This window comes from Pipra filicauda, unplaced genomic scaffold (genome assembly GCF_003945595.2).
Source record: "Pipra filicauda isolate LSUMZ 115617 unplaced genomic scaffold, ASM394559v2 scaffold23_size5868930_pilon, whole genome shotgun sequence".
Classification (NCBI taxonomy): Eukaryota; Metazoa; Chordata; class Aves; order Passeriformes; family Pipridae; genus Pipra; species Pipra filicauda.
Window position 1 is genome coordinate 1,480,790 of NW_024104354.1, and position 114,472 is coordinate 1,595,261.

At 41.1% G+C, this 114,472-nt stretch overlaps 1 protein-coding gene across 3 annotated transcripts; it reads left to right on the forward strand.

Moving 5' to 3' along the window:
* Window positions 1-25,100: 25,100 nt before the first annotated feature.
* On the forward strand, window positions 25,101-94,282 carry SGK1 (serum/glucocorticoid regulated kinase 1). 3 transcript variants are annotated; one of them, XM_027746629.2, is made up of 14 exons: window positions 25,101-25,657; window positions 50,738-50,953; window positions 69,943-70,018; window positions 88,800-88,875; window positions 89,313-89,388; window positions 89,824-89,928; window positions 90,394-90,477; window positions 90,580-90,711; window positions 90,993-91,105; window positions 91,306-91,429; window positions 91,773-91,868; window positions 91,977-92,132; window positions 92,233-92,322; window positions 93,033-94,282. In XM_027746629.2, the coding sequence occupies exons 1-14, from the start codon at window positions 25,589-25,591 to the stop codon at window positions 93,198-93,200; spliced, it is 1,581 nt and encodes a 526-aa protein (XP_027602430.1). In that variant the 5' UTR covers window positions 25,101-25,588; the 3' UTR covers window positions 93,201-94,282. The 3 variants fall into 3 exon arrangements, with proteins under 3 accessions (XP_027602430.1, XP_027602431.1, XP_027602432.1); XM_027746630.2 differs by lacking the exons at window positions 25,101-25,657; window positions 50,738-50,953; window positions 69,943-70,018 and adding an exon at window positions 85,826-86,201; XM_027746631.2 differs by lacking the exons at window positions 25,101-25,657; window positions 50,738-50,953; window positions 69,943-70,018 and adding an exon at window positions 88,455-88,692.
* The last annotated feature ends 20,190 nt before the right edge of the window (window positions 94,283-114,472 follow it).

Sequence of the window (114,472 nt, forward strand, 5' to 3'; positions counted from 1 at the left end):
CAGTGACTAACTAATGGCGTTCGCTCACATTTCTGCTTCTGCTTTCTAAATAACTATTAAACACTTCTGACAGAACACTTAAAGCACTTATTAAAGGTAGCAGCAACAGGGTTCCAGAGCGTAAACCTCCACTGCACTCACAATTACTCACCAAGGATTCAGGAGGTGTGTTTGGCACAGGCCTTTTGGGTAACCTTAAGAAATTAATTTGACCTTCCTGTGTTGCCGTCATTCTTATCTCACCTCCATTTCTGTAGGACATGTACAATGCTTGTACTGCTCTGTTTCCACCTGGTGTATCTGCAGGCACATCTGCACAGACAGTAGCTCTGCCTGCTCTCTGAGTCAGACGAGTGAAAACCTTCTCCAGGCAGGAAGCTGTTTAGATGTGTTACTGAGGGCTGTGCCTATGCTCATTTTTCCTGCTTCCCCATGGAGAAAAAAGGCAAGTCAAGGAGTTGAATTCACTGTTGTAAGTCAAGTGTAAAAATCACCAGTGCTTTCCAGAACATTGTGGGATGCAGAGTCTTGAAGCTGAAGCAGTCTCAAGTCTCACATTTTCCCTGCCCAGCATCAAATTCTCCCCTACTTGTGCTCAGCCCACTTTCCTCCCTCAGCCCTCCCCAGCCCTTCTGGACAGCTGCATGAAGGTTGCATTACAGCAGATGGATATCTCAAAACCAAATGGGCTGGCAGAGGCCCTCCCCTGCCACTAACCCCACACTAGGGTAGAGAGCATTTCACTTTCTCTGGAGCTGGGAACATGCTGTCCCCATGTTGCCACAGGGGACTGCTGTCATGGCTCAGCAGCAAGGTGCTTTGTGATGACATGGAGATTCCTCTGGCAGTGCAGCCATCAAGTTAGGTATCTCCTGTGTGCTCAGCTGCCTGAAGAGCTCTACTGAAGTCGCAGCCACTGTGAAACACCAAACCTCTCATATGCTGTCCCTTTCCCTGCAGTTGCAAGTTTTTACCTTAAAGTGAGTTTAGGATGAAGTACTATATACAGTCAGTCTTTAAAATTACTATTAAATGCATGATCCACTGACAGTGTTGTGGATTTTTTACAGGTGGGTAATAAAATTATCTGTAGATGGAAAGTTCTAAATCTTCCTTATTCCTAAAACCTTTGTCCTAAATAATAAATAATAAATAATAACATTGTGAACTACAAGCCTCCTTTTCCCCCATCATCACTAATGGTAGAACAGCCCTAAATTTATATCTGTAACTTTACTAATGTTGAAATGATAGCTAAGCTTCCCGACACACCTGACTCAAAATAGCCATAGGAGATTCACAGTATTCTTTCAAAGTATGGGCATATCCAAGTATTTTTACTGCACAGAAGGAGGAATCATGTAATGCTTCCTGTGGCTTGCTGTGACTTCCCTACACTCTTGCTGTGTAGGCTTCTGAGCCTGTGGTAGCATTACAGCGGGGTTGCATCCCTACAGCGGAGGGAATGACAATTAAAATGGTAAACTGGCGAAGAAGCCTGTAAAGTAGCAAAATTCTAGGGAGAAGATTTTGGTATTGTTCCTGAAGCATGGCCTAAATTCATTTATTCCTTGGTTTATCAGTTCAACCATTTATTTGTAAGGTTTAAACCTGTGATTTTCTTGTTTAATTCCTCTGAGCAGTCAGCCACCAAGCAGTCTCTGTGATGCTTGTGGTTGCAAATGTATGTCTAGACATAATTTAGATTAATTCTCCATAATGAAGCTGTCAGTTTGAATATATTACCATACAAGTGCATAATGTGCAGTTGAAATGAGAACTCCAAACAGGCTTTGCTTTGACCTACCTTGTGTGTCCTAATACATTCTAGTTGGAAAAGAAGCAGGGAACATGTTTATTCCTCAGTTAGGAGGGCAAGTGTTTACAGAGTTGTGTGGAGTTTAATGAGCTTAGAATATATATATTCAGGGGCTGATCCTACTCTGTTACATGGCTTCCTCTTTAACAACTACCAAACCCCTTTGATTATTCTTTCTGAAAGGGTTATTGGGAAAAAGCAGCGAACATCTTTTCAGTACTCATCTCCAAGACCAGTCATCTTGAGATAAGTCATCTTGTTGTGCAGGTGTGACAGTCTGAGATAACCGGGCTTACGATTCCCTTTAGTAGTTTTTTCACCTCTTAAGACTCATTCATGGGTGCTTGGCTTGAAAACAGCATGCAGTGAGTGACTGTTTTAAAAAGCATCATATCACATTATGTTTAAATGTAACTGAATATGACACAGAGAAGTCTCTGTGTAACCCTTGCTACTGAGCTGGTCTGACTGTGTGTCTCTGAATTTCTTACTCTTTCTGTTATTATTTAACAAAAATAAGATCACATAGGGGCAGTAATTTACTTTGCATCAGCTTGAATGAGAGCCGGGCTAGGACCTCCGTGTGAGAAAAAAATATAAAGTATTTTAGAATACATTTTATTGAATTTTTAATTCTTGTGTCAAGCTTATTGTTACAGAACATGAGAAGGTACTGTAGCCTATTAAGTATGGACAGTTCCCATTTGAAGATAATTTTACTGCCATACAGCTAGAGACTGTATTCAATCCTTCCACATGTGCAAGACACATTTATGACTGAGCAGAAGAGACAATGACAGCCCTTTGTACTATGAGAAAATGGGAGTTTCTAGAACTTGCTGCCCCAGGCAGTTGGTCTCATGGCAAACAGTGTCCACAACCAAGGCTCATGGTCCAAGAGGTCCCCTTGTATGTCTTGAAAGCTGGGAAAGAAGAAAACAGATGGTAAGAAAAGCATAGTCACCTTCATTTGAGGTGGAAAGTCAGACCTTCTTATGACAATAACTCTCCAGAAAAGCACTCCTGAGAATGGAGGGCAGGGAATGGGCTGACTGCTCTTTACTCCTATTTAAGAGTGGAGCTTAAGGGGATAAGCTCCATATACATTCCCTATCAGTGTCTGGGTTTGAAAAGGGAAATGTCTGATTTATATAGCCATTTTAACCCATAGCTATAACAAATCTGCCTGAATGTTTGATAGTTTATAAACTCACAGAATGATTAAGGTTTATCAGACTAATTGACTGATGTCTGCACATAGATGTGTTTATACGTATCTGTGTGTGTATCTATACTGACTCTGCTCTATAGTATGGTCTGATTCTCTGGGCTTTCACAGGATATCTTGACTTCCCTCTACTGTCACCTCAGTTGATGGAATATGTGACTGCTTGGCAGTTCCCAGAACTGTGTCCATCTCAACTTACAACTTAAGAACTGATAATTTGAAAGTGAGATACAAACAGTGATTAAGTGAAACTTCAGCCTCCTCTTGTTCATGGTACACATCACATCTTAGAGTAAAAATAAGTTTTAATACCATCTACCTACCTTGGATATGGACAAATTTTACTGTGTCAGAGCGGATGAATTTGAGGCACATAAAAAGTCAGATGACAAGCTCCAGGCCACGCCGGATCTCTGCGCTAGATATAGTCAAATAATCTAGGACTTACGAATCTGGTCTTATACTTTGACCAAAGTCCTTCAATGTCCTTATATTATCCTCCTTAAAAGCATATGGTTCAAAAGGCGTGAAGGTTAAAGACAGAACAAGTCTAACCTGCACCAAAAGGGCTTCTCACAAATTATCTCTCTTGGAAAGAGCAATGAATTCTGTTCCAAATGTATTCTGATGGCATAGAATCACTACCGGCTTTTCAGGTAGAATCTAAAAAAGCAGTGCGTGCCAACCCTGCAGTACTGCAAACAGACTTCTCACATGCCTGCCTACATAAAACCCTGCAGGTAAAAGAGTTTCTTTACCTAGAACATTTTGTAAACCATTAATGTAACTTATCCTTGCATGAGAGGTTAGTCTTACAAATGCTTTAGTCTTCCCCTCAACTTCCAACAATGAACAAATCACCCTATTAACTAACTGCTTTCAGGTACTTGAAAAGCATAGACCCCTTTAACATTTTACTCGAACAAAAATACTGCCTAGTGTTTGTTCAGTCGTTTTCAACTTTTCCCTCCAAGTATTTCAGTAGTTGTTGAACAACACTATGGCATGACTATATCAGAAATTCTAATGGAAATCAAAGAGCTATTTTATTATGTGTTATATTGTACATAAGGTGCAGGCTCGGTCTACTCAGATTACCATAGAGACATTTGGTTATATATTTTTGCTCTGGTTTTTTGAGATATAGAGCACTTTCACAGTCTAAATAATTCAGAATGCTTCAGAGCAGTCTAAATCCTGTAGATCACTTCTGAGAAATTATTTCAGGTATATACATTTTAACATGAAATGTCATAAAAGCCTTCTGTGGTTCAAAATGAGAAATAGGGAATTTATTGGGGATGCTTACTAACAGGAGGCGGTACACGGGTCCATGGGGTCCAGGGATTGATCTGTTTGTCAACTAATGCATTTTGCAAATGTACAACCCTCTAATCAAATTCAAATTTGTAGAGAAAAAAAAAAAGAGGTGGAAAAATGTCATTAAAACAGTTTAGTTTTTTTTTTTTTAGTCATGTATTCTTTTTAAGTTCTCAAACACCTGGCAAGCAGCATCAGAAGTAAAATTCTCACACAATTTCTTTTCTAGACATTTCCTTCACCAAGTCAATTTTACAATCAAATGAAAGATGTCTTATAAACTCTGGTCCTTCTTACAGCTATGCAATTACTGAACATCAAGCTCAAAGATATTTACAAGAACAACAGTCCTTGTCCTATTTTCCACAGCTGTTTCTACTGTTCTCTCCTCTCATAAGACACTTGACAGAATAATTACCAAGCATGATAATATATCAGATTGATATTCAGACATTGCTTTTACATCTCTTGGCATGCCAACTCAATAGAAGACACATTGGGAAGCAGCAGTGGCAGCTGGAAGGCGTCTCCCATAGACAGAGTTTGCCCCGGGACACTCAAAGAGTTAAAAACCTCATGATGATCTTTCCATATTATCAGAGGCAGTTAATCTTATTTGAAGGAACACATTTTGCCTGTAGACATCATAGCCTCGGGGTGTGAGTGGGAGAAGGGTGCGCAGAGCAGAACAGCAGTGGCCAAGGGGCACAAGGGAAATGACCGAGAAAGAGGGAGAGAGCTGCCAGCTGCCTCCTCAGGCAGGGACCCAACCCACAAGTGACATCCTTATCCAGGTAAGGAAAAGAGCACATGACTTTGCCCACACATACTTCTCCGCTCCCCACCCCACCTCTGCACGTTGCAAATGAAGCCATTCCCCTAGTTGGATTGCTGGGGAAGCAGCTGTCAAAATGCCCAGGGGCTTCAGTGAGACCAGGATTTCACTAGTATTTTTCAACGAAGAGAGATGTAGTCTGCTACAGGGAACCAATGCTGATGCCTCCTGGTAACGTTTGAAAGCCCCCCCATCATGCCCTGCAACTTTCCTTCTGCTGATACAAGACCCATGTACGCTTCAATGCCTGCAAAATACACCCGAGTATTACAGAGAGATTTCGTTCTCTCGAAGGTGATTATGAAGTACTTGCTAATTATAGGAACTGCATTAAAGTGTTCCCAAAGAATATATCAGCCTAAGGGCAGACAGAGATATTCCCAAGAAATAACATATTAGACTACTGGGCTTTTTTTCTGCTTGCTGAGCCTCCTCCAGCAATATGCATTTACTTTAAAATTATTTATCTGAATGCATTCGAATTAATTATTTTCACTATTCTTCTATCACAGTGAATTATGGTGCATAATTGTAACTCAAGCTGTGCTGTCTGGTTGGAGGTGGTCAGACAAGATGCAGATTTTATTCCCTGAGTGAAGAATGCAAGTATTTCCATAGCATAGTATTCATGTTTAAAGTCTCCTTGTGCGTGGGTGTTTATAATTCCAGACTACTTTAGAGCAAATATTTGTGTCTATGATATTCATTTGCAAACGATCTGACAGGATGTGTGCAGAAAATAAAGGTCAAAATCATAAAAATATGCTGAAAAGAGTAAGAGTAAAGTCCTTGAAGGATGGTGTATGAGTGTTGACATGTATGTGTTACAGGTATGGGTCACTTTGAAAAAATAACTGTACCTGTGTAGAGGTGAACGTGCAGTTCAAAAATACATGCATTGTAGGTTGCTACTTCCAGAGAGTGAGAGAGTGTGTGTGTGTATGTGTGCGTGTGTGCACACGTGCACATGTGCATGAAGGAGAGGGAGAGGGAAAATAAGGGAGAGAGTGGGAGGAAGATAGGTACAGAGCCAGAATCCTGTTTTTTTCTTTGCTCCCATCAAGACAATTATAGTGTCCTTAGAAATGAGAGGGCTCTACTAAAGATTTTCACTTCAAAGAAAAGCTCTCGGTGAGAGCTCATCCTCTCCTCTCATTAGTAGTCAGAAAAGTCTTTAACATAATTAATAATCTAGCATAGAAAAGCAGAAGAGTGTACTTCCCTCCCAAGTCAAGCAAAACATTTCACAGGCATGTGACTGTCTGAAGTTAAAGAAGAAAATGAAGCAGTAAGACGTTTAGAGGACTATGAATACAAACGTGAAAGTACTACTGCAAGTCAGAGCTACTTCTGACTATTTGGGGGTAATCTTTAGTATAAGACTCCTGTGGTAGTTTCATTTCTGGTGTCAGTGTCCTATTTTTTCTATCAAATTTGAGTTGGATTTTTTTTTTAATCTGCATTTTAATTCCCCTAATAGAGTGGCTGTGTGTGTGAGAGGGAAAATCTCTTTTACTTGCCTGTATGTAGATGTTGACGATGACTCCATGTGTTTCATCAACGACTAAAAGCTCCTAGCCATCTGCTGAACATGCCTGCAGCTTTGGCACAAAGTCTGCAGTTGCAGGTGCGACAAAGGCAGATCTCAGGCTGCCTGTCTGTCTGATCTGGGTTGAATCTATCCTGTACCCTCAGTGCGTAGTGAAGAAGGTGAACACTGAAAAGAAACACAAAAATCCCTGAGCTCGAGCTTATAAAATCACATCCAGCAGCTTGCTTCTACAGTGCTTATGAAGGATTGAGTCCTATTTCAAATTAAATTAATCCATGTTGAATAATATTATCATTATTTTAAATACCCTACTCATTTAGGGCCAAGTCATAACTAAAATGTTCACTTTGTTCAGTACATCAGACCCTAGAGAGTTTCTATGTCATTTTGAATCATAGAAGAATTTGGGTTGGAAGGGACCTTTAAAGGTCATCTGTTTCAACCTTCCCTTGATGTGCAGGGACATCTTCAAATAGACCAGGTTGCTCAAATCCCTGTCCAGCTTGGCCTTGAAACAGGGATGGAGAATCCACAACTTCCCTGGACAACCTATTCCACTCTCTCATAGTGAAGAAATTCTTCCCACTATCTAATCTAAACTTACCCTGCTTCAGTTTAAAGCCATTCCCCCTAGTCCTATCACTACACATCCTTGTGAAAAGTCCCTCTCCAGCCTTCCTGGAGGAACTGAAAGACCACAATGAGGTCAGCTCGGAGCCTTCTCTTCCTCAGGCTGAATAACCCCAACTTTCTCAGCCTTTCTTGATAGGAGAGGTGCTCCATCTCTCTAATCATCTTCATGGTATTCCTCTAGTCCTGCTTCAACAAGTCCATGTTCTTCCTATATTGGGCACCCCAGAGCTAGATGCAGTACTCCAGGTGGAATCTCACAAGAGTGGAGTAGAGGAGCAGAATCACCTCCCTCGACCTGCTGGCCACACTGCTTTGGATGCAGCTCAGGATATTGATTATCTTTCTGGACTGCAATTGCACATTGTCGGGTCATGTCCAGCTTTTCATCCACCAATACTCCAAGTCCTTTTCAGCAGGGTTGCTCTTGATCTCTTCCCTCCCCAGCCTGTACTGTTATCAGGGATTGCTCTGGCCCATTGGCAGGATTCTGCACTTGACTTTGTTGAACCTCCTGAGGTTCACACAGGCCCACTTCTCAAGAATCTTACGTGAGAAATTCCACTGGTCAAGTTTTAATTATTTCTCCACTTACTCTGTTCTTCCAATGGATTTTTTGGCAGCTTTCTTTTCAGCACTGAATATTTTGTAATCCTTAGATTTAATTACCTGCATTTCCATGTAATACACCTATATTTTCTTCTTCTTCGAGAAAGATCCAGCTAGCACAAAGGGGAGTCAGGTCCATTTACTGTGACAGTAGAAAGCACAAATCAGACAGTTATGCTGACACCATGAACGATTCTGTACACGTGGGAAACTATCATTCAGCTAGTTTGCATTACAAAAGAGTCAAAGATATTTAATGGACAAATACAGGCGGAGAGAAGTTAGGTCTAAGGCACTACTAATCTGTGTCAAATATTAAATCAGCTCTTTGATATTACATGGCAAGTCTCCTGGCATAAAGCAGTGTAAATATGAAAAGATACTTTCCCTGGTACTCAGTATCATTCCTGTGATTGCCAAAATACATGGGAACTGTATAAATTTTATGTACCAGAAAAACAGAATAAGGAATGGCAGGCTAATAGACTGCCTGTGGTAAGTTGGTAGATCTACGGAATAAATTTTTATGAAATATAGCAGGAAAACATATTACATAATTTTTACAAAGCCATGAGTCTTGTAAACATGCTTTAATTCCTAACCTATACTGCCCCACCTTTTGCAGCACTTTTGTCAATCACCTCACAAGTATAAGCTACATAATTTTTTATCTCTTTCCTACTTAGTATCTTCAAATGCTACCAGATCGGAACAATAGTAATTTACGTCTGTTTTAGTTTAAATGCAAAGTTATAAGGACCAAAAAAAGCAAAAAATCCTGTGAATTTGACACACTCACTGTTACTTAAGAAGACCCTTACTGCATTTGCAGTTTACATAATTATGCAACTTTATGTTGTAAGTGCATAAACAAAAAAAATTTCTTTCATTTCACTGTGGTTCGTAAGAATTCCTCAGTGTCAATGATACCAGGAGTGAGCTTGTCCATAGGCCAGATGTTGAAGATTCTACCACTTAAGTCTGACTCAACATTAGCAGTTATTGCAGTAGGTTTACAATATAGTAATATAGCAATTCTGATGTAAACCAGAAGAGGTAAATTAGACCTCTGCTCATTCAACAGTTCTTTATTTTAATAAAGTACACACATTTAACAGTTCCCAAAATATTCCTTAAGGATGAATGAAATAAAATTAAAAAAATATAAAACATCCTAATTCTTCTGAAGTCATCCAGGACTCATAGAAAACTATACATCTATTTAATTTCAGGTCAGCAAATTGAATAGTGGGTCTGGCAGAGTAAAAAAGGATTACTTTGAAAAACATTCCATATCAAAAGTAGTTTCATTTGGAATGAATCAATTTCTGCATCACTGAAATGTCTTGTTTCACTTGTTATCTTTTGGTAGCTTTGCCAAAAACAGGGGAAAAATTTAAAGGTATGATGTAAAAATCCAAAAAGAAAATGCAGTGAAAGAGGAGAAGTAAAATACAAGCAAATCTATTTATAATCTGTATTTTTTTTATCTGTGTTTTTTATTTCACCCAGTAGTAAATAAAGACAATATAAAATGGGAGCAGGAGAGGTTCTTTCCTGCCAAAATAACTTAATACAACATAATCCCTAAAATGAGGATTTTTTAAAGTTTCAGCAAAATCCCTCTGAAAACGTAACTCTACCCCAAAACTGTCAAAACCCCAAACATATGAAAGACAGAGAAGCCACTGGAAGAGGGTAAGACTCTTTCCTGGTTGAGCAGCCCTCTATTTAGAGGGTGATCCCAGTCCCTGCTCCTTCATATGTCTGCCTCCTGTCTCACTCCCAGAAGCACTGTCACCTAGATCATTACTTTCTGGGCAATGGGGAGGTGCGGGGATCTCGGAGTTCAGGTGATGGTTGGTCTGAGGTCAGCATGCAGCATGGAGGCAGCGAGCACCTTAAGCACATCTACACTTGGTTTTTTCTCTGTTGCTCAGTAGTCTGAGTAGTCGCTCTCACTAAGCTCCTTTATTCGCTCTTATAAGTGTGATCTTCTCAGGGTTCAGCTCATAATTGCTTGCATTGAATTTCCATAAAGCTGGGCAATGATCAAGACTTCATTTTTCATGTAGCTCCAGGGGGAGTGTCTAAAACTGACATTGAAGCTAAGTACGCTAGATTAAAAAGAAACAGCCATATGTAATAAATCCTGAGTCACATTGTTGTAACATCAGAAGAACATTCTGAAAACAAGAATCTTTTCTGAACTCTAAAGAGATTTACGGCTCAGTATTTATTATGACAAAGTGGAATTTTCATGCATAATGACAGGAAGCAGTCAAACTTCAGCATATTTCACCCAATAACATAGAATTTGGATTCCATTAAACATAACACAGCATAACATAATTTCTATTCTGGATGAAGTCTGAGCAGGTGCTGATATTTTCTGCTATTGCTTTTGTGATCCTTACGGCTCCTGCTTGTCCTGACATCTAGATCTGTATCAGGTGGAAAACTCGTTTTTAATTTTGAGGTTCATCTGGCTTTCTTTGATCCAAAATTTGAATGCACAGTCCTGAAGTTGGTGTAATAGGGTTTAACCTTCGAGCACCGAGCACCATCTGATGCTAGATGGTTATCTAGCATTAACCTGAGATATACCAAATCTTCTCACCTCTTGGCTCTGTATCTCAGAGGAGGTAATATGGAGAAAAGGTCAAATCAATCTATGTCAAAATTCAGGGGTAGGAGGTAGATGGCAACTTCCAGTCAAAACCCACCCTCTCTGCTTGGACATCTTTCAGATGGACACTCTTGGATAGTGATAGATGTGCATGCTAAGCCTCTAACAGCTCCTGTTCTGCTACACGCCTGATATAATCTTGTAATGCTTAACACAACCTCAAGGTCATGGCAAAACTTGTGTAGAAGAGGCATCTGTGCTGAGCATGAACTGAGTGTAAGGGTGCAAAATCCCACCTCCCATAATAGCAAGCTGGCTGGCTGGAGTGAGCTGCTGTATACACTAAGGCCACAAAACTGAAGACATCTGTCTTTGGATTTAGTTGTAAATGTGTTGCTGCTGACTGAGCTGCTAAATTATTGTTGTCTTTAACTCTGTCATGAAGATGCCATTGTAACTGTGTGTTCTTTACACTCAGTTCCATACCATGAAGATATTCCATTAAGATAAACATCAATGTATTTTGATTTTATTTTTTGCATGATTTCCCAGCTAGTGGGACAGGGAATATTAAAAACAGCAATTATGGAGATGAATAAAGCATTAGAATATTTTTGGCCGCAAACTGGATGCTTGTAATCTGAAGGAAGCTGTTGTGGTGCCTCCTGATAGGAAACAGTATTCTGAAAGTGTGAGTCTTTTTAGACAGAGCCATTCCTCTTCTGAGAAATTAAGTTGAGAATACAGTGCATTAGGAATCAAGGTGGTATTCAGGACAGTTCAGGATCCCTCTACAGGCTATCAGGTAAACATCCCAGATAATGAACTCGATGGTTGTTCTTCTAATGACAGATTAGGCAACTGTTCGATTTCCTTCTTGTATATGCTACACAATCTATGGGTTATAGTTGAGTGATTTCTTTTTTATTTCTCAGAAAATTGAAGCAGGATAGGGACTTACTTGTTTTGGTTTATCCTGAGTGCTACCAGCCAGAGTCTGAGCACCTGCATTAACTTGGACATGAACATCCCCCACAACTATGCTTCCACGTCCTCCCTGTCCTTCACTTGTCCATCTGCTCTCAGAAGAGATGGAGTTCACCTCTTACTGATTTTTCTACAGCTTTTACAGTGCCAAGAGAGCATTCCTCTCCCTCGGTACTGCCTTACAGGAAGATCTGGAAGTGTGTGGGAGCATTTTAACCTAAATTCTATGTAGCCCCAATTTGAGCCTGCCCAGATCCTGCAGAAAACTCATTCAGATTTGCATATTAAGTCTGAGATTTCCAACATGGGTCATAGAAACTGAGACCTTGGTCCAAGTCAGAGTTAAGTTAATTCAGCTAAGTAGGATCAGTAGGATCTGTCAGTGACTTACAGGGTGACCCTTATTGGTTATTGGTAGGGTGAAGGATTGATGATTTGAAGCCTTTGTTAATTTCCTTGTTAGCTGCCTGAGAGAGTCAGGGTTTGCCTTAGAAGCATTATCATGTGACATTGTGACATCTTAGCTGTCCTGTTCAACATGCCTAGGAGTCTTACTGCATCAATAAATGGTAGATACGTATCAGTATGTTAATGATTGCTGGCTCCGCATGTCCATCTGCTCTGACCCAAACCACACACCAAAATGAATGACAATGAATTACATGGTGCCTGCACAGATTTAGTGACTGTCCTTGGAGCAGTAGTTAGCTGAGTCCCCCTCTAGACAGAGTTATATTACAGGGTTGGTAGAATAATTGTCAATAGTTTCACTGTGTCACTGGCCCAGAGGCACCAGCCATTTGCATCTAGTGTCTGGTTCTCTTGTACTTGTGAGGACCTTTGCATCTGCTACCGGTGAAAGGGATACAAGTGCTCCTTGCAGTCACTTCGGGTAGGTCTACATGCCATATAGGGAAATTGCTTTGTCTGCACTTTGAATAAACCAAATACGGAACATACTCATGGAGCTCAAAGCCAAGATGTAGCACAGGACAACAGTGCTGGTTCAGAGCCTTCAGGCATCTGCAGGCCAGCAATCCTTAAAGTGGTTGTGTCTTGCTTCAACACACAGCACAGGTGTTGCCTCACTCTTGACCAAAAGTCTTAGTCACTTTGGGACAGACTGCTCTTGTGCTCACTACAAAATCCTGCAAAGTTGTAGCTGATGGAGCAGATAGTTGCCTCTGAACGGAGTCTTAGTAGTATGTTGAACTGGTGCTTTGATGCTTAGTTTTGGTTGATGATAAGGATCTGTGTGAAGGTCAAGGTTTTCTTTTATCATGTAGCCCCTGCACTGATTTCAGAGCTGTTCCTTAAGAGGCAGTTTCTCTTTGGCTATGACAACACCATACTCTTAAATAAAGACTTCCAATTAAGCAGTGAGTAGTTAAGAAGCTACCTGCAAGGGCATTATTTTTAAAATTCTGTCTGAATATGACCAAGTCCAGATTTGCTGTTCTGCTAAACGTGGTATGAATTTTAACATTTCTCTTAGCATGTGAGAGAGTAGAGTTCAAAAGGTAGTATATTAAATGCTTTTATGTAGGAAACTCAGTCAATTACTGGTGGTTCCAAATTAATTTATTCAAGATCAAAGGAACTGCATATAAAAAATTATGGAACCAGCAACGGAGGTGTATAACAGAAAATCAAAGGATTTGCACATGAAATACACACTGATGGATCAATTGTCTATTGCTGGATGATAAAGAAAGGCCTAACAAAACACAACAGCTATCTTTATAATGTAATATGGTCTAGGGGAAAAAAAAGGTGCAAAATGTTAACCATTTTAAACTTATATCTGTATGAAAAGACTTACTAAAATATATATGCCCCCGAAGAAAGACTTTGGAAGTTTGGACAGGTTTTAAAAAACTGATGTTGTCTCGTGACTCCTAACTAAAACCAATAGCACAGAACGCTGAGATAATGAAGTGCTGACGTATGCAAGAGTTGAATGGAAAGCGGGTCTCTGATCTGTAGGAATTTTTGAGATTGCAAAGCTCACTCAGGACAGAGAGAAAAAGAAAAAATTCTGTGAGATGTCATAACATAAAAAGGACTGGTTTAGTCAAAACACGATTTTTTTTTTCTGATAACTGACTTCCATTTTTAAAATTTTTTCCACGATATAGTAATGGAAATTGCTGCAAAAAAACCCAAACAAACAAACAAAAAGAATCTTACATCAGAAAAGAAGACTTTCGCTTTATGTCAGAAAAGAAGACTTTCCCTTTACAGAATGAAAACAAGGTATTTTGACAATTTGGAATTTAAATTATCCTGACTTACCAAAACCAATCCTTTTCAATAGTTTCAGTTTTGACATATGGAACTTTGTAATGAAAAGTGCTTTTTACAGGAAATGCTCTAATTAGTTTTACCTTTCTTTCTTTTCATGGCAGTGTCTGGTGTAAGACATTTTAACATAATAAGAATTCTCTTTAGATTTCTGAAGCATTAGCTGAATCATTTTCCATATGTTAATTCGGTTTATGATAGGTTACGATCAGATCTGCTAATTATACTTTTCCAGCGTCATCAGATGTCTCTAGGTTCGATCAAGAATACAATTGGATGGTAAGTAATTATGGAATGTACCTCAGCACTAATGTTATTTGTTAATGGATAATTTTGACATTATCTGAACCAAGACATTTATTATAACTGATCAAAGGATTTTTTTAGCCAACTGGAACTCCATGACATACTGGAAGATCTAGATGTATTTACCATAAATTCAGTCTCTATGAATGCAGAATGACTGAAATTTCAAGGAAAGAAATACAAGACTGATGAATACCCTTCAGAATAAAACACAAATCACAAGAAGAAATTTGAAGACAGATTTTTAATGGCACCAGACTCCCATCATTGAGAAGTCAGAAGATTTCAAATCCTATGTAGGGCTGTACAGACTATTAGAAGTAATACTAGTTTCTCCAGCTGAGAACACTGAGGTTTTCTAAAATAGTGACAGTGTAGTCTTCAAATAGAAGTGAATGCCTGTGTCACATGAATGATTTATAACATGAGCAGTAGAACATGTCATTAGTATTTATAAAATAGAAGCACAGGAAAAGCCTCTAAATAATCCAGGTTAAATTGGTTCTACTTTTCAATGTTAATATGGTAGTTTTTCCATCCAGAGGTACATCAGACATAAAAATTCATTAGTTAAATCCTAAAGCATATTACTGCTGATGCCTACAGCTGTTACTCATAAGAATTGAAGTCTTTTTGTGGAAGAGCGTTTAATATGAAAAGGCTGAAGTCATCTGGCAAAACAGCTTCATTTGGGGTGTTAATTTTCTCATATCATGGAAACCTGTTTCATTTTCACAAAAGGATTCCCAGAAAGTGGCCCAACACATTTTCCTCACACTTTCAGACTACAGAGAGTTTATCCTGAGGAAATTGAGTACTTCTCAATCCAGAGATGTGAATATTCACTTCACAGTTCAATCCTGTATCAGCGACATGGAAACAACACCCTTGGTCTCAGCTTCAAGTCTCCCTTCTTTGGGCCACAATTACACACTGTTGTCAGTCTCTTCATACCCATATCTGTTGACATTAATTACAAATACTTCTTCCTTCACTGTACCATCTGTAACTACACTAGGCTTTCTAAGGTGTAGAGTTGCTCCCCTCCTATGTCAGCTGATAGCTACAGTTTCCCTTTGTAATAGGAGAGGACATTGGAAATGTTGTAGAGGAAGCACAGCTGATAAAATTCAGCTTATTATTATGTATTATTCTAGGAAGCTTTCAAGCCTGTAGGCATTAGGTATAGAAATCCAAGAAAATTAGATCCCTGCTACAAACAGTTCAGAGTCCCAAACGACTGTCATACCAGTTCAAACATATAGGAGAAATATCAAAAACTGTAATATTCAAAGTTGTGCCAATAACCACCTGGAGGTGATCTTCATGGATGAGTGTGAAGCAAAATGTGTTACAGGAGGGACAAGGTCATGAGAAATATGATTTATGCATTTAATTACCTTAGGAACAAGTTTGTGAAGGTCTTTTCAATGATGTCTTCTGATTCCAGATGTTCAGTGTAGGCATGCTCATACTTTGTAGGCAATTACTATATACACTCTGTTAGGAAGTCACAGAAGCATCTTCTAGAAAGGAAGGGTGGCTTTCTGTAACAAGAAAAGCACTAGAGGACATATCAAGTGCAGAATTCTGCCTAGTAAAGTAAAAAGCAGCAGTTGGTATTTCCGCTGGGATTCTGCACAGAACAATCAGGACTTATCAGGCTATCCAAAACACTGCACTTCTGTTTGTTTTTCCACCAAGAGTGTTTCTGTTGAGTTTGTCCAGATTTTGAGAATCAGGCAGTCTGAATCCCAGTTCTGGGGAAGCTTAAAAATATGTGATTGCGCTATGCTAGTCAAAAAATATAAAAACTACTGCAGACACAAACAGAGTCTGAAAACACAGCAGAAGTTGGTGAAAATGGAATAATTTTTATGCCAGAACAATTATAATGTAATCAAAGTTTCGTTATAAATGAAACTGCAATTCCCACATTGCACATATGAAACAATTAGTGACTTTAATTTGCCTTGCTATAAGTGGAGGTTTGCTATAGCTGAGTTTACTGTGAAAATAGAGTCAAGTAATTCAGTCATAACATTACCTTAGTATTTTCAAATGGACTGTACACAAATATTTTCTGATACAAGCATCTTCTGTCTTTAAACCACCACAAAAGCATAGTCTTCTGGAGATACAACTTATCCCCCTTTCTCCCTGAGAATATGTTTAATGTTCATGTGGACCCCACTGCTGCTTAGCCCAAGCCTTAAAAGCAAAGACTGTCTGGCAGGCCTGGGGCTATATTGCAAAAATCCACCAGCATTGGCACTCAGTTTGCCTTTTTGCAGGGATGGATGATGATTTAGTTTATCAGAATGTGTGTGTCAGTGTTACACTGCCTTGGAGAAATACCACTTGCAAACACTCCTACACAGTTCACACCTTGGTTCTGACCACGATGGGAATTGGTAGAGCTACAAGTTTGGGAGAGAAGCTACAGAGGCTGGATGGGTCTTCGCTCTGTCTCCCCTACATAGCAGCCACTGTAACTGAACCAACCACCTGCAGGTTGTTGCAATTTTTAGGTTTTATAAGCTAGTATTAATAAGCTATTTATCCATGTCCCCCTCCCCAACCAACTGAAGGAGTAATCGTGACTCATCTGATACTTCTGAGAGATCAGGTTTCTTGGGAATATTTCTAGGTTGATGTTGTCATATCAGAGTCTTTTCCTCATCTCTGTGCCACAGAGTCATAAAAAAGCCCTTTTTAGATGGGCTATGTGCTATTGGTTACATGCTGTTGACTTCATACTACTGTGTACTTGTCTTGTTTCTATATGGCAAGGCAGAGTGAAACAAAGGAATTTTAGGTTCCAAATTAAATGTAGTTATTTACTTGACTGGGGTAGCTGGAAAATTTCCATTTTACTGGATTGCATTTTTAAATAAACAGAGGAAAATTGTTATAGTACAGGGAGTGTAGAGGCACTGATGTAGAACACACAGTGAAAAAGTCCCAAGAAGGAGATGTATAGTGGTACTCCCCCAAGGACCAGCTGGCTAGGGAAAGGGAGCAACAGAAGCTATCACTGGGTTTCATTAGGGCAATCCAGTGCAGTTTGTGCCTAATGGCTGTATGAAGAAAAGGCAACAGAAATGAACCAACACCCTAGGAGATGAGCAGATGATAATATTAGCTGATCTGCAGACACAAAAAATATCCCTCCAAAAGTGAAGGACAATGAGAACTCACACCTAACTACTGTGACAACCAGTAGATTTAATTTTTTTTGTTTGCCTAGAGGGATGGTTACTGTAATTCATTTCTCCACCTGCTAGTCAGAGCGAGCAGATTTCCACAGCATGAGACCTCCAGCATGCGTGCTGAGCCTGATGAGGAAAATGAACAGTACCTCCACCTTGACAGCAGTAGCAAATGTCCTAGAGATGTGTGCCCTAGATGTGGGTTTTTTCCTTTTTAAAAAAATACTGATATTTGAATGAGCCTGCAATAGAAAGCTTGGACTACCAAATCCATGCAAAATGATGTCGTCCTCCACAAAGCTTGCTTATTTTCGATATCATCTAAAACCAGTAATGATGCCATGTTTGAGCTGTCAGTGGTGGAGAATCGAGACCAAGCCCTTTGTGGGTAACTAGGTATTATTAATGATTTTCAGTCCTAGATTTCAGTCCAGGGTAGCTGCTAACCCACTCCAAAACCACCATGGGTTTGTTTAAATCTGTTCCAGCTTGGATCTTTACCAATTTCTGTCTGCTCAGGAGCTGTATGGTTCATAAATCCTCATCCCTGCAAATGTTATGATACAGTCCTATCCTGATGAATAGCAAGGGAAGAAAGTATGAGTGAAATATGGTCATGATAAGACCTTTATTTCAGTTTTAATGCTTTTTTTATTTGTCATCGACAAAGGTGTTTTGTAGGGGCTTTACTTTTCTGCAGGCTTCCTTTTACCTGACAAGCTCTATCTATTGGCCCAGATCACACATCCAGCAGGAGCTTGCTAGCAGCTGGGAAAATCCCACTGATGCTGGGCTGTGGCATAGAAGTGCTGTGTGGAGGCCAGTACCAGCAGTGGCTGGAGTGCTGTGGGTGAAGCAAGGAGAACTGCAGGCAGAGCAGACACAGAGAGCTCATTCAGACCTGGCACTGACTCTGGCAGGCTCTGCCGTGAAGGCACTGATGGGATTGAAGGGAGATTTTGCTTTGTGAATGGATTCAAGGAATGAAATAAAAAAGCCAGGGAAAATTATTGACTCGGTAAGATTTCCATAAAATTCAATTTTTCCCCCTAATGCTTTTTGGCTCCCTATCTCTAAAAACCTTACAGATCAATCAAGATACAGTTAGGAAATCTAATTTAGTGCCTACAGTAATAATGATGGTCTTCCTCTATCCTGTTTTTTTTCTTTTCTAGATTGGACTTCTCTGGGAAAAACAGAGTCCTGGCACAAACAAAGCATCTCTGTCTATTCCAGTGAAGTTATGCTTCCTTTAGAACGAGATCTCCTCTCTCTGTCTCTTTTGTGAATGTCAGTTTTATTTCATTTCATGTTTCATGTATCATTTTATTTTCATCCCTCCTCTAAGTAATACTCGAGGAAATGAGATGCCTGAAATAATCAAGCAGCAAAAGTCAAGTATGCAAAAATTAAAACCAGCTACCCACTTAGGCACTGTAGCTAAACCAACTGATCTTGGTCATGGAAATTTTCACGGTTTGAATTCTGCTCAGGTCAGCAAAAAGCAAAGCTCATTATTTTTTGGTGATTGTTTTGTGACCTATAGGATATAGATGAATGTTTTCTTCCTGTGGAATAGGTTTTATATCCCCAGCTCTCTGTTGGCTAGAAATAGGAACAACATACAGCTGCATAGAAGGGGATTTCAGCTCACCTATGAAATATGGAACAATTGCTTCCAGGCCTGGAAGGATTTCAGACTATCAGACCTTCAAATTGCTTCTGATATTGTGTATGAATAAAAGCTGTTGCAAGCTATTTTTTAGAAGTTTGAAGTGCTAGAGAGCAGCTAGATCTCCTTTTTTTATTCAGCCAGCACAGGCTGTGAAAGGCCAGCATGGTCAACTGGGTCAGGCAAAGGAAAGGCTGGAGCACTTTGGCAGGGGCCAGCCCAGTGCCTCTGGCTATGGCATATTTCTGGGCAGCACTCTTCAGAAGGATCTTCATCCTCCATCTCTTGCAGCTGAGGAAATCCCCCTACCCTCTTCCTTCTGCCTTTCTACAATACTGTGGGTGTTACGCTACTGCAGGAAAGTACTATAACTTTCCTAGAATCCTAACCTGTTTTAATTTTTCCCTAAAAAAAATAGTACTAGTTTTGAGTAAGCTTCCAAGGTGCTAAAATGCTTTTCTTTCTTCACAACAGCTTTATTAATGTTAGTCTTTAATCACTAGGCATTATATTGCCAGTTTTAATTTCTGGTATGTGATTGTGATGATTGTGTGTGAGGGCTGTTACTGTGTCACTCACTACCCCATTCCTCACAGTGACTGGGAGAGCAAGGAGCAAGCATAGATGAAGAACTGCAGGAAAATCTCGCCTTCAAGCTGCACCATGTAGTCCGTGTGGTCTTCAGTGGCATATGGTCAGGGACAGGGGTGGCAAATACAGGTGGGAACTGGGGGACAAGGTAGATGCTGCCAAGGCCAGTAGCTAGAGGAGCAACCACAAAAGTGTCAAGAACTACTCTAAGGTAGAGCTAAAATGAAAGCCATATGGACACTCAGCTGGTCTTATTTCTGGAGAGAGTGTAATGACTGGAAGAGTCAAATGTTCATTCTTCTCTCTTCACTTATCATTTTTACTTTCTGAACTCTTCTTAGGGTACTTTTTTAAATGAGCTGTGCTGTTATTCATCATTGGATACCAGGATAAAATATCAGTCATAGTTGCTGGAAGCTATCCGCCTTTCCCTGCCCACAAAGGAAGGGAGGGGAGCAACACTCACAGACTGATTAGCTGTGTGAGTTAAATACTACTTACCTTAACATACCATAGTGTACTAGAAATGATCTGTAACATGGTTTTGGACCATGCTAGAGATGCTTTGAAAGCACAGCAAAGGGAACCACATAAAGGGCTGTGGTACTAAAAACTGAGAATTCATACTGAGCACTCTTCTTAGGCAGCAGCAGAAGATTTAGTCTGTTAAGGCTGTAGCTGATTAAACTCGGGCAATCACCAACCATATGAATATCAACAAGGGGAAGTGCTGGATTCTGCACCTGGGATGGGGTAACTTTGGATGTACATACAGACTGGGGAATGAGATGCTGGAGATGGTGCCATGGAAAGGGACCTGGGGGTGCTGGTCAGTGGCAAGTTGAATATGAGTCAGCAGTGCCCTGACAGCCAGGAGGGCCAACCATGTCCTGGAGGGCATCAGGCAAAGCATCACCAGCCGGTTGGAGGAGGTGATTGTCCTACTCTGCTCTGCATTGGTGCGGCCTCACCTTGAATATTGTGTACAGTTTTGGGCACCTCAATTAAGAAAGATATTAAGTTGTTAGAGAGTGTCCAAAGGAGGGCAATGAAGATGGTGAAGGGCCTTGAGGGGAAGCTGTATGAGGAGCAACTGAGGTCACTTGGTCTGTTCAACCTGGAGAAGAGGAGACTGAGGGGACACCTCATTGCAGTCTACAACTTCCTCGTGAGGGGAAGAGAAGGGACAGGCACTGATCTCTTCTCTGTGGTGACCAGTGACAGGACCCAAGGGAATGGCCTGAAGTTGTGTGAGGGGAGGTTTAGGTTGGATATTAGAAAGAGGTTCTTCATTCAGAGGGCAGTCGGGCACTGGAACAGGCTCCCCAGGGAAGTGGTCACAGCACCAAGCCTGGCAGAGTTCAAGAAGCATTTGGATGATACTCTCAGGCACATGATGTGACTCTTGGGGATGGTCCTGTGCAGTGCTAGTGGTTGGACTTGATGATCCTTGTGGGTCCTGTCCAGTTCATTATATTCTGTGATTCTGTGATTCTTGAAACTCATCAATGTAATCTACTTGTTCCCTGATATACCCTGGACTGATTTACTATCAGTTATCTGTTACATTACACTCGTAAGCATTTAAAAGCAAGGCCAATTATTGAGATGCTGTGTTCATAAAAGGCACAACAGAATAAGAAATCTGGCCCATACTTAGTACCCTCTGCACACTATGTCAGTCTCAGTTTATATTACCCCTTCAAGAAGATCTTCAATTAAAAAAACTTCCGTGCCCGCCTATGGGGCTGCCTCAATGCTACCATGTCTTTTACAGATCTCCAAAATTATGTAGTCAGAATATCTGTGTATTTCTTTTCTGACTGCCCTTACAAAAAACTTATTTTATCATTGGATGAGTATACGACAATTTAATGGAAACTGCTAAAGGTCATTAAAGCATGAAGTACCTGTAGGACTTGTTTAAAGTGCTTGGTATATCTGGCAGACCACCAAGCTGATGAAAGCCCTTGGTGTTTCATGACAATCACAATAAAGCACCGCTGAGGGGGTTGGCTTAGCTCAAGTTCTTATTTTCCTACTCAAGTTTCATGCCTTTTGATTGAAGTTAAATGGAGTTTTATGCTTATTTCAAGTTTAATTATGAAGCCATGTTTTTGGCATCATAATAAAGTGGAACACTTTTTCTTAGAAAAATATCTCTAACTTTAAATCTTTGACTACTGGTATAAAAACAAGTGTGTGGTGTTCCCCTTTTGTTCCTCTTATGATTTTTGATCTCCTGTGCTAGATATAAGCTCTGTAGGCATTGAGTAACCTCCTGATATCTGTAGTAAAAAAAAAATTGTTTGCAAATAAAATCCTTTGAGGCCACAGAGCCAGCAGGATTTCAGCTGAATAGAATTCTCATCAAAATATGGATATCCTGAAGAGGCCAAGGAAATCTCTATGTTATTCAGGGATAGTGTCCTAGCTCATTCCCCTTGTAGAAATGCACCGGCCTCAAGAAAAACAACTTCTACAGTACTTCAAAACTATCAGGCTACTTTAAAAGTAGTAGGATTTTTTTTTTCTCTCTAATAGAAATATGCTTCAGTGCATAGTTTGTTTAGATGAAAAGAGGCCAACACACAAATAAAATAAATAGTAAAAAATGTCTGAAGGTCAAGTCCCTGGCACCAGGACTCATGAGATACATTCACAGGGGAAGTAGCCACCCCCAGCAACACTCTGGGTGCCACACTTAGGAGGCTGGAAGGAGAATGGTGTTTCAGTCAGCAGTCTAGAAATCTTATAGTGGAGGTAGAGGCAACACAAATGGTTTTGTGAAAGAGAAGACAGTGTTGAGCCCTCAGGAGAAATATCTGAGGCTGAGAGACAGATCAAAGCTGTGGCTGAACAGATCAAAGATCTCAAAAATAAATGTATGTGCACAGCAAGCTGCCTGGCTTGCCTGAGTGAAAGTTCTTTTTTGACAGTAGTTTTCTTGCATGTCACATTGGCCAATAAAGCATGTGCTGCTCAGAATAGAGTACTGAGAGATGCCATCAGTAAAAATTGGGTACTTGCCATTATGTACATCTCTATGTATAAGCACCAGAATATAGCTGACAGCTTTAAAGCACAGGAGAGGATTAACAAGAGACCAAGGAGACTGAGGGACAGGCTGCAAGATGGAGGAGGATGGTGTCGACTTCAGGGAGGCCTGGCTGAGGCGTGTTGAGAATCCCATATTTTCTGAAAATCCCCTCAACATCCCTCTAGCTAGGCACTCTAAATCGCTGGTCAGTTTTCAAAGACTGGACTGAATTGCTCCTTGGTGAAATCCATTAGCCCTGACAGAGGAGCAGAGTGGAAAATTCCCTGTCTCCTTGCTCCAGTGACAATTAGTTATATAAAGTGAAACAATTCTGATGAGATATTGGCTTTTCAGCCCACTGCTTCTGACAGTCCTGTAAGAACAGTCAAACTAAAAATTATGTCTTTTGTACTGCTTTGACCTTGAACTGTAGCTTCAGAAGAAGCATTCACATTTCTGACCTGGGACGGAGCTGTACCTTCCCCCTGCAGTTGTGACCAGAATTTTCATAATGGGCCCAAGAAATATTTCTTAGAGTATTAGTGTGGCCACAGAGATTGATACAATTAAAAACAAGGGGGAAAGGTAGGAAAAGGACAGGAAAAGACAGAGAAGGGAATGGAAAGGATGGAGAGGGGAATGGAAAGGATAGAGAGGAGAAGGTTTGGGAAGGTTTGTGAGGATTTGGGAAGGTTTAGGAAGATTTGGGTAGGGAAGGTTTGAGAAGGAAAGGTTTGGGAAGGTTAGGGAAGGTTTGGGAAGGGAAGGTTTGGGAAGGGAAGGTTTGGGAAGGTTAGGGAAGGTTTGGGAAGGGAAGAGAAAGGAAGGGAAAGGAAGGGAAGGGAAGGAGAAAGGGAAAGGGGAAAGGGGGAAGGGGGAAGAGGGAAAGGGGAAAAGGGGGAAAAGGGAAAAGGGGAAGGGAAAGGGCGAAAGAGGTTTTAAATGAATGACATGGCACTTAGTAAGAGAATTACATCCTTAAGAAATGCCAATTCTATATGAGTACAGCCAAATAAAATTGTTTACAAACTGTTATTGAGGGTTAAAGGTAGAAAGTGGGGAAATATATGTTTCTTACCTGTGAAAAGGTCACAGCCTACAAGCTCCTGCCTACATGCTCCTCAACATGGGGTCTCAGTGAGGTGCATGGGTCAGAAGACCAGTGAGATTCTCTGGGGAAGAGCCACAGTACTAGATGTTTCTTCTAGAGGTTTCACCTCTACATGCAATAAGAAGAAACCTACTCTGGGATAGGATATACAGTGTAGGTGCTCTTATTTTTCAAAGATCTTCAGAAAAGGAGATAAAAGGGACAGGGAACAGTGACAAGATATCTTTAAGGGCTAGTGAAAATGGCTTCCACTGAAAAATGTGAAATGCTCAGTCTATTTACCTAACCATAGAGATGCTTAAGAAATAACATTAGACCAGTATCCTCAAGTTTACTTTGTACTACAGGGCTGATCACCTTCACAGAGAAAGGCTGGACAAGAAGCTATGGCTAGAATCAGAAGCCAAATCAATATTAGAAATTAAGTCTTTTCTTGAAACTAAGGTTTATTAACCTAGAACATAGGCTGAGAGGAAGTGATGAAGACTTTATTTTATTTTATTTTATTTTCCAGATCTTGATGGAAAATATAGCTTAATTAAAAGATACTTTACGGTTTAATTAAACGCATGTTATTGGATTCACTGGACTTGGTGAAAATTAATTCAATTGAGTTTAGTAGAAAGGAAGTTAAACAAGGTGTCCTTTCAGGATCCTTTCAGTCCTTTTTTTCTGAAATGAAATAACCCTTCTGGTTTTAAAAGCTATATATCTATGTTTCTATGGAAATATCTGAACAAATTAGTCTGTGTCTGCTTGCCTCACATTTATCTGCACCACATGTAGTAAATGTACTTTATTAGGAACTGTGGGTTTCCTTTAACCTCATTGAACTTCATAGCTGTCTACAGCATGTCCTGTCACATAACCCCGTGTTGCATTGATCATCAGATGGGCTTTTTTCCGAAGTACCACTGTTTAAATCATTGCAAGGAGAGCAACATAAGAAAAACATTTTTTCGATTGACCTATATCTCGCCTCTTTTTACTCAGACTGTCCACATATAAAATGACAGCTACCCCTGTCACTTTCCCAAAGGAAAGCCATCACCTTTCAGCACTTCTTTCTTCGAGCCTTCCTACTATCCTTTGTATGGTTATTTGTGTTTGGCTGTTCTGTCTGTGCATCTCTCCCTCTCTCTATCCCTCACCCCCTCCCTCTCTCTCTGTCTCTGTTCCCGTCTCTCTCTCTCTCACTGTCTCTGTCTCTCTCTGTCTCTCTCTCTCTCTTTCTCTCTGCTGTTGCTGAACTGCAGCTCCCGCTGGAATTTGCACAATCAAAAGCGGCTCTCATCTCAAACAGCAGTGAGTCACACCACCTGAAGAAGAAGAATAGCAAATTGAGCACAGTAGCCTGTCTGCTTACACAGTGTGTGGTAGCAGTAGCACCCACAGGATGGATGAACCTGGGTTTATGTGAGACCCACTTAGCTTGAGATCTGCTGCCTGTGATCTGAAAGCTCTAAAAGGATTTTACAGGAGTGAATGTGTTTGGGGGATGCTTTTAAGAAGCTAATAACAAGCAACGTCTGAAAGCTGGAAAAGGCTGCTGCTTGCTGCTGCTGCTGCAGTAGCTGGTGCAGCAGGATGAATGTGTAAAGGACAGCTGCCCGAGCTGTGCCGGTGAGTCTCCCATCCTGCTCTGTCTTCATTAACTGAAAGGATAGAGAAGAAAACAGATGCACTAAGCAAGTGCCACACTGGCACACTGGATCTATCACTGTGTACCCTTCCCTGTGGAAAATGGTCAACAAAGACATGAATGGATTTCCAGTCAAGAAGTGCTCAGCTTTTCAGTTTTTTAAAAAGAGGGTAAGATTTTCCTTTATTATTTTTTTTTATTGTTGCTGCATTTGTTACTTTTCTAGAGCAAAGAGAAAGTCACAGAAGAAGGAAGGTGTTTTATACTGGTGTCCTACTGTAATGCATAGGCAGTTCTACTGAACACCAAGGGCAATAGCACCATAGGTGAAGGGGAGCTGGGGAGGGGGGACAAGGACGGGAGACTGAAAGGCATTACGTCAGCAGTCTTTGCTGTGGAATGTATATCTCCATCACAGCTGACCACAGGGCTTGACGCAATACAGCCCGCTATACAGACTGGGGTAATACAGTCCAAAGCAGAGTGCAGGGTTGTTGCAGCTTGTCTCTTGACTCCCTCCGACACATCCACCTAGGGTTATGGCTCCCTCCACACCTTGCATTCATTTCCCTGAAGTGCGACATTACCCACCTCCATTCATCATCTCACCGAATAGGAAAAAAAAGAGAACAAAGCAGCATTTGTGAGCTCAGCAAAATACTTCACAGCTTGTAATTCGCCAGTGATCACAATTAATGCAGGAGAAAAGAATAAGACTGAGGTACACCTGGATTTGGTTTTCTTTTATATTTTTTTACTTAGTCAGATAGGATTTAGAAAATACTGGCTGTGTATTTTGTTTGCAAGGAAATGCGAGTGTAACTCATTACCTCATCACTTTAGTGAAGTCCTTTCTGTTTCTTTGACTCTTTTACAGTGACAGTACTGCACGATCTTTATTTAACTTGAGCAACAAAGTAATTTCCGTGTGACAGCAGGACAGGTATTCTCAGTAAGTCTGGATAGACACAGATAGGAGAAGCAAAGCATCAGAAAGAGATTGTTAGAAGGGACTACCCTATGGAAAGGATTTCCTGAATGATTAAAATGACAACCCTCTCTTTAAACAGACTGGAGTAGGAGCAGATAAGCTGCTCCATTCACTCGTTAGTTCATTCATTCATTCATCCCCATTCATCCTCTCTCTTCCTTATGCCAAGAATATGGTCAGTGCATTTAACCCTTCAGGCAAAGGAGTTACACCAGTAACTAATTTGAAAGCCAGGGTCAAACCCTTCTGGGCACCGGTGCCACATTTAAGGGCAGATGTGGAAAATACTAGCAGGGCCAATCAGAGGAAAAAAGTGCGTTGTCAGCCAATGTTTGTTGCTTCCAAGGCAGTTTGTAGAAGCCTCAGATAACCCAAACACCATCTAAATTCAGACTATAAAAATAGTTCTTATCCCAAGCTCCTTCTCATCTAAGAACATTACTATTGGCATATGTATGTCTGATACTCAGCTCACCAGAAAGGTTTATCTGGTTTTTTTAAAGTGTCTTGAATGTTTTAATAGAAATGTATTCTTAAAGAGGAAAGTAACTGGCTTGCAGTTCCTGTATGAGGTTAATTATTGGCAATTGTCTTCTATTTCTGCTTAGAGCTGACAAGTTATCACTGGAAACTATCTGATTTTGTTCTAGAAGAAGGGAAGATTGTGGTTTGTGGTTTGTCTTTTTTTCAGAGCTACACTGATAATCAGAGAATTTTCAATTCACAGAGATTTTTGTAGTCATATTTGAAGAAACTGGCATACTAATACAGTCCTGGACAGTAGTGGATCAGGACAAATAGCTGTCTTTAGTTTCTGAGGGGTTTCATTTTTTCAAATGTTGCCTCTTTGCTATTGTGATGAAGATAGATGAAATCAGTAAAACCAATTTAGATACACAAAGAAGGAAACTCTCTCCCTCTGCATCTCTATCCGTAGATATATGTGTTCATTGATGTTTCTCTTACCCCTATTACCTTCCTCACAGAAAATCCTCTGCATTTGGATGTTAACCACATTCTTTCAATGTCAGTGCTTGAAACATGCACAAACAAGAAAAGCTACATGTTCATAATGTGTTGCTTGCTCCCAACAATAAAACTTGCATTAGTTGGAGTGGTGATGTGCTGCATGTAACTACTGGGAGAATGGGGAGAGATGGTTAAAGAGTTAATTTGGTTCCCTGCCAATGATCCGGACACTCTGGCTGAACAACCACCAAAATCTCATGTGTACAGCAGCATAGTTGCTGAGTTTCTTGATCTGAGTGTAGTGTGTAGTAGAATTGTTTGACAGTTTGCATCACCACAGCACCATAACCAGCAACCTACTGCATGCATCCTACGTCCACAGTGAGAGGCAGGTCTTGCACTATGGAGCCCAGCAGACCTGGGTGCAGGGTGAGGTATTGCTATCCCCTCTTTACTGATAGGTGAGTGAAACCCAGAGAAGGAAATTTGTTGTCTGGGTACAGCATAGTCTTCTTCCAGATCACCAGCAGGGTCTGTGATGAAACTAGGAATGGGACTTCAATCTCTCCATTTTAAAATCATTTTGTCTGTCTCTGTAAAATCTCACACTTCCAGTAGAGATGCTTTCCAAATCTAATTCTAGAAAATTAATGTAGATTAGAATGCCCCAAATTTAAGGAAATACTACTATTTTTTCAACTCTGTTAGATTTTTTTTTTGGAAGAAAGTGCCAGACATATCTTCATTGTTTTCATTTTCCATTGAGCCTCATGTTTTCATTAAATTGCAATCCTCTTTGTTGCTGTGTCCAAGAGTGCAGAAAGGACTGGCAGAGCTCTGTGGATTTAGAGTAGGCTAAAAGTGCATTCAAACATTGACTTGAATTTGAGGACCAGATTTTTTTTAAGCCTGGCTTATTCTCTGATGATAAAGTACTGACCCTCTGGGACGCTGTCTGCTGTGTCAGATGATTCAGGGTATGGGCTAATCATGTCCAGAGGTCAGAGAACAGGAAGGAAAGGCTGAATTTAAAAGGCAGCACACTTAATTAAAATAAAAGGGGAAATAGAAACAATTTGTTTTGCAGAATACCTGTAGCAATCAATTCTGGTAGGGTTGGAACAACCGAATAGGGACTTCATCCACTTAAAACAGGTGCAGTTTGAAAGAAAACCAAAGGATTTACAATACCTGTCTTTTTTTGTTGCAAAAAGTGTAACAACTAATTGCACCTAGGATCAGCGGGCTACCTTAATAGTTAAGTTTTTTTTTTTAATTAATGATGACACAAATCTAAAAAGAGCAGGGGAGAGAAGATGGGTCATATATAGGCACAAGGGGTGAATCTGAAGTTAATCCAATGAAGATAAATTATAAACACCATTTTTCACATAGTGTTGGGTCATGGTATAAAAGAATTACCTTTTGATAAGGCTGGGAAATGAAAAGACGTTGTCATCTCATAGCATGTAATTACCTTAATATTTTTTACCATCCTTTTCCCTGTCCACTGACATTGCATACTGGATGCCAACATAAATAGTCAATTAACTTGCTTTGGCCGTAAACGGATGGGAAATCTCTCTTTTTCATATGCTTGCAGCATTCCGACTTTCCCAAAGTTCAATAAAAAGGGATTGTTAATTGGCAGAAGTCACATCACTCCATTCTGAGGGGCTCACAGGTCTCACACTTAAAAGTTGTACTGGTCCCTACCAATTCAAAAGATTACTGAATGTGGTAAACCTCCAAATATGCTATTGCTGTTCAGTCAGTGGGATATCCCAGGGCAGAGGGACCTTTCATTTTCATCTACTGCCATCCCTTCCAGTTGTTTTTTGTGGCATTTGCACTGCCTCATCTGTCACATTGGCCTACCTTATAAAGATTTTCGGATAATATTTTGCAATATATATTGAAATATATATATGTATAAATAACATACAATGTCATATAACACAAGACAAACCAATATGGTTACAGCAGGATAAATGATATGAATTATGAACTGTCTCTGTCACTTAAACACTGATTAATGATATGGTAGCCTCAGTGAACATGGAAATTCATTATCCTCTTAAGTCTGGACTAAGACCAAATACAAATTTATTCAGAATGTGAAGAAAATAAATGACTGATAAATGGAAAAGAAATAGCTGTCTTCCATAAAAGGAAAAAAGAAAGAAACAGGGCATGACTTAGAGAGGAAGTTTATTGTAGGGATTAAGGATTTGCTAGTCTGAAACCTGATAAGGGAAAGAATATCCATAATCCTTTTTCACTGAGAAAATTTACATTAATTAGCAATTTAGGTCAAGCTAAAGTGAATGCACAAGAAAGAAGAGAAAATAGCTATCTTTGTTTCTATGCAGTTTTTCCAAATATGTATGTTGTGGAAACCATGCCCTTCTTTCTAGGTTGATATTTTATGGCACTACACACCAGCAGCTTTCTCCATATCCAAGCTGAGAAGACTAATTCATAAACATCATCACGCATGAAGATGACAGCTCAGCCTGCATTAGAGCTCAAGGCAATACATGGCTGAGGAGACTGCAGAGTCACCTGAATACCATTTTTAGGACTACAGTAATTTAATGATACAGAAAGCCCTTGAATTCAGTACTTCCAGATGACTTCCTACAGATTATGTTTCCTCTGGTAGATTGTGCTGTGGGGGGAGTGCTCTCTGTTCTGTCACTTGTACAGGTCTAGAAGTTCATTTCAGGACTGGAGTTATCTTTTATTTAGGGTAATTGGGAGCTCACCTATAAGAAAATAGGTAAGAGACAAACCTGACTCTACCTTAGGAAAATGCCAGCTTTATATGAGTGAATGGTTATACTGCTGCTTTTCTTAGCTACTTGGGCCAATCTCACAAGAGTACATAAATTTTATAGTTGATTTCCAGAGACAAGGATGCTGGCTGACTGCAAGCAAGACAGTTTTGCTGCAGTAGAGACTTGTTTCCCATCCCACTTGTTCTTTGTAGAGAGATGCTGAGCTTCCATGGCTCTTCTTAGCATCAGCCAAAACTGTAAGCACTCAGCCTTACCCTGCACAACCCCAAACGCCTTTATCAGTCTATAACTTGAGCATTGCAGACCACAACTGCCATAGGGCTTTACATTAATTAAGATGAAGGTGGCCTTTTATCTCCATCAGGCTTCAAATATGTTACAGACACTCATTGAGCTGACCAACAATTTTCTTATCTTCTGTCTATCAATCACTTTCTGAAAAAGCCTAACAACACATGAGACAAAATATGAGAACTGATGAGAAACCGTGTAAGGCCCCAGTACTGGTTTTCTATAAGGAACTTTGTTTTCTTCTGCCTTCCCATTAAACCAAGGTATGCTTTGGGTTGGGATCACTGCTAATATTTTGCTTTTCAGCTAGCATACCGGAAAAGATTCATGAGGCAAAACTGGCAATGTCTAGACAAGAAAGTATCTGTGAGTCTCTTGTTCAAACCTAAAATATGAAAACTTAAAACTTAAGTATAAAAGCTTGGAATAAAATGAAAAAAAAGGAAAAAGGAATAGGGAAGGATAGAGGAATGACAGCAGAATGAGATAAAAGGAAAGAAAGAAAAAAGGACTAGAGAAAGGAAACTCTTCTTATTCCTTTCTCCCTTCCCTAACCTCTTCCTTTCTCTTTCACAAAAATGTAAGACTAGAAAAGATGTCCATACTCTTTAAGCTTGATATCCTTTCCTAAACACATCTCATAATTCCTACCACAGATTTGTCAAGCTGATGCTTGAAATTGCCCCATTCTCTTCCACTTTTGGAAAAATCACTATGCTTGAAAATTTAGAAATCTTCCTCTTATTTTCAGTCTAGTTTTACACATGACCAATTTATTCTCATTTGCTCTTTTACCAACACAAAGCAACAACTTATATAGTTCTTGCCTTTTCCTCATATGTACAACCACTGGTGTTTTTATAGAGAGCAGCCATTTATTCTTTCAGTTATATTTGGCTAGGCTAAATAAGCCAACTACTTTTAGACTCTTCCTTTAGGATAGACTTTCCATTCGCCATTCAACCTAGAAGACAAAGGCAGCTGTCATATTTGCTGGCCTAGAGATCTCTTTGGTGCTACCAAAGCATCTGTATACTCCTCTTTCACAATTCTTTCTCATGGAGTCTGCTACACACTTCTAACCTCCATCCCACTCTTTTCCTCCTACTCTCGTCCTCTTTTGCTAAGCAAATCTACGCATCATTGACAAATTTTCTGAGCACAAACCTAGGTTCTGCATCAAACCTATTTCTCTTGTCAATACACTTTTAGCTAGTTCCTTTGTCTTGTAATTATTTTACTAAGACTACTCTCATTTTAACCTATTATTTCCCCTGTGTTATCACTGTGTTACTGAATTACCAAAGACCATATGTATTAGATTATCCACAGTTACCTCATCAAAGGAAGACATCAGGCAATTTTGGCATACTGGTCAGTGCATATTGCCTGTTATCTCATTTTGTACTGAACCCTTTAAAATTTTCTTCAGATATGGTAAGTTTTGTTTCTGTTTACATAGTCCCATAAGGTTTTTTCCTTCTGTGTTGTGCATCAGTGTTGTCCTAGAAAATTCAGACTACATAATTCATCTTAAGATTTACTTTTTATCTCATCTCACTCTTTCTGAGAAACAGATTTCTTTTTTTTTTTTTGATTTCAGATTCTGACGGGATTTTTTCAGTCACAATCACAGCTGTTCTATCACTTTCAGGTCCTCATTATCCAGCATCACTAAAATCAAATAGTAATGGGGGGAGGTTCCTTTGAGAGCCTGCTCTGGCTCATTCCTTTCAAGATCAGATTAGATACTGCCTGAGCCTGAATAGTGTTTTGGTCTCCCTTCATTATGTGCCTTCAGAGCTGAGCATGACTTCTGTTTAGGGAAGGGCCACCTGTGAGATCTCCCAAGTCTTCCGCCAAGTGCATGTTAACAGTGTTTTAAATGCCACGGAGTCTGTAGTCAAATTCTTAGAGCAATCCTACCCCAGACACAATGTTGTCACTGCTCTCATAACTCAGCTCAGCAGCTGTGGTATCATTTGCCCGCAGTCTAAACATCCAAATTATCTGAAAAAATTTGTGATGCAAGAAAATGACAGCAAGAAGAACAGCACAAAGGGTTTAGGCACCCTTGGCTCTGCAGTAAGATGTGATGCAAACTGAGATACTGAGAAAGCAGACAGCTGTGTCTGCTGAAAAATCAATGTGATTCCTCTGCCAAATGGGAATAGTGATAAATATGATCTGCAGAGGCTGGGAAGGACTAGAGTTTGGAGCAACTCAGTGTATATGTTACCCTATCTACTAATTAAAGACATGGTTTTGATGAGGGTTACAAGCTCGGGGGAAGTTGAGAGTTGTGTCCATGGAAAAAGGAGTCAAAGAATTGAAAGCAAGGGGAAAGCTTATATCCTTCTAAAAAATTGGCTGATGTAAAGAAGGACAAAATGGAAGGACAGGAACCATGTCTGCCGGAAAACATGTAAATGGAGATGCTAAAGCAATGTGAAAACAAGAAAGAGCTAAAACCATTTGACTTGCAAACTCAAATCAATAAGAGAGAAGGGGTTTTTTTTCCTAAATAGCATGTTATCACAAAATAATTGTTAGGGATTGTTATTTACAACAGCTGCTTTTAAAGCAAGAAAATTAAATGTAGAGAGTAGGAAAACAATTAATAACTCTGAAGGCAATAATTTTAATGTTTATTGAAGACTCTGCACTGAGAGATTTCCAAATCAGCTCACAAGCAATTAACTAAGACTCAAAATATCCTTATGAGGTAGAATCATCGCGCCCATTTCAGATAAAAGGACAAAGAGAAAATAGGTTACTTAGTCAGTTAGACAAGTTCATATAAAGACAGGTTACTCTTTTTTTCCTGACCCTGACTATAACTTTCCATCACTAAAATAAAAATTTCCTTTTCTTGAAACAGCAGCAGCAAACATCTGCTAGCTTTGCTGTGGCCGAAAGTTGTGTAGGAGTTTTTAGCAGCTTAACAACACTGGCACAATTTATTTTTTTTCCAAACAGTCAGAAGTATTTGATACAGTCTTGCTGACATGGCATTGGCATCTGAAGATGCTAGATATTGGGTTAAACTTGAAAAACTATTATTTCTAGTCTACTCATCTCATTTAGAAATTACTAAAGAGAAAAGCATGACAAATTGAGATTCTGCCTGCCTACAAAGTCAAGAGTGCCAAGGGCATGTTTGTATTATAAGTGTCTTCCAGTATGACCAAGCCTGTTCCTATACTGTGGCACATCAGTAAATGGTTGAAGAGGTGAGAGCCTGAGACTGTGCTCTGTAACCCAGTGCTTATGTCACTGCCTTTATGTGTCCCACAAGCAATCCCCCAATAAGCCAATTTCTACATAATATCAAGAGCACAGATGGTGGGCTGTGCACAGGGAAGGGGCTACTCCTTTTTGCCGTAGGTGTGGTCAGAAATTGGTTTGGTGTGTACCACCAACAACAGTAAACTATTTTATGTCCCAACTTCAGTGAAGGAAGAGCTGTGTCTGCAGTCAGATGCTGCATGCAGTAGCAAGGGGTCACTTTTTCAGATGCAAACAACCTACTTGCTTATGCTTTTCAGAGCTACATATATTTATTTGTACACTGTACAAACCATGCAGTGGAGGTTGTCTTCTGAAAAGATCCAGAGGACTACAAGGGGTAAAAATCCCAGTCAGTTTGGTAGTACACATCAGGACTTTTCTCAAAACACTCAAAGTTTACCCTAAAAGAAGGAAGGGGAATCCTGCATCCACTGCCCCACTGCCAGCTGACTACACATGTGATATGGGGATGGAACCTGCCAGTTTCACATTCTGGAAAGGCTCCACTCTCACCTACCCACAGCAGCGCTCTTCCAGCATCCCAGTGGGCTGGGACCTTTTCAAGGGGCATTTCTAAGGAGCTAGCTTGCACTAATACTGGGTGCTAAAGGATTACACAGGAGAACAAACTTATCATTGCAACTCAGACTCCTGTATAACATTTGACCCTGGGAATCCACTTCAACTGTCCTAAAAGGCATCATTTGGCCTGTCTAGATTGCAAGCTCTTTGGGGTAGAGAAAAAGAGACTGACACCACCCAAATAATTCAGTTTCAAATCTTAGCTGAGGCTTCATGGATACAAATTAGATAATGAAAATAATTGGTTATTGTTGCCATCAAAATTATTTTTATATGACTGATTAGAAGAGAGTTGGGGGCTTTTGCAATTATGGATGGGAAAGATACCTTTTATTTTATTTTGTGCTCTGGTTTTTTATTAGATATTTGTCTTGCTTGAGTCAGCTTCTATGTATGCTTTCTACCGGGGCAGTTAAAAGTCTTCAAGTGTACAGCAGAATTAAGTAATAGAGGTTATTAAGCCAAATGTTTGAACTGTAGGTCAGCAATAAAATTTCTAGATGTATTGCAAAAAACTTGACCCAAGAATAGGTCCATAAAATGGCTTGAAATCCTTTCCATGTTAATTAATTTAGTAACAAAATATATAGTTCTTTCAGTATCTTTCTTTTTTCCTAAAAGATCCATGCATTTATCAAATGAAAAACTGTTAAACTTTAACAGCTTAACTGTAGATAAGTTGGAATTTGAATAATGATAATTTATTTCTTGCTTTAAAATTAATGACATTTTGAAGCACATTATCATTGTTTGACACACTCCGATTCATGCAAAACTTTGGATCCCTCATTCCTTAAAGGTTAACTTATAATAAAGCCATTGTAACATCAACTTTGCTGGTTAGAGTGTTGGATTAAGAGTCTATGCTATGGGAATAAAGTCACTGTGGAAATGCTCTATGTAAAACTGTGATGCAAAGAATAGCTATAAGAAAAGGCATGTGCATGTGAAGAGAAGACAATGGAAAGTAATGCTGGAGGACAGTCTGTGATATACAAACCAAAGCCATCTTTAGCTCAGTAGATTGACTTTTCTCTTCTTATGCCAACAGACTGGAGGTGTGATAAAACACATTTCTGCTCTGTCCCCAGGTTCTGTGCTCAGTTTGCATCCTGGATCCATGTTGTCAGGTCTTCTGCTTCGTGGACACCTTGCCCCTTTGTACAGTGATATCACTGACTTCAGTCTGATTTCTTGTTCATCTCAAAAGCCAGTAGACAAAGCCAATAATAACTAAGACCTTTTATTTAGGACTACTTAAGTCAGGGATGGTCTTGAATTCTCAAAACCCAGATGAACATAAATGCTGCTCAATGCTTAGCAGCTCTCTAGATGGGCATCCTAAAGATGCAACCTTCAACCAGAGCTGTTCATTGATTGCCTGGCTCACCAGGTCTGACATGGAGTTAACTGTATGCCCTTCCACATAGAATCAGGCATGGTGGGCATGTGGTTGGCCCAGCATAGTCCATACTGCTTTAAAGGCTGGGTATTTTCATACAACCAAAGAGTGCCAGTATCCCCATTGCCTCTAAAAACAGTGCTTTTTGCTCCATCCGCATCTCACATTTCCGCAGTCACTTCTTTCTCAAATTCTGTATTCTTGTTCTGGTACATTCTTACTGACTCTGCTTCAAATGAAATAACCACATTCCTCAAAAAAAATGGATTTTGCAGAATGTATATCTGTGTGCTAGGGCAGAAAAGGCCCTCCTGCTGTTCTGCCACCAGGGCAATACAGGGATGTCTCCTCTGCCTATTATCGCTTTAATCAAATCCTTGGATGCATTGAGGTGATGTCAGGTGCAGTATCTCTGGTCATCACTTGCTTAAATGTGAATAGAGAACGTGAAGTACCTGTTCCTCCATCCAGCCTTGGGTAAGAGTTGTCTCCACTTTAGAATAATCATGCAGTGAAAGTGGATCTTGTGAATGTGCCATTTTTTTAAAACCTTATTATAAATCCTCATGCACTGACCTACAGTTCCGTTAAAATATACGAGAAGATCTGAAACAGGTCTGCTAGATTTGGTGTAGATCCATCTTTTGGGTCCCATCAAGGCAGCAGACTAGCATCATCAGTGCTTTTCTACTAAAGTTCCTCAATTAGTCTTGAAGATTTTTTTCTGCACTTCCCAAAATATTTCCAGACAAAAAGCCAGTTCACTGATTTTTCCAGAAGATCCCAAGATCTAGACCTAAACATATGTATGTATGCATACTAACATACAGCATACATACATACATATGTGTATATGTAAATGGGCATATGTTGTTTTCTCGTCACTCATCTTCCCGTCCCACGAAACAGGGTGAATTTTGATGTCACAGCATAGGCATTTCTATACCAGCTCTCTATTTCCATTTGAACAAGCCCGTATTCCCACATGAAATGCTGTGGACAGACAAGTTTTTTGCTACATCATTGCCTGACTAGAAGAAAAAAGCATGAATGTGCCTTTCTCTAAATCCTTTTTTTCTTTTTATGGTTATTTTAGGTATAATATTTCATGCAGTATGTCAGACAAAATCATTTCTTAGCTCAAGGCCTCTAACACCACCAAGACCCTTGTAGAGGTGGAGAGGCAAGAAGCAACATAGTCATCAGGAGGAAATTTAGAGTCTCTCCGTTCATCATTCTGGCCCTGACACTTCTCTTTTAGCTCCTGCATTTCAGTTTGACAGTGTCTCCCTAGTGCATAATGTGAGGAGTTACAATGCACTTGGAGGAGACAGGAGACCTGTTTTTGATAAGGAGATTATAAGATTTCATTCACCTTGTCAGAAGCCCTCATTAGTGCCCATTCCCTCCTAAGCCTGTAGTGTACATGCATACACCTTCCACCAGCCCCCTGTGAGAAGAATGAGTCTCATTTCAGATTCAAAACTTTCTTTATTTTTTATGACTCTTCTTCTGTGCTACACTTCTGAGAACAGTGCTGAGGGAGCAAAGGTGACTGCTCTGGGATATCTTGCCTGGACTAAATAAATTATTTCCTTCTCTATTTAAGATTAATTAAGAAATGCTGAAGGGAAAAGAGGTCAGAGCTATTCTGAGATTGTTCATTCCATCTCCCAGTTATTCAGTATATATTAAGCCTGAAAGAGCTGTAATTAGATATGAGAAAAGCCTGATGAGGTTCTCTTTTTGTGTAGTTCCAAGCACACTGGCAGTTCTCCAGAAGTGAATTGTCTTCTTTTCACCAAATTTCTTCTGTTAATTTTACTTCTCCCTTTTTCCTCTCCAAGGCCTAACCAATCTTTCCTATGTAGTAGCTTGTGCACTGAAGAGACCCATACAGATATAAAGGGAGAAGTTGCTGCTTCTCCATTGCAAGCTGCTAGAGTCCAGTCTATCACTGTGCTTTATGAAGCTTTTGGAGGAAATTGTGTGAGCCTTGGAAAACCCCAGCAGCTTCTGCATCCAAATGGCAACCACATTGGGTTTCTCCAGTGTAGGTATGCCACCTAAAAATGAGTCCCCTCGCCCTAGCAGGCAAATTGAAGGCAGGTGTGCCACATGCCCAGGTTCTCTGCATTGCCAGTGAGAGCAGTGAGTCACAGGGACAACAAGGAGCTGAGAGTTTGGTGTATTTGCTGGTTTTTCAAATGTTGTCTTTAGCAAAGAAGTTACTGGCCAAGTCCACAATACCAGGCTGTAGTCTGATTTCCCTTATTTCATGGTCTTATTACTAGAAAAACTATTCAGTCCATTTAAAAACCTGGGTAACTTGTCTGTCTCAGGCATTTCCTCTTTCTGCCTCCCTTCATCAGCTTCTGTTTGCTTTAAAAAAAATGATACCTCTTTCTTTATTTCGCTGTTTCACTTACTCTTTGACACAGTAATTTATCCTAGTGATTAGGAGTCCTATAAAAGGATTTACACACCAAGCCATGTAGATCCTCCTATCTGTGGGGTATTTTCGACAGTAGATACTTTTCTGTGATGTCATAATTATTGTTTAACCAGTTTGGCCTCAAATGCTCAAAAAATGTTGGATTGCTCAGAGGAAAAATGTGTTAGCTTCTAATAGCTTTTACCCGAAATGACTTCAGAATATTTTTTTTTATTTGAAAGAATTAGGCAAAAGAAAACTCACATTCAACCAAGCATGTGGAAAAAGAGACTCAAAACGAGCTGCCTTAGTCACAGGCTTCCCAAAACCAACAACCTACACATGTGGGGGACTCCAGCCCGCAAGCTGATAAGTCAGAATTGGTGACTTACACTCCAGTTTGTGTTTCTAAAACAAAGATCTTTATTACCATCATCTTGTAAATAAAGTGAAAATCACAAGAAATAAAAGTGCTGGGTAATGTGTTTCGTGTGAGTGTGCCCCTGGAAAAATACTAAGCTAAGAAGGGAAATAATGCAGACGGCAAAAAGAAAGCCTCCCTTATTTCACTATTCTTGAGTGTGTCTGGTCTGCATCTGTTACTGCATCTTTCACTTAAGAACCCTTATTTCTTTAATACCTATGAATGACTGATTTTGACTGGCAGTTTGAAAATGTGACTTTACTCTAATTAACTCTACTTTTTGTCTGTACTTAGCCCCTTTTAAGACCGTATTTCTCAAGCTGTGTTAAAGCATGAGCAAAACTAACACATGGAACAATTTATTAAAATGCCAGGCAGGTTTGACAGGTGCAGGAGAAATTGCTTGGTTTCACATATTGAAACAGCTGTAGTTTTATATGCAATGAAATTGCAATGAGATGGGGTTTCACATTTGTTTGTTCATCTTGTGTTTGCTGTTTTGTTTTTGAAGCATTCAGTCATTTCCCCCTCTCCAAGGAGGACTCTTAGGACCTATTCCTCAAGTGGATGAGGCATCTACTCTCCACAGAGCAAAAGGAAGCTTGGTAAAATTCAAACATTTCAGAGTAGACTGAAATGTAACTAGAAAATTTATAAATAAATTTTGTTTGCTGATTTTGGAGCAAGAAATGCTATAAATGTTAGGTTCAGCTTTCAGATAGATTGAGCTAAATTTCGTTATGTATCTTTAAAGAATATCATGATCAGAAAGTTTTGTATTAATAATCAACAAATGTTAACCTCATAAGAGTCTCTTGCATCAAGGAGGTTTACTTTCACAGTGTGTAATTACTAGAGGAAGATGTATATTTTATTTTCAAGTTACTCAGGACCATATGTTCTCCTACAGTGACAGAGTATGTATCAAGTGGTGCCACTTTACATAAGTTCATTTTTATCACCATACCTAGGAAAAAAAATAAGATAAAAATCAGTGAAAGATCTGAAAAGAATTGGTCACATTTGGCACTGAATTAATTTGCCAAAACACTTGAATTATAAAATCTCTTTCTAGCTTAAATCCTCACTGATGATAGTAGTTTAAGTCACAAGTTCTTGTGTGGCTCAGAATAAAATAATCTTCTAAGTCCTGGTTGAAATGTATCAGTGCCTTGCCCACTGCATCTCAGCTGGGATACCATTTAAAAATGGCTAATTTGAGTGATCAGGACTTACTCAAACAGTATTCTTAGCAACTCAACAGCAAAGGCAAATTGGCCACTAGAAAAAGCTGGGAAGACAAATGGGTATTTTCCTGGAAGATTTTCCTTTGAGAAAACATGTTGCATGGGGCTTTGAACAACCTGATCTAGTGGAAGGTGTCCCTGACCATGGCAGAGGGTTCAGAAGTAGAGGATCGTTAAGGTTCTTTCAACCCAAACCTATTCCATCATTCTGTTATTCAATGTCTCCTTTGATTCAGGAGTAGAAAAGCAAAGGCATTTGCTTTGCTAGGGTTACCCAATGTGCTAGATGACAGGACACCCCCAGAGCTCCTGAGTGCTAAAGGGGGGCTTCTGACCAAGGCTGTGGCAGCCTCCCCCATGGCACTTCCAGACAACACTGCAGGTGAGCCTGCATGGGCTGCTGAAGTCCCTGTTGCCAGGTCCCAGCCCAGCCTTGCCTTACAAAGGAGCTGATCTGTGAAAAACCAGTCATCTCTCACCTGGAGCCTCTCCAGGAATATTTCAGCTTTCTGAGGTATATGGTCCGTCTCACACCTCTGTGAGTGTTTTGGCACGTTTCTCTCACAAGGCCAGAAAGAACGGGCACCTAAATCAGCTCATCTAATGGTCCTGGTTGCCTTAAAGATTGATAAAAAATTAGGATGCTATGCAATATTATATAATGAATCAGAAGGGTCACTTTCTGCCAAATCAAAACACAACTAATGAAGTGCAATATCAGGTTTAAATTCAAACTAGGACAGTTATTAATTTCAGGCCACACAAAGTACGTTTCCCTGCTCTGAGCAGTATGAAGTTTTTGAATAGCCCAGGCTGTAACCAGTCATCCATAGTGTTCTACCACTGCAGTCATTATTCTTGCACTGCAGTTAAACTTTATAATGATGGAGTATTTCAGCCCAGACTACTGAAGGATGCAAAATAATCATTGCCTCAAGAAAATGAGAGGGAGAAAAAGAACACTATCATATCCTTGTTTTGCCTGAGATTTTTTTTTATTCACCTGCCTTTGCAGCCCATTCACATGCAAACATGCATTCCCTGGCTTCTGTGCCTGGATCAGACGCTCACTATACCCGGTAGACTGATTTAAGGCTTTGACTAATAGATGTGGGATGTGGTGTTTATCTGAGCAGGAGGTGAAATAAAACTTGCTTAGATTTACTATCAATTGGCTTTGCTGACATGAAACAGAGAATAGAGAAGGTACAACTGAGGAGCCTGGAACTATTTGGATAGGATTTGGGGTTGTGCTGTTCATGTTGTTTTTATTTGATCTAGATGAAAAGCATTTTTAACTTGGCAGCCTGGAAAGATTAGATTTGCGCATACACAATAAACCCCATTTTGTTTTGTTTTCCCCTTTGACATAATACCCAGAGGGTGTTTATACACCAGCATGGACAATGAATCTATTGTCTCATCTTGTGTAGAAACAAGTACCATCAGTGCTTACAACTGATCCAAGAGCTCTTACCTGATTCCAGCACATCAGTTATTTATTTATTCACAGAGGAAAGAATCCTGTGACAGTAACAATTGTTATCAAGGACAACATGGGAGGAAGGAGGAAAGGAAAACCCTAAGTGGTGCCTATTCAGTTGTTTAGATTTTTTTTGGTGCCACATTTCAAATAAATCAGTCAGTCAGTATGAAGGCACAGCAAAAGTTAATTTAGCTATGAATGGGAGATGTGGGTTTTACAGACTTTTTCCTGCACCACTGGAGCTGGCAAGCTTTCCCATTTACTGGAACGGGAAAATCAGCCAGACAGTTGTCTGTGTGCTCATTAACACTCATTATTTGCACTACTGATGTGCCTAAATTTTCTGCTGCTCTTCATGCCTTAGCTTACATGGATGCATCTTGTTCAGCAGGAATATTTAAACACATATTTAGAGGATCCCAAATTCCTCAAGTCATTTTGATACATATCATCTTTTGGGATTGGTTTCTGTATGCAGTCACATGTTGACGTATTTTTTTAAGAATCTCGCCTTTGCTGACTTTCTGCTGTGGCCTGGAGATGTGTCATTCACACTTAAGATCATAAAAATCTGCTTTATTTACTTGACATGTTACCACTGCAACTGATGACAGCAACAAATACAGAAACGTTTACTATGCTTTCCTTTAGTTAGATTTGATTTCTGCCAGATGCTGTTGGCAAGGGAAATACCTTAGTGCAGAAGAGTGTGTGTAAATGTGTGTATGTGTGTGTGTAAATAGCAATACTGATTACAAATCACGACAAAAGCCCTGAAATGGTCACCACATTAAGAACCTGAGCAGAGATGTGGCACAGAACAGGTTAAATTCTCAGCATGAACCAGGATTGTGCCTGGGTCTGAGAAATCCACAAACACTTCCCAGCCCTCAGATTCATGTATGTGCCCAAGTCCCTGTCATGCTGGAGCAACCCTGTCCTTGTCCCCCCCGGTGCACTCTTTTCTATGGGAGGAAACCTGGAGACAGCAGCTGAAGGGGAAGTATGCATTGAATTTGATGGAGTGATGGATATTTACACTAGACCAGTCTGCCCAATGGCTGTACAACATAAATCCACCTGGCTGTAGGCAGATGGAGGTGGTAGGAGATTATTACATTCCAAATAAACTAGAAAAAAACCCAGAAGTAGGATAGGTCAGTCATCTAATCCAGCTCTTATGGTTCCATTATTTGCTGGGATGCCAGGAAGATTATGAAAGGCATCAGGTTATGACCATCATATATACTTTCATGTGCTCTTCTTTGTGACATTTATACAGGCAGTCACAAAGTTGAAGGCTCTTCACAAAGATTTGTTAAAGAATTTATTATGAAGTAGCAAAGGAAGAGAAGGATGGGAGGTGAAACTGAACCCCAGAGAACTGGCACAGATTTCCTTAGGGCTTGCAGGAGTCCTGTTGCAGCCAGAGTGGCATTCCCCTGTCTTGCAGCACCCACTGTCCATGACCAGAGTGTGTTGGGGCTCCTGTGAAGAACATCATTATTCCCTAAACTTCTCCACCCACAGCTGTGGCCGATCTGTCTTTCCACAGATCTCCTTCACGTGCAGGTAACCTTTCTCCTGGCATATTTGGAGGGCTAAACTCTACATGAATCCAGGCCATGTACATCCAGGACTGGACAGAAACAATGTGCTCTGCAATTTGACCTCAGTCTGCTTTTTAGAGAGTAGTTTCTTGGTTTTGCAGAGGAAGCAACAAATGATGATTATGCAGTGAGTTGCCCTTCACTTTCCCTTTTAAAATAAAATGTGATTAATAATCAACAAAGTGATGTGTGTCAGGGAGCTGGAGGGGAAAAAAACAGCTTGAGGTGATTTGACAAACTGATTTTTTTGCTGCGCTGCATTTCCCATGGGACATGACAAATTAAATGTCAAAGCCAACTAGAAAATAGTGATATATCTCAGCCCAGGCATTAATCAGCCTGCCTCTCGTTTACCACTTCCCACTTAAGTAGATGACTGTATGCAGTCTGAACAATGGAGCTTTTCATTCTCTAATCACCCTAATTGTAATTTAAATAAGTTTCCTCACAGTCGCCCTCAAGGCTGCAGGGGAGATGATTCCAAGAGCTCCACGTCCACCTCGGGTTTACATAATGGATGAAAATTCAAATCCTTGTCCAGGGTGCACTTAGATAATGTCAGGAAAAGGAAAGAAGGGATCGGATGAACTGCAATCGGAGAAGGAGAAATGTACATTTGATATCACTGGGAGCCAAAACTAAAACACACACACATACACTGACCTAGATCACAGTCAAGGCATCTGATACTGTCTGGTAGGGAAAAGAATATCCAGAGACTTTGCAATGCAACATGTAGCATAAAGGACCTGACTGAGAACCCTAATAAGCCATCAACTGATGCAAACAAAAATTTAATGAAGAATAGAAATTTAAGTAAAGAAAAGTTCAAGTGCAAGGATTGGTTTATTCCAATTTCCCACAAAAACGGGAAAAAAAAATGCCTGTCCAAAGTTCCAGAGGCATGCTGCTGTACAGAGCACACGGTTGCATAGGCTGTCAGATTACATTCGATACTCTTGTGTCAATGGGTGTGATGTTTCATTGAGAATTGGCTGATAATAGTGGACCTCCCAGCAGATTTCCACAGTTTCCCTCAAGCCATTCCATTATTCAGTTTACCCTCAGTCCTCAGCAAATGTTTCCAATTTTAGATATCTAATGGCCTATCAAATTTGTCTGCAAACTTATGCCTTCCTTCTTTCACACTAATATTTACTGTTCCAGAATAGGTATCTTACCACCTAATTGCTAAATCCTACAAAAATCTATAGTCTGTATCAGATGCTTAGTGCAGAAAAGTGACTCCCACATCCACAAAGGGCCCAATCCTGCAAGACATTATGTCCCTACATAATGTGCCTTTTCCTTTCCAGTGTATTCATCAGTCTTGTAAGTCAGATGTTCAGCTGGCAAGCCAGAAAACAAGCTTGTTCATGTCCTGAGAAGCACCAGGTTTTTCAGTCTCCAAAGAAAGGGAGAACACTCCAGGATGGCCACTGGTGCCACCAGCACCTTCTTGCCTCCAAGAAAAATCCACATCTCCATCAGTAGTGGCCCTAGAGAACAGGTTGGTGGTTCTCTCAGGGAAAATATTGCTCATTCTTACAGTGATGGGCACTGGCTATGAATAACTAGTTAAAATATAAAATGTGCTGAGTTGACTGATGACATTGACAACTGAGCCATACGAAATTAAATCTGTATCTGTTTGCTATTACATAACAGGAAAAGCCAGGAGTAAAAAAAGCCCCTGGAACTTGGCAAATCTCATTTAATCACATCTGGCAATTTTTGAGTCTGAGATTATCACTGTTGGATATCATGTTTTTAGAAAGTAAAGCAAACAAAGAAACTCAAGCAAACAAGAATCAGAAAATAGGGAGTCTTTAAAAAAATACTTGTGCACCTTTCAGCAATACTATAGGCCAAGCTTGGGAAAAGGGTATTTGAAGCTATTATCTAATGACAGTCACATTTCAATTTAGTTTAGGATCAGTGAAACATGGTTACATACTTGAAGGGTGTACAGCACTCCTTTGAACTCACTTATCTCTAAAGAACAGGGAAAATTTTCATCAATTTCAGTTGTGGTCATTGCAAGAAATGCTAGAAATATCAAACAACTTTGACTAGTTGCAGAGGTCCTTCGGTGGTCCAACAAAACCATCAGTACAAAAAGTTCCTAAAATGTGACAGGATGGAGAGGTGTTTATTTCTAGCCATGAAGGTCTATGAGTGTGAATTTGACTGCATTTGTTCCAAATAAATTGTCCAATCTCAATAATTCAAAAAAAAAAAGAAAAAAAAAAAAAAAAGAAGTAAAAATGTCATTTGACTTGAAAATGTGAAATTGTTGATTTTTGAAAAGTTGGAATTAGTTGCTTTGACAACTTCAAAACTCTTTCTCTTCAGAAATTATTCAGATGAGTAATTATATTAGAGCTGATCAGGCTTCATAGACAATTCTGGTGAACTGCCTTTTTTCTTGCTTTGCATTTTTTTCTCTCCAAGCAAGGAAAGGCAAGGCAAAGGCTCTCTGAAGCAATTTTAGTCAATTTCTAGCTAATAGCAGTAAGGCATTATTTGACAAATCTCAAGGCTGTCTGCACAAACATGTAGAGTTGATGTCTTGGTCAGCCTTAGAAAGCAAGACACACTACCCCTGAGCATGACAGAATGCTGATGTGCAGCTTCAGTGCTAAGGTGGACTGTGCTCAGCACACACCACCAGCAAAGCAGACCACTGTCTATCTGCACAGGCCTGTGAGGCTGTTCCTTCACAGAATCAGTGTGAGAACAGTGATTCTCAGGAATGCAGTTATAGCTTAATCAGAAACTGTTGGATGCTCCAAAACCAGGCATGCAGTACAAGCAATTTCTAGCAGATACAAGTTGTTGATGAGGAAAAGGCACAAAGAAACTATAGTCATGATGGGGCAAGAGACACTGTGAGGTCTTTCTGTTCTACTCAATTCTATTTGGATTATTTCAGACACACTCAAAGAGTCAGCTGCTTATACTTTGTAATAGTGTATGAAGTTGCTTGGGGAGTTCAAAGAGACCTACCTTGGAAACAAAAGTACAGAAACCTTCAGAAACAGTTCAGAATAGAACTGCTTCCTGCAGTTAGGAGCAGGCTCTAATTTATTAACTGGTAGATGGATATCATGATAAGAATAAAAAAATAGTGTATTTGAATAATCAAATACTCCTTACAGTGCTATAAAGAATTATGTACCTAGCGCTGTGGTATTTGAGCTCTGGGGAGACTTTTTAGCAGCCTTCCAGTACCTAAAGGGACTCTACAGAAGTCTAGAGAGGGGCTTTTTACAAGGGCATGTGGTGACAGGACAAGGGGTAATGGCTTTAAACTGAAAGAGGGTAGGTTTAGATTAGATATTAGGAAGAAATTCTTCATTATGAGGGTGGTGAGGCATTGGAACAGGTTGTCCGGAGACACTGTGAATGCCTCATCCCTGCAAGTGTTCAAGGCCAGGCTGGATGGGGCTCTGAACAACCCGGTAGAATGGAAAGTGTCCCTGTCCGTGGCAGGGTAGTTGAAATTAGATGATCTTTAAGGTCCTTTCCAACCCAACCATTGCATGATTATATGATCATATAATGCCCTAAATAGCAAACTATCATCTGCTACTTGTTATTCTGCCTTTGTCAAGTCAGGGAAGAAACTGCAAGAAATTTCTTCAAAATTCTTTTTCTTTTTGTGCAATTCAGCGTGGGAGCTTTTTTAGTGGAAGTGAATTCAAAAGAAATGAACCTTTGCACTTTGAAATCTTTAGAGGCATTTAAGATAGCCCAAGTCAAACAGAACTATAGATCTAAGGCACTTGTCTAATGTAAATGTAAATATTAAGATCTCAAAAATCTTTGAAGTCTATTAAGGTTAAAGCTAGACAAAAGCATATAGTGTAGACTTATAATTCAGTGACTAATATATACACATAACATTTCAATAAACTAAACTGAGTCACTCTGAAAAGTAATATATAATCTCGAAACATCAATAGAAACCCAAGACCTGCATAGCAAAGCCCAGGGAAATTGTTTTTCTTCCCAAGTCTGATCTTGGCCTTGCTGCTACAAAGATGCTGCCAATTCATACTTCCAGTTTCAAATCAATATTTTCAATGCTTTTGGACAGGGAAACATGTTGGAAATCAGTGGTGAATCACTTCATTTTCCACACTCTTCTGTGCATGTTACTTATGAATTTCAAAATACAAATGTAGGGTTCATCTGCAAAGGGACACTGATTCTGAATTAGCTGAAGAAGTGGTATTAGAAAGGAGTTGAATGTTGTTAAAGTCCTCCTGAACCTTTTAATTCAGAATAAAACCTGAAATTTTAACTTAGATAAATGGAGTAAATGGCTGCAGAATTAATTAAACTCATCATAATTCTGAACCAAGCCATCCACACAGGGGTTGAATGCGTATTTACCTAGTTTGTGACTGGACCAGCAGACATTAACACACCCATGTAGGCAAGTTCTTAAAACAACAAACATGCCAGCTCTCAGCACAGCTCCATGGCACCCACTGCAGCGGCAGCTCCATCCTGGCTTCCCTGGAGCAGCTGCTGGGCAGGTCTGGGCGTGTGGGCAGGCAGCACAGGGCCCCTGCGTGGCGCCTCAGACAGAGGCAAGGGCTTCAGAAAAAAGAAAAACAACTTTCCTTGGCTTAGCTATGCAGGTCTTGGTTTCTACTGATGTTTGTACGTTATATATTACTTTTCAGAGTGACTCACTTAAATTTATTGAAATGTTACATGTATTTCACTGAGTCAGTACAGCATCCTGGACTGAGCAGATGTGGCTGGATATATATGAACCTGAACTTTGCCCAAAACAGTGAAGGAAAACTAGAATTCTTTTAAAGCTTTCCTCTGACAGGTCATTTGAACTGTGGGTATGCTAACCTGTTTGGACTATTTCCAACCATTAAGAAAAAAAAAACTTATTAGTCCATTCAATCTCAAAGCTCGATTTTCCCACCTTAGTTTCCCCAAAACTTTGTTGCATCAAACAGAACAACGTGACCAGATTAGTGTTCGTGATCGTACTCCTTCTTCATCTCTCAGTACAGGCTGTAATGTATAAATAATATGGACCTATCACGTGAAAACATTGGTTTAGTCCAACACTTTTAAGCAGCAAAAAGTAATCCATAAAAAAAGATGTGTATCTGAGTTAAAACCAGGAATCAGCTTGGAATAAATAATAGTAAGAAAAATTCCTTAGAATTCACCCCAAACTCAAGGACCACTTGCTGCTGCTAGAGCCAGAAGATGCCACCTATACTCTGGTGTATGCAGCTTCTTAAAATGCACTCACTGTTACTTTCCCTCATCATTACCATTCACACAAATTAAAGCACTGGTGGGTAATTTTTAATTTATGATCATTATACTGCAGAATGTATATGTCATTGCCATTAAAAGGTACAGCTACAAGGTCATTCCAAACAGGCAGATTTTGCTGTATCAGAAGTATGCAGGTCACATTTTGAATGCTTCTTCATACACAGGCAGGCTAGAAATATGTAAATGGAAACACAAGACAGTGAAACTACAGGTGAAGCTACAATAGAAATTATTTTTTAGCTGTATCACTGCAAATCCCATGAACTCAAAACCATAAAACTAACATCAAAGGGTGTTAATGAAACCTCAAATCCAGATTTACATTTGAATCCCTGCCTCAGTTGATGCCATATGTAATTGAACAGTCTCAAGCAATAGACTGGCCCATGCTCCCTGAATTTTTAAGAAAGACTGAACTTGCAGCTCATTGCATCCCAGGCCCTTTTTTGCAGTCAATTTGGTTCTTTTTTCATGCACACTCCTGCACACTGTGTGCACCCATAATGATATAACAGAAGCTGCAAAATGTCAAAGAAGAAAGGCAAAACCAGGTCCAAAACCACTTAACTGATCACCAGGTTGAACCTAAAAAGGACAAATTGAGCAGACTTTTACTTCTCTCAGAATCGCATTAAATGCATTGCACATTTCCCATAATAAAACTACACTGGAAAATCAAGCATGGGTTTTTTGACCATTAATATAATTATTATTTTCAACATACCAAATTTGGAATTAGATCAAGACACACAACCATGTATTTACTTGGGGAGAATAATATATTTAATGATGTGCTTAACAATCATAGAGGCAATTATGATTGGCAAAAATAAATGTTTTTAAAATCTGCTTGAATCAAAAGATCAGTTTCAATACATATTTATTGAAATGGAATCTGAAAAAGAAATAATCCCTCCTGCTACAACTTCGACCCACCAACCTGAAGCTAAAACAGCCTGGATAGTCTTGTAGGGATGCTCCAGAGCATGGAAGTAGGGCATAATATTATCCACACAAACTGATGTGGCTAAAAAATGCAAATGGGGAATGCAGTGGGAAGTGGCTCATTTGCCCACAGAAGGAAATCTATTTGTTTGGTTTCCATAGAGAGGAAAGAGAAATTTTCCTAACCTTGAGATTTCCGGCAGGTCAGCACAGTAGGGCAGTTGCAGGCATTTCGCTGATGGAGGAGTCACCAGCAGAAGGCTGGTTAGATATATCTCACTCTGTTTGTTTATCATACGTAATCCTGGTAACCAGTTGCTGAGATATAGACTTCCACAGTTAATCAAACACTCGCCGTCATGCTCATGACTAATGTAACATAAAATATTTGTTTTCCTGATGTAAAGCATCTTCTAATGGCAAATATCATCTCCTAATGAAGCACAGTGATGCTGAGGCCAGGGACACGAAGCTCACAAAGCAAAGAGGTTGTCTCCTGTCAATAGGAGGCCAGTTGGGCTGCCAGCCATGGCTGTCTCAGCCTTCCCCCTCCAGGTTGGTAGAGTGTTATCCTGAGACACCCCTATCTGTCCTTTGCATTCAAATGAGACAGTTCTGATCAGACTCAGTGCAAATATACCACAACTCACATAGAGGTCCTTTTGCTTTCACAGTGGAAAATAACTTAGGAAAAAAGCTCAGAAAGGTCTCTGAGTCCTCGCCTAACTTGTTAGAAAATCCAATACTTCTGATTCACATGGTGGAAAAGAGACAGTCACAGAAGCAAAAGGTAGAGCAAAGTGTACAAGGCTGACACAGTGCTCTGCGAGCACAGTGTATTATGCTCATAACCAGTGTCCATCCTGCTGTAGTACACTGAGTCCTAACCAGGGAGCTGCAGAGACAAGGAGAAGGCAGGGGAAGGCAGTTTAGAGGAGTCAGGATCAAAATTTGTGGCAGGTCAACACGAGAAACTGACACTGCGATAGTTTATGAAGTAAGAGATGATACAGTAAATATTGTTGTTGGAAAAAAGGACTGCAGAAAGCAAGTATTACAAGTCTATTACTGCAAAACCTGTCTGCTTTTTATCCATGGGGAAACTGAGTTGTCTAGGCTGGAAGTACTTGCTTTGGATAGTTGTCTTTCTCTTCTCAGCAGTCTACCTTATATTTCAATATCTTTATTAAGCCTGAAAACTTTGTATTGTAGATAAACTTATGGCAGACTTGAACAAAGCAGCAAAAGTTTCTCAGCATAAAGAGCCTGGTTATGATGTGCATTCACACATGCACCCTGGCATGGCCTAGTACTTTCTCCTACAGAAAATCGATCTTGATCCTGATATCTGATTATTTTCCCCAAGGTGTGCTGTTATCCTCATTGCAAACCCTGCCGTGCCATCCCATCTGCCATAAAGCAAAGAGAGTCCATAACCTCCTTCTGTGTTGACAGGTACGAAGGTGGATTAAGAGCCCAATGGTCAACGTTGAAAAGCACTCACATACCAGCCTCAAATACCCGGGGTCCACTGTGATGCATTTACCTCCAGGAGATTCAGAGCTTGAGCCTCCACTCTGTCAGACCTGCCTGAACGATCATCCTTTCCAGCGAGGGATCGCTCCTCAGGAGGCCGAGTCCTGCTCCTGGGAGAGTCAGAGAAACAGCAAAGTAAGCCACGATTTCCTTCTACCAAACTTTGTTTACATGTTTTACACTGATAATGGGTCTGTACTTACAAAGGGTCTGTAATTATGAGATGGTGCTTCCCTTGAAGAGAGGGAATTCTCTGAAACCTGAAACTCTGCTGACCAGGGCTGTTGTGCACATTTGGGCTCTGCTTTCTACCTTCGACTTTTATACCTATGAAAAACAAAGGACTCTTCACTAAGGTGTTGTGATGTACTCCCACAGTATTTGAACAGATTAGCAGCAACGATAAGTATTATTTACCTGTTTTGCATAAACAGGTGTGGATAGGTGATGAAAAGGACCCAGACTTGCTAATTTTTTCCCTTCTGTCCCACAATTACCAGACTACCCTTCTTCCTTCCCCCCAAGCCATATCTAGCTTTCTCTTTAGAAGTCAGAATTTGGCTTAGGGAGTTTTCAGTGACAGGAGGTGAGTGATTCAGTGGTGTTTTTAGCAGAAGGGAAACCCTGTTTTGCCTCAAGTTATACCAGTATTTTATAAATGACATTGTTCTGTATGTTGTGCTGGGCAGTTGCGCACAGACGTGAAGGTGGCAAAACTGTGAGGGCTGAGATGAAATGGTCAAGAAGGGGCTTTTCAGAGGCAGACTTTGTATCTTTCTTTCATCGTTCACCTCCACCTAATCCCTGTGGAGACAAGCCAAATGCAGAACAGAAAGTTTTGCTCAGAGCCTGTTATCCCTGACAAAATTATCCCTGCCTGAAAATGGTGCGCAAAAAAGGAAACAGTTGTAGAAACATAAAAGCAAACAAATAAGAATCTTTCCAAGTACAAAGCAGAGTAAATGTGACAAGGCATTTATCAGACACTTAGCACACAGCTCAGAGTAGAAACATTTTTTCAAGCTGCATCTGCTGCATTTTTAAACGGGGAAATTCCAGCAGCAGGTAGAAATGGAAGTCCTGTGTGCTTCTTAAACCCAACAAAGGCATTTTGGTGAAACATGTGCAAGCGGAGGAGCTAATTGCTCCTCCATTTTACTTCATTAAGAAGATTAATTTTGCTCAGGCTGAAGCATTAAAAAATGAAAGCACCAAAGACGGTGGATTCTGCAAATCCTTTGCCTTGCTGTAAATCACATGTACTCCTGTACAGCCATAGGGCCTCACAACTGATTTCTATTAGGTTTTACATGCATATGGGATAGATTTGGCTGAATGCAGATTCCCCTGGACCTCTCTCAGCCTCCTTACTGCAGGCCGTGGAGAGGCTGCTTACTCAGCAGGAGGAGTCTGCAGCAAGAGGGATATTTTGCACGCTGCTTTGAAAACATTGTTGTCTGGCAAAAGACTTCTTGGATAGAGCTATCCTGCATAAGGAGTCTTTTAAGTAAGTTCAAGCACAGAGTCCTTGATGCGATTAAATGTAAGGTCACTGTCTCTTTCTCTACAGTAAAACCAGGCAGGAAGCTTTTAATAATAAAGTCTGAAGGAGTTCTGTGTCTGACCTTTTCAAGGTTTAAAGAGTTTCTGGGTGAGACTCTGTTCAAGGGTTACAAATGGCACAAACTGCATAAACGTGAAATAACTCCCTTCACTTTAAATCAATGAACTTGAACAGACAGTTCCGTATTTCAAGAAGAGAACATGGTCTCTGTTAAATCAGCAGGGAGCTTGGAATGTGTCAGTCGTCTCTCCTAGCTAATTCTTGTTTCTTTTTCCCCATTACTCTTCCTTCTCTGTTTTCCAATACTGCAACCAGATACTGGTATAGTGATGATAGTTCCTTTGTGCTGTGTCCAACACCAACCCATACAAGGATCCTACTGACACTGTTCTTTCGCTCAAGGGCAAATCAGCTGTGAAATATTATTAAAGGTTTATTCTGGCAACAGTCTTTCTCTGACAGGTTTCAGGCTACTCTGATTGGCTTGAAAAAGCTCTGATAGAAACCAACCTGATCAAAACCCATCACCAAAGGGAACACATGTCTGTATTCCTATTCTTATTTCCAACACAGAACAATGGAAAAAAATCATTACTGTTTGTTTACTGTGATGGTAATTATGTAGCGAAGTCTTTAAAAATTGACTTTGTGTAAATAAGATTATATTGAAACAAAAAGTATTTTAAATAACGAGATTTTTTTCTTATGATATGCTTTCATTTCCACCTCCCCAGGCTTTTCTATTAAGGCATGTGTCAGGTAGAGTTTATAAAGATGATTACTGATGTAACCTCTGCTAAGTCTTCTCTATTATTTGTATGATAGTGTATTACATCTGTATTTTTATGACATTTTTTCCGCATTCTACACACTAGACTAGATAATTTTCAAACACTGCCAGAAAATCATGCTAATCTTCACATGACTGACTTACATAGGTATATTATTGTTTTTTGTAACCGACGTGGATTAGTTATATGGGAGTTTATATCTGCTCTACTAATGTAACAGCTGAAGCCCTAAAGGCTTTGGACCACTGCCAAGGTAATGATTTACAATAACCAGTCCTTACTTTTCCCTGTCTATCTGCATAGTTCAGGTTGCACAAAATTCACTGGCTTGATGAAGAGGGTAAATTTCCTTTCAAAATAAATTACCATGCTGTGTAATGAATACCTTGTGTAAATAAGCTGGTTTTGAAAAAGCAGGCAACCCATCTTTTAGAGTTGCATTACAGCCTACTAAATAGAGAGAGGCTAACATGGTGAAAACTGGGTGTGATTTAAATCTTTCAGGTGAGGGTTTACCAGGCTGGGTTATTAGACATAAAACATACATACATACACACACACAAAAAAAATTCTTTCATACTCTGCATGACCTGTGTATTCCATTTGCACTGTATTTTTATGCCCTTGTTTCAAATATTTCTGTAACTAAACAAAAGATAAGACCTTGTTAGTGAGCTCAAAATATCTTTCTTTTTTTCTCAAACAGACCCAAGAGCTAGGTTCAAGGCTTGTTCTGTTCTTTCCTCATTGTCTAAAAAAACTTCAGTTGCCCTATCCATCAGCTGACATTTGTCCTGAAGCATCACAGACACATCTCTATCTAGTAAACCAAAGCCTTAAATGTCTAGAGCTGTCTTTTCTTTCCCAAGCTAAACAAAACCTCTGTGCTGCCCCTAGCTAAGGGATGAGGGGAAGGAAAGAGCGAACTAATGTGTTTACCCCATTTAGGCAACGTGACTTCAAATTGCCAGGAGCATGTCTGAGCATTCAGTACAGCTACCACTGCATGACTAGGGGCTCAGGGGTGCTGAGCGGAGCATTCAGACCCATTAGCCCCAGAAGGGGTCTGTCCCCACATATATAGTGGCTTTTAGTCTCTTTGCCCTCTCTTATCACCTCTGTGGGGCAGGTGGTGGAAAAGAGATGGAGGCTGCTGAGGCAGTTGCCCTGTCTTCCTACCCCCACGGCAGTCCATCTGTCCATAGTGTCTTCTGTGAAGGAGCATCAGGAAAATCTTTCTTAGGGCTGCAGGGAACTCAATGCTCCTGCCTTTTTGGACAAGTCCTTTGCAGCTTAGTGGAAGTTAATTACTCTCATAGACACTTTTTGGATCGTGTTATTAAATCAACAACAGGAATTTTATTTTATTACTGAAAGTCATTCAAAGCTCCTATGTGTAGAAGAGCTCTTGATTTCGGTCAGATTGCAGCACTTTACCGTATTTTAAGTCTTGCTTCAGGGATGAGGAATACTGAAAAAAATATTCCCAAACCAAAGGTTGGGCAATTATTTGAGATAGTTCTACTTACAAATCTCTCCTAAAAATAACATACAGCTTCTAGAAACCTGCATTTGAAATGGAGTAAGAATATGCTTCAGATGAAATACATTTCATAAAGGAGTATAATAAAAATAAATGCCTTTTAATGGACTAAGAAAATGTGGAGATGAAAAAAAAAATCTGACTAACTCTCCATAAAGAAAGAGTTTGGTGACAGATCTGAGTGGGCTTTTTAGGGAAAGATGGTTTTCTCACACATTTTGTATAAAAAATGCTCCTATATCTAACGATCTGCTCTGGTAATGAGGCACTCTGTGATTTCCACCCTGATAAGTGCTAGTTAATACACAAACACATGCACATAGACAACACAGAAATGAAAATCCTGAAAACTCAATATGGCACAATTACTCCTGGAACCAATATATGTGAAAAGTGCTGCAATAAAAGATAATTTGGAGAGGAAAAGTAGAAATAAGAAAAAAAGAAAGTCTGGGTAACAGAATTGTTCAGTGAAATCAAATCTGGAGAGGACTGTGAGAGGCTCTAATAAACCTAGGCAAATTAACAACCTGATGGAAGATAACCCCTGATACAGACAGAAACACGGTAATGTGCTTTGATGGAATAATTATAACTACTCAGTACACACTGCAGGGTCTCGAATTAACCGTGAACATTTTAGAAGGCAGCCCTGGGTGCCACAGAGTGTAGCTTACTGAAGACCTCGACTCAGAAGAGTAGCTCAGGAGGTTAATCCCGCACAGCAAAGCAGACACTCTATGCATTCATTTAGGAATATAGCACTCCATCCACTGAATCTACTTCTGTCCCATATGGATACACATGGGGAAGGATGTGAAGTATACCTGATGTGGGTGAGGACAGACCAGCAATACCAGGGCAACAAATGCCTGGAAAAGGCCTCGCAGGCCAAATTATGTCATTTTTTGCTTAATCTCTATAATGAAATCCACTTTGAAGTGGCTGGCAAAGACCCTGGTGAGTAGGATCCTTTGGAAAGGATGTCAAGGAGCAAAGGACAGATGAAGAGGCCAATGGTCCCATGAGCCTATAGCTCAGGCTGACATTGGTGTGTGAGCCTTGTCGTCTTGCTGGCATCTCCCCATGCAGTGATTCAGGAAAGACTTATGAAGATTTTCTCGATGAGTTTTGGTTTCTCTTTTGCCCCTTCTTGTTATTCTTCTAGGGAAAGCTGCTGACAGGAAAAAAAACACACATAATTAAAATCATTTCAGAAAAATCATGGTGCTTTATTTGCCTGCTCCATTGCAATAATGAATGTAGAAATAGGTCTGGAAAGAAAAAATTAAAAGCAATTGAAAAGTTTCCATTTAAGCCAACGTAGAGCACAGAAGCAATGAGAAAATCTTGTATGTGGTATAAAAGACTGAAAATTATAAGCAGATTTTAAATGTAAAAGTTACAGGGATGCGAAATTGTCTGCCAAAACAGAAAAGTCAAACTTATTTACTGGCTGAATTTTAATATATTCATGTGTAGGATGTTCCTGCCTTTACACCTGGTTACTCCAGATTTCAGAGTATATTTTGTTATGCCTCCTAAGACTGGAGGATGGGGGCTTATCTCCCTGAGTTTGGGAACTGCATCTTGTATTCATAAAAGTGACATACAGAGAGATAATCTATCATGTAACCCTGTTTTCACTGCTCAATGATATACTGATAGGAATACTTGCAACATAATCCAAAGGAAGGTGTTAAAACCAGTAAAGGAAATCATTCCATACTACATGTAAGTTAGCCTGAGAATCCCCAACCACTGGAACTCCACAGTTTCTGTTTGATTATTTTTCATATACAAGTAAACCCAGGCATCATATTCTGCTCCAGAAATATATTACAGCACTGTCTGAAGATTAAAGAGAGTTTCAGAGAAGCAAGTGGCTCAAGATGAGTAATTAGAACAGTAAAGAAGGTATTTTGTACTTCTCTTCATTCAGCAACTTCTGGTTGTAGAAGGTCTGCATTTTCTGGACCATCACAAGTCACAGTTGTAGCTTAATCCTGTGAGTTGACAGTCTCAAACGAAAAACCCATTTTTCACCAGCCATTTCCTAAAAAGTTGTTTCTAGCTGACTACACTAAAGTTCTTTTAGCTAATGGTATAAATGTGTGTACTGGTTTAAGAGTTAACCAGCAGGGGAAATGAACTCAACTCAAAGGAGAGATTATAAGTCAGAATAACAATTTACTAAAATAATACAGTAAGTACAATCATACAAACAAACAATTGGTCTTAACCCACAAAACCCAAATGTATAACCCAGTACCCTGGGGCATGAACAACGTGGTGTTCCTTGGGCCCCGCTTGAGTCCAACGTAAAGGGAGAGGGGAAGAACCTGCTGGTGGGAGAGCTGTTGCAGTCTAGTCAAAAGTGGTGATTGCAGTGAGATGCTGGTGGGAGAGCTGTTGCAGTCTGGTCAAAGTGGTGATTGGAGTCCAGTATAGGGTGGTGATCCAAGTCTGTTTGAGAGCGATGAGCCGCAGTCCTTCTCTGGATCCCACAGAGTGGTTGCAAATGTTCCAAGACTCCAAGATTATATATCCTGCAGTTCAGGCAGGAATGCTCAGCACTTCCCTCAGGGCGGGGAGTTCCACAAAGGGTGTGAGGACGGGAGCATCCTCCTATCTCACAGGCCTCTTAACACCTAGTTTATAGCCTGAGGAGTCAGGCTCTATGGGCAGATGGTGTAAATGGTTCATTGATAACAGTTTCTGGGAAATGGCATGGAAGGCTATAGAATACACAGTTTTGGGTTACACCCATACCCTGATGAACTGGTCTCAGTTGTCCTAACTAGGACATTATGTCACTAGTGGTATTTTGATGGAATTTGGAATTGAGTACCTTGACCCATAAGCTTATTTATCTGCCAATAGGTGTCTGTGCTTTAGGAATTCGATTGCTTGTATATTCGAAGACCAAGGACTCATATGATTTTACTGCAGATCCTATAGCTTTAGCAAGATGAAAATCAATCTCAGATTTCTCAGCAGCTGTGAGAATCAGCTGTGAAAGCAACACAAGAGTAAGGTGGGAACAAGCTTTGTTTCAGGGGTTAAATCTAAATTCAGTACGTAGTTTCATGGTTTTGTAATGGATTGATATAGGGTTATTATGGATAATATTTATTTAGACAAGTCAAAAATGTTTAACACAAAGGCATTTTCAAATGAAAATGGCAAAGCACAGTTTGCAAATGCACAGGCTAAAATTATGTGTAATTTCAGTGAATGGGAAAGCCTGAATAGCAGACAATTGCCTGTGGCGGGTTTTACAGTCCCAACTGACAAAGAGAACATCTATATAGCACAGAGCATATAAATCAGTTCCATGGCTCAAAGAAGTGATGTGATACATCAATCATCTGCTTTACAAATACACAGTGAAGCACTCATTCATTTGTACATCCATCATGGGCCTTTTCAAGCACCATAGACTTAGTAAATTAATTGGACAAGTCAATATCAAAATCTAAAACCATTCTACTCCTCCTATCTGAATGTTGGTTCAACACTACTGAAGATAATTAAAATATCTCTTATTTTAAAGAAACTGTCAAGGGTTTTCCCTGAGGACATCTACATCTGGAAAATTATTTATTGTACTTTCCATGGGGTTTCCATAACACCTGAGTTAGAAATTACATTCTTTCACTTTTTAAAATTATTTTTACTTTTAATATGGTGATTATCTAGCACCTTTTTGACTCAAAGATCAAAATTACTTTGCTGACAATCAAAGAGATCAGAGAAAAGTATTCCTTTATACATAGGCGGTAGTAACCAGAAAATAACCCAGCACAGTGGGTGTGAGGAATTTAGGCCAAACACAGTCAACCAAATTTCTATTTAATTTTGTCCTGATTAGCAAGTGGTCAGACACATAAGGTCAAGAGATTTGCTTACTAAAATGGAAGAATCTTCTCAATTTCTTCAAAATCTTAGTATCTGAATATTTATTATCTGATGTTAAAGAAGAAAGTGAACAAAATCAGTAAAAAAGTACTTTGTTTGAAAAGAACATTTTTTGTACAGTTTAATGCTGTGCTGGCTCCATCTGGTCTTCAAAGGATCTGCTTAGCAAGAGCAACTGGAGTTGCTCTCCTCTATTGGAGTTTGATTTTAATCTGTTTATCATCCATCTTTAAGCATTGCTTCAGCTCATTTTCAAGATAATTCCATGCTTCATAGTAGATGAATAAAGGGGTCTGTTGCATTGTGTGATAAGATCATACAAACAATCTGACAGGCAATTAAAGAGTAACAACACTAAAGACAAAACCAACTCTGTCATATATGTGTGCATAAGAGCGTATACAGACAGCTAAAGACTAGGTCTGTAAAGTAGCTGAGTGTGACTTCAAACTAAATTCACACTCATCCATCAAGGGAGCCATAAGTCACATTTAACACGGTCAGGGAGTCCAGGGCTGCAGAACAACAGGGAAGATGAAGATGATGGCAGGAGTGGCTGCAGGGCCACCTCCGCCACCTGGCCAGGGCCAGGGCCACGTCAGCAGCAGGACTGCATGGAGCAGAAGGGTGAACTGAAGCTTTCTTGACTTTTTCACTCCTAAAGAGTTCCTTCCTTGTCCAGTTTCTGTCCACTCATCTCAAACAAGAGTAATTTCATGGCTGGCCTAGACTGTGCTTTTGAAGACTGGCAAGTGTTAGTCTTGTATGTCGTTTCTCTCTAAAGAAGTGTATCTCCGACCCAAAACCATGTTTCATAAAGAAAACCTTGTTTCTTCCTCTAGTTCCTCTATATGCACCAGTCTGTCTATCCCAAGAAGTCAGATATGACAAGACATTTGAAGTGTCAGTATAAGACTATGAGTAATTTTGTTCTAATCTTAGCATTGTAGATGTTGCATTCCTTTGCAATTTATAAATATATATCACTATTTTTCTGTCTAGAACTTCCAGAAAACCTTTTATGTAGAATTTTCCTCTTTGCACAAAGAAGTTATAATTGGCTAAGAACTCTGTAGTAAAGTCATGTATTCTGTAAATTGTATTATAATGTTGGTTAATACAGTGCATGCTGCTCATTTAAGGTAATTTAATGCAATTCCCACATCCCAGGACTCCTCAATGTCTCCTATCTTAATACACTGTACTTGCTCTGTACCTCATTATACGGTTTTCATTTTGTGAAATCTTCTCGCCCCTCTGAATAGCCACCTCAGGATATTCTAAAAGAGTTTCTGTAATGTACTCTCTGGCTTTGAGAGATGCGTGATAAATCAACTTTTATTGCCATTTGCATTAATGGAAAGATAATTATTTCCAAAGCAGCAGTGCAGCTGCACAAAGACTTTGTACTGCCTATATTGTATCACACCATATTGACATTACCATTAAAAAAAAAAAAAAAAAGCCCTGCTCAGGCTCATAACAGTCACACTGTTTCAAAATTATTTTGGAGCCTTCATGGCAAAGACATTTTAACGTGGCAAAGACATTTTAACATTCCCTGGTAGTTTTGTGTAAGTTAGGAAATTAATTTAGTAGGAAAATAGAAATCACATTTTTCTGATAGGGATCTCAGGGTGGGTTGTGGGGTGGGTGTTATCCCATCTGGTATCTATAAAAAGCACGTGAGTCTGGAAGGAGTCAAGCCCATGGGTCTTCTACAAACTAGAAATGACAATTTTAAGGTACTGAAAATGAATGAACCTTCTAATTAAGAAATCCTTAACAGTGAGCTGTGATGTGAAACGTGGTTTTGCTTTCCTTTGAAACTAAGAATCTTTTTTCAGATAAGTGGATTTACTGAGAGAAGTAAAACCAAAACAAAACACAAATGTGTTAATTCCAGTAAACACTTTACAAGTGGTGTGATAGCACCTGATGACTTCTGCCTTCTGGAACAAAATCTACTGCCTGCAGTGAAATACTTAAGTCTTGTACACAGTACTGTGCTTCAGAATAGTGTTGAGCCAGCAAATAGAACACACAAAAAGAGGCTAGATGTATTTCTCTAAATCATGAAGGATTAAGCATACGAGAATGGTCTTAAAGACAATGAAGAAGGATGCACTCTTGCCCTTGAAAGATAAGAGGAGCTACTGAGAAGAGGTACCTCCAATATATTATTGCTGAAAGTATGAAGTGGAAATCTGAGAACTACAATTTAGATAACTTTCAAATCTGCTAGGTGGGGAAAACAAACATCTCTCCACTCCCAAGGCATCTTCTAACTACTTCACACTAATAAGCTTGTTTAGGTGAAAATGGAGGATGCTGTGAATGCCTCCTTCTGCAGCTGCATCACTCTGTAAGAGCACACACAAAACCATGCAGCTTGCTTGAACCCTGGGTAGCCTGCCTGAACACCCTTCGTGGTTAGACGATTCCTGGGCTCTATTCACTGCTGCAAGGATTATTTGTGTCTTAAGGGGTTGCAGACTGAAGTGAAGCTGGGAAGGAAAGCTACAGCTCCTGCCTGCTTCCCAAAGATCTAATTCTTGAGAGTGGCCAAGTTTTGCCACCAGGGATTCAGGTCTATTTCAGCAGCATTATGGAAAGCAGGAGAACAGATCTGATTTCTCTAGGTTGGAAAGACCTGTCACAACCAGAGCATTTGTTGGCAGTCTTGGTCTGTTAGACAAAAAGAGGGATTGATGTCCTTGAGATGCTTTTCAAAAACCACTCTGAAAAGGGAGGAGTTAGATAGCTAATGCTAACATTTCTCCCTCTACTGTCAGCATATTGGTTGTTGTTACTCTTACTATGAAGCATCTAGAGGTGCTAAAGAGGCACCTGCAGAGTTACCTATATACCTAGAGTTACAGATTATACCTTAGAAAGCAGATATCTAAAAGCTAGCATTTATTAAGATTATGATGTTTGGTTTCCTAAGAATTTTTTTTTTTTTTTTAATCTAGCCCACAGTAACTGAAGCTCTTTGAGAGAGAAAGATATTTTGGCTTAAAAAGCAGCCCTTTCATCAAAACAATTCCCCAAGCCCCAAGATACATTTACTGAAAGAAAAATATAGCTGCATGCAAAGCCAAATGCATACAGAGATACAACACAATCCTTTTTTCTACATAATAAATGACAGCTACTGGGGGAATGGTTACAGATGAAAAGAACAACCTTGCTTTCTTTTCAAAGCACCAAGGGGAAATGCATGAAACAATGAAACTGTTGAATAAGACTCTGTCAAGATAAATATCATATATCTGAAAAGTATCTTTAAAATCTGATTACTATAACTGGAAGAATTTCGGACATCTGTGTATGTTCAATCACCAGTTGTTTTTGTCAGAATTGGAAGACCAGAGTTTTTCTGTTTAGTTTTGCTTTCATGTTGCCATGCATCACTGAAACGTTACAAGCTTTTTAGTTCCAGCTGTCTCTGAGGGTGGCTTTTGTTTTTTAAATTCAAGATGGCAGTAAACTATTCTTATTATATTCCTAATGTGTCAAAATAGCATTTAATATCAATATTTGGATTGATACTGTCAAAGTTGTCAGAAGAGACCAGTGATTTTAGGTACTTTGGCTCTTGAATGCACATTCACTGAACTACTTTTTAATAATATTGCAGAAAGTAAGAAGCACGCCTCATGTGCCAGGGATCAGTGTAGGACCTCAAGCCAGGATCTCAGAAACTGGGGCACTCAGTGCTAGCAGTACCTCTAGGAACTCTTGCTTATTATTTCTCATATTTGAAGCTATTCAGCAGTGACCTTTAGAGATGACAAATTTTAAAAGGAAATTCTCCCCTCTCTAGAGTTCACAAGGCAATAATATGAAAAGGGAGCATCTGTTCTACAGTGAAGTTACGTAGTTATTACTAATTTTCAGTGTCTTCTTTTGGTTCTATTGTCTTAGATAATACAGCAACTGCCTGAGAGGGATTCTCAAATTTTTCAACTCAGATCAATGCAACTTTGCCCTGAAGAAGGAATAGAAAAAATTTTGCCTATACCACGTCAACCTGTGTGGTCTGCAGAACATACATGCTCCATGTTCAAGCAGACCAATTTTGTGACCATATCAACTTCTGAAAGCCATGTGAAGCAAGGATGACACAACAGTGCAGCAAAGGTCTTATCACAGGTCATATGGCTGCTGAACACATTGCACATTCAGGACATAACTTCACATATGAACTGCAGAGTAACTTTCCACCCTAATAAGCACTGCCTAATACTTTCCACACTCTAGAGTTTTGGGTGGACTCTTTGAGAATCAGTAGCTGGGCATTCATCCCTAAAAAACATGGATACACCATAAAAGATTTTTATGCTCAAGTAGCTCTTCCATCACAATGTGCCTCTTGTAGGATCGTGCATTACAGGCACAACTGGAAGACAAAAAACAACTGCAAACCTGTCATTTCCTGCGCTAGTTACAGTCCTCTGCAGTCCAGGGCCTTGCCTGCGTTTGGAGTGGCATTTCACACCCAATTCAGAAGACACTCTAACCACAGACCTGGCTTCTCCCTGTCCTCCCAGGCTTGCCTGTGATGGCACTGTTTGCCATCTCTGGCCCCTTTGCTCACTTACAGCTATGGAATTGCTGTCCTGGGCTGTGAATCTGTGTTTATAACGCATCCTATGCTTGCCCCAGCCTATAACTGGAGGAGCACAGGCAAAAGGTAATTTGGATGCTCTCCAAGCCTGTTGCTGCAAAACTCAGATTGTATCACTGCCATGCATACCATTAGAAGCCTGATTCTTCCTCACATTTTATTCCAGCAAGCTTTAAAAAAGGATCCCCAACTGCTTGATGAGCATCAAGAAAATACAGAGAAAAAGTGGCTTCTCCATTGGTATAAAACCCGCTGTATGTATAAAATGATTGTCATAAGAATGTATTAGGGGATATCACTTCATCATGAAAATTAATTGGAGGATTGGAAACTAAAGCCTATTCCAGATTCTTTGAACTGACATTTGAGTTTGAATTAATCTTCGAACTCTTTGTTATTTAAATTTTCCATCTGTAAAATTGAGATAATTATCCAATTAATCCTTAGGCTCAGTACTCCAAGATATCATTTATTATCAATTGTCTCTCACTCATGGAAGGCATATATTGCTACATGAGTGGTCACTGCTTATATTTCTTCCCAAGTAAAGAAAAATAGAGAATAATACAATAGTGCAACTGGTTTTCTATACTAGTGCCTAGGACAGAGTGATGATATATTCAAGAAGGTTTGTAAACTGTCTACACAATAAGTGTACTTTGTATTCTGCACTAGATTCTGAAGCAGAATCTAGTAATATCTTCTCCCTGGCAATATGTGGTATGTGACTGAACAGTCAGAGAACAATTGTCACTGGAGGTACATGTGTTTGTTGCTGAGATATCTCACTCGCCCATTCATGGAAAAATGCTCCTTGCTCAGGCCACAAGCAGTTCAAAGCAAGCTGGGAGCATGCAAAGGTCACTGATTACTTCTGAGGCTTTACAACCAAGGGCAGAGAACTAGTGCAGGCAAAGTGAGGACTGACTACAACCTTTGTCCAGATCTCAAACCAAACCTAAAGTAAATTCAGTTAAGCATTCACTTTCCTGCCCTCGTTGTTTTTAGATTAAAGTGGGATAATATAGAAGTGAATGACTCTGCTCTGGATGGAGCCAGCAAGGACCAGAAAGTATAGTCTTATGACACTTTCAGTCTGATTCCTGGAAAACAAGTGAAGCCTTGGAAGATATCCACAACTCCAAGGGACCCTATGAACACATGGAACCTCTCTCCACTCTGATCAACATACCTTGTTCATCCTGAGTGTTGTGACAGCTCTGCATACAGCTACTTTTTTACTCCACTGTTTACTTAAAAGTTAAATTCCACACTCAAAATTATTTCAGACACATTTTATAATTTTTATTATAGGATATGATACCTTAGTTTGTGATAGTTAAATTGTAGTCTTTAGTTTGGCCTCCTTAAATCTACATAAAAAGATAAAAATGGCAATAAATCCTATTTTTGATAGTCTAGACATGAGCTCCATTTATATAACACTTCGCCTTATTTTGGAAAACACAGCTAATGCTAATTAAAGGTTGTTTGTTTTTTTTTAACTTGATTTAGGATATAGATACATGTTATTGTGAGTCAACTGTGAGGGCTTAAACTTATAGCTCTGTTTGCTACTTCGTAGGAACTGTGTGTGTTTCTTTCCTTGTGGCAAATGCAAGACTGTTTAACCCTCGATGAGAGGGCCATGATGGCTTCATAAAAAATGAGTTTGAGAGGCAGCTTGATCATGGCCTACAAACATCTTCCTAGTAGAGCAGCTATTTGTAACAAAAAGCTCCCATTCGTTTCAATGGATATCTATCTTTAAAGACTGACTGTAGAAATTTTAGAGTCACCAACTTTATGAATATTTTTACTTTAGGTGAGCATTTCACAAACATAATACACAGAGTTAATGTATGCTTGGCCCTGTCACATTCTGATATAGTCCTCATTGGAAGAGACTGTCTACAGGAATGAAGCTGTAAATTTGAATAGATTGACTGTCATAAAGAATTCAGTGACTTATTTGTATAATTGAGAATCTCAAGTGAAATCAGGATATTCATTTTCATCCCTGTAGCAAAAAATATACCGGATCTCATGTCTGTGTCTTGTTGAATAACGTAGATCCTCTGTAGGACTCCACAAAACAGCAGTGAAGGCAGGTAATTTAACAAATTAATATATTTTTGTATCAGTGAGCAACATCTTTTCTTTCTAATCCAAAGTGGTTGTGGTATTTAGTCTAGGTAATGCATTGTTCTTCCACTGTTGGTATTGATGTCCTTTCAAGTGAACAGACCATGCAGCCATTTATGAGCTCTTGCTGTTAAGATGTTCAGCAACGTAATAATTAACTATGTTGATGTGTAAATTAAGCTTCAGAGTTGAAATTGCTTTTGCATTGAATGAGGCAAATCACATTTCTCTGGCTCTTGGTTCAGCAGAGCAGGTGAGGACTGGCTGAAAGCTAAACATAGCAGTAGTCCCTCTACAAGCACATGCATTAGAGTCTTAGGTCACTTATAGACCAGAAGTGCTACCTGCCTTGCTAACATTGTTATTCAAAGAATAACATGTCTTCTTTAAACTGCCTCTTTTCCCCTTTTTTGGTGCACTCCACCTGTGGCATCTTGCTGTGTGCAGTGGAGGAATGTGAATCCCACATCACAGCAAAGGAGGAAGCAGTTTCCCCAGGTCTCAGCTCTTTCAGGGCTCCCACAAACATAGAATCACAGGATGGTTTGGGTTGGAAGGGATCTTAAAAAATTATCTAGTTACACCCTCCCTGCCATGGGCAGGAACACCTTTCACTTGACCAGGTTGCTCAATGCCCCATCCAACTTGAACACTTCCAGGCATGGGGCATCCACCACTTCTCTAGTAATCTGTTCCAGTGCCTCAACGCTCCCACGGTAAAAAATTTCTTGCTAATATCCAACCTAAACCTCCCTACTTTCTGTTTAAAGCCGTTCCCCCTTGTCCTCTCACTAGTAAAAAGTCCTTCTCCAGCCTTCCTGTAGGCCCCCTTTTTAGATACTGGAAGGCTGCTATAAGGTCTCCCCAAAGCTTTCTCTTCTCCAGACTGAACAACCCCAACTCTATCCAGCCACAGAGACACTTGTATGAATGTCTGGATGCCCTCAACCATCTCCATACTGGGTGCCATGATAAAGATGAGATTTTTCAGTGCATCTCATGAAATATTTGAATCCCAACGGCCTTTTCTATTCATTGGCCTAAACCAAGAATGGGCAGCTAGTCTGCCTACCTTATCTCATTTCTAGTCTTTGTTTTAAGGGTAGCCTCCAGCCTGAGGACACTCCAAGAAGTGTTACAGCTGAAGAAAACTGTGTGTCTAGGCCAAAAGGAGTAGAGAAGGAAGTGATGCAGCTGCTATTTTATTAAGTGTTTATAAAGACTGCTGTCCTTTTACTTTCTAAAACAAAAAAAAGCAGGATCATGCATGTGGCATGCTTACACAAAATACATAAAGCACTGAATTTTAGCCAAAATCAATATCTCAAGTTGAGTGTTGCTTGCACTGACATATGTATTTCTGACTTCTACTTGCATTTATCTTCTTTCAATGACACTGGGTTTGGAGAAAACTCAAAATATAGTCTAGTGCTGTTAAGCTCTGCTTCAGAGATAGACCTTTGGTTTCCCTCTTGCAAATTGGAGGCTGTAGTTTTCCACAGCTGATTCCTAGGGCAAGGCTTAGTGGGAGCAGTCCAGTATGTAGCTGGTCTTTCAGGATCATATTACTGGAGTACAAGAAATATGGGAAGGGAGAAGTTGTGCTTTGTGGTATGAAAGAATGTGCTGTTTTATAGACTATTGTATGGATATTGTTTTAAAATAATGTTTGACCTACTGAGGTCTTATCTGCTGTAAGTGTACTCAGCTAGCACAAAGACTTGGCCACTAGCATTAAATTATTTTTCTCCTCTGCCCTCATTTAACTTTAAGCTTGAGTACACTGTCAGTCTTGTAATTGATGTTTCCAGTCACTGTCATTATTCTTTTTCTATATTTATACTGATGACGCTATTACAACAGAAATACCTTTAGTTTTTAAAAGCCTCAATGACCTCAGGTTTTGACAGTTCTGGTTGGGTAGGACATGTATAGTTTTTGATAGGACCAAATTTGTAGGGGAGCAAGCAGTGAAACAGACAACAGACTTAATCCAGCATTTTACAAGCACCACGATAAGCATATTCACAGTCACAAATGAAAAGAAAAACTTCTTCACTGAAACTATTATTGAATTGAACTACTGAATTGGTAGTATGTGAAAATAATCCAGGAAAACATACAAAAGAAATATCCTCCATACAACAAGTGGGCTCTCCTTAAGGATGCCCCACTTTTCGAGAACCTCAATTGAAACAGAAGCACAGACATAAAAATGGAAGGTGTGCCACTGTACACACAGATAATTGTGAAGAAATTAAAGGACAAAAAAGGTGAATTAACAAAATTATTGAAATGGATGTATTTTTTAGCAATATCATAAACAATTCAAGTGGGTACACTTAGTGCTAAAAGAGCTCCACAAGCTATTTCAAACTCAGCTTTCTACCCATTTGTGTGACTCCTGTAACTGGTGTTCTCTGTGTTTCACAAGATTTAATGCATTTACCTTCCCACCGCTGCTGTGGAATACTGAAGTGTATTCCATAGCCTGCAGACTGGCACTCTGGAGCGCTGCAAGGTTGTTGTCAGCTCTGTGATGTGTCTCTAGCTGGCATTAACATGGGATGAAACACAAAAGGGTGATGCTGCTGCAATGTCAGTGTCTGTCATCAGGTACAAATGGGCCCCTTCACTCTCACTCAGCACTTCTCTTGGTTGATGGATACGCTGTTGATTCAGGCCCCTTGATAAAAGCTTCCGTTGCCTTTACTTGCACATGTGTGTGCGTAAGGTGAGGGAAAAATGCGTGTGTGGCCCTGCAGGGGGTCACTGCTTTTAGTGCTCTATTCCCTTCTGCTTGGTCCTTCTCTAGTACTTGTTTAGCATAAATTTGCTGCCTTGGGACTCATTCCATGTCACCCCTCTGTACAATTTCCCAGACTTTTACCTTTGCAGAACTCTGATAGCAATGCCTCTTGTTTCATGGCAGGGTAGACAAGAGTTTCCATTTTTACTGGACTCCATTAAGGAACAGAGTTCAGGGTTTGCAGCATTCAGCCTTTTATTGCTCATGGACATTGTGGACAACACTTCTGTCTTTGACATGGTGTCTCTGCCATATATACTGTTTTGCACATACATAAAGATGTGCTTTTCTGTAGGGACAGATTCATGTCTAGTGTGTGCTCTTTCTTAAATGCTTTTCCCTGTGTTTTCTGAGCTTGCATTCTTTAATCGCAGAGCTTTACAGTAACCAGAACAGTGGCTGCTCTGAATGCCTGTTTCTTCCATGTTATTAGTCATATGCTTAATCTCATGAATAAAAATAATCAGAACTATGCAATCAGAAAAGTGAGCCACCTTTTTAATGTTTTGCAACCTTGTGCATCCTCCAGACAGTTTCACACCTGTTTGGAGTGTGTGTAATGGGGAGTGATGCTGCTATTTGAGTTGGGAATCTTTTGAATGAAAGTATTTCTTAAACTAGTAGCACAAAGAACAGCACAGTTGAAAATTGAGTGACCCACCAGAACTCCAGACTCACAGTGATGAACTCTCTAGTCCTTCAGGACTGCAGACTTTGAGAACAGTGCATTTGTATGAAGAAGCACTTCAGCTTTGATGTTCACAAGAAAATGTCTTTGGATACCAGAACTTTTTGCCAAAAGCCAAAATTCCAGTGGGAATTCTTTGCCTTGTTCTCCTGCAGCACCTTCTTTGCTGTTTGACTGCTGCTTCCCATCCTAATGCTGGATGCAGTGTTTCAGTAGGATGGAGAGCCTGGGAAATACTCTGGGATAAACAGGGTTAGGAAAGGTGCAATCCCACTGACTGACTTCACCCTCACACTCAGGTTATCACTCAGAAGCAGCACCACTGCTGAGTCAGCAGCTGGTACCTTTATGAAAGTGGTGCCAGAGGACAGTCACACTCCTAGTTCTGAAAAAATCGTGCACAGCTCTGATCCAAACCTCATGTGTGAGCAAGAGAGGTCCAGAGGGCAAGCAGTTAGATGCACTGTAATAGCAGGGATGAGGATGAAGTGTTGAGAAGGAGTCTGCATTGGAGACTCCTCCAATGCAGGAGCTCCTGCATTGGCAATACCCCAGGTGAACAGACTGTACCTGTGCATCCCCTACACCAAATCCCATCGCTGTTAAGGTTGTCCCTGCAGCAAATGAAAGAGTGGGCAAAGTAGCTCTCTGTAAACAGCATCATGTCAGAAGACAGACCTGCTGGGACCTTGCCCATCCATTTCCTTTCCCTTCCCCTACATCGTCAGGGCCAAGGCAGAAGAATGGGGCTGACCATCCGGTCCATGGGTGTAAAATCAACACACACTTTTTGAATGGAGAAATGCAATTCAAAGTACCCACAGAGCCCTTTTTTTTTTCTGGAAGAACACAATACCTAGCACCACATAGGTTTGTCCCTGATTATAGAAACAGCTGGAGGGGGGGCTTGCATGGTTGTCTGAAATATGTTCTTTGAATGGAAAATAATTTTGGTCATAAGTGTTGCAAAGCAAACCCCACCTCAACAGGAAGCTCTCGTGACCTCATGTGTTCCCTATGTGTCTTTCAGATGAAGGAGCCCCACAGCAAAGGAGATTCACTGTCCAAGCCGGAACCCAGGACCCTCTGGGGTGGTGAGGAGGCAGGTACGGGTAGTGTGTGGCAGGGTGGGCAGCGGGGCTGAGTGGGCAGCAAACTCTCCTTCTGAGGTGCCTTTATTCTGGGCTGAAGTGCTTTGTGTCCAAGCCAAGCTTAATTGAAGGATGTTTTTCATGTCAAAATGAGATGTAGGCTCTCACTCACTGAGTGTTCGCTGGGCAAAAACAACAGCAGCAACAACAACAACAACTCACTTGCGTGCAGGATGGCCAGAGTGCACAATGAGCTGCACAAAGGCTCCAGAGGAATTATGCCATGACATAATGAGGAGAAACAACAGAATTCTAGCAGATCTGTTTAATAAGCCGTCAAATGTGCTTCAGCATTGACCTGCTGTGTGAGCAAAGCTCTCTTTAGCTACTAGCAAGAGCCCTGCAAATGAATCTGCAAATGAGGGCAAAAGTGGCCACTTGGTGACCCCTGATCTGTACGAAGGAGAATCAAGGACAGGAGTGCTAGGCACAAGGGAAGCCTCAGTAGTTTTGGCATAGATAGAATAAACTGAATATGTTGAGCTCACATGCATTCTTCTTACTCTGCCTCCTTTCTGTCTTGTGGGTTTGCTTTTTGAGGGCATGTGGGGGGTTTTTGTGTGCTTTGTTTGTCTTTATTTCTCTTTGCCTAATCATAAGCTTGGATCTTATTTACAAATGGGAAGTGTACCAGATTAACTTGAACTGTTGGTGCTGTGGTTGGACTACATGTCAGAACTGCATTTAAGCCAAACAAAAAAATATCCCTAAAAATGCTATGGCAACACAGTGCAAACGTCCCAGTAAACATAAACTGCTCCTAATATGATAGTAGGTGTCAGATCTTTAGGTAGATTTCACTCGGATGTTTGGGGGATTTTCTTTCTTCTCTCTTTGCCATTTTTGCAACTGTCCCTCTAGGAAAAATCCCAGAAGACTCTGTCCCCACTAGGAGGAAATCTTTTCTTTCACTTCCTGACTTTGATTTTAGTGCTTAATGCTCTTGGTTAATTTCCCTGACCTATAACCAGACTTGGCTTCTACACGTAGAGATTAAATCCTGATCTAGATGATGAACTTTTATTAAACAAGTTTAGAAATACATTTAATTAACTAAACACTCTCACTCAATTGTGACATCTCACCGTTGTGTGTGAATGTTGCAAGTTACACTGATTTCTAAACAGTGGTAGCTATAGCTATAATGCATTTTTTTCAGAAATATAGGAGTCCACACATGGTAGCTGGTTTAACTAATTTGAGCTGAAGTGCCCTAGGCCAATGGTTTATTTTACCCCTCTACCAGCTACCTGTGCAGTGGGAGGGCTCTCAATGTCCTTTCACTCACTCCTGCCCTCTCTTCTCCATCAAAAGTTATTGTTGTCTTAGTTAAGTCCACAGCTGGCTACACGTGAAACCACATCTAGGGAATGACTCAATTAAAAATACAGTATTTAGAGACCACTCCTTGGCAGTGGTGATGAGATGGGGATGCTAGAAGTTCTTTTTCTTATCCAGGTTAATTAGGTATCCAGGCTAATTTCAGATAAGCAGAAAAAGTGCTCATGGTTTACTAATCTGGGACCTAGTCCCAGGATAGCTGAAGTTTAAAGGCTTGTCTGCCATGACACAACTGCCAATTGTAAAGATTACAGTTTCATGCCTGCAGCATTTTTCAGTTTAGTGAAACATCAGCATTTTCTCTACTTTTCCCTCATCTTTTCCAATAAAGCCCTTTTTCCTGACACAAAAGCTAACTGAATTAAAAATGTGATGAAAGCGCTCTAAATGCACAGCTTGAAATTCAGCTTTGCAACTTACAGAAGATAATTATTTCATACTTCATTTTTCTTTTAATGTATTCATTTATACACCACAACATGGTAGCAGATCAAAGGTCTAATAGAGTTTAATTGCAATTAATATAAACATCTCTCTACGTGTTATACTGAATTTGCACTAAAAAAGAAACTTAGCAGTCTGGATTGAAGACATGTGAAGTCCTTCTAGATTTACCTGCAGGACAACATCTAGCTGATCCTTCAACCACTGGTATCAGGGAGGAAGCAGAGCTCCCTAGCAACTCAGATGCTGCAATTTGGAAGGTCTGCGGTGACTGGCCACTCTAAATTTTTGGCGAAAAATTGGGATCCCAATACTTGTAGCTCTGAAGAATTTTTCTCAAATAAAAAACAAAACCATAATCTCACCTGACTTCAGACCTCTGCAAAGTAGGGAGTGTGTTGTCACAGGTTGTGACCTAGGAGAACTCTTGTCTGAGGAGGAAAAGAATTAGTCCCCATCTGTATCCTTTTCTCTCCCTTGACTATGAAGGAAGGCTAGATGAGCTGGGCTTTCTTACACATCTTCAGTGGTGGGGAACCCTCGATACCCCTCTGCTTCTTTCTGTCCCTGTTCCAAGCCTTATATTATTGTCCTTAGAACCCATTTTCTTGGACAGCCCATGCAGATATAACATAGAACTAAGCATTTGTATTTTATAGTGCCCTTTTTTTTCTTTTTTTTATTTGCATCTTTTTCTATTGAGTTATAAATCTGGCACCTAACATACCACAGAATATGTTGAAGAAGGCCAGCTCCAAATTGGCCAGAACCAGGACCCTGGAAAACTTTCTTCCAGAGTGTAGCATTAGGTGAGATTTCTAGAGGATCTGCGACATTGCTGCAGTTGCAGGGGATGAAAGTCAGGGAGGATAAGGGGATGAAAAAGAGGCCGCTGGAGAAAATAGCAGAGTGACGAGGAGGCACCACATCCATTGCTCTTCCCAGGTACCGGAAGGATATTCGGATCTGACCTTTTCTCTTGCCCTAACATTTCCTTCACTACTATGTATTTTCCATCCAGTATCCAAACTGCATCTCTATTCTGTTTGAGGTCCCATTTCCCCAGCAGGGATCCACATTTTAGCTGGCAAGACCTAATGGCAAGCCCTTTTACCTGGAGTATTGCCAGTGACAAGAACTCCAGGCCTTATAAGAGAGTGTCATATTTTTGAAAAGCAGTACAGGGGGCATCATCTATTACCCTTTTGCGCTGTTAAGCGGCTAAGAAATAAATCACACAAAAGCATGAGTTGTTGCAAGATTAATAGGGAAAAGGTCTAGGAAAATGTGGTATAGAAGAGAAGCTGAGTCTCATGAGTCTCCCGGTTGTTAATTTCTATTGCCTGGCTCCTTCCCAAGGAGAACTATTGTTATGTATGTTATAGACATTGAAATAAACTAATTAAAAATATCATGTTGAATGAAGCCCACACAGAAAAAGTTGCTATGATTTTCTGTATCTTTTGCTGTTGCTTGTAAAAGTGACCTTGAAAGAGGGCATTTAATTCTTTTCACACCAATGCGAATACTCTGAGACAAATGTGTTTCAGAAGAGAGAAGGGCTAACTAAGGCTTGCTATGCACTACTTCCTAATTACCTTTCAAGGCCCTAGGCAAAGAGGAGGCTGTCCCCAGACTGATTGCCTCAGGAATGAGATGAAAGCTTCTTCAAGGAAACCTATTGCTTCTCCAGCTCCTACACAGGACATGGAAGGTTTCCGGTCACGTGGAGAAGAAACTATGTTTTAAATTTTTTCATGTAAAATGTAGCAATGACTGATGTCCATGGCTGTATGAAAACCTGAAAAACCTTCCCACTGCTCAGGAATCACTGGACTAAAGAGTGTGATCTCAGTCACCGGTACGAAGAAGGATTAATTTTAAATTTTTTCAACAGTCATAATGCTTTTTGATACCCTCTATAATCTCAAGGAGATACTTATATCTACTTTGTCACTGTACATCTCAAGAGGCAATTTGTGAATCAGTTCAGTGGTGAGGGTTATTAATTCAAAACCTTTTATCATAATCAGACTTTAATATGTTGGAGTAAAATTGCTTAGTTTACCTGAGATATGCTATCATTTTCATTTAGCCTATCACATCATTCAAACAGCATTGTCTGGAGATAGTGACTGAAGAAGACAAGCTCTTGTCAGCCTAAAACACAGCAGCATAAACTCATTTACTGAAAATTAAAACAGATGGAAAATTGGTTTTGCTTTTAATATAACTGCACAAAAACGAAGATTGCAAGTATGTTAAAAGTAATTGTAGGAAATGCAAGATTGTTGCTTACAACCTTTGTCCTAAACAAAGTATTTCAACCATCCTAGTAAAAATAAATGTATTTATTCATATCAAGGATTTGGAAATGGTAAAAGAAATACCTCTTCACAAAAAGCATTGGCTGCCTTTAGGCAGCCCTAGGAAAAAAAAAATTAAACCAATATTTCATTAGAATAACTCAGAGAAAAGTCATAAATATTAAAACAACAAATAAAGCACTTTCATTCTATAAGCACATATACGTCACCACATGGATGTGAATCATCTCAGTAAAACTAAGAACGCTATTTGTCTACATAAAAATAAAAACCAGTTTCTGCATTGGTTTGTAGAACTGAGAGTATACATTCTAATACAGGATGACTTACCATGCCCTAGGTTCTATATATATCCTTTAAGCTCAGGAGCAGCCTGGCTGGGAGACAGAGATACTTCTCCATCCACACAAACTTTTTTCTTCTAGATCTGTTGTCACATGATAGACGTATCAGAATTCCAACACAGTTTTAACCACAGAAAGTACATGTTCTGCTCTCCTGGGCATATGTTTGCCAGGCTGTCAGCATTGTGCTCTACCTGCACATCTTCTGGCTTTTTTTTCCTAATGACCGAGCTGAACATTCATTTTGCTGCCATTGCCCCCTCTTGCACCTTCTGTCACCACTGGGAAGAGTTTGGCTCTGGTGTCATTTTAGATCTTCATCATGAAGTCATAGGCTGCTGTTCAACTGTCTTTAACCTCCTCTTCATCAGATTATACAAGCCTGGTTCTTCAGCCTCTCCTCAGTAGTCCCTGTTGATCGACCCCTGATCAACCTGGTAGCCTTCCAGTGTGGCTCTCTCCAATTTAACATCCTTCTTGAAGTGGGTGGCCAAAACTGTCTGGTTTTCCATATCCTATTTGACTTCACCCTACGAAATAAAACATGAGGAAGTGGTCTCTTTTACTTGAAATAATTTCGAAGATGACTTTGAACTCGTGATGTTCCACTGAAAGTGACCGCAGCTGATGATGTTGCTTTCAGAGTGCTGGCTTCAACTTGAAGCAGTGAGGAAGCAAGAAAGGCCCAAGAGGGAAAGGAGAGTGAAATGAAGAAGCAGATTAACGGAAAAAGATCACTCCAAGGAGTAATGGCAAGGTTGGAAAGAAGACAGAGGAAAAAAAACAAGGCTGAAAAAGTTAACATGACAAAGACCAAGGGAGCAGTGCAGGAAATTACATCCTAACACTTTTGTTGCATTGTGATCCAGGACAAATGTAGACTAATATGATCTACCTAGCAAATGGTGGTTGGTCAAGTTTGAAATCATTTAAGCTAAGAAGTTTCATCTTCCAGAGAGGGGAAAGCCAATGGCAAAAAGAGTCCTCCAAATAATTGCTTTGCTCTACATCTCACTGAGCATGTTGCTCAGGAGCTTTATCCTGACTGCCCTTGAAATATATTTTTCATTTATTTCAGTCCCTTTATAACTCTGCAGGAGAATTACATTTCTGTCTTGACGTGGAAGGTCCAAAATATCCTGTGAGGGATTTCATCTCCGCTTTCTCTGCTGCTCACTTGCACCAGCGTACCCAAGCTTGCCCCTCTGCCTCCCAGCTGACTGAGGAATGACTGAATAAGGAGAATCAATCTGGAATTCAAGTTGGTCTTCCAGGAAATGCTATTTGAAGCCTTTCAAAACAGTGAAGAAATTGTCCATACAAGGATTTCCTCTAAAAATGACTTCATTGTGTTGAGGGCAGTATATTACCCTCCCCACAACTGTGCAAAGATCTGACTAACAGCAACTTGCTCAAGAGAAAATGAATAAGCAGAACTTCACTTTACACAAGAAAAACTGCCATATTTTTGGATTCAGATTCTGGAAAAAAAATAATCATGTGACAAAACCAAAGGAGAGAACAGCCCTGACATCATAAGTGTTGGCAGTGTACTCCAGACCAGGCAATGTTTATGGAAAGACGAGGGCTAAACTTCTCTCCTGTCAAATCTGTGCATGGTAAAGAAGTGCCTTGGCAGGCAGGATCAGAAAGGGCTTTCACTGAGTTCGCACCTTGCTGCCTTGTATATTTCTCTGGAGTTTTTGTAGCACAGATGGGACTGCATTCCAGAGGTTTTGGAGGTAAAAGAGAACCAATTCCTCTCAGAAAATACAGCTTGGAAAATAGCTTTCTCTTTTTATAGAAGTCAGAGCATTGTTTGTGATACTTGCAACCCAAAATGGCTTCACAGCACTCGGCTGTTTCTGCGGGATGTTGTGTTGTGTGCAACCTGCCTTCAGCTGTTGTTTCGTGTTGCTATGTGCTCAGGCTGACAGCTGGTGTGTTTCACTCCAAATTAGTGGCTGCCTTTTGCTCTGGAGTGAAGCAATACCTACACACAGGGCCAGATTGTAGTTCTCTATGGAAATGTTCCCAAAACAAGTGAAAATACTACCAGAACAGATGATTTGTACACATTTCCTGATCAGTCACACGATACTTCCTCTTTCTATATGGAGTTCCCCAGACACTCCCACACCAGTTCCCATTTTTTTTCCTTTCCTAGCAACCTAAACATTTTGTGTTGTGAAAAGAATTCAGCATCTCAGCAGTTCCACATTTCTTGCAAGCCAGACCCACAGAAATATCAGGACGCTGAGCCATGCTTGTGGATGATGGCATACAGCCTGGAAGCCTGTTTTAGTTCCCTTGCAGCCAATTCCGAGTGAAATGTGATTTTGAAATCTATTTTAAGATCTTCTGTGAAAATGATGGTGGACTTTTTACAAGTCAATAGCTGTAATATATTGATGAAATAGTTTTTAATCAGTTTAGCTTACTTAAATTCCTTTAAGAGCATTTGAACTGTCTCTTTGGTCCAAGCAAACGTTCACTTGGCTCAGGATCTCATCTCCAGTAATGGTCCATGTCAGATACCATGCAGAGGTGTTTCTCAATCTGTGACAGTACTAGAATTCCATTACACATCAGATGGTGACCTGAAAAATAGCTGCAATTTTTTTTTCTAAGTAAACAGTCAAGCAAAGGAAACACAGAAATAAAGGCAATAATATTCTCAAAACATTATTGAGAAAGGCAAGTGAGTGAACACTCAAAGCTTAGCTTCATTATAGGGTATTTTTGTAAATTTAAACCTTATAGCTGTGCTGCACAAGGCCCACTGATAATTTTCCGAAAACCTAAGTAATCCCTGAATTAACAGGATTTGAGAGACATAGTTAAAGGCACGAAGTACTGATGAATGCTAAGAGAAGTTTGTGTCCTATCCTGAGAGCCACAAATAGGCTTATACAACAAAGTGGGACCTGATGTATCAGGCTCATAATATTCTTCAATATTGAAAAACACCACATCTGAAAATAAAAATGTGTATAAAGAAAAAACTCTCATTATATTAATGAAATAATGTTGGTTCTCACAATTTCTAACCTCATAATAGCCTTCCCCCCCACTTCAAGAACAAAATGCATTTTCCTATTAGAGCTGTCTTTAACAAATGTGTTCACCAGTTCATTAGTCACTACTGTACCTATAAGCATGTTCCAGTGAGTACAAATGCATTAATAGAAGTAATTTTATTTTATTTTATTCCATGACTCAACTCACACAGCCAAAGTGACTTGGAAGTTTAATAGTTGCGGCTGCAGTATCTAAAGACAAATATACTTGACACAATCAAGGTGAATGTTCTGGGGCTTGAGTGATTACAGATCTTTCATCAGCGTGACCTGAAACTGGATGAAATAGTTGTAAGTTCTGTGTATGCTGTTCAACACAGAAAAGTTAAACAAGATAGAATAAATATGTATTAAATGAAAAACACAATCACAGTGACAAAAATATATCTATACATAATAAAAATATGAGAAAAATGTGGTCTCTAAAAAATACTTCAAAATGCTATCTCCAGACAAAGTTGAGCATATTTTACTATTATATACTATCCATTTTGAAGCAGATATAGTGAAGTCAAAATAGGATTAGGCAGATACAGAGTTACTACGCAGCTGAATCTGGCATATGGACCTCATTGCGTATGTCATACTTTCATATCTCAAACACTGGTACAAACAGATTTTCTTCCTTTTTGAGAAATTCCCTTCTTTTCTCTGCTCATTATCTTTCTATAAAAAGCACTAAGATCTCAAAACACTGGAACAAGTCAAAACCAGTGTGCTACTTTCAAACTTCTTGAAACTTGGGAGAACACAGCATTTGATTTTGATTCAGAATACAATAGCTGTGATTTGACCTGTGATTTGATAGTTGTTTTGAGTCAGTTAGCCTGGGTAAGTCACCAAACGAGCAAAACTGCTGTCAAGTTTTGCTTTGTAGGAGGTGGACTATATGTCCAATGAGTTGAGCATGGGATTGAAAGTCACAAGCTTTACAAATGTTTATTCTATTTCAGGCTCATCATATGACAATGACCCAAGTCATCCAACTTCCCCACCTCTTCATTCTATAAAATGTCACTGTTAATGTTTGCCTGTGTGAGGCTTTAAAGTGCTCTGGATAAAAAACAAGCATAAGTGAAAATCATTACTAAATGAAAATCATGAATAATAGCACTAGTAACAGAGTTCCCTGTAACTGTAGAGAATTCCAGAGTGCTATGCTTTGCAAGTGACTAAAGCTGCCATTGGCAGCTAAATTATGCTTAGTCTTTCTGCGTTTAAACTATACATTTTCCCTCAGTGGTTCATCTGTCTATACGAGCAGTACAACACTGAAGGCCAAAAGTCTTGTTTTCAATCCCCTATCTCAGTGGAAAGTACTTTGCTTAATCTCTTTATGCTTCAGTTTCTTCACCTGTCACTTTGACTATATTTCTAAAGAGCACCACTGTCAACAGAATACAAGCTACTTAGTAATGTTTCCTATATGGCAGCAGGCTGAGGCACATTTGCAACACATCAGAGTTTCAGGAGTTAACTTTTCTGATGTCCTATTAAAAATACATAGAGGTGGTTGATTTTCTTTCTCGTGTCCTTGCTTTAAAAAAAAAAAAAATTACAGCATTATTAAGTCTGTCTTGTATGAAGGATCAATATATGATATTCAGCTAGGCAGAGAGGTGTTGTGTTGATCTCACTGAAGGTATAGAAATTAGCCTCACACTGAGAATTATGTACCAGTCACACTGCATTCACCAGTAATCCACTATGCTAGACCTGCTTTTCACCATTTCTGCATGCAAGTGTTCTCTGAAAAAAATACTCCATTACAAGGTTCTGATGGGAGCATCACAGTAGTATAACCAACCACTTGGAGCATGGCACACTTCCAAATCTGTATTCTTCTTTTCTTCAGGAGTTTAAAATAAGAGTGCAGCCAATGGGTGTAAGATCAATGGCACTATGCTTACAGTTTGCCTTTCAAAATGACTAAGCAGGCTGGGATACAGATCTGCCTCCAGCTTCAGCTGTGCCAGCTGAAGAGGCTGTGCCCAGGTGCTCATCACCTGGCTGACTAATGCAAGTCAGTGGGAGCTCCAGTGGTTGGTAACACCCACCATGTGGGTGCTGATGAGTAGATGCAGATGCATTGGGGCGAGGAAGCTCTTGCTGAAGGCTGGAAAAGTCACATACCCACAGCCTGTGGTCTACTGCATGACTATGCATGGGTGGATGTCTATGCTTGTCAAACCTCCCGATTCTAATCCTTGAATTGGATGAAAAATGTGGAGATATTTAAACTTGAGTTAAGAGGAAGAGACAAGAAACCTCAGAGGTGAAGTTGTTGGACCTGATATACATAGCAGCAAATGCAAGTCTCTGTTACACAGACAGCCAGGTTAGATGTTCCAGCCACTTCTTTTGGCCCTGAAGTCTAGTAAACCTATGGAAAAAACACTTGAGCATGGTTGCGTGAAGATAAGCTTTTCTTTGTGGAATCATATAAAACATTAACAAAAAAGTAAAGGCAGCTTCTGGCAAAGTAAATCAAATGCATATCAAAGGTTTCCAATTCACTCTAGGGCTTAAGGTGTTAAAAAATTTGGACGAATTGAAATACTACAAAGAGATTCACAGTGCTGTGAATGACTGAGCAGGTTCAAAAATGGCATCTGGAAGTGAAAAACAGAAATTAGTGCTGGAGATGTTTGTGGTTTTTTATTTCTGGGTCTGCCTGTTAAACAGCTATGGGACTCCTTTGTCTTCCAGTAATATTCTTTGTGGTGATCATGTGCTGTGGGAAAAGCACTTTCCTGGCATTTCCAACATGCTGGATGGTGGCAGGTGATGTTACAAGTTGCCAGTTCAATGTGGATATGGTTATACTTCCTTCGTTTCTCCCCAAATTTGGATTCAGATCCTTTCTTGAATAACAGCCTTTTAGGTGTCAGTGTTCAAAGTCCCTCATTTTTCACTGTAATGCATAGCTCCTGATGGGAAGGGAACAAGTGCTATAGTAATATCAGATATCTAGGCAGTATTCCTCCAAGGTACTGCAAATGCCTGCACCGCCTGCTCTGGCTCTTGACAAGCCAAATTTTCTGTTTACAACACATGCATTTATACAAATAAGGTTGGCTGATATGGAATATATATTGCTGTACACAATCTTAATCCAGATACTAGAATGGTAGAAAGTCAATTTTGCATTTAATTTTTGGTTCTGCCACAGACTTCCCTCAGATGAGACATACCGTCTATGCTGCGGTTTAATTCCCACTTTTGTAAAATAGAACTAATAGTTTCACATCTGTCTGAGATGATATCAGGCACAGTGCAAGGCAAGATAATGTCAATTAATTTCAAGAAAACAGGTATGGTTTGTATATCCAGTATAATACACAACCACGCAGGGCTGCTAGCTGGAAGACAAGATGTATATAATCCATCCTTGAGGAGAACCACGGTGCATTATACCAATGTTACAAGTATTATTCCAGGTCCATAAGTAGACTGGACTAAGTTAGGTTAGAAATCTCTGACCATATGTATGGTATTTAAACTTGCCACAGGACTTTTTTCTCGTTATGTAAATATATGTAAATATATATAAATAATGTAAATCTATAAATACATAAATACATATATTATGTAAATATATGTAATATAAATAAATCTGGAACTAAATGACCAGCTCTCAAGCTATGTTGACAATATGATCCTCTAAAGCAATTCTATATATTTTACATGTGAAGCTCCAGAAATAAGGAAAAAAATCACCTGTAATTCAGAAAAGCTTCTACCTATCTCTAGGTTTCAGGAACCAAATTCCTTCAACTAAACATTAGACACTGCCTAATGATTCAGGCCACAGATGGACTGAGTTGCCTTCAGGGCACTTATTTGTTTCTTCTGACCAAGGAGGGTACCTTTGGTAGCTATATGTCTAAATTAAGTACCAAAATGTAATGAGGGTAAATATATTATGAATGGAGCAGTTACCTAGGGCAAAATTAACACTTCTTCCCTAGCTTAGATTAATTAATCTACCCTCAGAAATACTGTAATAAACCCTACTTTTATCTGGGTCCTGCAAATATCTCCTAAAATTATAAATCACTAGACAAATCACTATAGATTAAGCCCTGTCTAGCATGTATGTTTTACATCCTTCTGCCCAGGAAGCCTTTTAACACTTCTTGAAAGAAAATCTCCTACAAATAATGAGGGATATTGAAGCAGTCAACATAATGGCAAGAGATATGGTGGTATCACCAAGAGAAAAGGCATTAACACCTGGCAGTGTGATTCTCCCTTTAGCAGGCCTCTGTTTTCACATCTCCAAGAATCCAAGTTTTTGTTTTGAGTTAGCAGCCAGCTGAATATTTCTCTAACAAAAATTCCCCTCTGACAAATTTGCTCACTGTTTACATCATTTGATGCCTTATCTACAAGGTTGCTGGAGGACTTACAGGCTTAAAGAGATCTTTCTTTTAAGATAATGAACTACGATGATGATGATGATGATGATTGATGATGATGATGATGATGATGATGGGGGTTTTGTATATGCATAAAAGACATTGAGATATCATGGTAGCAAACACCTAGTGGAACACTAGATGAAGAGATAAGGGAAAAAGAGATAAAAGAGATGACCCCATAGCTAGGTTAGTTCAGCTAACATTTGTGTTTCAGCAGATATATTCATTCAAGAGGTGTAGGGAAACTTGTTCAGATTATGTCCTTGATAGAAGATGCCTAAATGCATTTCTGTTATTATCCTTCGAAATCTAAAATTTTGAAAGAAAAAATCTGAGCACAAGAGTTAGCAGACAGTACATGCTTACACTATTCATTCTGGAGCACATATGAGCTTCTCACATAAGGCTGCCTTGTGACCAAAGGAAGCCAGCAGACCGAACTTACAGTATCACTAAAAATCTTCATTTTTCTCATGTATCCTTTTTTTATCATTTTTCTATCAGATGTTTTCACATTTTTTTTCATACTAGCACTATTCAGTTCTGATAAGAGCAATCTCTGTGCAGTCACAGTAAATTATTTTAAGTTCATAACAATAATAATGAATTCAAGTATCTGTCATCCAACATAATTTTATGAGAACTATAAGCTGGAGACGTTACGCAATATTTCAAGGACTTTTATGAACCTTGGGGTGGCACACTCAGGGGAAGGCATACAAATATGCTTTTTCTTCAGTCACCTCACTCTAGCTGCTATGGGCCAAAATACCTGCAACATTTGTTCATAAAGTCACAATGACAACAGCTCCGTTAGAGTCAAATCCAGTGTTGGAAAAAAAATGGAGGTCAGGGCATTGCTTATCAGCTATTCTAACTAGAGGTCAGTTCATATAAAGGATGCTGTAATTTTCCACTGCTTTCTACAAGGATGGGAATTACTTTTTTCTCAGTACAGCCCTGCATCACTCTGTGATCCTGCAAGCGTAATCCCTTGGCACTAAAGCCTCTTAATGACAATGCAGTAAACCTGCTCTGTAAGCATCAGAAAAGGGAAATAAAAGATGTTTCAAATTTGTATTTGGCAAATAATGACACTGAAATCAATCAGATGTTCCCAGATCAATAGGGGCTTCAGTCAATAAACCTCCTGTCAACACAATGTCTAGCAGACCTGTTGACAGCATTCGAAAGCTCTTGATTTAAAATCTCTGTTGGGATTGTTATTAAAGCTGCTATTCAGTTCCTTATCTGTTTGCTGCTACTCATAGACATCATTTGTGGGGGCAGCCTGAAGGTCTTGACTGAAAATTTTGGCTGTTGCACATGAAACTTAATTACAAGGTCAGAGACTTGTTTGTTGGGGATTTACAGGAGGAAAATAAAAGCTTTTGAGATTTCGCTTCAGAAGACAGTTGCTGTTAGGAGTGCCATCATCTTCTGTATTTGGGGGCTATGTCATTCCTACAGTCCAAAGCTGGAAGTCCATCTTCCTTTAATTAAGCCAAAGCCGAATGCTGATGAAAATATTTGCAGAATTTGGAGAAGTTTCCTTCCAGAGTCAGCCAAGTAATTTTAGCAACTTGCTGCATCTTGATTCAGCACGATAAGTAAGCAGGAATTCATTCATTCAGCATTGAATTCATCACCAAACTGAAGTTCAGAAGGTACCAGAGAATTAATTTTCTGAAGGATTAAGGTAGTGAATTCCATATTAAACAATGAGGACCAGGACAGAGTCAGAAAAGAACTCAGAGATTCCAGTTACCATGTGGGCTGCTGAAGTCTCTGACCTTCTTGAAGGGCAAGAGGGAGAAGTTTCTGTGTGTCCCATAAATTAAACACTGCCAGGCAGATCTAACATTCGTCTGCCCACCATGGATGAAGAAGCCCTCCAAACAGCAAGGCTTTTCTAGGGAGATGAATTTACATAGTCAAGCTACTGCTGAATGTGCTTTGAACTGCACTGAGCAATACCCTGGCTTTACATTAGGCATGTCCAAAATGTCTGTGTCAGCAGGCCCCTGGGGTAACCCATAACAGTAAGCCAGCATGTTGTGCCTGCTCTGCCCCATGCCTAGGTCGCCCACTGTTCCAGCAGCCTCTATGTCTTTCTGCATCTCTCACAGCCTGGCAGCGGGGCCCTGTTTTGGATGCTGACATGGTGAAGAGCTTGATGAGCATCTGTTTACTCAGTGCTACTTTTACATGGAATACGGTTACTTGGCAGAGTCAAATGCTTTATAGTAGGTTACAAATCAATTCAGTTCTCTTCCTTCTTGACAGTAATCAGCAGTTCCTTGGGTTTTCTGAGTTGGTTAAACACTGTGACTAATAAAGCACCATCACGCCACTCCAAAGTGCAATACAAGACTGTCGGAATGCTAGTATGGGCCCAAGGTCCATGCAGGTCAGTCTGGGTTACTGGGTTAGTTGGTCAGTGCACCACCTAACACTTTGCCACTATGGGAGACGGAAAGAACAGGCAACTATTCAGTGATATGATCCAACCCAGCCATGGCTCACAGGAGTTTGTGGTCCAGGAACATTCCAGGTCAGACATGCTGCCTTTGTAGTCAAATTCTGGGTGTTTTTTTTTCTATTGATTTGTCCATCCATTCTTGAACTCATCCATATTTTGGAGTGCACAGATCCTGGGGCAAAGAGTTCTCTAAATTTTTAATATTCCATCTGTGGAGTCTCATGTTCCTTTTTTCATTTTCAGTGTCCACCTTTTACTTTTTATTTACTTTCCTTTGAGAAACTAAATTTAGAAGTTCAGGACAGTTTGTCATTTTTTTAGTCTGCGGTAGAAAAGTAACGCAAGTGTGAAACATCACTGTAATTCTTTGATTCTTCTCCTGTATTTACTTTTTAGTGGTAGAGTCCTAATCCACTGACTACACAACGCAATTTATTGGGAAATTCACAATGTCTGATGCTTTTCTATAAGACTTGGCTTTGGAGTAAGAGAATCACAGAATCATAGAATCAACCGGGTCGGAAAAGAGCTCCGAGATCATCAAGTCCAACTCTTGATCCAACACCGCCGTGGTTACTAGATCATTGCACTAAGTGCCACATCCAGTCTCAGCTACCTTCTCCTTGCTTGCGTTCTCTCGCTCGTTTCTACTGTTAAGGGGCTCGCCGTTATCGCTATAGGGAAAAGTTTTAAAACGCAACTTTAGGACACTCAGGTTCTTAAACCCAACCCCGGGCTTTTGAGAATCCCGCTCATGACCCTAAAACGCTGCGTCAATTGTAACTAACAAAATAATAATAATCCGTCCTTTGGGAGGCATTCCTCCCTTCCACATTAAGAACGTCACTGTTGCGAGGCACCTCCGGCGCGGGGAGGGGGCGAGGGTCCTGAGCCGGCAGGTGTGTGCAGGGCGGAGGGACAGGGGGTCCCCGCGGCGGGGGGCGGCCGGGGGCGGCGGCGCCGGGCCGGGCGGGGTCGGGCGGCGGGGGAGCGGTGCCGCGCGGGCGGGGGGCGCCGCCGGGGCGCTGCCGGCGGAAGGCGCTGGGTGCCAGGTCGGAGCGGGGCGCCGGTCCCGCCCCGGCGCTATCCGGCCGGCGGGGCAGCCCGGCCGGCAGCCATAGCCCCGCGCCCCCCGCCGGCAGCGGCAGCCCCCCCCCCCCCCCGGCTCTCTCTGCCCGTCCTGGCGGGGAGCCCCGGCGGCGGGCGGTGCGGGACCCGCGCCCTGGGTACGCGGCCGCTCGCACCGCGCCTGGGGAGCGCGGGCAGCGCCTGCCTCGGTGGGGCAGGGCCGGCCGCTGCCGGCAGGTCAGGGAGGGCCAGAGCGGCCTCCCCGCCCCTCCCCGCCCGTGCCTGTGAGTGTATGTGCGCGCTGATTACAGTAATTTTGAAGGTGATGTTGCAACGGGGCAGAGTGTGCGGGGCGGCCTGTGCTGAACTTTATAACGCTCCCGCATGTCAGCCGCCCTCGATATTGCGTCCATAAAGGGGTCAGCGGGAGCGCCGGCTGGCCTCGCCGCCCTCGCCGCCTCCCTCCTGCCCGCAGGCCGCCTGGCCAGGAAGGGAAGTTATTCGGGGTTGCAGCAGCGGCCGGGAGCGGGAGCGCAGCCACAGCCACAGCCTCCGCGCCGCCGCGCCGCGCCCGGGGTCCCGGCAGGCAGCGAGATGAGGGGCAAAGAGGAGAAGTCGTCGCTGAAAGGTGGGTTCACCGCTCTGCCCTGGCAGGAAAACTGTTCTCCGCGGGGAAAATAACCCCTCCAGCAGCGGGGTTCCCCCGCAGCGGTGCACCGGGGTATTCAGGCGGCTGCGTGCAGGGTGCAGCCGAGGCAGCGAATGACACGAACAGAGGCCAGGTGACAGCAGCGGAACCCTTGCAAAAAGACTGACGCGAAGCGGGGCGAGTGCGGTGGTGTAGCCGTCTGGAGCGGGGGCACTTGGGGGCAGCGTGGGGGGCCGCAGCTGAGCGGGGAGGAGGGCAGTGGGTGTCAGCCCCTGGCAAGTTGAGCAGAAGAACGGGTGGGTTTTGCTGGAGCCTGCCCTGGGGCTGGGAGCCGCTCGCCTCTGCGCTCAGCTGGCAGGAGTGTGCCGGGGGCCAGCGTCGTAGAGCCCAGAGGGGGATGCCAGGGGGGCAGCGGAGGGGAACTCCGGTGACCCTCCAAACTGCGGATGAATTTTAACAGCAGCGCTCTGAAAGCGCCTAAGGGGCAGAGGAAACTGGCTATGTCTATTCCAATTTATGAAGCATTTTTGGCGGGTTGTTTATTTTATTGTGGGATATTTTATTTTTTTGTTGTTGTCCACTTACATTAGTGAGAGTGGTAGTTTCGCTCCGCAACAGAGGAAAGCAACAAGTGGGAGAACGTAAGGTCCCGCCAGCCGCAGCCCGCATTTCCTTGCCTCTCTCGTCACCCCATCCTTCCCTGGCGCCAGCTCTCTTCCACTTCCCCACACCGGGACGGCGGGGCCGGACAAGGCCCCCCTGCTCCGGGAAGGATACCGGAGGCTCGGAGCTCTTTCCGTTTAAGGCCTTTGCAGCGCTTTTTAAAGACCTGTGCCCACCTCGCCGAGGAGGGGTCTCTCTTTATTCCGGCTCATCCGTCTTGCTGTTCAGGGTGAGCAGCAGCGTTTGACTGAGCTGCACCCCTGCTGTGCTGGGGTGCTTGCCATCATCCCCCCCGAGGCGCAGGGTACAGGCAGCTGCCAAGGGATGCCGCCCAGCGGCCGGCGGTGGTTGTGGGGGAAGGCAGCAGCAGCGGGTGGAGAGAAAAAAAATAAAGAGCAAAAAGATGGGCTCCGAGCGGGGGGGGAGGGGGGGGGGGATGGGGGCAGGTTGCAGCTGGAGTCGCTGGCCGCAGCCCAGCGCCCATCGCTCAGACAGCGAGGCTAAACACGCGCATGAATAACGTCCCGTCGGGTGGAAAGTTCCAGCCGCCTGTAGGGCTCAGGAGCCCGGCAACCCCCGGCCGCGCCTGACCCCTGCCAGGGCTGCGAACGGGAATGCGCCCCGGCAGGGGAGAGTAGGTGGAGGCTGTGATATCCCTCGCCGTGCCTTCCCGCGCCCCCCGGGAGGAGGTCCCCGGCTGCACCTTTAACCTTGGCCTTCGTGCATGCACCAGCGCTCCTGACGTGCCCCCGGTGCACCCGCAAGGCAGCGAGTGAGCCATTAAATCCTGGGTACACGGTGTTCCCAAATAACCGCTTACAGTAGAAACAAAATCTGCGGAGCGGGGCTGTTTCTCTTTTTTCTTTTTTTCTCCGTAACTGCACTTGTCCAGCCCTCGGGCATATCCCCACCTTTTCTAGAAGCAGATCTCTGCGCTCTCCTCCAAGTTAAGGGGACAGATTTTATTTCCTATTATTTCCCTTTTTGGCATTTAAAAATACTTTTTTTCCTTTTCCCTATCAGTAATGTCCCAGCCAGGATCAGGGCAGTGCACAGAAGGGACATTTGTTTGTTTTATTGAATACCGGGCAGGAAATTTTGTTCTTCTGAGTCACTGCAGCTCCTTCAAGGAAACGTCAGCGTCCCTTATCGCCGCTCACCCCGGGCGGCGGGACCGGGAGCGGATGCAGGCTGCGGGATGGGGGGGGGTACACCCACACTTTAGGAAGAGGTGCTCGTCCAGGACAGAGCCAGATTTTAAACTTTATATAACCGCAAAAATAAGTGGGGCCAGGATACAAAAGAAAAGCAGGGGGGAAGGGAGGGGAGAGAGAGGGGGAGAGAGAGAGAGAGACAGAGAGAGATGGGGCTACGAAGTTAGCTGTCCGAAAAAAAAAAAAAAAAAAAGATTCGATACGTTCACCCGTGGATGCTTTGCACGGTGAGGGTGCTGTAGGGGCGTCCCCTGAGGGTTGCACCTAAGGCAGGGAGGTAGCAAAGGCAGCGACAATTGCCTTCCCCGACCACCGCCTCCCCCCCCGACGTCCTCGGAGGCGGCCAGTGGCTGCCCCCACAAGGACGTTGAAGGGGGGAGCAATCGTCGCTTCCCCGCCCCGTCCCGCCCATCACCGCCGCCACTTAAACGCCGTCGGGTGCTTCGCCAAGTCAGTGCGGTGCTGGGAGCCGGTGGTTTCGTACCCGTGCTGTTTATCCGCCTCTCTCTCTAAAATGACCGTGAAAGCAGCCGAGGCGTCTGGTCCTACCTTGACTTACTCGAAGATGAGGGGGATGGTGGCTCTCCTCATCGGTGAGCAGCGGGGGGCTTCTTCGAAGATGCTCAAGGGACTGTGATTTTTCTGATAGGGTGGCTTAACGATTTTGTTTTTCCTTTCCTTGTCTTTTTTTACCTTGTAGCTTTCATGAAGCAGAGAAGAATGGGACTAAACGACTTCATTCAGAAGATAGCCACCAACTCCTATGCATGCAAGCAGTAAGTATCAGGAATTTTGGGCGGATTTTAGTCACAAATATCATTACGTATTGCGAGGTCTAGTTTAAAAATAATGCTTGTTTACGGTAATGCCTCCGGCATGACTGTTATGGAAGAGTTAATTGGTCTTGTTGAGGTATTACTCACTTGGCAACGATCTTTGCGGGCTAGATTTGGGACAAATACGTCAAAGGAGATTTTTAGTGACCCGTCCCTATTTTGTAATGTATTTAAAATATAAGTAAATTTCTTTGTTTGACGGGATTTACTTTCTCTAGATTAATTTTACACCTTTAATCGATTAGATTGTTTTAGTTGCCTTCTGTAGTCGGCTCAACCAAAACTTCTCTTTCGTGATGCGTGCTTGCCCTCTGGTGGAAAGATATGCCTGCTGCCTCTGGTAACTCTAGTAATCCTGTGTACTCTTATCCTTTCAGCTCTGAAGTTCAGTCTATCTTGAAAATCTCCCAGCCTCATGAGCCTGAACTTATGAATGCTAATCCTTCTCCTCCGGTAAGTAGATTTTACTCAGACATTTTTAGAAAGGCAAGTCGGCCAGTAATAGAAGTATGGTGAAATAAGCATCATGGGTATTACTTTAGTTCAACTCATAGCACACTGATGTAAATAGGAAAGAGTAATCAGGTTAACCTGAAAGTTTTTCTGTTCCAAACATGGAGAAGAAATTTTAAAAAAGCTTTATTATTTGTTACTTCAGTATGAAATGTGCCTAAGACTTCAGCAAGAACTTTTCAGTAAGCTATGGCTTCTTAGGCACTACCTAATAGTTTAAGATATCTGGTAGAGGTCAATATTAAAGTTTTAGTGGCAAGAAGAGGGCTAATCTTCATTTTCAAGGTCACTTTATTTATATATTTTTTAAAAAGATACATTGTTGAGACTCACTGCCAAACTGTTTTAATAAATGTGGTTTGTCTATTTTTCTAGCCCAGTCCTTCACAGCAGATCAATCTTGGCCCATCATCCAACCCACATGCCAAACCATCAGACTTTCATTTCTTAAAAGTGATTGGAAAAGGCAGTTTTGGGAAGGTAAGCTTAACTTTTTTCCATTGTAATTTATTTATTCTTTAGCTCTTCTATGAAATACTAGATACTGGGGTTCTTACTGGCTTTTAGTGAATGGTGGTCATTTAAACCAAATCAGAGTACGTCCTGCTGCCCAGTGCCTGGCTCCCGGCATAGCTGGAGAGGGAGAGGGAGCAGGGATGCTGCATTTGAATGAGTCATAGAAGAGCAGGGGAGTGCAGTGCACTGATGCTGGGGAAAATACATATACTTTGCTTTTGGAAGGGAAAGAAATGACATAAAATCTTTGGGCTAGATTATTTTGCCAGAATGGTAACACTGTTAGGCATTTCCAGCAAAGAGCTTGCACATTGAACCAGAGGGATGTGGCAGTCCTCAGCATTTAACATAAAGGCTTGTTGCAGGTTGCATCTACAAGTTTTTCTGTATTTCAGTATTGCTCAGTTTGGGGATTTTATGCACTTTTAGGTCCTCCTTGCACGGCATAAGGCAGAAGAGCAGTTCTATGCTGTTAAAGTCCTGCAGAAAAAAGCAATCCTGAAGAAGAAGGAGGTAAGCTACCCTTCATGATGCCATTGCAATGTCCATCAAATACATTTTTACTGCTATTACTAAGCAAGTGTGCTAAACGTTAATTATTTCTTATGTTTTCAGGAGAAGCACATTATGTCAGAACGCAATGTCTTGCTGAAAAATGTGAAACACCCCTTCCTGGTCGGACTTCACTTTTCCTTCCAAACTGCAGATAAATTGTATTTTGTCCTGGACTACATCAATGGTGGAGAGGTAAGCAGTAAGAAAATTGAATAGTATTTCCTATCATGTGCATGATGGTAGGGTAGGCATTTTCACCCTTTCTTTTAAATAAAAAAAGTTGCAAGGGGAAGAGTCATGGGGCAAAATTTAGTAGATTGAATGTTTCTGCCTGCCAAGTTTTGAACTACCAAGGATCATTAGGCCATTTCCTGCTATTGTTCTCCCTTGCTATATATGTTGAGTCTAATTAAGTGCATTGTTAACAGGCTTTGGGGCCGTTTACACAACTTTGTTCTCTCTGTCTCCTGTAGTTGTTCTACCACCTCCAGAGGGAGCGTTGCTTCCTGGAGCCGAGAGCCCGATTTTATGCTGCTGAAATTGCCAGTGCACTGGGCTATCTGCACTCCCTGAACATCGTGTATCGGTAAGCAGCCTTTTTCACTTTGTACTGAAGAAAACACGTGGTTTGTTGAATAAGCATTACAAAGTTGATCTCAGTATGAGGTCAGAATTACTTTTAATATTCTGTGGTGGCTTAGTGAAGTTCTGTAAACAGTTGCACTTAAAATCTTCTCACTACATCTTCTCTAATGACCACTTGTCTTCTTTCATCTCTTCTTGCAGAGACTTGAAGCCAGAGAACATCCTGCTTGATTCACAGGGGCACATTGTCTTGACTGACTTTGGACTCTGCAAAGAAAACATAGAGCACAATGGCACGACCTCTACCTTCTGCGGCACACCAGAGGTACAGCCAGCCCTCAGCCCACCGCTTGCAGAGCAACAGCAGGTGCTGTTGTCATCAGTGAAATCTGGTACCTGCCATGTATACGTATGGCTGGTTAGGTACAGCAGGGGCTATTACAGGCCTTGTAATATAAGGCTGCCAGTGAGGACGTGTAGGACACGTAGAGCTTGTTGAGCAGGATCAGGGCTCTCAAGCCATCTCTCTGTTTATAAAGATCTTGTAGCTTTCCTTTAACTTAGATATTGTTGGAATTCAGTAAGATGCTTTTATTCAAGAACGGGGAGGCTTTCCTAACTGTAAAGATCCCTTTGGCTAACATTGCCCTTTCCCTTCTCTTTCACAGTATCTTGCTCCTGAAGTTCTCCATAAGCAGCCCTATGACCGGACTGTGGATTGGTGGTGCCTTGGAGCGGTCCTGTATGAGATGCTTTATGGTTTGGTAAGCAAAGAATCCTTCATGACAGATAAACTAGCTTACTCAACCTTTCCCCACAAGAAACCCTGTGCCCGCCTGTCAGCCTCATTAACTTCTTTCTCTTTCCCACAGCCACCCTTCTACAGCAGGAACACAGCAGAAATGTACGACAATATCTTGAACAAACCCTTGCAGCTGAAGCCAAATATTACCAACTCAGCTAGACATCTCCTGGAAGGCCTCTTGCAGAAGGATAGGACAAAGAGGCTTGGCGCCAAGGAGGACTTTGTAAGTGCAAACTGGCCGGCGCTTGCGGGCAGTGCGGGAGGATGACTAGGCCATACTGTTTACATGGGTCTGAATTAATCTATTTTTCTCTCTGTAACAGATGGAGATTAAGAATCACATCTTCTTCTCCCCAATTAACTGGGATGATCTCATTAATAAGAAGATTACACCCCCTTTTAACCCAAATGTGGTACGTATCACTTCTAATTATAGAATGTATGGAGATTGTCTTTTTCCCACTTGTCTTTGTGGGGTGCCCAGGGGCCAGGGGGAAGTGGCTGGATGGCTGTGTTTGGGGAACACAATTTTTCCTTCCTCCGTGTCTGTCCAAACAAGGTTAAAAATAAGTGGTGACTGACTTCTTGCTAATGGTCAAGCTAAATTTAGTTGGTTTTTTTGGTGTCTCATGTGCTTCATTTGCGTGGCAATTTATAAATAATCACCAGCATCCCCGTTTTACCAAAGGGGAAGGTAAGGTTCCCAAGGGCAGAGTTACATTTGGCTTGTCAGATACTAACATTGAAAGAGAGCAATCTGGTTATGGAGGTTGTTCTTTCATTTTCTGAGCATTTTAGAAACTGCATTTAATAACTAGCCCAGAGGTCAAAGTCCTGCTTCATAAACTGCTGTGTGGCAGAGGCATGTTTGCATTTGGTTTCTGTTGCATGAGCTTAGTTGGAGTGTAGCATACTAAATTGAATCTTCTTGTTTTTAGTAAGACAGTATTCAGCAGGATAGAAAACCCAAAAGGTCAAACTAAAACGGTCAAAGACTGTTAAACAGTGGGACTCAGGTGATAACACTGTGAGTCTCTGCACAAGGGTGCTTGTCTCCACATTGAATTTACGTGTGCGCTCACAAAACATTTGAGTCTGAATTCCTTTTCTGCCCTTTCCACAGAGCGGCCCTAGTGACCTGCGACACTTTGATCCGGAGTTCACAGATGAGCCAGTCCCCAACTCCATTGGCCAGTCCCCAGACAGCATCCTCATCACTGCCAGTGTCAAAGAAGCCGCTGAGGCTTTTTTGGGCTTCTCATATGCCCCACCCATGGACTCTTTCTTGTGAACATTTTTCTTTCTTTCTTTTTTAATAATAATAACAACTATTATTTTTATTTTTTGTTTGGCCTTCTGGTGGAACTGCCAGTTGACCAGTCATCTTGAAAGAGAATTTGCACATTTCCACTGTGGCAGCTTTGCAGCCTTAATTTCAACTACACTGTTTGCTGGAAGCTTTTTTGAAGAGCACATCACTCTCTAAATGAGCTTTACAGGCTTTTCATTTCCATTTGTTCTTCCCCCAAAGTGGTGCTGTCTCCCTGGAAAGAAAAACCGTAGCGACTGCTGCCATAGACCGCTATGGCAAATTGTAGGAGTAAGAACAAGCTGTTTTGAAATCGTGCTTGAAAAGCCTTGCCTGAAGATCTATCTGAACGTGATAAGGATTTTATGAAATGTGCCTTTTTTTTTCTGATGAGATCTTGTGAGCTCCAAAGCTTTCCCTGTTGCAGAGTGTGTTTCTCAGTTCATTTATGTGGGTTTACTATGTGAACAAATGGTATGCGTGAGGTCTGCGTGCTACAGATGGACTTAGTTTAAAGCATCAGTGTGACACTTGCAGGATACCACAATGTGGGGCATTGTTTGTTTCTTCCATATTTGGAAGATAAATTAAGTGTAATTTTGAAATTTCTTTTGTAAATCTATACAGTCAACTAAAATTATTGAGATGGGCTCACAATTACTTGTATCCAAATGCTTGAAGAAAGCATTGCTGCTATGAAAAAAGATTTCTATTTTTAGAAAGGGTTTTTATGGACCAAAATGCCCCAGCTGCAGTCAGTCAAAGCTGTTGGTTTCTTTTTTTTTTTTACCCTTTTTTTTCTCCCCCCCCCCCTTTTAGTTTAAAAGATATCATCTGTAAAACGGGCATTATTTATGGTTTTGGGGTTTGAGGGATTTTCATTCCTGACTGTATGTATTGTAAAAAAGATATGTACATTCAGTTGTAACTCTAGATGTATATTTAAACTCACAGACTTACTTGTAATGTATACCATCATTGTAATGTAATATAATTAACATGGTTATATGTATCATATTTTTTGTGACCAAACCCATTGGTTTGCAGTAAAATCCTGAAAAATACTTCCATTAGCTCTGTCTTATTTTAAAACAGGCTTTAGCCAGCTTAAAAAAAAAATTAAACTAAGATAATTTTGCTTAGGTGTGTGATGGTTATTCCATCAAACTGTACCCGTAGAAGTCTTACCATGGATACAACTTGGCAAAGTACTTGGTTTTCTAACTGTGGTTGTTAGAGTGGGTGTGTATTGATGTGGATGCTCTTACATGGTGCAAATGCTCACACTTCCTCAAAATGAGTTTCTCTAGCAAAATGAAGGTACTGCTCTCTGGTGTGGGCAAAACATAACTACACTTGAATTAAGTCCTTAGGTAACAGCAGCTGGTTTAGCTCTGGTTATGCTGCATACATATGCTAGAAGCAGGTTGTCATGAAGCTGATGGAAATAGTCTCTAACTGGGCGTCCTTGAGCATCAGAATTGCTGCTGTGATATGGTGCAGTGGAATGCACCCTGAGTTTACCAGTGTTCCAAAATCTGTATTCAGGAAGTGGGTTTCACCAACTAATCATATACTTGCTGATAACTATTCCTCTAAAACTGAGCTGTGAAATAGTTTTTTATTACTGTGTACTACTACCAGGTGGCCTGCAAGAGGGACTTCTGGTCAAGAAGTAAGATAATCACTTCTTCTGGATGATTCCATTCCGTTTCTTTTGTGTGGTGATGGATGGCTTTTTTTTTTCTGAGGGAGTGGGCGTCTGCACCTTATTTACAGCTCCCGTTATCCACTGGGTACTGCAGTTGGTGGTCTTAGCAATTCAGAGAATCAAGATGAGCAGTTGCTGAGAAAAGCTGGTCAGTCAACTGTTACTCAGGCTGCTGTGATAACAGCAGTGTAACAAATCTCTTAATAGGAGTGGTATTTCTGTTCATTACATTTGAGATAAAAGTATCCAGTAATTTTCCATCTTTTATTATCTGTTGGATGTAGGAACAGACAAACGTGTATGGCTTCAGCTATAAACTCTGTCTGGGAGACCACACTTAGAGCTAAAAATGCTAATTTATACTAGGCAAGAAGCCTCTCTCAGATCACTTTAGTATCTGAAAGAGATGCAGCCACCTCAAGCTCCCAACAAACTCCCAAATTCATGCATTCCACAACTCTTTCAATAGTGTATTAACAGGCTTTGCAAAGTCTTCCACTGCTATAATGTTCCTGAAACATCTTTAGTGCCAATGACTTGTAGACTAGAGATGTTAAAATATATAGTACTCATTTGTCTCTGTAGAAAATGAAACTATGCTTGCTAAGCAAAGAAGTTGTGCAATACTCATTATCTTTGTCTCACCGTTTCCCAGGCATGAGCAAGGTGCTACTTGCAGATAACAGAAGCAGAGAACTACAGCCCTAGGGTGAAAAAGCATTAAATACTGCCTATCATTTTTAAGAAAAAAACCCCACTGGAATCATTACTAATGAAGAAGTATGAAGTGTCATTGACTCAAAGGTGTACATCAGGTGCTTTTCATATTTGCCAAGATGTAGGGTATTACTTTAATGGGTTACTTGGAAAAAACAATGTCAGATTTTAATTTTAACTGTTCTACCATGCGTAGGCTCATTATGCAGCTACTGCATTCTGCAAAAGTCTGCGACTGCTAGCAATGAATATTCAACACATGCTGCCTCAATTGTTTTAGTGTAGAAAAGGGGAAAAAGTTGTCCACGATTTTAATCTCCCTGATTTTGATGTATTACGGTCACGCCTATAGGGAAAGAGCCTGTGGAAGTCAGACGGGTTTTGGGTTTGTTTGCTTGTAGTTTTGTTTGTTTTATGGAATTCTGTGTCTATAAGGTCTATATTCCCTTTAGAGAAAAGTCACTGGACTTAGAAGCAAAGGGCTAGGACTCCTGAAATCGCAGCTGACATAGGTGTTATGTGTTATTTTGACTAAGAGCTGAATCTATGGTGTAATTTCATCCATTTCTAACACGGAAGTAATCACCCACATTTTCTGCTGGTAGCAATGTTGTAGCTGTCCCCAGCTTGGATAGCTTTACTTAGAGTAGTCAACTCAACAGAACTTGTATTCTGTATGGTGAGCATGCCTCAGCTTTCATATGCCCCTTATATGGAGTGTATTGATAATACATGCATAAACATTTAAACATGTACATGCAGGCATCTTGCGTGGTTTAGTCTGTATTACTTATCTCTGTTACCATAAGCCATGTACTATTTCACGAACCTTACAAAGAGAAGCTTCTTAGTGACTATTTTTCTTGTGCTCCTTATACTCAACGTGCTGGAGGACAGTCTGTATCATAAAGAAGTTAAGCAGGAGATAACTGTGTGTCTCCCCCAAAAGGTTCTTCAAAAGTACTCTATGCCCACCCTGTGTACACTTCTCATAAACAGATGGGAGAAATTAATGAAAAAAAAACAAGACTCTTGTACAGCCTTGCACCTCCAGTGAAACATTTCTACAGGTAGCTGATAAAAATGAGGAAGGTTGCTCAGAAAAGAGCTTTGGCTAGTGGTCCTAATTTGGCATCTTACCTGGGTTACCTAAAGGTAGGTGAGATGAATCTGGGCCCATCTAGACTCTTCTAAAAGTGAAATGAAATACTGCACAACATTATGCTTTTATGTAACTGCAGTACCACATCTACAGATGTTTATGTGATACCATGTGGCTCTACCCCAGCAGAGCTAGTGAGGTGGCTTACAGTAAAGATGGTTTCTGACACTCCCCACATTTGACACTCTGCTATCAAGACCAACAAAGAGCGGGCTAAAATTTTCCATGCTGTCTAGAACATGCTGTCTATGGAAAGTTTCTGCAAAAAGGTTCCAAAACTTTCCAAAAAATTAGGGTTAAAAAAAAAAGAAAAAAGCTTGCTATTTGAAAAAGAAAACTTCAAAAAATTAATACAGATATTTACTGCATTTGTATGTTGAGTCAGACAGAATTTGTCCAGAAGATTGCTTTAGTGTCAGGTCAGGCTCTGAATGAAAGTTCTCTGCTTTGAGAGACTGAAATTTGGTAGCTTATGGCTTTCCTGTAGAGGTACAGGCACTGCAGTGACAGCATATAGTCCTTACGCGTGTCTATTTTGTCCCCTGCAGCTGTGTGAAATGAGTTTTCCAACTTCGGATGTTTGCAAGCCCCGGAGAGAAAGCAGGGCTCTGTTGTTTATTCGGGACTTTCCTCCTGCTCCATATATTGGACTAAAAGAAAAGAGGAAAAGAGAAAGAGTGGAGACCTCTGAGCGGGGCGACAGAACGCACTGTCCAGTGCAGAGGCTCGGCAGGGTCCCCTCGGGCTCTTCCCCCGGCAGTGCCCGCTCCGGGCCGCGGGATCTCCGGTCCCAGGCAGGGCCTCCTCCCGCCGGGTCCCCGCGAAGCTGCTGCCCGGGACGTGGTGTCGCCCGGGCCGAGGGTGACACCCTGTGGTGGCTGCCGGGCAGCGCTCGGCTCCCGCTGGGGAAAGGAGACTTCGGGGTGGCTGTCAGAACCCAGAACAGGACGGCGTGGGAGATGACGCTTCAATGTCACTTCTCCAGTTCCTCTTCCAAACAGGCATCAACCCCCGGTGGCACAGGGGTTTCGTTCCTGAAGCTCTGCAGGTCTCAGCCCAAGCTTCCTTCTGTCACATGTAGTCTTTGTAACATCCTTGTCTGGACTCTCCTGCCTCTGAGATGCACCCGGCTAACACAAGAGTTCCCTCCAGATTGTTTTCTGGTGCACAGATTGCCAAATGCTACAATGGGTGCTGCCGCCCTCCCTCTCCTCCAGCAGGCATTGCTGGATAAGCAGCACCAGGCAAGAACAACATGGTACTGTGTCCATGGCTCCTTCAGCAGTTCCTTATTTGGAAATATTGGACTTTTTAGGAAACGGTGCACAGCCGTGGCCTGTTTATCCAATAAAGATCTGTTCCCCAGATCATCTCTCCCCATGCAGAAGGATGTGAGGAATTCGGTACTCTGTGGATGGCCTCTTGCATGTTGATGAGGAGGAGATATTCCACAGTTCAGGTGATCTTTTATGAATGTAATATATGAAGCACACAAATAAGTGGTTTATAGGATAAGGCCTAAGCCTTCTTATACTTTATCCCACTTTCTCAGTACTGGTAAACATCCTCCTCTCTGCTCTTTAGAGTCTATTCTTGAGGTTGTTCTCTAATGGTTTGGCATTATTTTCTACACTGGTATAGAAAAATCTATATACTTACTTTTGAAATCTATAGAGATCTACTTTTGTAAAGATATAATATTCTTTATGGCCTACTAGCAAGTAGAAATCTAGTACAGAGTCTTATATATCTTCAACAATATATTGTAAGTCAATCAGTTACCATTTTTGCTTTTCTCAGGGAAATAAACTCATTAGGTCAGGTAAATGCACGTACGGCTCTGAAGACAGCTGTGCAACTAATGTCTCTCCAAGTACAAAGTATATGCCATACAGAGAAGCTTCCTGCTGAGAACTGTTCTGTATCAATTCGGTTATAGACGCAAAAAATAACCTTTTTATGGATTTGAACAGAAGTAATATATACCATACAACTGTAGTTAATGATTGACAGTGCTGAACTGTACATTATAATAAGAAATAAAGATGATAGGTGAGACCTAGCTCTTCTGAAGGGGCAAAATAATCCATATACTTCTTTTAAGCAGTGACCATGAAACAAACTATGGGACAAGCTTAACTGACTAATGCTAAAGAGGGTCTCAAATATGAGTTGTGTTTCCGGATTTGGGTCTGCAGTTTCTCTGTACTCCAGAATAATTTTGGCTTCAGAGTTGGGATCACATGCATAGTCCAGGCTAGATGCCATCCTTAAGCTCAAGAAAGAGAAGTTGATGGTGCAGGTACATGCAATTTCAGACATTGCATTGGTACTAAGGTTATATTTTACTGATGTATTTTAGTGACGAACTTGCAGACTTGGACTAAACCTTCTAAGAACCATTCCTGCTTAACAAGAGATTATCCAATTATTATTATTTTATTCATCACTGAATATGGAATATCATTTCACTGAGATACCTTGAGCCACACTTCAGTTAACAGTGTATGGCTAACTTAAAGAAATTATATCACTTGATCAGCCTGGGTCAGACCTGAGCATGCCACCTAGTCTCTCTTTACAGCAATTTTCCAGGTACCCAGAAGGAGCAGGTGATCTCACTTGTCTTAAACAGAGATGTTGGACACTCTGGAGGGGATGGTTTATTTCCATTGCCTATATATGGAGTTTTCACTGACCTGTAAATGCAGTTGCTTAAAACAGATTTATCCTGCCCCTCAGATGATCATTCAGCATGTGCATATTTTGCTCACCGTCAATGTGTACTTAGCAGATCACATCACAGGCACATGGGATTGATATCAAAAGATGTAGAACTAACTGGAAATCATGCAGCTCACTAGGGAGTTGAAGTATTTTACCTCTGCAGATGCTGATAAGCCCTGCAAGCAATTAAAAACATTTAGCAGAGAAAAACTGTATTTGTTTAAAACATCACTGCAAGCCAGTAGAAGGCTTAACAGATATGATGACTAGCATACTTCCAAAACATGGCTTTTTAAATTATAGTTCACAGATGACTAGTGATATACTGCTCCTTATTTCGTGGTCACTAAAAAGAAGTATTTCAGCAACTGACAACAAGGAGACAAGAAGAATAACAAGCAGTCTATAAAATGAAAATTTCTGGAGAAGAAATATGAAAAGCAAAAAAAGCCTCCAATTGTTTTATTATTTCTAAAACACTTATCACTATGGTTATCTTCCCTGAAATATGCATGATATACTAACAATTATTAACATGACATTGCATCTCTTGGCATATTGCCATCATGCAAAATATCCTGACAGGTAATGGCAAAGAGCTGCAAATAGATAAGATACTGGGACACTCCATTAGAAAATCATTTCCAGAAGAGTAGTTCTTGTGTGAAACAGTGTCAAAATCAACAGAGAGTTATACTAAATCATGTAAACCTCTAAACCATTTTTTCGTATAACACAAGAGCATCATTAGTGGAGCCATTCAGCTGACATATATCAAACCAAACATTTGATGAGGGCCTGTTACCATCTGGGTCAAAAATAATTCACCAACTGTTCATGCTAAAATACTGTAGTTAGTCACACTGTGCCAGGTTTTACAGCCTTACAACACACAAAGCCCACAACATATTCACTCCATGAGGACTATTTATAGGAATAAAAGTTAATGCTGGTGAGTGCCTGCTCTACCATTGTGTGTACTGATACGTTCAGATGAGTATTTTTCATATAATCATAGAATAATGGCTTGGGTTGGAAAGCATCTTAAAGATCATCTAGTCACAGCCCTGCTACCATGAGCAGGGATGTCTTCCACTGGACTAGGTTGCTTAAAGCCCCATCCAACCTGACCTTGACCACTTCCAGGGTCTGGAGCATCTACAGCTTCTTTGGGCAATCTATTCCAGTGCCTTACCACCCTCATAGTAAAGAGTTATGTATCTACCGTTTTCTTTCACTCCATTCCAATTATGCAACTTCTGTTGCAGTGGACAGGCCAGAATTACAATGTATGTTGGTTTCCATGTCACCTTGATTGGAACAGCCCGGTAACAAAGGCTGTAAGAGCACTTGTGTATTCCCTCCCTTGCCTTAAGGAGTTCATCAGCTGAGGTGCTTCTGTCCCTGCCAGAGGTTGCAAACTAAAACTTACAGGGTCAAGCTACCTAAGTGCTGTTTTACTCCACAGCTGGGTTAGACCAACAGTGTCAATGTGTTTCCACAGACCACTGAGCCAAAATAGCTCTTCATTTAACCAAAACAGAAGGGTCCTATAACCCCCCTCCTTTCTGTTCTGCCTTGGGACTGGCACAGAATAAGGGTCCAGCACAGAGGTGGAATTGAAAAGACGTAAAGGGGAGCAGAACCTCATCCATTTTGGCAAAAGTGAAACTTTAATTTGGCTCAGCACTCTCACGTATGCGTAACAGCCATTGATGGTCACCCAGATGGGCTATGGAAAATCAATCCCTTCGAATCATGTTATTGCAACTGGAGGTTATAGGTGGTGACTTGAGCCTGCAGGTGCATTCTCAGCTGTTGCCAACAGGACCTTTGTTGTTGTTTTGCCTGTGTAGAACCCCATGTATCAGGGCCCAAGGCTATGGCCCACAATAGCCAAGTTCCAGCATGCAATTGCAATTTTTGTGGACTTTGCAACATTTTGAAACTGCTCCTATGTTTCAACTATAGCGGTCATATGAAGGCTCTGAGAGAAGCAGTGTCACATTCCAGGTAAGCATAAACTGAATCCAGATAATCTTCTCTTAAATATGTACATGCATCTCAGTTTTAGTTATTCCCATTTTGTAGTCAGGTCTCCAGTCATTTCAGAAGTGCAAGAGTGCTCATCTTAAATGTCTGAATGCAGTTCACATATTTACTTGATAAGTTTGATAAATATAATTTGCTAAAATTATTTTGGAAACATGACTGATTGTGAAGTAAGAAAAAACAGAGCAAGCTTGATTTTCAGGTTTCTTTCTGTCAGTTTGGTTCTGGCACAACAAGGTTAACCCTACTGAAACTAGTCTAAGCTTCCTGCGCAATTAAAAAAAATTAGTCCCACAACTGCTTGAAAATTACAAGCAAGTTTTTATAGTGAAAATAATTTTTGACAATATATCCTTACCATTTTCTGTTAGGGAGAAATTTATATGACAGTTCTAAATTAGACAAATCACAAATTTCTACCAAGTGTAAGGAATTGCAAAGAACTTCCTTGCATCTATACTGTAGCATTTTATGGATATACATGTACCAAGCAGTGACTATTTTTTCCGTGTTTAGCCAAGTGGCCTCTCTTCAATGGTTTCATTTCAGCTAAGCTCTTTCATCTGTTGCAGCAAATACATCTTTATGTTATCATGTCATCCTGTAAGTCTTCTTCAAGTTAAAAAAAAATTAAAAAAAGATGTGCTGCATCAGTTCCAGAATTGCCTCTTTGAAGAGACTGTTTAAAAACAGAAATCAATACCCTTCCTTGGATGAGAATTCAAGAACTCAGTTTTCAGTGCTCTTGTACTCCAGGCACAGTCCTCATCACTGATGGATGACACTTAGGTATACTGTGTTAATCATACAGGCACATGCAGTACTCAAACCCATTACACGTGGAGAGAAGGTACACATTGCTTTTAGTTTAAGATCCATCAGCTATCCATGTAACCACATATTAAAAGTAGGATCCATTATACCTCTCTATTTATACATCACTGAGTAGCAAATTATAATTGTAATTTGGTTTCATAAAGACAGCAGCTAAAAGCCCATTACCCCAGTTGCCTGTGACCCCCTCTATTTGTCTGCCCTTTGTCATACCCCCATCTCTGTGTCCTTGTCAGATTCAGACAAGGGTATTTTCTCTGCAACCAAGAAATCTCTCATCTCTTTTCCCTCTATAGATGGTTACTTAATCTCCTATAGAAAGCACTGAAGTGTTCCTTTGACAGCTTTCTTTTTCAGTCTTTTGATTCAGATTCTCTGATCATGGCATAGCAAGCCTCTACAATCTGACCCAAAAGTTTTTAAGTTGTATACATCTCTAACAACCTGCTAAGATCTAAAATGTAAGGCCTTGCGCATCTCAGCATTCCCTGAATCTATTTCCAATTTCATTTCCAGAAAAGCTTTTATCCTAACTGAGATTTTTAATTCATAGACTCACAAAACACTTGTTGCAGAATAATTAGGTTCTACATTAGTCTTGGAGGCTCTATATCCAAGTAGAAATTTATTTCTATCTGAAACACTGCAAACATTGTTCAAGTCCTTTTTAAACTGGCCAGTTTTCAAAAAAGGTAAAATTTTAAATAATAAAAAAATGTGAAAAATCTGTTGTTATTTATGTCAACATAAATTACAGTAAGGCCAAAGGGTCCTTTGGGTTTTCATAGTTAAAACTGAAAGCAAAATTTGACCATCATGATTATTAGCACAAAGTAGTGACTCCTGCTAAAGAACTGTATAGCCAGATAGTGTTTTGTTCCCATGATGTTATCCATTTTTCTTTTTAGCTCTAAGTACAATGCTTACTGTTACCTTTCCTAAGTTTAGACTGTCCGTCTTTACAGATTTAGATTCTCTTCTTATGTTCGCCTGTCATGGGTTAAGACTGGCCCCCCTGGGAGTCGGGGGCTCAGAGGTGGTTGGGTGCCAGGGCAGTGTTCCCTGGAGAGCCAGTCACCACTCTTCTTGTTCGCTTCTGCTCAAAATCATACATACACAGCTCCGGAAGCTGCTGGCATATCTCTCTGTTGGTGGCTGCTGCGTGTAGGTGGAGAAGGCCAGGGGGTGGCCGGGCTCCTTCTTCCCCCTCCAGGGTGGGAGGGGAGCCCTGCGGCCCCCCAACTCTGCCTAAGCCAGAGTTAGAGACAGCATTGGAGTGAGTGTGTGTTTGTGAGGGACGACTCACAAACAACTGGTAAGCGAGAGAGAGAGAGAGGCAGGCCTTGCTGCTAGGCCCTCTTCTTCTTCTCCCCCTTCGCAGCCAGGCTGCAGAAGGGGCTGTTTTTCGATTTCACTGTTTAGCGGGAGTGGTGCAAGGCTCAGCATTGAAGCAGAGCCGAGTGGACGGGCTGATAATGAAGCAACTCAGCACTAGGGAAAAGAATCCCAGGCGACATTGGAGATGGGCCAAAGGGCTCGGGAGTTGCCCTACGGAGGTTTGACCAGGGGCAGCCGAAAACTGACTTGGAGGAATGAAGATTCCAAACGCCTACTGTGATAAGCTACACTACAGCAGCAGCGAACCGAGGTATGAGAGGGAGATCAAACAGCAAAAATGACACAAGACCAAGGAGAAAGGACTCAGAGCTACCTTCTTGGACTTCGTGAGGAAGGGACGACTTCCACAAACAGCTGGAGCTTGGTGAGGGGGGAGCATTCGGGTCCCCGAACACTCCCACAAGAGAGAGACTGGTTACCTATCAGCCTTGGAAGGCTTTTCCTGGACTAAAGTTAAAAGGAGAAGCTTCAAAGGGACTGATAGAAGTGTTATATATATATATATATATATATATATTTACTTTTAGTTTGTACAGTATATTTATTTGTGTAAATAAATGTAAATACTTCCCCTTCCCCTATAGAAGCCTCTGGCCTGAAAGTTTTCTCTTCGGTGTTAGGATAAATTGTGGGAAGGGGTGGGGAAGTCTGGAAATTAGATTTTGGATTTCCAATGTGGCTCAAACTGCCACATAAATTGGGAGTCTTTTTCAACAGCCCTAAATAAGGTGAGGCACTAATGCCAAATTACTTGCTGGCTGAAGACGAAAATATACTGATTACACCATCAGGATATAAAAAGGATGTTAAGAAGCTTGTGAGTTCAATTGTGGTATTTCCAGGAAGCTTAGTTCTCTATAAAGGTGCCTTTTTTTTTTTTTTAATTTATTATTTAAATTTGCACCCTGAAAAGGCAGCTGAAAAACCACCATTCCTAAAATGAAAAGTCAATTCAGAATCTAGCTGATTACATCAAATGAAAAACCTAATCCCGTTCCCTCCTTTGAATTTAGTGTCAGCTTGCCAATATATATTCCAGAGCTAGGATTATAGAACTTTCATGTTATAAACTCTTCATCAGAAAAGCATTTGAATTGCATTTATTTAAATATTCTGTACTGGTTCCCACAAATAAGCTTATTAATGACATCTCCTTAATGACTTGTATGGCATTTTAATTTACACTCCAAATATAACAAAAGAAAATTTGTAGGTGCACAAACCCAAACACTTATAGCTGGTGCATCTTGAAATCAGCAGAGGTATACCCTAATATTTTCTCACTCTACGTATACTACTTCTATTGTAATCCTTTTTACCTCAATAGCATCAAGAGCACAATAGGACAGGTTTTCTACCGCCCAGGTAAGTGATATAAGAAGCTTTTCTCATTTGGGTTAGCCCAAAATCACATGACAAAAGCACCAGTTTGCCATGCTTAGGAGGCATGGTATTGCATCTCAGAAGTAAGAAATCCTGCTTCCTAAACTGAAGCTCGAACCTGCCTCTGGGAGGTTGTATGCCCTGTAACCAGAGCGTGCCTGCATGAAGACACAGGCAGTCTTGAACTAAATTTAAGGTACCTGTAGGCTGCTCTTCCAAAGGAGATCATGTGAACACCCCTAGCCCTGGGTGGGGGCTGCTAGCAGGGTGCTTGACAAGTCAAATACTTCTTTGTGCTTCTTAGCTGCATCTGAAAATCTGCACTCAATTCTGCTGCAGGAACATGGTTAGCTTGATCGATGTTTATCCTACTCAACTCTGACAGCAACAGTGAGCAAGATGTGACAACCGGGCTTTCAGCCTGGGCTCAGCAGATCCACAGGGGACATACAATGCTCACTTCAGCAGTGAGCCTGTGCAGAAACCACAGAAAATGTTCTTCACTACTGCTTGTATTCAAGATCACCAGATTAAGTTTCAACCATGTGCATTTCCCTGTCCTGTTCATCACACCTTCTTGTGGCAACAGATTTCCCACCTTCCTTGATACGAAAGAAAAGTGTCAGGTTGTACACCACAGGTCATATCTTGCCTGTCAGTTCCTAATGTGGCAGGACAGCAGTGGTGCTTGACTGTGACCATGAACTCTTATCCCAGACCTCACTTCTATCTCTCTTCCCCTTGATGATCTAGAATTATTGTATTAAGAGGACAGTGAATGATTAATCACTGTTCACCCTGTCCATGCCACTTGTGATTTATAAGTGAGCTAGAGGAGTGCCAAAGCAATTACCAAGGGGGTGAACATCCATGATTTAGTGAAAGGTCAATTTTATTCCATCCAGGAGTCTAACTTAAGCTATGCACATTGGTTTTTTTGACCCTGAACAAGAAAGGGCAAAAGTTATAGCAAGGACAGAAGATCCAGAGAGGCATTGTATTGTTCCTAAATCACAAAGATTTTTTTTTTTTGCAGTGATAGTGCTGCCAAGAGGCAGTATCTACCATGGATTAAAGGCAACTAATGCTTGTCAGGTGTCATAAGGAATAAAATTGTTCATGTATACAGAGGCTTAGCTCTTCCTTCCAAAATTGAGATGCATAGTGGAGCACTGGAAAGAGCCTGCTTCAGTTCCTGCTCCAGCCATCCCAAACATGAATGGCCGAGCTAAGCAGCTGGGGATTTTGCTGTTTCTGATACCTCTAAACCACTACTTGCTGCCAGCAACATTAGGATGTTGTAGCTACCTTCTCTATCTCTCTGCCATGTTCCCCCCACAGATGGGTGTTGCAAGGAGTAAAATTTTGGCAAGTACTCAGATTGCCCAGAGACAATACAGCCAACACATTCAGTGCCCTATTATGAATAGCTCCCTGCCTAACACCTCTTGCTCTCTCACAGAGAGAAGCTGAACTGCTCCATTGCTGATGGGGACTGCGGTAGCTCTGAGTTTCATGCAGGAGAATGGCCCCCTGTCTCCTTACCTCCTTTGGTGGAGCATAGACAAGGCGATGCTCATAGAGGGCGGAGGTTAGGAATGTGAGTAGACCCAAAAGTGTGCAGAAGAACAAGGAGATAACCGGGGTAAGGCTTTGCAAAGAGTTGAGGGCAGAATATAGAAGGGGAAAATATCTGCAAGGTGCATATGAACTCATTAACTGGTTTATATAAGCCATCGCTCATGGAGCTGCACAATGTTTGGCAACTGTATTTGCTGCTGATATCTGTTGATTCATGAGCAATGCATGAGTTTCTAGGAAGAGATTCTTTTTGTTTCCCATTGCCTGACCCCTGATCTGGTCTGTCAGCAAAGGTGAAGTTCCTGTTGGTGTGCTATGGGCTGTGCAGCACGAACTGGGCTATTGTGTGCCCTTATCTCCTGGAGCAGCAGGATGTGTGATGGTCCTACTCCCCTCTGGAAAAGCATACTGAGGCCTTTAATTGCATTATTCATGGAAAAATACAAACCAGACCAATATAGATAGGCTGTAGCTCTGCTCTAGGACCTGATCCTTTTCATAGGATGGAGTGTCAAGGCGAGGCCATGTTAAGGCCTTAGGATAACTGGTTAAGTAAGGCTTCCAGCTGACACGGCTGCAACGACACAGAGAGAACTGCACGGTGCAGCTCAGTGGGAAGAAAAGTGGGATGCAACATTGCTGTAGGGAAACAAGGGGAGCTGTGAGAAGCCTCAAATTGCTGCAGCAGAAAGGCAGTTTTGGTACTCCCTTTGGGATACTCCTGTTGCTAGATGTGTGAAAGACAGAGAACCAATTTAACAAATGCTGCTGCCACCCTGGCTCTGATGATCTATATGTTGTATAGTGTATCACGACAAATTATTTGATATTAGCCACCTGTGATGCCACTCAAAATGGAGATGTGACAACCACTTACTGAGCTCAGTCCAAGCCGCAGGGAAGAGGCAGGGTAGCTGAGGGCACAGCACTGCAGCAAAAGCAGTGCCTAACCAAGTATGTCTCTTATGAGTTAAATTGTTGCTGTGACCCCAGACTAGAACCCCATATGGCTGCAGTGAGGAGGCAGCAAAAGTGCCACAGGCCAGGGTATCTGCCAGTCTACTGCCAAGTGTTACAAACTTTGGAGTAGCCATAGGGCTAGTCTCAAGCCTCGGTTAATGTATCTTGCCATAAAACATCTTCTCTGATCCTCAGTTACTGAGTTGGCCACAGGAAGGGAGGAGCACAGAATCTAATTCAAATCCTTAATATTTTGCTTTTTAAGTGTGCCCTCAGCACTTCAAAATAACTGCTCAGTGTACTTATTTTGGTATGATCTAATTTTTCTAAGCTATCCTGTATAGTGTGAACACACTAGTACAGAATTAAAGTGTTGGAGTTTTTTTAGTTGGTTGGTTGGGGTTATTTTCCAGAAAAATGCTCAGCTACCAAAGCAGAAATCTGAGTGAGATGGTTCTCAAATTGGTACAGTTATTCCAGAATGATTAGCTGGCCAAATACATCATATAGTTAAGTCTCGAGTGAACTTCTTGAGCTGAAATTATTCTGCTCTTTACAACAGCCTTCTTTGAAAAATACAGTGCTGGTGACCTCTAGTGGAATAAAGACATTTTTCTCAAGGTTCTTCACCCAGTGTGTGGTTGGGCACTGGAACAGGCTTCCCTGAGAAGAGGTCACAGCACCAAGCCTGACAGAGTTCAAGAAGCATTTGTTCAATACTCTCAGGCACATGGTGTGACTCTTAGGGATGGTCTTGTGCAGGGCCAGGAGCTGCACTCGATGATCCTTGTGGGTCCCTTCCAAGCATATTCTGTGATTCTGTGAAAATAAACCCTATTAAAAGCAGGGAATTTCCTCCCCTCCAAACTGTATTAATCTGAAACCTATAAAACAGAAGCTTATTTTGCCTGTCTGTGCTCAAGAAGCCCAAAGCAACAATACAAAACTGTGAGCTCAGAGTTCTGATGGATTTATGTAATGCAAGGATTATGATATAGTCATTAACATAAAGGAGGTATGTGACATTGCTGAGCAAAGGCGAAGAGCCTGTAATGGGTAATTCCCTCCATGCCTCTTATGAATCCCACCTCGGGTCTCCTGTTGTTCTTCCTGTTACCAGATGGTGAAGAATGTGAAGGCAGTTGGAATCTCGAAGATAGATCCTCAATGACACCCAGTAAGCTTGAAACTTAGGAAGGGTAATCTTTTTGCCAAGAATGCTTTCCTCTTCCTGAAAAAAAAACTGCCTAGGTTTGGTTAAATCAGGAGTTAGGACATGTACAGGCATGCTGTAGCTTAAAAGCTGAAGTTTCTGAAGGTGCTATCCTCAATGAGCATCTTATATCCTTCCTTCCCAGCTCCTGGTGCCTGAGGCTGCATCTTGCCTTTCACTCTCCTTAGGAGGAGAGAGCTGCCCCCATCCAGCCACCTCAGGGAGTTTTGAACTGAACATGGTGAAAAAAATTATCCCATTGTGGAGGTAGATGAAAGTTGAGCTCCAGTCCCTGTCTGTGAAACCAATTTGGCACCTGATGCTAGGGGAGTCACTTACACCAGACTTTCCATGGCAGTTCATTTGTAGATGCCTTGTTTCTTAAATGCACGGAAAAGAATTGCAGTAGGAACACTACAATAATTTGTTTTTAATTCTTAATAAATATTAAGAATTATTAACAAATTATTGTAAGTTGGAGGCAAATCTGTTATCACTTCCACAGTGGTCTGTCCTGTGTCTGCTTCTCTTTTTTGCTTTCTCTTCCATCACTCATGTCATTAGTAGATGTGTGTGTTAACTTTTTGTGGGAGACCACAAACAACACCCAGCTGGGATGGGAGCTGCAGGCACATGGGAGGGCAGAAAACTAACAGACTAGTATACAGAGTTGAAAAAGTGTGAGAAATAATTCAGTTAGTAAGATCACAAAATTACACATTTAAGTAAGAGTAATTTATTACAGAATTATGAAGTGAGACATGGTGGGTTGGCTAATAGTTCTGCAGAAAAGTAATTGAGGTTGTAGAATACCCTACACTATTCATGAGCAGTAATGTTGGTACTGTTCTGAAGAAATGTGAGGATAGCATTTGCAACATATAAGCAGAAAAAGTAACACGAATGAGTAATGAAGAAATTTTTCTGCCTTACTCAGCACCCCTGAGGCCTCCACTGGTGTTTCATGCTCCATATTAGGGGCAGCATTCCCCAAAGAGAGGTGTGAGCCAGTGAGGGTTCTGGGGTTGAGCAGGAGATATCCAACGTCCTCAAAGAGCAGAGGAATATACAGTTCTTCACGTACCCTGGGGACAAAGAAAGGAGAGATGGACTAGCGCTTGTACAGAGGATTTAAGCTAGACACCAATCTAACAATGAGCATAATTAGGCACTGGAAGACACCTGCCTCAGAAGACAGTGAAATCTCTGGTTTTAGGCATTTTTTAAGAACAAGTTAGACAGGAACAATTTAGCAATAGGGATGGATACCCAGGGAAGACTGATATACCTGACCTTTTGTTAGGGCAGGAAGATGGACTAGATGGCCTACAGAGGACGCTGTCAGACTTATTTTTACTCTTTGCATGATCTGAAATGCTAAAGCTTTATTTTCATCTGTGTTCCAGATTCCCAAGTGCAAACAAAGTCAATGGTAACTGCCTTTCTATGTTTTAAGACTTGCATAATGCTAAATTGTAAGGACAGTGCCTAGGTTTCTCAGACTGGGCATCCAAATATAAAGGATGTTTTGAGTTTTAAAATGACACATCTTAGTTCCTCGACCCAAATGCAGAGTTAGTGCTACCCATTCATCTTACTGGCAAGTTGTAAAGCTGGATTAATTCAGGCTTACGAGATTTTTATATATTACAGTACCATGTAGCATTTTATAGGGAGATTGTTAACCATATTTCCATGACAGAGTATTTCCATTTCCGAGGTTAGGCTGGCAAAAAACAAACAATATTAAAATACTCACTAGCGCTGTAGGTTATAAGGGCAGCAGCAATAGCTGTGGTTTTGCAGTTTGAGCTCAGATGTACCACAGACCTCCAAATTATTAGCTTATTAGCTAATAATCTGCTCTGTTTAGGTTGTCCTTAAAATGATCATCTCACTCCATGAGGATAAGTGTGGCCAAGTCAGATATGGCAATGCACTTTCTGAGCCCTTTCTAATAACTAATGGTGTGAAACAAGGCTGCGTTCTCGCACCAACCCTATTCACAATCTTCTTCAGCATGATGCTCCAAAGGGCCACGGCAGATCTCGAGGATCAGGACAGTATCTACATCCGATACCGTACTGATGGAAGTCTATTCAACCTAAGGCGACTGAAGGCCCACACCAAGACCTTAAACCATCTTGTCCAGGAGCTGCTCTATGCTGATGATGCCGCCCTTGTTGCACACACAGAAGCAGCTCTGCAGCGTTTAACATCCTGCTTTGCAGAGGCTGCTGAGCTCTTTGGGCTGGAAGTCAGCTTAAAGAAGACAGAAGTTCTCTATCAACCAGAACCTCAGGAAGTCTTCCTTCATCCTCATATCACCATTGGCCAATCAGAGCTCAAATCAGTCCAGCAGTTTAATTACCTAGGCAGCCTCATCTCCTCGGATGGTAAGATTGACGGAGAGATAGACAACAGGTTAGCAAAGGCATATAGAGCTTTTGGAAAGCTTCATAAAAGAGTTTGGCGAAATAAACACCTGAAGAAAAGTACAAAGATCAGTGTTTACAGAGCCATAGTGCTGTCTACTCTCTTATATGGATCTGAATCATGGGTCATCTACCGCCACCACCTGCGTCTCCTAGAACGCTTCCATCAACGCTGTCTCCATACAATCCTAAACATCTACTGGTCAGATTATGTGACCAATACATCTGTTCTAGAACAAGCAGCAGTCACAAGTATTGAGGCCATGTCACTGAGAACACAGCTGCGCTGGGCAGGGCACGTCTCCAGGATGAAGGACCACCGCCTCCCTAAGATCTTGCTTTATGGTGAACTTGCCACTGGCTGCCGCAAGAGAGGAGCCCCAAAGAGAAGATACAAGGACTCCCTGAAACAACATCTCAGCCTTGGCCATATTGATCACCATAACTGGTCTACTCTGGCCTCCAGTCGGGAGGCCTGGAGACACACCATCTGTAACGCTGCTGATGCCTTTGAGAAAGCACGCAGGATTACCCTTGAGGAGAAAAGACAACGCAGAAAGAATCATGCCTTGCAGAATATACCACCTAAGGAGTCTTTCTGCTGTGCCTTTTGCAACTGGACACATCTGTCTCGTATTGGCCTTTTTAGCCACCAACGCGCTTGCAACAAACGTGAGTAGAGCCCTTCCCAAATCTTCATTCGTGAAGCTTAGCCATGATGATGATCTGCTCTGTGTACTGAATAAAACTGTTCAGTTTGTGAACTAAAAAACCTGTGTGTGAAGAAAACTGTATGCAGTACGGATATTAAACAACCTATTGTGCATATGCACAAAAAACTGAGTAACAAAAGCACGAATACTGCCTGTTTCTGGGATTTACCAACTTCTGCATAACTGCCTTTTGTAATAGTGTTTCAAGATGCCCTTGTGCATGAAATCAATCTATGCAGTACTCAAACATGAAGAACATATATATATGACCCTGAAATTAGCTCAGTTGGTTAGAGCACAGTGCTAATAATGCCAAGGCTGTGGGTTTGATCCCCATATGGGCCCATCCAATTCAGAATATTCTGTGATTATCTGTGATATGAGTAATTGAGATAAATCTGTCTTGTCATCAAGAAGAAGCTGTTAGTTTCCTTCCCTTGCTCAGTTAAGAGGGGAGACACAACACAAGCTGTTGCTGAGACAGTTGTGAGTTGCTCCCTAGTTTCCTCTTTTCCAGAGCAGCACAGCCCAGGCAGGAGCCACATCCACAGGGAACCAGGTGGCCTCTGGCCCAGCCAGCTGCCCAAAAGTCTCTCCTGTTGAACTCCCAGCAACCTACAGACATCAAACATCAATTGGATCTGCCAGTCACTTGGAAATGAAGCTGGAGGGATGGAATGATGTGGGAAGTCTCTGAAAGCAGGCGTGCCACATCTGAGAGTAGCCTGTGCCGTCTGCACAGTCCATGCAGTAGGTTTAAGCCCATCTGGCCACAAACATCTGGCCAGCTGCAGTTACTATGCAGAGCAGTAGCACCTCTGCTCTTTCTCCAAGAAGCTCCCTCCAAATCCCACTTGCTCCATGGCATCGATTATCTATGAGGAAGCAGGATCTGATAAAGAAAAGACTGAGACTTTGATAAGGAAAGTGGCTTTACTCCTGCTCTGAGCTAAACTTTATGAGAGCTAACTACAAAACTGTGCTTTGTTCACTCTTGTTTGACAAGACCTGCTGAAGTTAGAAGTTGTACTGAAAGGCTAAAGCATTGTGTGCACCCTGTTTGCTGTGACCCTAGAATCTCAGACATTTGTTCCTAGGAGGCATTCCAGCTTAGAGGCGGTGCAGTGGCTCTTCAGGGCACTGTCAGTCCCCAGCACAGCACATGCTGTACCACTGACAGGCCCTTGGGCTTTGCCAGCGCCTATTTATCACTGTGAATTTAAACAGCTAATGCTTCAGTGACTAGTCTGAAGCAGAAAGGCTTAAGCCAAACTGAGCAGCACAGAGTCTGAATCTGAATGAGAAGGGAGGGAGGAGGGTGTCTGCAGAGTGAAGTCCCTCATAGGCTGGCAGTCCATGCCATGGAGAAGGCAAATGAGTGCACCAGGACTTCTGTAGTCTTCAGAGAGGTCCAAGTCCTGATACTAAGGTCTTTTGTTGCACAGAAGTAAGTCAGCTAAGCAGCCTCGCTGGGATGACAAGGATCTTGGGAACAGATGGCAGTTGCCTTCTCGCAAGGCTGTGTCTGCCTCTACCAGTGGTGTGGAGGGAGGCAGCAGCCCCCCCCTCCCAGCTGCAGTTCTCAGCTTCTCAGGGAAGTCATTCATAAAAATGCTGGTAAACTAAACAGAAAACTACAGGAGATGGTTTGCTTCTACGAAAGATGTCACAAAATCAGCTTTGCCCAGAGGTGATATGTACCTTGGGCTTTTAAGAAAAGCAAATAAAAACTCCAATGCCGGAAGACCAAATGCCTGCCCCTGAATAGCACCAGGCTGCAATCCCCACCAAGTGCTTTTGGAGGATGTATGTCACAAATCCCCTCTGAGGCTACAGCCTGACTGAGACTTTCTTACCTAAGGAGGTCCCCAGGGGTCCCACAGGCACACACCCAACAGATCCATGTTGGATAACAAGGCAGCTACTGCCCACCCAGGAACAGCCTGCCTCCAGGAGCTACACCAGATGGTGTGAGAGGCCAGAGAGCTGGTGCCCAAAGGGCATCCACTCCCTCCTCATAGCAATCAGGAGAAAACATCATTTAAGTGGGAAGAAAATAAGCTATTTCCTTCCTGACCTCTCTCTGCCAGTCAAGTGCCTACCTGCCCCTCCAGGCCATCACAGTGGAGAAAGGAAATTGTCACGTCCCTGTTGAAGTGCTGCCAGCATAATATTACCTCTACCTGTATTTCAAATGATGAGATTTTGGTGTGTGCAGAGGCAGAAAAGGATTCTGGGGCAGAAATCCTCCATCTCTTCCAAACAGCCTCTCTTGTGTTGTCCTGGGTTCTAACAGATCTGTCACTCCACCTACTCAGCTTTCAGTATCTCCAGCTCTGAAGGGGAATGGTGGTCTCAAAGTAAATTT

Excerpts from the sequence above, each read along its gene's own strand:
- SGK1 (XM_027746629.2), top strand. The coding sequence starts at position 25,589 with ATGGTCAACAAAGACATGAATGGATTTCCAGTCAAGAAGTGCTCAGCT. Across the intron at positions 50,954-69,942 it reads AGAGTCAGAGAAACAGCAAA|ATGAAGGAGCCCCACAGCAA; the intron begins GTAAGCCACGAT and ends TGTGTCTTTCAG. Across the intron at positions 92,323-93,032 it reads CCCCTTTTAACCCAAATGTG|AGCGGCCCTAGTGACCTGCG; the intron begins GTACGTATCACT and ends CCCTTTCCACAG.